This window comes from Oncorhynchus mykiss, chromosome 2, assembly GCF_057628025.1.
Source record: "Oncorhynchus mykiss isolate SJ-2025 chromosome 2, ASM5762802v1, whole genome shotgun sequence".
NCBI classification, from domain to species: Eukaryota; Metazoa; Chordata; class Actinopteri; order Salmoniformes; family Salmonidae; genus Oncorhynchus; species Oncorhynchus mykiss.
In genome coordinates, this window is record NC_143023.1 from 78,203,019 (window position 1) to 78,347,197 (window position 144,179).

General features: G+C 43.1%; 4 protein-coding genes across 14 annotated transcripts in view; 2 read left to right on the forward strand and 2 right to left on the reverse strand.

Annotated features, from left to right (window-relative positions):
• Positions 1-8,359: 8,359 nt before the first annotated feature.
• Positions 8,360-48,397, reverse strand: LOC110496911 (S-adenosylhomocysteine hydrolase-like protein 1). Of its 4 annotated transcripts, none has more exons than XM_036956197.2 (17): positions 48,080-48,397; positions 15,265-15,376; positions 14,707-14,850; positions 14,388-14,488; positions 14,156-14,258; positions 13,951-14,045; positions 13,719-13,825; positions 13,230-13,346; positions 13,085-13,148; positions 12,886-12,974; positions 12,613-12,683; positions 11,642-11,736; positions 11,210-11,308; positions 11,055-11,123; positions 10,791-10,869; positions 10,574-10,694; positions 8,360-10,414 (listed from the first exon to the last, which is right to left on the reverse strand). In XM_036956197.2, the coding sequence occupies exons 1-17, from the start codon at positions 48,338-48,340 to the stop codon at positions 10,408-10,410; spliced, it is 1,734 nt and encodes a 577-aa protein (XP_036812092.1). In that variant the 5' UTR covers positions 48,341-48,397; the 3' UTR covers positions 8,360-10,407. The 4 variants fall into 4 exon arrangements, with proteins under 4 accessions (XP_036812092.1, XP_021428608.1, XP_090064722.1 ...); XM_021572933.3 differs by lacking the exon at positions 48,080-48,397 and adding an exon at positions 15,836-16,107; XM_090208596.1 differs by having other exon boundaries at positions 10,574-10,869.
• A 6,342-nt stretch (positions 48,398-54,739) lies between these two features.
• On the forward strand, positions 54,740-60,757 carry LOC110496927 (leucine-rich repeat neuronal protein 2). 2 transcript variants are annotated; one of them, XM_021572938.3, is made up of 2 exons: positions 54,740-55,475; positions 56,783-60,757. In XM_021572938.3, exon 2 carries the CDS (start codon positions 57,021-57,023, stop codon positions 58,968-58,970), a length of 1,950 nt encoding a protein of 649 aa, XP_021428613.2. In that variant the 5' UTR covers positions 54,740-55,475; positions 56,783-57,020; the 3' UTR covers positions 58,971-60,757. The 2 variants fall into 2 exon arrangements, with proteins under 2 accessions (XP_021428613.2, XP_021428617.2); XM_021572942.3 differs by having other exon boundaries at positions 55,158-55,499.
• A 13,009-nt stretch (positions 60,758-73,766) lies between these two features.
• On the reverse strand, positions 73,767-102,247 carry LOC110496976 (GTPase HRas). 3 transcript variants are annotated; one of them, XM_036956246.2, is made up of 6 exons: positions 101,912-102,247; positions 86,517-86,651; positions 82,192-82,370; positions 77,723-77,882; positions 77,376-77,500; positions 73,767-77,254 (listed from the first exon to the last, which is right to left on the reverse strand). In XM_036956246.2, the coding sequence occupies exons 2-5, from the start codon at positions 86,625-86,627 to the stop codon at positions 77,381-77,383; spliced, it is 570 nt and encodes a 189-aa protein (XP_036812141.1). In that variant the 5' UTR covers positions 86,628-86,651; positions 101,912-102,247; the 3' UTR covers positions 73,767-77,254; positions 77,376-77,380. The 3 variants fall into 3 exon arrangements, with proteins under 3 accessions (XP_036812141.1, XP_036812144.1, XP_090064762.1); XM_036956249.2 differs by having other exon boundaries at positions 86,517-86,648; positions 101,912-102,216; XM_090208636.1 differs by lacking the exon at positions 101,912-102,247 and adding an exon at positions 93,475-93,635.
• Positions 102,248-102,401: 154 nt separating this feature from the next.
• Positions 102,402-144,179, forward strand: part of lrrc56 (leucine rich repeat containing 56) — a 55,127-nt gene continuing 13,349 nt past the window's right edge. The window contains exons 1-4 of one of the 5 annotated variants that reach the window (XM_021572950.3): positions 111,104-111,178; positions 111,895-112,054; positions 123,808-123,895; positions 124,681-124,741. In XM_021572950.3, coding sequence (XP_021428625.3) covers positions 111,908-112,054; positions 123,808-123,895; positions 124,681-124,741 — 296 coding nt within the window. In that variant the 5' untranslated portion in view covers positions 111,104-111,178; positions 111,895-111,907. Of the gene's footprint in view, positions 102,894-111,103; positions 111,179-111,894; positions 112,055-123,807; positions 123,896-124,680; positions 124,742-144,179 lie in introns of those variants that run through there. The other 4 variants (XM_021572957.3, XM_021572963.3, XM_021572971.3 and 1 more) reach the window with 4 other exon arrangements.

The window sequence follows — 144,179 nt, forward strand, 5'->3', positions numbered from 1 at the left end:
GAAATCCAAACCGAAGATCAGATGAAAGGATGAGGTCTCTTTTTCCACCCAGGTCTCTCTGTATGTCTATCTAATTATCAACAGCAGGTCAGTGGAAGAAGAGGGGAGTATAGGAGGTGCTCACCTGTAGGCCTATATATTGAGGAGATGTGAGCCGCAATGTACAGTTCAAGCGGGACTTTTCATGGACAGAGCGCCATTTCGACCAGAGCGTCATTTCGGGGAATATGGTTATGGAGGAAGAGACAGCAACACTCGATGGACGGCACAGGTTGTATAAAATAAAATGTGTCTCTAGGCTGAAATGGCTTGGTTAAAAGGGAAAGCATTAAGCTTTTGCTTGGCTTAATGAAAGGTTTTGTGTTGATTTGACTTGTTGATTATTAGAAATAACCTTTTAGACTAACTAGACTAGGCCTATTTTAAAACTGGAAAAGGCAAAAGCGTGCTTCATGGCACGGGTTACGCTAGAGATATCTCCTCATCCTCGATCTAGAACTGTTGTTTGGATTCACTATATCCGCCATCCGGGGAACGTCCTTCCATCCTGGGGCAGTGTATTGGCGCACGAACTGCACGCGCACTCAACAATATGCAATATGTCAAACCATCAAAAACTTGAGAAATGTATGCGAAAGCTTTAAAGCCTAATGCGATTGTTTTTGTAGTAGGCTAGAAATAACTTTAATGCTCGTATCAGTATAGCCAATAGGCTTAAAAAAGGTAATAGAATCTAAAATGATTAGTGTTGTCACCATCAGCAATCTTAATATGTTCGGCAAATCCGTCAAGTGGCACACAGCACGGGACTGCTGTGCATCTCCACGCACTAAAGAGGTCTGTGACACTGACGAACTGCGCAAGACGTTGAATAGCAGCAGGAGGAGAGGGAGGATGGCAGCATGGAGTAATCCCTCTCCACTGGGTTAAGATGCTTACCAACGAGTTACCTTTCCACCTGAAAATCTCCGGCCAGGCAGCCCAAACAGACGGGGCGCCGGGAGAGATGGAGAGATAGAGGGGCCGGCGGTGGAGAGAAGAGAATATGAGGTGTTTGTCTGTTTTTCAGGTCAGGGTGAGGATGCCGTCATTTAGGTGATGTGGCCTTCGTTCAGGTATGTAGCTATTCCCCGAGGAGCGAAGGAGGGAAAGAGTGAAGGGGAGAAAACAGTCCTTGAGTATAAAGATGTATGACCCTTCTACAGTGTATTATTTTTGCGTGCGTAAAGTACGCTTGGATTATTTGATTTTATTTCGCAGTTCGCATTCGCATTAGGGCATGCTATATTATTAACAGAAGTCCCCGCATCTTAAAAGAGAGAGAAAAAAATTAAATTACACATAGAATAAACCTTTTACAATTTACGTGTTGTATGCTGTGTTATTTCAAACATTTGATGCGTAATACAATTTGAATTAAAAGTGGTCGCCTAGTCTTTTGAAAAATATATTTTAATCTAATTGTAATTGTAGGCTATGTAATCTATATCAGAAAAGCTAGATCACTTCTCGAAAAATATGAGTGAGGCCTACAATTCAGTTTGATCAAATAAAATTACACAGCATTCTAAGTAGCCTAGGCTATAGTTAATTATTTTAAATTGGCTTCTCGTGCTTTGCAGATAAATTATTTCTAGGCCTACAAAAACCATATCATCACTTTTTAGTCCATTTGTAGGCTATAAAGCGGTGACTAACTGATTAAACTATATTTGTAAAAAATTATCAAGGTCGTTCGTGGACGATTATAGGCCTACAGTAAACTACCCTCTTGGTGAACCCTCTCGTGCCCTCCTTCCAGGGTTAGTATTTCCAAATCGTTCTTAAAATAACAGCAGGTGGAGGAGAGTAGACTGCGTCATCATCAGACAAATGCGATTACCTCCAGCGCCGAGTGCATTCTAAAGAAAGGTGAACTCTGCCCGCTCCCCTAGACACGCAGATAGGCCTGCCGATACTCTTCAGAGCCTATACCTGCATTTTTGGGGAATTGGGCCTAAAGCCTACTGAATAATAACCAAAAGTATCTGACTGTTTTCTGTAGAAATAATATTTATTTATATGTATTCGTTAAATGTAGGCATTTTGATTAGCCTATACCCGATGTGAAAAGGCTCGAGTTAATTGTTAGGCCTACAACGGTATAATTTTTCTAATCGAAATATGCCTATAATACGAGTGAAACGTCTGTACCCGCCTAATAAAAATTGCTAACCAATTTCAGGGGCATTCTACTAACCATTGCAAAGAGCTCACTCATCTCGCATAATGTCAGAGGTCTCTTTCTTTCTTTCTTTCTCGCTCTGTCTCCTCTCTCCATCTCTCACTCAAAAAACTTTGCTCTTTAGCACTATTGATTTTTCCCGGAAGCTGGAAGACGAGCTCTGCTCTGGGACCCATTTGGAGCGTCTCAAAAATCACTTAGCGCATCATTCCACACAGCCGGGATCAATTCTGGAGCTGGACAGTGGGTCGGCACCGCACGGGGCTGATTGTCTGCGTCTCTCTAGGTGTCCCAGGGATGGATGTTTGTTCTAACCCGGCAGAAGGGACACAAGAGGATAGCAGATGGTCCAAGCGGATTAAAACCCGCCGCTGCGCGGTGCAGTGCATGCGGAGGGAGAGAGAAAATTGTTGCAAGAGGACATGGATATAAGAAACTCAAACATGGGGCAGCGCCTTAAACAGACCAACATTTTGTCACCAATTGCTCCACAGTGTCTCATTACTTAACGCATTCATACTGTGGCATATTGTGGGCTGATTTTAAGTAGTAGCCCAGTGTATTGAATGCATGGTTTACACTGTGTTGGATTATATGTTTTAGGTCTTTGTTGGAACACATAGATAGAGCATAATTGTTTTCTGTGTGGTGAGGGATACGTTCTGGTGTTTGAGAGAGTTCTCTAGTCATGCATTTCAAATTCTGCCTTTCCGCTCCCCCTTGTTCAGTCCCCTTTCACAGAGCTGAGAGAATTCTCTCAACCATCCAATCAGATCTGTGAAGGGGAATAAACAAGGGCAGAAGGTGGGGAACAAGTTCCTGGATTGAAACGCAGCCTTCCATGTGTTCTGTCCTGCCCTGCATGGATGTAGTAGGCTACCCATGCAGCATGCCCTGGTGCTGGCCTGATGACTCCTCCTGTTCTGTGTATGGCACTGGTAGAATTCACTGTGACGGCACACTATCAGTGAATTACCATAGGGCCATAAACAGAGTAGAGAAATAACCACATTACCCAATATGCATTGCTGACACTGTGCCCTACCCTCTTTACATTCTATACACCAACTGCGTAGAATTCAGTGTTTATGAAGGTTTATGACCATGCTTGGGTTTCAATGTCCGTGGACAGACAAACAACTTGCTATTCATCCAACTATTACATGTAGTCTTCCTCATGCTGGTGCTGTCAGTTAAGACATGGCCTCCACTCGTCTTCTTTGCCCATTTTGGCACTAGCACATTTTTGCTTCTGTATATATCTGTTTGAGCAATCATGTGTAGTGCCAATATAGGAGGAGACAGACACTCAACACTTGTCTTGTTGGTTTGTTTTCTGAGTGGACGGAGGTTGTGTAGAACGTGGAGTAGTGATACGTAGGTGATAGGTCCTGTCACAGATGTGCATTGTCACTGACTTGACGGAAAACCTGAGGGTGGGACCAATGACTTTGTCTCTTTAGATTCATAAATACTTAATGATCCCATTTCTTTTTCTTTCCTACGGACAAAGAGACAGACATAAAGAGGTGAGCTCTAGAGAGACCGCAGAAGATGATCTATAGATTTGATCAATGGTCTGGGTCCTCTCCAATATCTTGCTTGCTATGGAGGTCTATACTCTGTTCCAGAGGCCCTGAATCCTGGAACCTGAGCTGTAGCCTCAGGCACAGGCCTCATGACTCACATAGAGCCTGATGATGCTCTCAGACTAAATGTATTCAAACCATTCCACAGCAGCCAAGTTCTAGTGCCTCCCTATGATGATCATTATTCTCCTTGGTGACTCCTGGGCAATACTACTGACCAATGGAGAGCAAGGTTCTATCTGTAAAAAGATGAGTATGAGATAAATGGCTTTAAAGTTTCGAACCCTCATTGGTTTGAATGGTGTCAGCAATTTTTTTATCTTGTATTCTTTTGAACTTGACATTAATTGGGGTATTAAGAGTGCATAGGTAGATACAATTTAACAGAACAAGGCTATGTCAATAACAATTTTTTTGACAAAAATGAGGTTGAACCTTATAGTCCCAAGTTCTCACCATAACAATCCAGAGAATGTTCAGGAGTTGAAACCAAACTGACCAACTGAGGTGCTCCACCGATGTGTTTCTGATTCCCCTGTTCTCCCCCGGTGTTTGGCAATGGTAGAACTCACACTGGTGGGCTAGTTGGATCCGGTGGTTCTAGACTTGCCAACAACTGACTGAGAGCTTCCCAGCCAGCCAGATCCACATGGTAAACACCCCCTTCAGACCACATGTTGATGGAATTAAAAGGCAATAATGAAAACCAGCAGGCAATGCAGCCTTTATTTGTTTCTGCCTATCATTTGGTGACCAAATGATGGGCAGAAGAACAAGCATCCCCCTTCCACTTGCTCTGACTCCTCTCTTCAACCCCCCCCATCTCTCTCTCTTCCTCTCTCCCCCAGGTCCCAGGGCTAAGGCTCTCAGTAGCTGTGTGTCATCCCCCTGGGGGCATCTGTGCTACAATTAGATGCTTATGACATACACTCCCAGAGTAACCTTACACTTCACAGAGGAGTGTGTGTAGCACACTCAGCCTCAGGGGTTGTAACAGAGATCCATTCCATACTCATCCCCGTTAACCATTATCCTCACTGGAAAGAGAAGTGCATCCTATAGAGATTTGCCCCAATCAGCTAATCAATTTGATTGATTTATATGCTTTCCCTGTCGTAGGGACGGGTTTGGCTGGGGCTGGAGTATAGTGCTGGGCTGGGGCTGGAATATGGGGCTGGGATTGGAGTCAAATCAAATCAGAGTTTATTTGTCACGTGAGCTGAATAGAACAGGTGTAGACCATACAGTGAAATGCTTACTTACAGGCTCTAACCAATAGTGCAAAAAAGGTATTAGGAGAACAATAGGTAAGTAAAGAAATAAAACAACAGTAAAAAGACAGTTGGAAATAACAGTAGCGAGGCTATATACAGACACCGGTTAGTCAGGCTGATTGAGGTAGTATGTACATGTAGATATGGTTAAAGTGACTATGCATATATGATGAACAGAGAGTAGCAGTAGCGTAAAAGAGGGGTTGGCGGGTGGCGGGACACATTGCAGATTGCCCGGTTAGCCATTTGATTACCTGTTCAGGAGTCTTATGGCTTGGGGGTAAAAACTGTTGAGAAGCATTTTTGTATAGGGCTGGGATTAGAATATAGGGCTGGGCTGGAATATGGGTCTGGGATTGGAGTACAGGGCTGGGATTGGAATATGGGTCTGGGATTGGAGTATAGGGCTGGGATTGGAATATAGGTCTGGGGCTGGAATATGGGGCTGGGTTGGAATATGGGGCTGGAATATGGGGCTGGGATTGGAGTACAGGGCTGGGATTGGAACATAGGTCTGGGGCTGGAATATGGGGCTGGGATTGGAATATAGGGCTGGGATGGAATATAGGACTGGGGATGGAATATGGGGCTGGGATTGGAGTATAGGGCTGGGGATGGGATTGGAGTATAGGGCTGGAATATGGGACTGGGATTGGAATATAGAGATTGAATATGGGGGTGGGATTGGAGTACAGGGCTGGGATTGGAATATAGAGCTGGGGCTGGAATATGGGGCTGGGGAAGGCAGGTAGTCTAGTGGTTAAAGCGAATCCCCGAGCTGACAAGGTAAAAATCTGTCATTATGCTCCTGAACAAGGCAGTTAACCCACTCTTCCTAACCACTAGCTGTCATTGTAAATAGGAATTTGTTCTTAACTGACTTGCCTAATTAAATAAAGGTTAAATAAAAAAAAAAATATGGGTCTGGGTTGGGCAGTGCGTGAGTGGATTTAGCACTGTAGCACTGTAACACTGATGTGCAGTAGATTAGAGCCTATGTTGTCCCTGCAACAGCAGAAGGGCCTGCTTTAAATCCTGGGCTTTAGAGTTAGCCACCGCAGCGTGTAATGAAACCAGCTCCCTGAGAGGAGGGAAGTAGGTCTTGATGATGTCCATTTTCTAAATATTGTGCACACTAATCAGCTTTAGAACACTGCAGTTCATCGGGTTCAACATGGAATTGGCAGGTTTTTCGTTCACACACACGCACAGTTCCTCTAGGGTGTTGCACAGCTCAGAGCCAGCACCTGAGGGCATTACGTTGTCATAGAAATAGTCTAAACAGAGAAGACTACTGTAGGTCCAATTTAACACAGGGTTAAACTGATGTCTATGGACAGTGTGCTGCTGACAGCTGCTGCTGGTGATTAAACCATGTAGTCATGATGGAGGGGATCAAAGCTGTTTAGAGAGAGGGGGGAGACACACACACTCTGACCTATATGGTGTCCCAAAGCAGACCCCTGGAGGGAGACCAGAGGAGGTTTATAGGGATGTAGGAAGTGTGCATGTGTGTTGTTCTAAAACCCGCCCCGCCCGCCACTCATGGGTTATATGGAAGCAGGGCAAGAGGAGGATAAATGAGCTTGGGAGTGGGAGAGGGTGAAAGGGGGGAGAAAGAGGGTGGATTATGGGTTGGAGTGTAAATGGATCCCATTATCAGCCACTCAGTGATGGTAGTAATAGAAGTGCAGGGGAAATGACTGTACAGCTGATCACACTGTATTCATGTCTTAATGCTGAATGAATGTACTTCTATGCTGCATGTCGGCCTATAGGAAGTGGAGGTTTTAGGTGCTCTAGTGATGCCTTCTAAATTGTCTCAAAGTGGATTAATAAAGATGTATTAAATTGTATTGTTGTATATTATAATATACTGTATAGTAACAACTGAACATAGAGCCTACAGAGTGACAGGTGGTTGGCAGGTGAGAAAGAAGGTAAGGTGGGGTCTGAAATATGAAGTGTGAAGGGGGACAGATAAAAATAACAGGTTACACATTGTAACACACACACACACACACACCACCACCACCTGCACAATCACCACCTCTTCATCCTGGATGCTATCAATTTAGCCTGATTAAAATAACCACAATGCACTGGGGTTTCGGAGGAAGGGTTCCACCCAGAGGTCTTTATCCTAGACCTGTCTCAGTGAGTGCACGCGCACACACACACACACACACACACACACACATACACACACACACACACACACAAACACACACACACACACACACACACAGGATTACTGTAATCCAGGGACATAGGGTATTTTTAGGTCTGTGCGGACAGAGATCTACACTCATGATAGGCATGGAACACTGATCTAGGAAAACATGCACCAATGTTCTAAAAATCAATTAGTTGGGCCTTGGATTGCTTTTGTGGTTGAACTGAATAAACATGTGTGTGCACTGTTGCATTTCATACAGAATAAAAACAAAATAAATGCTTAAGAAAATGGCAATTTGCTCATGTATTGAGGTTCATCTGTGTAATTCTGTTGAGGGAGAGCTTTCTCATCTCATTGGCCAGATATACTACTGAATACTGCCACCTGGTGCTTGGGATGACCACAGCGAACACATAACCATGACTAGAGAAACATAGATGAGAGATGCCCAACCCTACCCACCTGTCATTTACACATATGAAAAAATAGGAGGGGTGTAAGTAATATGGTGGAAATCCAACCATGCCCTCTGAGTCAGAGTAGAGTGCAGCAGAGCAGACAGAGGAGCTCAGGTGAACTCAGGTAAGGAGACCCCAGGGGAGTCCTGATGTGTCCAGGTAACACTGTATAACACTCTGAGGGTTCTAAAGCCCTGCTCTCAAATGGAAGTCACACAGCTTACCCACTACCTCTACTTTCAACATTAGCCCATACACACTTTAGTAAAACAATAATCTGCTCTAAAGGATCATTATCTGATGGAGAGGAGAGAGAGTGGAGGGGGGGAGAGACAGAGTGAGGGGCAGAACCTGATTAGGGACCAAGTGAGCAGACAAACTCTCAGATCTGATGGAAAGGGGGGGTGGGAGGTGGGGGCACTGAGTGTGGATGTGCCGACTGCTCTTCAAAAAGCCCCCCCACATGCACGCATACACACCAACTTGTTGAGTGCCATGGTAACACCTGGGAAGGCCCTGCCAGAACGAATCCGTTGGAAGGGCATTTGATTTCCATGCCGGGCCCGTTTTTGATTTTCAGGGAGGTGCCAACAGTCTTCTTTATTAAGATGTAAAAATACAATTTACACAACGTGTGGGGTTGGAATTTTAATTCCCATTGTTATAGAGCATTCCAAAAACATAATAAAAGGCACAACATAGGCCTACATACTCCTGGCCATGTTCTACGTGCTGATTTGGCCTGTTGGTGATCTGTAGGCTTCCTCATTAACTTCCTCATTAATGGTACATTGATCTCTAACTTAAGCACTATGGATAGCTCCGTATATTTGTAGTATGCAAGGCCTAACTACATAAAATGGCGAAATACAGTAAGATTTCAAAGAAATGTAAATTATTTTACTAACAACACTCCTCTTAGCTGTTCATATCGACATATCCTTTATAATAGGCTAATACAAATCTTTGATTGCATGTGCAAACCAAGGCAAGAATAATTAAAACAGTAATTAAGTAGATTGGGAATCATCCCAAAAGATTTGCTTCTAGTTCACAGAAGAATTTCCGTATGCTGCATGTAAAAAACTGCAACATTTTTACCACATATTGCCGGCATAAGTCTTTTACACCTCTGCGCTAATGCCGGCACCACAATTGACGAGTGGGAGTGTGGGACGTGGGTGGGCGTCTTTTTAAAAATAAATCCATTTCATATTCACCATCACAAAGAAATCCATTATTCATTCGTCCTAAGAAACATTATAATACTAATAAAAATAACTCTTGCCGTGATCGACAGCAACCGTAGCAGTGGCTTGGACGAGTGGAATTTGAGCGGCACTTGTTGCAGCAGATGATGCATTCTTTTTAAACCAATTTCTAATATCTATTTTGAAGGTATCCAGGCCTACTGATCATTGAGGCACACTGTTGTGTTTAACTAACGCCCCACCCACTACTAATTCGAAATGGCGGTAAAAAAAGAGACGTGACTTCATGATGCACATGATAGGTGTACAACCCTGTCAGTCATAATTACTTGAGCCATATTTAATTTAACAAGACAATTCCTTTTTTATAGGTAATTGAAACTTTAAATGGCCTTAATGTCATACATAAATCAGTGTTATAGCAAACAAAAAGTTTAAAAAAAAAGAAAGTTTAATTCAACTATGTATTTTATTAGGACGGGCCAGGAGGTATAGTAAGACAGGACAGGTCATAACATTGGCCCTGCTATCACCTCTCCCATCCAGAAGGGCACTTACAGTAAAGTAATGACTCTGGATCAGTCTATCTCCTCACCCCACATATTATCTACAGGTCAGGAGGGAAGACCTAAACAAACACACAGGTCCATCTACCACTGTATCCTGTAAGTGTGTGTGTGTGTGCGAGTAACCAAACTCCAGAAACATCCACAGAACAGCCGCTACACTTCTTTGACTAGCTTCATTGCACCACCTATTGGGCATAGTTAGAACTACAGAGACAGACACGCTGTTTGAGGAGAGCAGAGTTAATGAGACTGACTAGCAGGTAGGTCACAACTTTATCTTTGGAAAAGACGCAGAAAAAAATATGGTAAAATGTAACATTTGGTAAACTTTAACCTATTTGTTATTACTTATCTGCTTTGTTTACATTCAGAAAGTTTAAACATTATTTAGATATCTTTGGAAAGATTGAAAATAAGATGTATTTATATGTTTATTAGATAATCTGTGTTCCTCTGTTACAACTTGATATTTTTGTAAGATTCTGCTAAATAACATACACCTCCTCCAAACTCTGCCCCTTCAGACAACAGATACAAATAATGGAAAATAGAAAACTCAAACCCGGCAACTGAGTCTGGCCTTGGGATATGAATCTGATGGGAAATTATCATTTCTGCTTCTGTTCACAATAATACTTTATGTACATTAAAAAAAGAGCTTCTCAGCATATCAATTCTCTCAGACCAATGACAGCCCTCCAGTGAGGTCAGATGGCTCAGCAGAGGTCAGAGGACAGGGGTTAAAGGTCAGTCAGACATCATGGTTGTGGTGTTACCCGTCAGTGCTGGGCTATAGTTCCCCCACAAACACAAATCTGAGCCAGGTCTCCTGGTCCTCCTTCCCTCTGAGCCACATATGTCTTTGGGATGGTATGGAACGTCTTTGGTCTTCACTACCATAGATTAGTATCTGCAATGAACACACTCACTGTCACTTACAGGAACATACTGTAACACCAAATGACTTTACTGTTTATGTCCAGTCCTGATTTTAGTGTGTATATGTGTATTATATGCGTGAGAGTATGCAAATGCAGATGTGAGTGTATGTGTGTGAGAGTTTCCCCACCTGTAGTAGTTTGGTTTAAAGGGTCCGGTCTTGCTGAGGCCCAGGTATTTGCCCTGCTCATCCGTCAGCTCTGTGAGGTGGGCATCAAACGTTGGCAGGTGGAGACTGGCCACAAACTCATCTGAACACACACACACACAACCACACACACAGTCACAGTAGACCCTGTCAAAACCTATGTAACAAGGCAGTAGGTAGGTGAGGTGGTGTGTCTTACCCATCTTTTTGGGCAGAAGGTAGACGTCTTGTTTATATCGTCCCTCTGGGGCGTTGTAAAGCTCTATCAGAGCCAGTGCCTGAGTGCATTACGTTACGTTATAGAAATAGTATACATAGAAAACATTTAAATTACAAAGAGACTGTGGATACAAAGGCCTGTCCCTTTTCATAATGCATACATGTAGCACTCCACAAAACAGCAGTACAGCTTGTGTGTTTGCTGCGACCATGAGTTCCCCTGCAGTGTGTGAAACAGACAGACCTGTGTGGTGGCGGTGATGGAGAGGACGAAGGTGGGCACTGTGGAGCAGCTCAGATTCAACAGACGACCCTGAGAAAACACACACATACACATACCAGTGATCACACACCTGACACACACTCAGGCAACAAGCATACACACACACAGACACTCACTTCAGCCAGTAAGATTATTCTCTTGCCATCGGGCCAGATGACATGGTCCACCTGTGATCTCACTTTCTCCCAGGTCAACTCTGGGGTCCGCAGACTCACCTTACAGAGGAGAAACAGTCTATCAACCTCAAACACACACAGACATAAATGCAGACACATACAGATGTAGGATGTTCATTTGAGCCAGTTTTCTACAGCAGGAAAAGTATCCTGCATCAACAGGAAATGTGAATTATTATATGGATTATAATTCATTTACATTTTTTGTAGGGGTTGATACATTTTCCTTAGGGGCAAATGAAGTCTGCTATTTAAAATAGGAAATTACAAAGTTTAGAAGCCTTTTCATACCTTGAATAATGCTGTGCAGGAAAATACTCAGCAACAAGAGTGATCAAATCAAGATCCTACATTTGTACACACACGTCTCACCACGTCTATCTCAGTGTTGGAGTGTCCCATGTTACAGACGATGCAGCCGTTCTTCATCCTGTCCAGGTACTCTCTTGCTACCACATTCTTGTTGCCTGAAGACAAACACTGAGGTTTTCATAGTCAGTCATATTCTGTCATTGCCTGTTATAACCTATCATAGCCTACCATAAACTACCATAGCCTATCATAACATAGCTAGCCTTCATTGTAAATAAGAATGAGTTCTTATTGACCTGTCTGGTAAAATAAAGGTAACAACAAGCTTAAATAGCTTATTCTAAGTTATTATATAGGGGTTAGGATTAGGGTTGGAGATGGTATTAGGGTTAGAACTAGAGTTAGGGCTAGTTTCTGAACCCTAACCATAACCCCAACCCTAACCCTAGCTTCATGTCCACATTCAGTTCTACCCTAACCGGAGCCTCAACCCTAACCCTAACCTCTACAGCCTGATTTATACCCTACGTAGGCATGGAATAACTACAAGTAGCTATGCAAAATGGCATTGCAATGCAGTCAATTCATAACTCACAGAATAGCCAATTTGCTTAGCATTGTTGCATTGCGTACATAAGGTATAAGGCTAAACCCTGATTCCAGTTCAGTGTCCTTTTATCAAATGTTTAATTCTTCTTTTTATTTACTTTGAACCAGTAAGGTTCTGGCTCTCCCTTTGACCAGTTCCGGGAAGCTCCAGCTCAATTTAACCACTGGTCATAACCTATCATTGCCTGTTATAACTTATCACAGTCACATTACAGGACCACTGAGAGGGTTGGTAACCTGAGAAACACTCCTACTGGAGAGTATACATCTACAGGTACATTTTTGGCATTAAAAGGAATGTAATGTAATTCTATAGCTAATTCTTCAGAGCTGTAGTGTGTGAGAGTAAAGGCTTTCCCAGCCTACAGTCTCTCTACTGGACCATTCACATAACCTCTGTGGGTGATGACATCATGTCTTACCTGTGCAGGTGATGACCAGGTCCACCTGTCTGATGACCTCATTGAGCTTGACCAGTCTGAAGCCATCCATGCTGGGGCAGGGAGAGGAGAGATATACACAAGTAGTTCAAGACCTGCTTCTGTCACCTATAGTACATGTCTTACACACACACACACACACACACACACACACACACACACACACACACACACACACACACACACACACACACACACACACACACACACACACACACACACACACACACACACACACACACACACACGTCATACCAGGCCTGCAGGGCACATATGGGGTCCACCTCCGTGACATACACTACTGAGCCCATGGCCTTCAGAGCGGCAGAGCAACCTTTACCAACCTGGCCAGAGGGAGAGGGGAGGGGAAAACATACGTACACACAGATGGAATAAATACATAGAGAGAACACTTTACACCTCGGTGTTTAATAGGTGCTAATAAAATACTGACCTCTCCATAGCCACACACCACCACCTGCTTTCCCCCAAACATCACATCTGTAGAGCGTTTCAATCTGGGGGAGGGATGGGAGGCCAAAGGTCACACACACAAACACGCATGTTGATTCTGCGCCTGTGTGTTTTCATATACGTACCCATCCAGTATGGACTCCCTGCAGCAGTAGAGGTTGTCAAACTTCTGTTTAGTAATGGAGTCATTGACGTTCATAGCAGGGACACACAGTCTCCCTGCCTTGGACAGCTGGTACAGCCTTCGGAAGAAGGGGAACACTGCTACCTTAGCACTACACATAGGCTGTGTCCTAAATGTCCCCTTTTAACTATGTAGCGCACTACTTTTGACCAGGGCCCTTAAGGGAATATTGTGTAAATTGGGACACAGACAAAATATACCAGTATAATGATGTCACAAGTGTTAGCTTTTTTTATTCAATTTATATTGCCACATGCTTTAATGAGCTGTCCTTATTCACACAGGTGACTCACATGAGTCACACAAGTTGTAATGACTAAGGCAAACAATAGGCTTATCATACCTGAAATATCCATTGATTTAGATAAGAGTGTCTTCTAATCTAAAAGGTATTTCACAACAATCAGAGACACGTGTGCTCCAGTCCCACCTGTGAACCCCTGTGACACTCTCTTCCACGATTCCCTTGATCATCTTGAACATGTTGGGGTATTTCTTAAAGATCCAGTGGGTCAGGTCTCCCCCGTCATCCAGGATCTGAGAAAAACAGAATCCACCCATGACTGTATCCATCCGGATCATGGCTGTCTAATGTGAGAGCTAGGCCTGTACTGTACCACATTAAGAGAGAGACAGGTAGGTAGGCCTATACTGTACTGTACCATATTGGGCTGCCAGGACTCCAGACTGACACAGCGGTCAATACACCACCAGAAGTCATCCTCCGACTCCCCCTTCCATGCAAACACAGAGAAGCCTGAGAGAGACAGAGAGAGAATATGAGAGAGAGAGAAGACAGAGAGAGAGAGATAATATGAGAGAGAGAGAGAGAGAGAGAGAGAGAGAGAAATACTGCGTGTCTCTCACCTCCCTCAGCCAGAGCTGCAGCCACAGCATTCTGGGTGGAGTAGATGTTACAGGCTGCCCAGCGACACTGAGCCCCCAACGCAGACAGAGTCTCCATCAAGACCTACAGGTATGTACATGTATACACACACGCACACACACAGTCCAATTCAGTTTGTGTCTGTGTGTGTATGTGCGTGATTCAGTGTCTGTTTGTGTGTGCATGTGTGTGTGTGCGTGCATGCATACTCACAGCGGTCTGAGCGGTGATGTGAGTGCAGCCCACAACTTTAGCACCAACCAGCGGCTTTTCGCCCCCTGATCTCTTTCTCAGGGCCATCAGAGCTGGCATCTCTACAAAGACAGAGAAGGGAGAAGGATGAATATGGAGGAATGGGGGAAAGAGAGAGTGAGAGACAGAGAGAAAGAGGGAGAGAACCTGACAGACCTTGAGTCATGTTTCCAACCTCTTTCTTACCTTACTCTTTACCATGCACGCACGCACACACACACACACACACACACACACACACACACACACACACACACACACACCCTCCATTCCCTCTCACCTTGTTCAGCAATCTCGATCTCCCTGCGTCCGAAGTCGGCCTGTTTGATGTTCTTGATGCAGAAGTCTTGATGTCCCTTAGAGCTCCTCTGCTGCCTGTCTCTAGGAGACATCTCATCCTCTGAACTGTCTGTGTACGACGCAGCTAAGGGTTTGTGTGTGAGGGGAGGTAAGGGGGTGATAGAGTAGTCAACATCAGGCACAATGAAACAGTATGAACAAGATAAATCATCTAGGCCTCACGAAAGCTCTCATTTTACCAAATAGTCTAAAGTTAACGGCTGTGTGATCTTTCAGGTCTGAGGTTTAACTACATGCTACGTACAGTCTGGATTACACCCCCCCACCCCCAGGGGACAGATTAGGAGTAAATGAAAAATGGTAATTCCTCTGAAGACTTTATCTCCTAAGGAGAAATGCCTTGGACTAATCTATATGTAACCAGCCCTCTGTTCCCCAGACGCTGTGACCACAGCCAGCTACATGGGTCGGCTGTGCACAGAGGCAAAACACACCATGCTGAAGAAGGGTTAAAAGCAGTGGGTGCATGTGTGGATACCTGAGCTGTAGCTGTCTGTGGAGGAATGGGAGAGGGAGCGGGACAGGGAGCGACGCCCGGTCTTAGTGAGACGTTTGTTAAACTCCTGCTTCTGATCAGCAAACTGGATTTGCTGCAGAGAGAGAGAGAGAGAGAGAGAGAGAGAGAGAGAGAGAGAAAGAAGACAGACAGAGAGAGAGAGAGAGAGAGAGAGAGAGAGAGAGAGAGAGAGAGAGAGAGAGAGAGAGAGACTTTTGAGGCAAGAGAAACAGACAAGGTTAGAAGGACGCCAGGGTTATATCCACCGCATTGTCCAAGGCATTATATAAACCTCCTTTTTTTACTCAACATAAGGAACAAAACACACAAAGGAGGCACAGATGATTCAGGAGGTTCAAGAAGTTCACATATTTCTCTCACTCTCTCACCATAGCTCACACTCACACACCTTCCCTCTCTCCCTAACACACTCTTCATAACACGCTCACCGTCTCTCACTAACCCACTTTCATTCTCTTTCCCTTATCCATGTCTCTTTCTTTTCATAGTCCCCTTTTTTCTCTCCATCACTCTCCCCCTCTCTCCGTCTCACCATCCAGTGTGGTGGTTGGAAGGCAGGGCTGGTGGAGGGTTCCCACTTAGCCATGCCTGCTGTCTGCTCCCTCTGACACAGTCTATGCTTCTTTTACCCACTCAGCCTAGTTCAGTTAAGCCAGGTTCAGTCCAGTCTGCCCCCGTCTCTGCCTCTTATTCCCACTTGGTACAGCCTAGACCAATCCAGTCCAATCTCATCCAGCCTGGTAGCATAGTCTGGTTAGGTTAGGTGCTAGGACTCTTCTTTTTAAAGTCATGCACCACTCTCCCTAAAACTCCCCGCCCACCGGGCTCTGTTCTACCTAATCCTCCATTCCAAAGTGACACACACACATCATCCTGGTCTCATATACTAGACGTAACATAGTACATGTAATTCCGGGATACTCAAATTAGTATTATATGTTACGTTTGGTATGGTTACATAAAACAGATGGTTACTTAAGGAAAGAAGTAGGGTTAAGGATTTAAGTAGGGTGGTTGGTCTGGAGTATAACGTGAATGTCTAGCAACGCATCATGGACAACATTTGAACTAATTAGCACTTTTCAAGTACTTGCTACTTTGCAGCTATTTAGCATGTTAGCTAACCCTTCCCCTATCCTTAACCCTTTTAGCTAACCCTTCCCCTATCATTAACCCTTTTAGCTAACCCTTCCCTTATCCTTAACCCTTTTAGCTAACCCTTCCCCTATCATTAACCCTTTTAGCTAACCCTTCTCCTAACCTTAACCATTTTAGCTAACCCTTCCCCTATCATTAACCCTTTTAGCTAACCCTTCCCTTATCCTTAACCCTTTTAGCTAACCCTTCCCCTATCATTAACCCTTTTAGCTAAACCTTCCCTTATCCTTAACCCTTTTAGCTAACCCTTCCCCTATCATTAACCCTTTTAGCTAACCCTTCTCCTAACCTTAACCCTTTTAGCTAACCCTTCCCTTATCCTTAACCCTTTTAGCTAACCCTTCCCCTATCATTAACCCTTTTAGCTAACCCTTCCCTTATCCTTAACCCTTTTAGCTAACCCTTCCCCTATCATTAACCCTTTTAGCTAACCCTTCCCTTATCCTTAACCCTTTTAGCTAACCCTTCCCCATCATTAACCCTTTTAGCTAACCCTTCTCCTAACCTTAACCCTTTTAGCTAACCCTTCCCCTATCCTTAACCCTTTTAGCTAACCCTTCTCCTAACCTTAACCTTTTTAGCCAACCCTTCCCCTAACCTTAACACTTTTAGCTAACCCTTCTCCTAACCTTAACCCTTTTAGCTAACCCTTCTCCTAACCTTAACCCTTTTAGCTAACCCTTCTCCTAACCTTAACCCCTTTAGCTAACCCTTCCCCTAACCTTAACCCTTTTAGCTAACCCTTCCCCTAACCTTAACCCTTTTAGCTAACCCTTCCCCTATCCTTAACCCTTTTAGCTAACCCTTCTCCTAACCTTAACCCTTTTAGCTAACCCTTCTCCTAACCTTAACCTTTTTAGACAACCCTTCCCCTAACCTTAACCCTTTTAGCTAACCCTTCTCCTAACCTTAACCCTTTTAGCTAACCCTTCTCCTAACCTTAACCCTTTTAGCTAACCCTTCTCCTAACCTTAACCCTTTTAGCTAACCCTTCCCCTAACCTTAACCCTTTTAGCTAACCCTTCCCCTATCCTTAACCCTTTTAGCTAACCCTTCCCCTAACCTTAACCCTTTTAGCTAACCCTTCCCCAAACCTTAACCCTTTTAGCTAACCCTTCCCCAAACTTAACCCTTTTAGTTAACCCTTCCCCTAACCTTAACCCTTTTAGCTAACCCTTCCCCTAACCTTAACCCTTTAACCTAACTCCTAAACTTAACCCTAACTCCTAACCCTAGCCGAGCTAATGTTAGCCATCTAGTTAGAATTCGTAACATATCATATGTTTTGCAAATTTGTAACATATTGTAAGTTTACAAATTTGTAACATATTGTACGTTTTTCAAATTTGTAACATATAACATGAATTGTAATTTGTGACATATCATACAAAATGGGTGATGGACATCCACAAATGAATACATATCATACGAAACGGAACATGTCATACTAAATTGAGTGTCTGGGATTTACATACAGAATAATACAAAATGCTCTGAGACCTGGGTTGCACTCTCTCTCTCACACACACACACACACACACACACACACACACACACACACACACACACACACACACACACACTCTCAGAATAGTTTTCTGGCTTGACCCCCCCTCACACATGCACACTCACACACTGGTGTTAGGCCGTGGGTACACCCCTTGTCTTATGCGGTCCGAGTGGAGCCGAGTTGGCAGCTCTTAATAGGATTAGCTGATAAGGGTCGTAGGTCAGTCAGAAGTCTGTGGAGCTGAATTCCTGACTTCAGATCCCCCACACTGGGCCACATTCCAATTCTACAACAATGCTGACTTCAGATCCCCCACTCAAGAACACATACCATTTTTACCGTTAGCACTATTCAAACCTTGAAGTTTGCAGCACTGCTGTTTTTCATCCTTCCCATCTAATCTGGGTCTGTTTCTGATTTGTTGACACTTTCCATTTCTACCCATAGACCCTTTCCCTTCACCAGAATGTATCGTTTGGTGAGGGCTGCACAATACTACTTATTTTATAAATCAGAAACATACCCTGCCTGAATCACCCTCAATCACCCTCCAATGGTTAACGGGTGGATCATAAGACTCATAAAGGCCATATGTGCTGCTCAGGATCAAACTGTCCACCTTGTTAAGAGCTGCCTCATTAAACGTAATTAACCTCACAGTCTTTCTAATGGTTTATAATGAGGGTCAATATGACTGCGTTTACACAGGCAGCCCAATTTTTTTATTTTTTCGACAAATTGGTCTTTTGACCAATCACATCAGACCTTTCCACATCAGATCTTTTTCAGAGCTGACCTGATTGGTCAAAATTCACCAATTTATGAAAAAAATATCAGAATTGAGCTGCCTGTGTAAACGCAGGCTAAGAAGCAGTTTCTCATGGTAAATTACTGTACTTCCTCAAGAGAGATTCTCACATGAATAGCTCACATTTCTGTCCTGTCCTATTCCTTGCGCATGGTGAGCACTCAGAGAGAGATGCACATAGAGAGTTACAGAATGTCAAACAAGCCCAATGTGTAACTCTAATCAGATATATTTCAGTTATATATTTCAGCTGAACTGAGACGTGGGATGGCTCATCTGGGCTGCCACAGGAGGCCACAGGAGGCCAGTGTTTTCTACAGAGCTCATTTGTCCACAAACAAACTCACACAGGGCACCACTTTCCCATTAACCTTCTCCTATTTCCCCTCAGGAGTCTGAAAAGATTTGGCATGGGTCCTCAGATCCTCAAAAGGTTTTACAGCTGCAACATTGAGAGCATTGGTTGCATCACTGCCTGGTACAGCAACTGCTCGGCACTACAGAGGGTAGTGCGTACGGCCCAGTACATCACTGGAGCTAAGCTGCCTGCCATCCAGGACCTCTACACCAGGCGGTGTCAGAGGAAGGCCCTAAAAATTGTCAATGACCCCAGCCACCCAAGTCATAGACTGTTCTCTCTGCTACCACATGGCAAGCGGTACCGGAGCGCCAAGTCTAGGTCCAAAATGCTTCTTAACAGCTTTTACCCCCAAGCCATAAGACTCCTGAACAGGTAATCAAATGGCTACCCGGACTATTTGCATTGTGTCACGCCACAGTGACGCCTGCTGCTACTCTCTGTTTTCCATCTATGCATAGTCACTTTAACTCTACCTACATGTACATATTACCTCAATTAGCCCAACTAACCGGTGCCCCTGTACATTGACTCTGTACTAGTACCCCCCTATATAGCCTCGCTACTATTGTTTTCACTGTTATTTTCCTTTTTTCTCTTTACTTATCTATTGTTTACCTAATACCTATTTTTTACTTAAAAATGTAACCGTTGGTTAGAGCTTGTAAGTAAGCATTTCACTGTTGTATTCGGCGCACGTGACAAATAAACTTTGATTTGATTTGATGACAAAACAGCCCTGACCCTGAACCGCCCCTATTCCCTTCCACTAGATCCCTACAGCAGCTCTGCCCTATCTGATCCCTTCAGGTGTGAATACAACAGGAAGGTAGAGCCTTGGGGAAGGGGCTTGGGGTTGTTTTTGGTCAGCCTGTGGTGTAAACATAGAAACATGTGAGACCCCATAGTAAACAATAATAATAACAGCTATAGCATGATAAGAACACAAACCATACAGGATGAGTTAACATTGTTGGGGAAAGGGAGGGGATGGATATCGGAGGTAGAACACTGTACAAACTGTAGAAAGACTGTAGAAATCACTGATCCTATGTACAGTCGTGGCCAAAAGTTTTGAGAATAACACAAATAAAAATGTTCACAAAGTCTGCTGCCTCAGTTTGTATGATGGTAATTTGCAAATACTTCAGAATGTTATGAACAGTGATGAATTGCAATTAATTGCAACGTCCCTCTTTGCCATGTAAATGAACTGAATCCCCAAAAAACATTTCCACTGCATTTCAGCCCTGCCACAAAAGGACCAGCTGACATCATGTCCGTGATTCTCTCGTTGACGAGGACAAGGCTGGAGATTACTCTGTCATGCTGACTGAGTTCGAATAACAGACTGGAAGCTTCAAAAGGAGGGTGGTGCTTGGAATCATTGTTTTTCCTCTGTCAACCGTGGTTACTTGCAAGGAAACATGTGCCGTCATCATTGCTTTGCACAAAAAGGGCTTCACAGGCAAGGATATTGCTGCCAGTAAGATTGCACCTAAATCAACCATTTGTCGGATCATCAAGAATTTCAAGGAGAGCGGTTCAATTGTTGTGAAAAAGGATTCAGGGCGCCCAAGAAAGTCCAGCAAGCGCCAGGACCGTCTCCTAAAGTTGATTCAGCTGCGGGATTGGGGCACCTCCAGTACAGAGCTTGCTCAGGAATGGCAGCAGGCAGGTGTGAGTGCATCTGCACGCACAGTGAGGTGAAGACTTTTGGAGGATGGTCTGGTGTCAAGAAGGGCAGCAAAGAAGCCACTTCTCTCCAGGAAAAACATCAGGAACAGACTGATATTCTGCAAAAGGTACAGGGATTGGACTGCTGAGGACTGGGGTAAAGTCATTTTCTCTGATGAATCCCCTTTCCGATCGTTTGGGGCATTTGGAAAAAAGCTTGTCCGGAGAAGACAAGGTGAGCGCTACCATCAGTCCTGTGTCATGCCAACAGTAAAGCAAGGGAGTGGGCTCACTCACAATTTTGACTAGAACACAGCCATGAATAAAGAATGGTACCAACACATCCTCTGAGAGCAACTTCTCCCAACCATCCAGGAACAGTTTGGTGATAAGTTTGGCCATAAGGCAAATGTGATAACTAAGTTGCCGGGGAACAAAACATCGATATTTTGGGTCCATGGCCAGGAAACTCCCCAGACCTTAATCCCATTGAGAACTTGTGGTCAATCCTCAAGAGACGGGTGGACAAACAAAACCCCACAAATTCTGACAAACTCCAAGCATTGATTATGCAAGAATGGGCTGCCATCAGTCAGGATGTGGCCCAGAAGTTATTTGACAGCATGCCAGGGCGGATTGCAGAGGTCTTGAAAAAGAAGGGTCAACACTGCAAATATTGACTCTTTGCATCAACTTCATGTAATTGTCAATAAAAGCCTTTGACACTTATGAAATGCTTGTAATTATACTTCAGTATTCCATAGTAACATCTGACAAAAATATCTAAAGACACTGAGGCAGCAGACTTTGTGAAAATTAATATTTGTGTCATTCTCAAAACTTTTGGCCACGACTGTACTAACCAGACCTATAAGGCTCTCTTCCTACGTAGATACTGCGGCTGTTGAAGCAGAATACACTCACTCACTGACATTGAACAGAAAGGTAAATACTGCTTGCACTTAAATGAGATGATCTGATTCAAAGGACTACATCAACACTAGTAGCCTTTCCCCTGAGAAAAGGTGCATAGCTGAGTATACTCAGAACTCAAACTGCTGCTTGATCTTTCACACACAAGGAAGGATACCGAACTGAATGGCCTCAAATCATAAGAGAGCACGAGTTAACTGAATGACGACACAGTCCCAAGAGAGGGATGATCTGAGCCACTGTGATTAAAGATGGACGGACAGATACATGTTATTTAATTAAAGGCTCTGATTTAAAAGTGTAGTTCACCGCAAATTATGAAATTACTTATGTGTTTCCTTACCTTGAATGTACTCTATGGGCCAGGATAAATTTGGATCCACACTCTGGATGCAACTAATCCACTCTCAAATAACTAAATCACATACAGCAGAGGTACCTTCCCCACAGAGAGGTAGAAGTAATTCAACCTGGTGAGGATACAGATACCTTGATACAGATTGACTGAACTAGAGATACCAGAGACTAGAACAGAGAGATCCTTGATGAAAACACTTCCTCAGAGCGCTCAGGACCTCAAACTGGGGCGAAGGTTCACCTTCCAACAGGACAATGACCCTAAGCACACAGCCAAGACAACTAAGGAGTGGCTTCAGGACAAGTCTCTGAATGTCCTTTGAACAGAGGTTGAACATCTCTGGAGACACCTGAAAATAGCTGTGCAGCGACGCTCCCGATCCAAACTGACAGAACTTAAGAGAATCTGCAGGGAAGAATGGGAGAATCTCCCCAAATTCAGGTGTGCCAGGCTTGTAGCGTCATACAAGAGAAGACTCAAGGCTGTAACTGCTGCCAAAGGTGCTTCATCAAAGTACTGAGTAAAGGGTCTGAATACTTGTGTAAATGTGATATTTCCATTTCTTTCTTTTTATGCATTTGCAAAAAAATCTAAAAAACAGTTTTTGCATTGTCATTATGGGGTATCGTGTGTAGATTGATGAGGGGAAAAAACAATTTAATCAATTTTAGAATAAGGCTGTAACGTAACAAAATGTGGAAAAGGTCAAGGTGTCTGAATACTTTCCTATTTCAGCCACACCTGTTGCTGACAAGTGTATGACATCGAGCCCACAGCAATGCAATTTCCATAGAAAAACATTGGCAGTAGAATGGCCTTACTGGAGAGCTCAGTAACTTTCAATGTGGCACAGTCATAGCATGTCACCTTTCCAACAAGTCAGTTCATCAAATTTCTGCCCTGCTAGAGCTGCCCCGGTCAACTGTAAGTGCTGTTATTGTGAAGTGGAAAGTCTTGGAGCAACAACGGCTCAGCCGCGAGGTGGTAGGCCACACAAGCTCGTAGAATGGGACCAACGAGTGCTGAAGCGCATAGCGTGTAAAAATCATCTGTCCTGGGTTGCAACACTCACTATCGAGTTACAAACTGCCTATGGAAGCAACTTCAGCACAAGAACTGTTCTTCGGGAGCTTAATGAAAGGGGTTTCCATGGCCGAGCAGCCGCACAAAAGCCTAAGATCAACATGCGCAATGCCAAGTGTCGGCTGGAGTGGTGTAAAGCTCACCGCCATTGGACTCTGGAGCAGTGGAAACGCGGATGAATCAGTGGATGAATCACACTTCACCATCTGGCAGTCCAACGGACAAATCTGGGATTGGCAAATGCCAGAAGACTGCTACTTGCCACAATGAAAAGTGCCAACTGTTAAGATTGGTGGAGGAGGAATAATGGTCTGGGGCTGTTTTTTATGGTTCTGGCTAGGCCCCTTAGTTCCAGTGAAGGGAAATCTTAATGCTACAGTACACAATGACATTCTAGATGATTATGTGCTTCTAACTTTGTGGCAACAGTTTGGTGAAAGCCTTTTCCTGTTTCAGCATGACAATGCCCCCGTACACAAAGCAAGGTCCATACAGAAATAATTTGTCGAGATCGGTGTGGAAGAACTTGACTGGCCTGCATAGAGCCCTGACCTCAACCACATCGAACACCTTTGGGATGAATTGGAACGAAGACTGCAAGCCAGTCTTTATCGCCCAACATCAGTGCCCGACTTCACTAATACTCTTGTTGCTGAATCAAAGTTCCGCAGCAATGTTCCAACATCTAGTGGAAAGCCTTCCCAGAAGAGTGGAGGCTGTTATAGCAGCAAAGGGTGGACCAACTCCATTGTAATGCCTATGATTTTGGAATGAGATGTTTGACAAGTAGGTGTCCACATACTTTTGGTAATTTAGTGTTCCTTGATACAGATTGACTGTAATAAAGAGACCAGTGACAGAGTCTAGAACAGAGATACCTTGATAAAGATTGACAGAACTACAGATAATATAGACTACAACAGAGATACCTTGATACAGATGGACTGAACTGCCTTCTGTTCCTTGGTTTTGTTCAAGTTGACCAGGCTGTACACCTTCTTCATGCTGTCAGAACAAACGCTTTCCACCACACAAAGACTGTATTTAACCGTGGACTGACCGTGCTCGACTGTGACTTGACCGCGTTTGATGAGAAGGTTCAGGGATAAAAGCTTGCTAAGCTAACACACTGAGAGGCGCTACACCATATGCTCTCAGGCCCAGGTTACTGGTACATACAGTATGTAGGACCTTAATTTGATCCAGTTTGCTACAGCAGGAAAATAATCATGCTGCAACAGGAAATGTGAATTATTATGAGGATTATAATTAATTGACATTTTTTTTTGTATGGGTTGATACATTTTTCATTAGGGAAAATCAAGTCCATCTTTTGTCCTTGACAAAGTGGAAATTACAAACTTAAAAAGCCTTTCTAAACTGTGAATACACTACAAGTTTGCATTTCCTGCCGTGCAGGGAAATTCTCAAATTAAGATCCTACATCTGTTAGAGGAGGCAGGTGAGAGGAGAGACAGAAGAGAGAAAAGGGAGTGGGCCAAAGAAGAAAAGAGCCTTTGTGAATTGAGAAGACGGGAGGAGCGGTTCCAGGATGGAGGGCTGGGAAATAACGAGAGAAGGAGGGGAGGCATGGAGGAAGGGAGAGAGTTCATACAGGATTACTTGAAGCCTGTAATGAATATGAATAACGTTTGGAGTGTTCTCTGATTCCCAAGCATAAACATAAAAAACACAGAAGTGTGTGTGCATGTGAGTTTGTGTGTGTCTCTGAGTGTATCATAATTCCCAGCTAGCACATTTAGTACCCTGGAACTTGTGGGTACTAATAGAACCATGAGGAAACCTGTGGGAAATGTTATGCTGAAGTACTGAAATTCCCCAGAAGAATGTTGTTTCTTAAAATTTATTTGAGAAAAAACTATTTGAGAACATTCCCAATGTCAGACCAGTTGGAGAATGTTCCTAGAACATTATAATTTGTCAAATTAAATGTATCCATGTTTGAACTTTTAGGAAACGTTCTGTTAAAGTAATGAAATACCAAGATTATTTTTTTGTTGTTGACCATTTTCTAAGATTTTCTCAGAATGTTCCAAAGCCAAGCAACTATCCTGCACCATTCCCAGAAAAAAAACATAGGACAACCATGCTCTTACCAAGCTCAAAATATGATTCTCAGAACATTATGTGCTACCTAGGTTGTGTCTGTGTGTGTCTAAAGGAAAGGTGTGGAAAAACAAACACAAGCATGTTCAAACACGGAAACCATGGACAATTAAAAACACACACTGTGGCCACATAAACTGTGAGAGCTCACTTGTCCCGGTGACTACTCTTATTCTTGCTAGTATTGGAAGGGGAGCGCTCTCTCTCTCTCTCTCTCTCTCTGCATGCTGGGAGTGTTTGGTGCATGCTGGGAATTGTATGAATGAGTACAAGGGGTGTCTGGAGTTAGTTTTCTTGCACCCTATCACTCCACTGCCTGGGAAACTAGCCTGAACCTTCTCCTGTACCTCATTGCTCATAATGGAGAGGGATGTGGCAGAGGGGAGTCAGGGGTCTGTGGCCTCAGTTGAGGAGGATCAGGAGAAGTATATGGACATTTCTGATATCCCTGCTGATATGATAGAAGCTGGCAACGACTCAATTTACAATCTAGATGAGGTAAATGGGTTCCTGGACCAGACTTTTGGGGAATCTGTTAAATTGCCAGATTTTTTGTTGTTGTTGATAAGTTTGTGAGGTCAGCTGTGGTGTTACAGAAGACAGTGGGGTTAGACCAGTTGAGTGTGAAGAAGCGTTTCCACTTGAGGAAATTTGTTACTGCTGTCACGGCAACAAAAGGTAGTGGGAAATGTGGTAAGGTTAAGAGAAACTTAAAACAATGATAATTATCATGCCTCATAGGGTGCTTATTTCTCTTTGTCTGGTTTCTCTGTGGTTTCTCTGTTTTTCCTTTCTCTTTTCTACATGGTGGTACTAAGGGTAGGTTCTCTCAATATGAATGGGGGAAGGGACAGGAATAAGAGGGCTTGGGTATTAGAAGTAATAAAACAGAAAAGGCTTAATGTAGTTTTCCTACAGGAGACACATAGTGATGAGGAAAATGAGGTTGACTGGGGTATGTGGTGGGAGGGGCAGCATATACTCAGTCATGGTACTAATTTCATTGGTAGGATGGCAATTTTGTTTTCCTCAGGCTTAGGGATGACTGTGGTATCTACAACAGAGATGTTTATGCTCCTAATGAGGGTACAGAGCGTATTGCTGTATTTGATCAAATAAAGAAAACCTTAAGACAGTGTGACCAAGATGGTTTTAGGGGGGGACTGGAACTGTACTGTAGATTTTACTGTTGATCGCACTGCTGAAGATCCTCACCAGTGGTCAGCAATTTGTCTGTCTGGTCTACTAACCGAGTTTGAGCTTTCTGATGTGTGGAGAGTAAGACATACAAAAGTTAGGCAGTACACATGGCTAAAAGTTAATCAAGGTCGTGTCAGTGCAGCAAGGTTAAACAGATTGTATCTGAGCAGTACTGTGGTAGGGTTGTACGGTGTGACATTACCCCTGTGGGTTTTTTTGATCACCATATTGTTACTGTTGATATTGTCCTGTCCACGAAGGTCATCACCTTATTGGTATTTTCATATTAAGTTATTACATGATGCCAAGTCTTGTGAAATGTGTTTGTTGTTTTGGGAAAAATTGAGGGTTATTACATTGAATTTTGAGTCCTTGAGACAATGGTGGGAGGTTGGGAAAGCCCAAATACAGTGCCTTGCAAAAGTATTCGGCCCCCTTGAACTTTGCGACCTTTTGCCACATTTCAGGCTTCAAACATAAAGATATAAAACTGTATTTTTTTGTGAAGAATCAACAACAAGTGGGACACAATCATGAAGTGGAACGACATTTATTGGATATTTCAAACTTTTTTAACAAATCAAAAACTGAAAAATTGGGCGTGCAAAATTATTCAGCCCCTTTACTTTCAGTGCAGCAAACTCTCTCCAGAAGTTCAGTGAGGATCTCTGAATGATCCAATGTTGACCTAAATGACTAATGATGATAAATACAATCCACCTGTGTGTAATCAAGTCTCCGTATAAATGCACCTGCACTGTGATAGTCTCAGAGGTCCGTTAAAAGCGCAGAGAGCATCATGAAGAACAAGGAACACACCAGGCAGGTCCGAGATACTGTTGTGAAGAAGTTTAAAGCCGGAATTGGATACAAAAATATTTCCCAAGCTTTAAACATCCCAAGGAGCACTGTGCAAGCGATAATATTGAAATGGAAGGAGTATCAGACCACTGCAAATCTACCAAGACCTGGCCGTCCCTCTAAACTTTCAGCTCATACAAGGAGAAGACTGATCAGAGATGCAGCCAAGAGGCCCATGATCACTCTGGATGAACTGCAGAGATCTACAGCTGAGGTGGGAGACTCTGTCCATAGGACAACAATCAGTCGTATATTGCACAAATCTGGCCTTTATGGAAGAGTGGCAAGAAGAAAGCCATTTCTTAAAGATATCCATAAAAAGTGTTGTTTAAGGTTTGCCACAAGCCACCTGGGAGACACACCAAACATGTGGAAGAAGGTGCTCTGGTCAGATGAAACCAAAATTGAACTTTTTGGCAACAATGCAAAATGTTATGTTTGGCGTAAAAGCAACACAGCTGAACACACCATCCCCACTGTCAAACATGGTGGTGGCAGCATCATGGTTTGGGCCTGATTTTCTTCAGCAGGGACAGGGAAGATGGTTAAAATTGATGGGAAGATGGATGGAGCCAAATACAGGACCATTCTGGAAGAAAACCTGATGGAGTCTGCAAAAGACCTGAGACTGGGATGGAGATTTGTCTTCCAACAAGACAATGATCCAAAACATAAAGCAAAATCTACAATGGAATGGTTCAAAAATAAACATATCCAGGTGTTAGAATTGCCAAGTCAAAGTCCAGACCTGAATCCAATCGAGAATCTGTGGAAAGAACTGAAAACTGCTGTTCACAAATGCTCTCCATCCAACCTCACTGAGCTCGAGCTGTTTTGCAAGGAGGAATGGGAAAAAAATTCAGTCTCTCGATGTGCAAAACTGATAGACATACCCCAAGCGACTTACAGCTGTAATCGCAGCAAAGGTGGCGCTACAAAGTATTAACTTAAGGGGGCTGAATAATTTTGCACGCCCAATTTTTCAGTTTTTGATTTGTTAAAAAAGTTTGAAATATCCAATAAATGTCGTTCCACTTCATGATTGTGTCCCACTTGTTGTTGATTCTTCACAAAAAAATACAGTTTTATATTTTTATGTTTGAAGCCTGAAACGTGGCAAAAGGTCGCAAAGTTCAAGGGGGCCGAATACTTTCGCAAGGCACTGTATGTGTGTTTTGTCAACAGTATACTGCTCTGTCTAGTATTGAAGCTAAAGAGACTACCAGGGCCCTTGAACAGGACATAAAATCTATTGAATTGAAGTTGCTCACTCAGAATGACCCCGGACTAGTTATGAACTTACAGGACAAGAGACATGAACTGAGGTCGTTTTTACATGAAAGAGTGAAGGGTGTCTTGATTAATGTCTCACTTTGCTACCCTCAAGATAGGGATGCTGCTAGCACTTTTCTTTTAACCACTAGGACTGTCGTCATTGCAACACAAACAGATAGTCTGCCTTCGTCTCCCTGTTGGCAAGGTGACCACGGATGACGGTGAGATGCGCAAACATGCCGTGGATGTCTACTCTGCCCTCTATAAGTCAGAGGATTGTGATCCTCTGTGTGCTGAAGAGTTGTTACATGGACTGAAGAGTTGTTACATGAGCAGAGAGCTGCTTTGGACTCTGACATTACTCTGCAGGAGCTGTCCACTGCAGTTATGCAGCTCTCGTCAGGCCGAGCCCCTGGCATCGATGGTTTACCATCTGATTTCTATAAGAACCTTTGGGGTTATATTGTGGGGGATTTTTATGAAGTGGTGTGTGAATCTTTTCATGAGGGTTTTCTTCCTGTATGCTGTCAATGTGCTGTGTTTTCATTGTTGCCAAAAAAAGAGGGATTTGGCTCTTTCAAAAAACTGCCGACCTGTTGCATTGCTGTGTACAGAATATACAATTATATCTAAGTGTCTCTCAAACAGGTTGAAAGAATATCTGGGGCTGTTGGTCCACAAAGCCCAGTCTTACTGTGTACCTGACCGCTCTATTGTTGATGACTTGTTTCTAATAAGAGATGTTTTAGACATTTGTAAACTGTTTGATGTGAATGTGGGTTTGCTTTCTTTGGATCAGAAGGCTTTTGACCGTGTGGACCACCTATACTTGTTCAAAACAATGAAAGCTTTTGGGTTTGGGAATTTTTTTTTGTTGTCTTGGATAAGCTTACTATATGCTTGGGCCTCGTGTATGGGGGAGGTGGGGGGTGGTTTGAGCTGCCGCATCCCCAACCAAAGGGGTATTAGGCAGGTATGCCCAATTTCAGGACAGTTATATTGTCTGGCAATTGAACCAATGATTAATTTTTAAGAGCAAGGCTTACTGGTTTCTCTGTGCCAGGGGTTATGAAGGGTCCCACGATAGCACTGTCTGAGTATGCCGATGACCTGACAGTTTTTATTACATGGGGTGAGAATTTTAAGGTTCTCTCAAACGCTTTAAAGGTGTATGAGGGGGCCTCCTCGTCTAGAGTTAATTGGGAAAAGAGTGAATTGCTGTGGGCAGGTCATTTTCAGATAGGGTCCGCTCCACGGTTAGCCGGGGGGCTTCAATGGGGCAGAGACGGCATGAAGACTTTTTTCTTTCTTTCTAGGCTCGGAGGTCTTTCAAAAAAAGAACTTGAAGTGTGTGGTGGAGAAGGTGTGTGCTAGGTTGTCTGGGTGTAAATGGGATGCTACCCCAGTTGTCTTATAGGGGAGGGGTGCTGGCATCCAATAACCTAGCTACCTCTACCCTGTGGCACAGACTAATGATTTTACAGCCACTGTGGGGTCTGATACAAGAGCTTCAGAGGACCCTTGTCAATTTTTTTCTGGTCTGGACAACATTTGATTAAGGTTGCAGCCCTGTACCTGCCACGAAGGTTGGCAAGGCCTGGTGGACATTTATTCTAGGATCATGGCATTCAGGCTTCAAGCAGCCCAGGCACTGTTGTACAGTGATGGTTCTAGCTGGGTCGACTCAGCCTACACATTGATGAGGAAAGTGGGCTGTTTGGGTTTAGACAAGCACCCTTTCTTCTTAAAGCTAGAGGGGGTGATTTGTCTGGCCTGACTACATTCTATGAGTCTGTTATGCAGGCTTGGAGAGTTTTCGACATGTCCCGTAAGACCGGCACCCCACCAGGGATGTGGCTTTATGAAGAGCCTATTTTTTAATAACACTGTCATCCAGTCCTGTGCTACGGGTTCAGCCAGCCTACGTTCATGCCTGTTAGGTGTGGGGTGTACCAAGCTGGGTCATCTGATACGGAGCAGGAGCAGATCGTTGGAAGAGCTGGGAGAAAGAGCGGGGATCCAATCATCTCGGCTACCGAGGATGGTCATAGCTGAGGCCTGCAATTCCTTGCCAGTACTTCATCGGCAGTATGTGACTGATGCTTACAATTCTCATCGGTGGACGGAGGGTCTGGATTATGTGTTCCATGTGCTGAATGTTAGTGCTGCTGCAGGGGCAATAGAAGAGGACGTGGGGATGCTGCTTTCCTTCAATATCCTGGAGATGGGGGAGTTCAAAGCAGTGGGAAAGAAGGCCATGTACATAATGGGTAAAAGTGTCCCATGCTTCTACCCTGGAAGGGGTCAAATCTATGAGGTGGGCAGGTGTGTTTGGTCCAGGTGTCTCCCCAAAAGGCTGTTGGCGGTCTTAATTTAAACTGCCTATTGATAAGAGGACAGCTGACCTCCAATTGAGGATAATACATGGAGCTATAGCCACCAATATTCATCTGGTACACCTGGATCCTACTGTTGGGGGGGGGGGTTTCCATTCTGTGCTGAGTCTGAAACTCTGGCACATCTATTCTTAGAGTGTCCCAGGTTGGTTGGGATGATTGACCTGATCACTAGTTGGTTCTCAGTTCTGGGAGAAGTTTTCTCTTCCCAATTGTTTATATTTGGGCCAAAGTACAGGTTTAGTCAATGGGGTATAGTTCTCTTGCTTAACTTTGTGTCAGGGACAGTTAAATTAGCAATTTGGAAGACACGAAAGAACAGTATTCGGAGACAGGGGTCTGTGGATGTGGTGGGATTGCTGGAGGGGATGTTGGCAGCGAGACTGAGGTTTGAGTTTGCCTATTACAAAATGGTTAATAGCATTGGGCTGTTTATGAGTACATGGGGTATTCAGAGGCTGTTGTTACTGTAGAGGAAGATTTGGTGTTGTGTGTTTAATTGATGTTTAACCATGTTTTTGCTCGTTTGAGTGTTTATTGTGTTGTGGGTTCCCAGACTCAATAAAGTTTTTTTTAACTCAGAACTCTCTCTCCCAAGAATTCAACCATCTACACACATCATTTCCATGATGCTTTGCTCATACCAACTAAGGTAAGTAAGGAGGTGCGAAAGGTTTAACCTTAATGTTCATCTCCTCTTACATTCATTTTCCCCATTATGAACAACAGTCCTGTGAAGGTGACTGTGAGCCCCACGGGGAAATCTGCTGGGATCTGATGTGCTGTACGCCTTTCACCTTTAGGAATGTGGCCATTTCTTGTGGCACAAGCTGCGGACCATTGTCACTAAAGAGTTGGAGTGGCGATCCGAACCGACAGTAGCAGACCTTATGATGGAAACCTCTGGACACTTGCTATGTACATCCACAACCACAAGAAGCAGTGTATACGTTACCATGCCTCCTCCGGCCAATCCCACTGATAAAGAGGTGCAAGTTGAGGTATATTGGGGACCTTCTGACATGAGGAACTTTGCATCCTGCTTGCAGCAAGTGACGGAATCACAGTATGCAGTCCAAAGATGCTCGTCAGCAGACGATGATCTGGAAAAAGGATGAACTTCCTCCCGTACAGATACTGGCGAATTTTACGCACCACAAAAACAACGTCTAGGACTTTCCGATCTGTCTGTGCTTAGTTACTTTCTCCTTTGTTCAATGTCCATGATGAGAAAGTGGTCGGTATCTCTTCACCGGAAGGCATGATATGGTACACGACTGCACCTACACCATATGGACTAGCATCACAAGGTAGTTGGATGGGCAATGACGGTTCAAAGTGCGTCAGTGGCTCAGATTTTAGGAGAGTTTCCTTGGTTTTCAAAAATGCTTCCTCACATTGTTCTGTTGATTTCCATGTTTTGTCCTGACAAAGCAACTGATGCAGTAGCATCAGCTTTGTTGCTAAGTTTGGGAGAAAGCGTCAGTAACCCCAGGAAAAAAAGGTTGTTTGCTCATGTTCTGTGGAGCTGGGGCGTCCAAGATAGCCTTGACCTTGGACGGAGGCGTGTGAAGGCCCGTGGCGTCGATGACGTGTCCGAGGTATTCAACCAATGATTAGAAGAATGCACAGTTGTCCTTACAAACTCGGAGTCCATAGTCCTTAAGTCTCTGTAAGGTCACATCCAAGTTCAGGAGATGGTCCTCTTCGTCCTTTCCAGTAACGAGGATGTCATTAAGGTAGCATTGTACTCCTTTGACTTTTCATCCACATACATCTGCAAGTAGGCTTGACAGAGGTTGATTTTGCTGAACTTTGACACCCAGCTAAATCCGGGAAAAGGTCAATGATGTGTGGTAGAAGATGCTGCTCAGTGGACAACACAGGGTTAACTGTGTAATTAAAGTCTCCACATATCCTGATTCCACCATCCTTCGTACGATGAGTATTGCCCATTCACCCATACTGATGGGCTCCAGGACTTTGTTCTTGACTAAAGTGTCCAAGTCAGCCTCGACTTTTGGTCCGATAGCATAAGGTACGAGTCGTGCTTTCAGAAATGTTAGTTTGCTTCACTGTAATGTCTTTCATGCTACCCAGCACTCCATTAAATACATCTCCATGTTTCTTGGCGGGTAGACCTGTGTCTTCATATGTCATTGTACGCACTGATGGCCAGTTTAGTGTGATTTTTCTCCAGCCACAAACGTCCCCGTAGTGATGGATAGTCTCCCTTCACGCCATAGTGGCAGCTTTTCAGTTTGTCCATTTAACTGAACTGTGACATCAGTGATGCCTCTCACAGTGACAGATTCACCTGTGTAAGTCTTTAACATGATGTGGACTGGCTGAAGTCGGTGTTTCAGTGTATTTTTGTAGACTGCGTCTTACACAAGAGATTAGTGGTGTGTGGGTCAGCTGTTTGTACACCCGCAACCGCCCGGAATTGCTAACAACCCACCCATAACTGCTTACTAGGCCTATATGTGATAAAGTGAAAATCTGAGGCCTGCACTCGACTTTAACCCGCTAATACAGAAAATGCGCTGTAGGCTAGTCGGGGAAGGTAGAATGATTTGACAGGGGGTGCAATATTTTTTTGGCCTGATTTATATATTTATCTGCATACATTTTGGTAGGCTATTTGTTAGTCAAGTAGTCTATAATTAGATACAAGCAGCTTATCTTCTGTCATAAGGCCTACATGTTGCCCTAGAAGACTAAATAGGCTAAACCCTTGCTCACCAGAATGACATAAATCGATAGAATTAATGCTTCCATCTAGTTGACATCGGTAAAGTTTTCCCTGTCATTTCTGCTTCTTTCGTGAAGCAAACACTTTTACGGACAGGGCAAAAAAAAAAAAAAAAGATTTTCTGTGCAAAAATAGGCTTGGCAGAGGTTCATTTTGCTGAAAGCTGTGAAAACGACAGCTGTGAAAAAGACCCAACACGTTTCTGATAAAATGTTATATTTTTGTGGTTGAAATAGCCTAGTATCAGCTTTTATGATGCTAATAAAGATAGGACCTCTACAGACGGTATCTAACTGCGCATTCGAATTCTCTGAAAATGCTGAAAGAAAGAAATCATATTTCTTCACTCCTGTTCCAGAGTCCAAATGTTGCACTACATTTGGAATTTCCCTTTACTGCAAGAAATGCGACTGACAAATTTGTGGGCCTACAGCACCTCACAATCATCACACATAACACTGCTATCATCCTCTTTTACCACTTTACCAAATCATTCCCAAACATTACTTTTCTAGCTCTCCCTTCTCTTTATTTTCAACTCTCCATTTCACAGATTTTCTCTTATTGAACTAAACTCTGACATTGTCATTTTTGGCTCCATGGATAGATATCCATGGATTTCTGGCCATTCCAAAAATAATTTGGCGATTTGCGTGTAGCTATTTGGCACGCTTACAGTTAGGCCCTAAAGCTTAGGTTTACACACTAATGCCAGATAGCCTAAAATAATTAAACAAAAAACTTCAATGTGGCCTATCGATATAAATCGCACAAGAATGATAGTCTACATTTATGGATTTTTTAATGTATTATTTTCTCTTTATTCAACCCGCCCACCACCCACCCGCTCTTCATATTTAATCACCCTAAACCTGCCCCCAAAAGACTCAAGGCTGTAATTGCTGTGATATTTCAGTTTTATTATTAGTACATTTGCAAACATTTCTAAAAATGTTTATATGGTAGCGGGGTGAACAGGCCATGGCTCGGGTGGCTGAGGTCATTGATGATCTTCCTGGTCTTCCTGTGATGGCAGGCAGTATGCTCCTGATGATGAGTTGTGCTGACTGCCCCTGATGATGCGTTGGGCTAACGGCACTACTCTCTGGAGAGCCCTACAGTTGCAGAAGGTCCAATTGCTGTGCCAGGTGGTGATATAGACAGACAGGATGCTCTCAATGGTGCATTTGTAGAAGTTTGTGAGGGCCTTAAAGGCCAAGCCAAATTTCTTCAGCCTCCTGAGGTTGAAGAGGGGCTGTTGCACATTCTTCACGTCACTGTCTGTATGAAGGGACCATTTCAGGTCATCAGTGATGTGCACACCAAGGAACTTGAAGCCCTTCAATGTGGATGGGGGTGTGCTCTCTCTGCTGTCTCCTGTAGTCCACGATCAGCTCCTTCATTGTGTTGACATTGAGGGAGAGGCTATTTTTCTGTCACCACTCTGCCACGGCTCTCACCTCCTCCCTGTAGGCTGTCTCATTATTGTTGGTAATCAGGCCTACCACTGCTGTGTCGTCAGCAAACTTGATGATTGAGTTGGAAACGTACATGGACACATAGTCATGGGTAAACAGGGAGTACAGGAGGGGGCTGAGCATGCACCCCCTTGTGGGGCCCTCGTGTTGAGGATCAGCATGGCGGAGATGTTGTTGCCTACATTCACTTGTTGGTCGGTGTATAATATGTGTACCCTGTACATACGACTAATAGAACTTGAAACCTGAAACTTCCCTCAGCGGAAGTGTGTCCCTATTCCCCGGTCGCTGATTTTCAGTTGCAACTCCGTACACTCGCCCTGATGAACTCAACTGCTGAGCCTCTTTTTCACCTATAATGCCTTCAGAATGTAGTCATACAGCTTGAATTCAAAATAGATAAAAAATAAAAATAATTCTCACCCATCTACACAACACCCCATAATGACAAAATCCAAACCTGCTTTTAGACAAAGCTCTGAGTAAGCCGATTCTTTACTTGTCCCGTTAATGAATCTACCAGATTTATGCAGAAACAGTGATCCTTTTTCTTTATTCTCCTGGATAGTCACCAGTTGAAGTATCCTGGGGTAAGGAATGTTTTTGGGATGTTTTAGACAGTTTTGATGTAAAATAATTATGAAATGCAGAAATATCTCATTTACATAAGTAGGGTATACCCATCCCTTTTCGATGACACTCCAAATTGAGCTCAGGTGCATCCAATTTCCTTTGATCATCCTTGAGATGTCACTACAACTTGATCGGAGTTCACCTATGGCCAAATCAATTGTTTGGACATGATTTAGAAAAAACACACCTGTCCATATAAGGTCCCACAGTTGACAGTGCATGTCAAAGCAGAAACTATACCATGACGTCCCAGTAACTGGCTGTAAAATAATTGTGATAAGGCATATACAGTGGGGCAAAAAAGTATTGTCAGCCACCAATTGTGCAAGTTCTCCCACTTAAAAAGATGAGAGAGGCCTGTAATTTTCATCATAGGTACACTTCAACTATGACAGACAAAATAAGAAAAAAAATCCAGAAAATCACATTGTAGGATTTTTAATGAATTTATTTGCAAATTATGGTGGAAAATAAGTATTTGGTCACCTACAAACAAGCAAGATTTCTGGCTCTCACAGACCTGTAACTTCTTCTTTAAGAGGCTCCTCTGTCCTCCACTCGTTACCTGTATTAATGGCACCTGTTTGAACTTGTTTTCAGTATAAAAGACACCTGTCCACAACCTCAAACAGTCACACTCCAAACTCGACTATGGCCAAGACCAAAGAGCTGTCAAAGGACACCAGAAACAAAATTGTAGACCTGCACCAGGCTGGGAAGACTGAATCTGCAATAGGTAAGCAGCTTGGTTTGAAGAAATCAACTGTGGGAGCAATTATTAGGAAATGGAAGACATACAAGACCACTGATAATCTCCCTCGATCTGGGGCTCCACGCAATGATCACAAGAACAGTGAGCAAAAATCCCAGAACCGCACGGGGGGACCTAGTGAATGACCTGCAGAGAGCTGGGACCAAAGTAACAAAGCCTACCATCAGTAACACACTACGCCGCCAGGGACTCAAATCCTGCAGTGCCAGACGTGTCCCCCTGCTTAAGCCAGTACATGTCCAGGCCCGTCTGAAGTTTGCTAGAGAGCATTTGGATGATCCAGAAGAAGATTGGGAGAATGGTCAGATGAAACCAAAATATAACTTTTTGGTAAAAACTCAACTCGTCGTGTTTGGAGGAAAAATTAAACTCTTTGGCCTGAGAAAACCAGGCACAGCTAATCACCCATCTAACACCATCCCTAACGTGAAACAGGGCTGTGGAGCATCATGGTATGGGGATGCTTTTCAGCGGAGGAACAATGAATGGAACCAAATACATGCAAATCCTTTATGAGAACCTGCTTTTTAGTGCAAACGACCTTAGACTGGGGGTGAAGATTTATGTTCCAACCGGAAAACGATCCTAAGCATACAGCCAAAGCAATGCTGGAATGGCTTCAGAACAAGAATGTTAAAGTCATTGAGTTGCCCAGCCAAAGCCCAGACTTGAATCCCATTGAAAATCTGTGGAAAGCCTTGAAAATCTAGGAAGAATGGGAGAAAATCCTCAAAACAACTCAAATCTGTAATAACCACCAAAGGTGTTTCTACAAAGTATTGAATTAGCAGTGTCAACACTTATGTAAATTAAGTATTTCTGTATTTCAATACATTTTCTAACATTTTTAAAACATGACTTTGTCATTATGGGGTAATGTGTATAGCTGGATAATTTTTGCATTTTCTTTTACCTATTTTGAAATCAAGCTGTAACTCAACAACATGTGGAATAAGTCAAGGGGTATGAATACTTTCTGAAGGCACTGAATTCAATACCCTTTGCACACACTGAATTCAATGACCTTTGCCAAGGTCAGATTACTTTCAGTCAATAGTCTCTTTTGTGTAACTTCACTGCGTAGCCTACATACTAGTCTGTCTCTAATGGTGTCATTTAGGACATCATTAAACTCACAGTGCTCTGTCAGCAAACATTGTCACTGATTTTCCCTCTTCCTGATTTATTCTGTGGAACGTTAACCTTTCAGCAATAACTAGTGGTTTTGGTGAAAAGTGTCCTTTCAGTATTTCTACGATGTCCCCATATGTCTTATTACCTGGTCTGTCTGTAGCAGGCTACTAATAAATTAAATGCCTTCGACCCCATTACACAAAACAAATTTGGCACAATTTTGTCCTCGTCAATGTAATTTGCAACCGTTAGCATTCCAACCGTTCTTGATATAAGTTCCGGTGTTCAATGCTTTCATCCAACTGTACAATGCTTCCAACAATTCCAGACATTTTTTGTTTCTCAATAGGCTCCTTCCTGATTGTCACTCACTTTAATATTGTCCTCAACCACGGCAACGTTCTGTTCTGCCACAGCAACATTTTCCTCAGTCACGTGATATGCATTAACTTCACTCACTGACGTTTCCTCCTCAAGTTTGCTTGTTTACCAGTTTTTAATTCCAAAGTTCATCTTTAAAGTTGAATAAAAGTATTTTCCTTTACCCACTGTATATTCCTCCCTTTTTAAGCACGTTGTTTTCTCGCTCCAACGCTCGTCTCAAATGATTTTCTGCCGTCCCTGACGATGCTAACTCTCTCTCTCTTAGCTAGCTTGATTATGTATGAACTTGCATCTGCTAGCGATACACGGTGCTACCACTAGTCTAGACTGTACCGCATAAAAACAATTGTTTTAAACATGTTAAAACCGACTTCTTCTGGACAGAATAACCACTGTCAGTTCAGACTTATTTGTTGCCAATATTTGTTTATGTCTTGTGGGTTTCATAGCCACGTCTTTATAACAATTCAGTAATGATGAGAAGGGAAAGAGGAATTCAGTTCAACCATTTATATGAACCTGATCATTTAAACACAAAACTCCCATGATGTTTTGAGCATACAACTAAAGTTAGCCATGCGGTACGAAAGGTACAACCTGGTATATATACAACACTGGCTACTGGCAGGGCGATGATGAACAGAATAAGGGTATGCAAATCACAGGAGGTTGGTGGCACCTTCATTTTTTACATTTATTTATTTATTTCACCTTTATTTAACCAGGTAGGCAAGTTGAGAACAAGTTCTCATTTACAATTGCGACCTGGCCAAGATAAAGCAAAGCAGTTCGACACATACAACGACACAGAGTTACACATGGAGTAAAACAAACATACAGTCAATAATACAGTATAAACAAGTCTATATACGATGTGAGCAAATGAGGTGAGATAAGGGAGGTAAAGGCAAAAAAAGGCCATGGTGGCAAAGTAAATACAATATAGCAAGTAAAACACTGGAATGGTAGATTTGCAATGGAAGAAAGTGCAAATTAGAAATAAAAATAATGGGGTGCAAAGGAGCAAAATAAATAAGTTAAATACAGTAGGGAAAGAGGTAGTTGTTTGGGCTAAATTATAGGTGGGCTATGTACAGGTGCAGTAATCTGTGAGCTGCTCTGACAGTTGGTGCTTAAAGCTAGTGAGGGAGATAAGTGTTTCCAGTTTCAGAGATTTTTGTAGTTCGTTCCAGTCATTGGCAGCAGAGAACTGGAAGGAGAGGCGGCCAAAGAAAGAATTGGTTTTGGGGGTGACTAGAGAGATATACCTGCTGGAGCGTGTGCTACAGGTGGGAGATGCTATGGTGACCAGCGAGCTGAGATAAGGGGGGACTTTACCTAGCAGGGTCTTGTAGATGACATGGAGCCAGTGAGTTTGGCGACGAGAATGAAGCGAGGGCCAGCCAATGAGAGCGTACAGGTCGAAATGGTGGGTAGTATATGGGGCTTTGGTGACAAAACGGATTGCACTGTGATAGACTTCATCCAATTTGTTGAGTAGGGTATTGGAGGCTATTTTGTAAATGACATCGCCAAAGTCGAGGATTGGTAAGATGGTCAGTTTTACAAGGGTATGTTTGGCAGCATGAGTGAAGGATGCTTTGTTGCGAAATAGGAAGACAATTCTAGATTTAACTTTGGATTGGAGATGTTTGATATGGGTCTGGAAGGAGAGTTTATAGTCTAACCAGACACCTAAGTATTTGTAGTTGTCCACGTATTCTAAGTCAGAGCCGTCCAGAGTAGTGATGTTGGACAGGCGGGCAGGTGCAGGTAGCGATCGGTTGAAGAGCATGCATTTAGTTTTACTTGTATTTAAGAGCAATTGGAGGCCACGGAAGGAGAGTTGTATGGCATTGAAGCTTGCCTGGAGGGTTGTTAACACAGTGTCCAAAGAAGGGCCAGAAGTATACAGAATGGTGTCGTCTGCGTAGAGGTGGATCAGAGACTCACCAGCAGCAAGAGCGACCTCATTGATGTATACAGAGAAGAGAGTCGGTCCAATAATTGAACCCTGTGGCACCCCCATAGAGACTGCCAGAGGTCCGGACAGCAGACCCTCCGATTTGACACACTGAACTCTATCAGAGAAGTAGTTGGTGAACCAGGCGAGGCAATCATTTGAGAAACCAAGGCTGTCGAGTCTGCCGATGAGGATGTGGTGATTGACAGAGTCGAAAGCCTTGGCCAGATCAATGAATACGGCTGCACAGTAATGTTTCCTATCGATGGCGGTTAAGATGTCGTTTAGGACCTTGAGCGTGGCTGAGGTGCACCCATGACCAGCTCTGAAACCAGATTGCATAGCAGAGAAGGTATGGTGAGATTTGAAATGGTCGGTAATCTGTTTGTTGACTTGGCTTTCGAAGACCTTAGAAAGGCATGGTAGGATAGATATAGGTCTGTAGCAGTTTGGGTCAAGAGTGTCCACCCCTTTGAAGAGTGGGATGACCGCAGCTGCTTTCCAATCTTTGGGAATCTCAGACGACACGAAAGAGAGGTTGAACAGGCTAGTAATAGGGGTGGCAACAATTTCTGCAGATAATTTTAGAAAGAAAGGGTCCAGATTGTCTAGCCCGGCTGATTTGTAGGGGTCCAGATTTTGCAGCTCTTTCAGAACATCAGCTGAACGGATTTGGGAGAAGGAGAAATGGGGAAGGCTTGGGCGAGTTGCTGTGGGGGGTGCAGTGCTGTTGACCGGGGTAGGAGTAGCCAGGTGGAAAGCATGGCCAGCCGTAGAAAAATGCTTATTGAAATTCTCAATTATGGTGGATTTATCAGTGGTGACAGTGTTTCCTATCTTCAGTGCAGTGGGCAGCTGGGAGGAGGTGTTCTTATTCTCCATGGACTTTACAGTGTCCCAGAACTTTTTTGAGTTAGTGTTGCAGGAAGCAAATTGGGGAGGACGGGCTCGTTGTAAAGGCTGGAGCGGAATAGGTGGAATGGTATCAAATACATCAAACAGTAGAGCTGTGTTCGAATACCAATACTAACATTCTGTATACTACATACTTAATGAGAATATACTACATACTATATACTAATACATTTTAGTAAACTGTAAACAAACTGTATTCTTTCAGTTGAGCGTACTAGAGCTTCGCCTGTCTACCAGAAGTTGATGCTGTTGCTATGAAACCTCTTGCTAGCTTTTTAGCATAACAAATTACTAGCTAGACATTTTATGACTTTGGGTGTGTTCTTAATCTGGAGTACCAGAAGGCCCTCTAGGCATTCGTAAATTCAGAGCATTGTCAGATTGTCCGTTTGTAAATTCAGAGCGTTTCGCTCTCGGAGCGTTCAGAGCACACATTGGAACTCACAACGGCAATCAAGCACCCAAGCTAACAGGCTAACGTTGCCTAGCTACTTCCAGACACAAATAAGAGAACACCTCACTTTACCATTTTACTCGCCCTAGCAGAGATGGTTTTCATGTTATCCAGAGCGTTGGTGACTGTAACTGTGCTGCTGGCAACAATTGAATTACTTTATTATGCTGATGATTACTGACACCGGCCATTTCAATGGGTGTTGAGTGTTCATAAATTCATCAGTTATTCTGCGCTCTAGTACACTCAGACGAGAGTGCTCTGAAATCGGAGTAGATAGCCATTGCAAATTTACGAAAGCAACAGAATGTCCATTGAGAACACACAACGACTATACCACTTAGATAAACTAAGAATTACGGGGTTAATACACATTGGATAGTTAGCTAGATAGCATATAGAGTGGCAAGAAAAAGTATGTGAACCCTTTGGAAATACCTGGATTTCTGCATAGATTGTTCATAAAATTTGATCTGATCTTCTAGGTCACAACAATAGACAAACACAGTCTGTTTAAACAAATAACACACAAACAATTAGACATCTTCATGTCTTTATTGAACACACCGTGTAAACATTCACAGTGCAGGGTGGGAAAAATATGTGAACCCTTGGATTTAATAACTGGTGACCCACCTTTCGGAAGCAATAACTTCAAATGAACTTTTTCTGTAGTTGCAGATCAGACCTGCACAACAGTCACGAGGAATTTTGGACCATTCCTCTTTACAAAACTGTTTCAGTTCAGTAATATTATTGGGATGTCTGGTGTGAACTGCTCTGTTGAGGTCATGCCACAGCATCTCAATCAGGTTGAGGTCAGGACTCTGATTGGACCACTCCAGAAGGTGTATTTTCTTCTGTTGAATCCATTCTCTTGTTGATTTACTTCTGTGTTTTGGGTCGTTGTCCTGTTGCATCACCCAACTTCTGTTGAGTTTCAATTGGCAGACAGCCTAACATTCTCCTGCAAAATGTTTTGATAAACTTGGGAATTCATTTTTCCATTGATGATAGCAAGCTGTCCAGGCCCTGAGGCAGCAAAGCAGCCCCAAACCATGATGCTCCCTCCACCATACTTTACCATTGGCATGAGGTTTTGATGTTGGTGTGATGTGCCTTTTTTTCTCCACACATAGTGTTGTGTGTTCCTTCCAAACAACTCAACTGTAGTTTCATCTGTCCACCGAATATTTTGCCAGTAGCACTGTGGAACATCCAGATGAACTTTTGCAAACTTCAGATGTGCAGCAATGTTTTTTTTGGACAGCAGTGGCTTCTTCCGCGGTGTCCTCCCATGAACACCATTCTTGTTTAGTGTTTTATGTATCGTAGACTCATCAACAGAGATGTTAGCATGTTCCAGAGATTTCTGCAAGTCTTTAGCTGACACTAGGATTCTTCTTAACCTCATTGAGCATTCCGCACTGTGCTCTTGCAGTCATCTTTGCAGAACGGCCACTCCTAGGGAGAGTAGCAACAGTGCTGAACTTTCTCCATTTATAGACAATTTGTCTTACTGTGGACTGATGAACAGCAAGGCTTTTATAGATACTTTTGTAACCCTTTCCAGCTTTATACAAGTCTTCAATTATTAATCTTAGATCTTCTGAGATCTCTTTTGTTTGAGGCATGGTTCACATCAGGCAATGCTTATTGTGAAAAGTAAACTCAAATTTAGTGAGTTTTTTATAGGGCACGGCAGCTCTAACCAACATCTCCAATCTTGTCTCATTGATTGGACTCCAGGTTAGCTGACTCTTGACTCCAATTAGCTTTTGGAGAAGTTATTAGCCTAGGGGTTCACATACTTTTTCCCACCTTCACGGTGAATGTTTAAATTATGTATTCAATATAGACAAGAAAAATACAATAATTTGTGTCGTTAGTTTAAGCACACTATGTTTGTCTATTGTTGTGATATGATGAAGATCATAACAAATTTGATGACCAATTTATGCAGAAATCCAAGTAATTCCAAAGGGTTCACTTGCTTTTTCTTGCCACTGTATTTAATACAGTGTCAAGTTTGATGTATTAGTAGCCAACTAACGTTAGGTAGATAGCTAACATACGGGTACATACTGCTGTAATGATATGCTATGTAGTTCGTAAGGATAGCATAGCTAACAAATTGTCAGCCAACATAACGTGTAAGGTAACTTACTTGAAAAGTCATTACTTTATTACATTGCTCAACATTTTCTTAACATTTGTAATAATTAGTTAAAGCAATTCATTTGTATCCGCTCTCATTGGGCTTCGGCTGCATATTTTCTGCCATTTTCTTCAAATCTGAAAATTATATGAAGCCACGCCCACTTTCTGAAGAATTGCATTATGGGCCCTAAAAGCATGGAAATAGTATCCACTGCTCGTATACTTCGTATTTTGGCTAATGCAGTACGACATCTGGGAACTTTTGCCATACTAACTATACCCATACATTGACCAATAAGCATACTATTTACTCCATTTACATCACAAATAGTATGGTTAGTATAAGTATTCAAACACAGCTATGGTTTGATGCCATTCCATTTGCTCTGTTCCAGACATTATTATGAGCCGTCCTCCCCTCAACAGCCTCCACTAAATGCAGATGCACGGCTGTTACCAGTGTGGGACTGAACCAGTAGAGAGAGTGCTCAGGACAGGTAGAGAAAATCATGTCAGTGTGGAGAACAGCAGCACACTTTATTTTGGTAGAGCTTAGTAGATGGAGAAACTGTAACTGACCTGAACACGCACACAAATAAAGCCTATATAAATAAGGTGTAGGAGACAATAGCTGCACACTCTGACCTTCAAAGGTTTCAGAGTGAACCTGTTTTTCTGAAGGCCCAGACTCTCAGTATAGCTTACCTAATGAAGTGTGGGTGTGGTGTGTTTACCTCATGAAGTTGGTCACTCTCGCACCCTCTGAATGTCACCAAACTAACCTAGTACATGTTCACAACCTTTAAACAACCTTTCTATGCCAGCTTATGAATATTCTCTGTGCAACATCACCTTGCCTCTCATTGAAGGCTTATAATGAATATAGGCTTAAAAATGTATGTCCCCCATAGATTGACTTGCCTAGTTAAAGGTTGCCTAGTTAAATAAAGGTCAAATGAAATAAATTAAATCAAATATTTGCTACACTGAACAAAAATATAAACACAACATGCAGTGTAGGTCCCATGTTTCATGAGCTGAAATAAAAGATCCCAGAAATGTTCCATACACACAAAAAGCTCATTTCTCTCAAATTTTGTGCACAAATTTGTTTACATCCCTGTTAGTGAGCGTAATCCATCCACCTGACAGGTGTGGCATATCAAGAAACTGATTACCCATAAGAGTCTAAGCCCTGTCTAAGCCTGGGGGTTCTACTAAACTATATGGAATTGTTTTAAGAAGGTCATACCAATGATCATTTTGCTATTTGATTTGGAATTTGAAGTATAAAAAATATATATAAAAAATGAATTGATGAAAAGGTATTTTTGGCCTTACTGCTACTAGACCATTTAAACGCATTGAATAACAGATTCACTACATGGAAAAGATAGTCCACCCCCAAAATGTAAAGGAAGTTTGTCCTAAAGTGTCTGTCCTATATCTGAGCGATATAAGAAAGCTCAGGAAACATTTGTTATTTTTTTTGTACGTGTATTTAACCCCTTATTTTTGGCACTAAACTGTCTCTATATACAGTGCCTTCGGAAAGTATTCAGACCCCTTGACTTTTCCCACATTTTGTTACGGTACAGCCTTATTAAAAAAATTATTAAATAAATAACAATTCTAAGCAATCTCCACACAATACCCCATAGTGACAAAGTGAAAACATGTATTAAAAATGTATTAAAAATTAAAAACAGAAATACTTTATTTACATAATTATTCACTCTTTGCTATGAGACTCTAAATTGAGCTCAGGTTTCCATTGATCATCCTTGAGATGTTTCTACAATTTGATTGGAGTCCACCTGTGGTACATTCAATTGATTTGACATGATTTGGAAAGGTACACACCTTTCTATGTAAGGTCCCACAGTTGACAGTGTATGTCAGAGCAAAAACCAAGCCATGAGGTCAAAGGAAGTGTCCGTAGAACTCCGAGACAGGATAGTGTTAGTAAGGCACTGATCTGGGGAAGGGTACCAAAACATTTCTGCAGCATTGAAGGTCCCCAAGAACGCTCCCCATTCAACCTGACAGAGCTTGTGAGGATCTACAGAGAAGAATGGAAGGAACTCCCCAAATACAGGTGTGCCAGGCTTGTAGCATCATACCCAAGAAGACTCGAGGCTGTAATCGCTGCCAAAGGTGCTTCAACAAAGTACTGAGTAAACGGTCTGAATACTTGTGTAAATATAATATTAAATGTTTTTCTATTTAATACATTTGTAAAAAAAAATCGAAAAACCTCTGTTTGCTTAAGTCATTATGGGGTATTGTGTGTAGACTGACGAGGGGAAAAATAATTTAATCCATTTTAGGATAAGGCTGTAACGTAACAAAATATGGAAAAAGTGAAGGGGTCAGAATACAGTATATACTTCCATAGATTTTTTCCATTTGTACAGTGGGACCTTCAGACGAGTAAAACCGAGATGTACGTGTTCGTGAGTGTCTACCCTTTCCATAGAGGGGTCATTTTAGTGTGTAGCTCAAACTGTTCTGACGCTACAGACCATTTTGAGAGAAGCCGATTTTCGGAATGTCTCATGGTCTGACAAACACCACTCTAGTTGTGTTACCTGTCACCACAGATGCATAAGTGCGACACAGGCGGATGCAGTGGATTAAGATGTATCCAACGCAAAAAATACATATCTCTAGCTAAAATTAACAGATTTTTATGCAGATTTTATTACTATGCAAAATAGATTTCCCCAGGGGAGCGGACATCGACCTTAGCGGGTTAAACAGCATGATCATAACAAGGGTGTGCTGGGGACAATAAAAGAGCACCCTAAAATGTGCAGTTTTGTCACAGAACACAATGCCACAGATGTTTCAAGTTTTGAGGGATAGTTTTGCTGACTGCAGGAAAGTCCACCTGAGCAGTTGCCAGATAATTTAATGTTAATTTCTCTACAATAAGCCACCTCCAACATTTTTTCAGAGAATTTTGCAGCACGTCCAACCGGCCTCACAACTGCAGACCATGTGTATGCGGTCTTGTGGGCGAGCAGTTTGCTGATGTCAAAGTTGTCAACAGAGTGCCCCATGGTTGCGGTGGGCTTATGGTATGGGAAGGCATAAGTTATTGACAACAAACTCAATTGTGTTTTATTGATGGCCATTTGAAAGCACAGAGACACCGTGACGAGATCCTGAGACCCATTGTCGTGCCATTCATCCGCTGCCATCACCTCATGTTTCAGCATGGTAATGCACAGCCCCATGTCGCAAGGATCTGTACACAATTTCTGGAAGCTGAAAATGGCCCAGTTCTTCCATGGCCTGCAAACTCACTAGTTATGTCACCCATTGAGCATGTTTGGGATGCTCTGGATCAACGTGTTTGACAGCGTGTTCCAGTTCCCACCAATATCCAGAAACTTCACACAGCCATTGAAGAGGAGCTGGACAATATTCCACAGGCCACAAACAACAGCCTGACCAACTCCATCCAAAGGAGATGTGTCGCGCTGCATGAGGCAAATGGTGATCAAACCAGATATTGACTGGTTTTCTGATCCTTTTAAAAAAAGGTATCTGTGACCAACCGATGCATATCTGTATTCCCAGTCATGTGATATCCATAGATTAGGGCCTAATTTATTTATTTCTATTGACTAATTTCCTTATATGAACTGTAACTCAGTAAAATCTTTGAAATGATTTGCATGTTGTATTTATATTTTTGTTCAGTACATATTGAACAAATCCATAATACATACCAATACGAAACGTATAATCATACTGGAGTATCTCGATTTTTGTACAGAACAATTATTAAATTCGCTGAGACCAGGTTGCAAGCTATATTTCACAAGGTGGATTGGTTCCTTTTGGGTCATAACTTTAGAAACTCCAGGTATACAGCCTTGTATTCTAGTCCCAGCAATAGCCTAACTAACCCCCTACATATTAAACGCGTTTCTCATTTACATTTTTCATTATATGTGCTACAGTCACAGTACCATCAAGATTTACAGACGCTCCGTTCAGATCTGCGCGCCTCGTTGCAGAAACATGCGGTCGCGACATTTTTTTTGATCAACATTATATGCCGTGGTGGTTGGTGTCTAACGCTGGCGCATGTCTTGGCGCAGACGAATTTGCCTTTGATAATGCTTTTAATCGTCGCAATTGAGATCTGAGCAGATATTGTCTTCATCTTTCAAACCTTGACGTATCACACATTGATTCGCTGTCACAGCCAAGATGGTAGGACACTATCCAACTAAAGTTGCATTGATTGAGCAACTCAAACTGTTGAATGCGCCTTCTAGCACATGTAGTAGCCTACTGAAGTTAAAACCCAAACCCCCACAGTAAAAGTAGGATAAGACACGAGTCTAGGTAATTGATTTATCCTCACCCTCTGCATATTTAGCGCTTCGATCACTGTCTCTCCCGCCCCAACGGACACCTCGGCCCCGTTTCCGTTGGACGGTTGAGACTGCTCGCTCCATCTGGTCTCGGCTGCATGCAACATATTCCACAGGTTGGGGTTGCATGTCGACGATGAGAAGGTAGTAGCACCACCCTCATCTTCTGTATGCAGTTTGGGAAACATGACCGGTAAGGTTAGGTCTTTATATGGAGAAGGAGCATCAGTCTGTTCAGATTTCTCTGCCATAACTGGACTGGTGTTGTGGTGACTGAACTAAATAACCTCTTCTTTTGAAAAAAAAAACATAGGTAAGGGCGGGTCTGAGCAGAGGTATGGTCTGTCCAGTATGCTAAGAACCCACATACCTTCCACATCCCAAAGTGATGACTATGGTGACTTTGAAAATGATGACCTTCCACATTCTAAAATGAAGACAGATTTTACTGTCTATGTTTGTGACCCGACCCTGATGACCCATTTCACTCTGCCAGTATGTGTTCATTTTCAACACATAACACACAAAGAAAAAGGCGCAATGACATGTGTTTACAGTAAACCCTGTAGTCATGATAGCCACACAGAGAGGCAGATCACATCCACATGAAGGATTTAGGCCCACAGCCCAAACATTTATTTTGTAACTTCCATTGAAACTTCCATTGAACAACCCCTCACTGGATGGCAGTCCAGTGAAAAGGTTCACTGGACTGCCATCTATTAAACAAAAAGAAGGTTGCAACACAGACAATGATGCAGATAGTCAGTAGTCTTTACTGTCAGGGTGAGTGTTCAGGAAGTCTTTGCTCTGCCCTTCATGGGGCAAATCAGGTGCTCCGGGGGTCGTTTCCGAGGTAACCGGTAGCAGAGGGTTTGTCTGCGGAGCATGAGGAGAGGCGGCAGGGGCAGGCTTTGGGTGGTGGAGGTGTGTGTCATTCCTGTCTGAGGGTCCTCTGTCTGCGGCCCATATCGTCCACGTCTTCAACACACGAACACACAAACACATATGTGACTTGTTCCAGGAAACTAGGCGTATGTCGCGCGTCCCTACTTCACAGAAGAACATAAACTTTTACATTTTTATCAAAATGTGTTTTTTGGCAGAAATGCCTTCTTGAACATGTGAACTTTCATGTGCCTTAATAACAAACTTGTATGCCATTTGTAAATGGGCTATTGTTATTTTACTGCTGTTCTTTAATTACTTGTTACTTTTATTTCTTATTCTTATCTGTATTTTTTAAAACTGCATTGTTAATTAGGGGCTCGTAAGTAAGCATTTCACTGTATTCGGCCCATGTGACTAATACAATTTGATTTGATTTGAAATACAAATACAATTGTTCAATTACAAGCCTAGTTGGTTTAGCCACAGAAAAAGGAGGAGCAACCTTCCCGCTAGCCGTTATTGGCTGAGATAATGAGTGGGCTGGACATGCCGAGAGATGAGTTCGGATTGGTCTGCCATGTAGCAGCTTCTGTCTATTTGAGCTGGTCAGTATGTGTAGGTAATCCTGTCTAACGCAGGTGTTTATATATATATATATATATATATATATATATATATATATATATATATATATATATATATATATATATATATATATATATATATATATATATATATATATATATCGTGTAGTAGAACTGCATAAGTGTTGATCTCCACTTTCTGGAGGACCAAGTTTTGAAATCAGTAGAATTAGAGTATGATAGCTAAAGAGATGGAGATAACACCTGTCTCCGGATTACATCTTCAAACTAAGTAAGGGCAACCGTGACAGGGAGAAGCATCCATTCCATCTATACGGGTAAGATAGACTAGCTAGCTACATTTTCAGTTATTACACATTTCTAATTTTGACAGAAAGTTGTTTTCATTTCAAGTTAAAGTGTACTATTAGCTAGCTAGCTAACATTAGCTGGCTGGCTTGCTAGCTAATGTTATGTGTGTGATCTGTGTAGTAATATTATTTGTATATCAGAGCCATTTGCTTTGCTAGTTATAGCCTAATGTTAGCTAGCTAACGTTGAACCTGGTTTGTTAGCTACCTGCAGATTCATGCAGGGTTGTAACTTCATGAGTTGGGATTATGGTTCATTGTTTAGCTAGCTAGCTACATGTTTTAACAAAATACTCCACTATGCAAGTATCCATTTCAATAGGGTGAGTAAAATGGTCAGTGAGCTGTTCTCTCATTTATGTCTGGAAGTAGCTAGCAAGCTAGCCAACATTAGCCAGTTAGCTTGGGTGCCTGACTGCTGTTGTTAGGACAGAACGCTCAGATAAACCCTTAAAGAGATGGGTGGGGCTAAAGCTTAAGAGGTTGTGAACGTTGCTGAATGGGTGTAGACAATGAAGAGCTCTCCAGTAGGTACCAAAACATTCAAAGGACATTTTCTCAAAAGTGAGGATACAAGTTTACAACTTTCAAAGCAGAATTACTTTCCTATTGTTCCTCAACCATAGCGTATGATGTACCATTTTCTAGCTCTGAGTCTCTTCTTTTATCCATTGTAAAAAACACAATTTCTAATGTTGCTAAATAAGACTGAATCGATCTGCTCAGTCACATATATAGAAAGGCATTTGTCACTATTCTACAACTATTCACTGTTTTAAGACTGAGCATGTCTGAACCATGCATATACAACAGCATATACTGTACATCTCTACAAATATTACCGTTTAAAGCCACTAGGGGGCAGTATGTTGCCCTGGCTGTCCAGTGGTGGAGCCCTCAGGTGACTGAGCCAGAGCAGTCTCTCTCTCTCCCCCCACTCAGGGTCCACATCCTGGGGTGAGTCTGCTTGGCTCCCCCTGGCCCCGCTCCAGTTCCTGTGGATGTACACCTATATTTGTCCTGCACTCTTTTTATGTGAAAGCTCGTCATTGAGATTTCCAATGTATTTATAACAACTGGCAAATAAACTTGAAGGAACTATCCAAAAATAACCCCTACCCCTGAATACTACAAGAAGTGCCTATGGGTAGGGGCTGTTTCTGGATGCGGCTGAACTTGCCTGGGTCTCCCCCTCCACTGGAAGAAGAAGCGTGCCAAGGTATGGGGGCCCATTCTGGAAGGAGGAAGTAGAGAGAGGCGAGGCAGGCTGGCCTCCCTCTGGGGCTTACGCTGCTCCCTCTCAGCCCTATCCCTCCACCTCTTCTCCTGCTCTTCGCTGTTCTCCACTTGCACCCAGTGCAAGAACTCCAGTCGAGGTTGGGTAGGTGGGAGGGGCAAGTAGAATGTTTCCCTGGGAGTGGCCAATGAGTTGGTGACCTGGGCTTTGTGGGCGGTACCTCTCGGAGGGCCCTGCAGGACCAGACGATGCTGCAGGCGAGGCTTGAAGCCTGGGTACCTCATCTCCATGTTGCTGCACAGTAAACACCCTTCTCACACTAGCCTGACCTCTCCTGCTCTGTAGCTACAGCAACACCTGTTCAATTACCTGTTGCTGCTGGCTGATGAAGTCACTTTGTTTCTATAGCAACATGGTCATTGTTTGTCACTGAAAAAAATATAGAGTAAATGGAATAATGTAATTCTAATTCTAGAAAACAACAAGCAAATATACAGTGCCTTGCGAAAGTATTCGGCCCCCTTGAACTTTGCGACCTTTTGCCACATTTCAGGCTTCAAACATAAAGATATAAAACTGTATTTTTTTGTGAAGAATCAACAACAAGTGGGACACAATCATGAAGTGGAACGACATTTATTGGATATTTCAAACTTTTTTAACAAATCAAAAACTGAAAAATTGGGTGTGCAAAATTATTCAGCCCCCTTAAGTTAATACTTTGTAGCGCCACCTTTTGCTGCGATTACAGCTGTAAGTCGCTTGGGGTATGTCTCTATCAGTTTTGCACATCGAGAGACTGACATTTTTTCCCATTCCTCCTTGCAAAACAGCTCGAGCTCAGTGAGGTTGGATGGAGAGCATTTGTGAACAGCAGTTTTCAGTTCTTTCCACAGATTCTCGATTGGATTCAGGTCTGGACTTTGACTTGGCCATTCTAACACCTGGATATGTTTATTTTTGAACCATTCCATTGTAGATTTTGCTTTATGTTTTGGATCATTGTGTTGTTGGAAGACAAATCTCTGTCCCAGTCTCAGGTCTTTTGCAGACTCCATCAGGCTTTCTTCCAGAATGGTCCTGTATTTGGCTCCATCCATCTTCCCATCAATTTTAACCATATTCCCTGTCCCTGCTGAAGAAAATCAGGCCCAAACCATGATGCTGCCACCACCATGTTTGACAGTGGGGATGGTGTGTTCAGCTGTGTTGCTTTTACGCCAAACATAACATTTTGCATTGTTGCCAAAAAGTTCAATTTTGGTTTCATCTGACCAGAGCACCTTCTTCCACATGTTTGGTGTGTCTCCCAGGTGGCTTGTGGCAAACTTTAAACGACACTTTTTATGGATATCTTTAAGAAATGGCTTTCTTCTTGCCACTCTTCCATAAAGGCCAGATTTGTGCAATATACGACTGATTGTTGTCCTATGGACAGAGTCTCCCACCTCAGCTGTAGATCTCTGCAGTTCATCCAGAGTGATCATGGGCCTCTTGGCTGCATCTCTGATCAGTCTTCTCCTTGTATGAGCTGAAAGTTTAGAGGGACGGCCAGGTCTTGGTAGATTTGCAGTGGTCTGATACTCCTTCCATTTCAATATTATCGCTTGCACAGTGCTCCTTGGGATGTTTAAAGCTTGGGAAATCTTTTTGTATTCAAATCCGGCTTTAAACTTCTTCACAACAGTATCTCGGACCTGCCTGGTGTGTTCCTTGTTCTTCATGATGCTCTCTGCGCTTTTAACGGACCTCTGAGACTATCACAGTGCAGGTGCATTTATATAATTTTGCACGCCCAATTTTTCAGTTTTTGATTTGTTAAAACAGTTTGAAATATCCAATAAATGTCGTTCCACTTCATGATTGTGTCCCACTTGTTGTTGATTCTTCACAAAAAAATACAGTTCTATATCTTTATGCTTGAAGCCTGAAATGTGGCAAAAGGTCGCAAAGTTCAAGGGGGCCGAATACTTTCGCAAGGCACTGTAAGTAACCCGATTGTAACGTTTCTGAGGTGGGCTTGCTGTCAACAGTCTGAGGGTTTAAAGTTTAAGGTTTCAGATTAAAAGGTTAAAGAGAAAAGTCTTAAAATCTACCATTGCAATGTTATGGACATTAAAACCTTACTGGATTTAATGCTGTGCCAAATAGCGTCAACAGCCATAATCTACAAGGCCAAAGAGAACTCAATGTAACTTGATGCGTTTGATTTACTCCTCTGAACTCAACAATCCGTTACAAAACTCACACATGCAAATGCACACACAAAAGCTTCCAACTCATCTACCAATGCAGGCAGCCTAGCAACCTGTTGCTATAAGATACTGCTGGGCCTGTCGCCATGGCAGCAGATTCTCATTCTCTCTGCAGCGTTACAACACACACACCGCACCATTTAGCTGTGCTGTGGGGAGCGTTTCATAAGTCCTTGAGCCTTCCCCGGTCCAGCGAACACCTGTTGTGTACAGAATTCAAATGAGAGAGACACACACACACACACACACACACACACAGAGACAGACACACAGAAATAGAGAGGCAGAGAAAGTGAGAGAGAGAGACAGAGATATACATAGAGAGAGAGAGAGCTAGAGAGACAGAGAAACACAGAGGGAGTGAGACACCGAGAGAGAGCTAGAGAGACAGAGAAACACAGAGAGAGAGAGAGAGAGAGAGGCAGACACACACACAGACACACACACAGAGAGACACACAGATTGACACACACCTTTCGGTTACTGGCCCAACGCTCTAACCACTAGAGGGAAGGATAAGATAATTAAAAAATATGAAGGAGAGCAGATGTGAAGAGAGGAGAGACATGAAGAAAGGAAAGACGCAGGAGAAAAATATGAGAGAACAGGAAGCAGTGCTTGTTTTCTCTCTCAAATGTTTTCTCTCTCAATGTTGCTATGACGACCTCTCCTCTAGATTCCTTTTCATTGTGCTACCTCTCATCCCTCATTCTCACTGCCTTCCAGCCTGCTGGGCGCGTGCATGAGTGTGTGTCTCTGTGACATGCTTTTCTGAAACTTAGTTGCTCAGCTCCCATAACCCCCTCACTTTGCCTAACAGGAATGGTTACACTTCTCCTCAGAGTGCTTCCATCCTTCCGTCCATCCAATCTTCTCTCTCTCTTTCTCTCTCTCTGCTGTCCATATTATGTGTTATGTGATTAGGTAAGACTAGGTCAACTTAAACATTTAACACTAATCATGACATTCCATCCTGACTTGGATTAGGGTTAGATGGGTTAGGATTTAGGTTAGATGATTAAAATAAATATATATTTATATATCTTTATTTGTATTTATAGATTTGCAGCTCTACAATAGACACACACACCTACCGTACATAGTTCAACAAGGTTTTGCTGCTCAAACTCAGAGCCGTGTTGAACCAGGTAGGCAGGTGACTTGTTAGGGTTTGTTGGGAGAGAATGGAAACTTTTGTGCAATCCTTTTGTCTTTTCTTCTCAATTGTCAGCAGTGGCACAGGAATGGCTGAGGGCATAAACACAGTGACACAAACACACAGTCATTTTCTTTTATACACATGCAGAAGGGAGAGGGAGATGTGGAACGGTTGGAGAGAAAGGGGAGATGGAATCCACCGCTTTACACACACACACACACACACACACACGCACACGCACACGCACGCACCCGCACAGTGCATTAAAGTTTATACAATAGCTACCAGGATTCTTCCTCTGCACAGAAGAGATGCTGATGTCTCTGAAAGCTTTTTTGGTTTTAATAGTTCATTCTCTATGTAGCCAGCAGTATGCTCCACTAGACAGCTTTTAAAAAGCAAACCAGTGAGACAAATGGAAACTCAGAGGTATTAAATTATTTTTTTATTTGGAGAGAGGGGTGGAGTAGAGAGGGACAGAAACTCAGATTAAATCATCTTTGGCTTTCCTGCTCAAGACAACTGGCTACTGAGAGAAAGAGAGAGAGAGAGAGAGGGGGGGGGGGGGCTCACACATACTGACTGAGATACAGTGGGGTTGGGGAGAGTGCAGATTCATCCGGTAGAGATCTCCCCTCAGCCTCAGAGAGAAAAGGAGGAATATTTTAAAAAGAGAGAAATACAGAATGGGAAACACATATGTTTTAAGGGGAGAGAGAGGAAGGATTATTTATTGTGGCGCAAGCTATTGACAAAGCGAGACAAAGACAAGCTGACTGAACATTCCTGGAGAAAAACAACTCTGACAAGATTGTGGGATAGGAAAAGAGGGACAGAAGGAAAGAGGACGGATCGAGAGAATCATGCAGTCAACCGTACTCATTCGATGGTAAGGATTATTGTTCATTCGATGGTAAGGATTATTGTTCATTCGATGGTAAAGATTTTTTTTTGTGAGATGCAAATGTGTGTGTTTGTGTTCGCTTGGACATATGTCTGGGTTAGACACAGATATACTGGCACTGAGGTAAACACATGGACACACACGCACACACGCACACACAAACACACGCGCACACACACACACAGAATCAGAGCAGTAGAAGGAGAAGAGTGCCATCTGTGATGTGCCACAGTGGTGTCATCTCATTTGTGCTAACTGCTCAGACTCTGTCGTGTGTGTGTGTGTGTCTGTGTGTGTGTGTGTGTGTGTGCCCGCATGTTTGTGTGTATTGAAGCGATCGAGGCATCAGCATCCAGCACCCTCTCTCTAACCCTCCCTCTCTTTTATCCCTGTCATTCCATTTTCTTTGCTCTCACTCTCTCCCATACCTCCATTTCCCTGTCTGTCAGTACAGATAGCTTGGTTCCACTGCAGATTACTCCTTCATCCCTCCTACTGCAGTCTCAGCTACAGCCAGACAACCTCCTCTAGTCTTCTCCTTTCCTCCTCTCCCACCTTTCCTCCTCTTCCTCCTTTCCTCCTCTCCCACCAGCAGGTAGGCTATTGGTTAGAGTGTTGGATCAGTAATCAAAAGGTTGTTGAATTGAATCCCCGAGCTGACAAAGTAAAAATGTGTCGTTCTGCCCCTGAACAAGGCAGTTAACCCACTGTTCCCTGGGCGCCGAAGATGTGGATGTCAATTAAGGCAGCCCCTCACACCTCTCTGATTCAGAGGGGTTGGGTTAAATGCAGAAGACACATTTCAGTTGAATACATTCATTTGGACAACTGACTAGGCATCCTCATCTCCTCTATCTCCTTTTGATATATTCCTCTTCCTCTCATTTCCTTGACACATGGTCTAGTAGTCTCTCTACCCATTTCTTTCCATTGTGTGAGTGTGTGTGTTTTATTTCAGACTTCCTCTGTTATCTTAACTGGTAAACACTGCCACCAGGTGGTGACTGGTCGTCATCAGTGCACACTTCGCACACACAAATATTTTCATTCATTCAAAATGTAATTAAAGTAAATAAGAAAAGAGAGACAAAAATCAAATCAAATGTAATCCATTGCATATGAAAAGAGACTGGAAATCAAATCAAATGGAATGGTTGAGAGTTGAAAGAACAAGAGGTACTCTCTCAACCTGTCCTCTGGCTATCTAAATGTGTTACAAAACCTGTCCTTAACACATTATCTTCCCTGTCTCTCTCCACCGCTCTCACTCACTCCTTCTCTCTCTCTGCCAGGTCTCCTTCGTGTGTACAGAGCCATGCCCAGTACACCTGTCGTCACAATGTGACAGCGACCGTCTGACCACGGAGACCATCACCTAGACAGTCCACAACACTTTAGATTCCTATGGCACTGTAACCTGGCAACAGCAGATACCTACAGCGCTGTAACTTGGCAACAACACTGAGTTACCTCAATCGAATTGCCACCACTGAATCGACTCCTCTGAATCAACTCCTCTCTGCAGTGAGGATGCTGAGGGTGTCAATGGTCCTACTGCAGAGGCAGCTGGTCCTGTGTGTGTGGGTGTGTGTGTCCAGTGCACTAGTGGTCCATTCCCTGCCATGGAGCGTCTCCTGCCCGGCAGGGTGTGTGTGTCAGATCAAGCCCTGGTTTTCCCCCCAGTCATTCTCCTGCGAGGTTCCAACTGTGGACTGTAACAACCTGTTCCTGACCCAGCTCCCCACCCCTCTCCCCCTAGACACACACACCCTCTGTCTGCAGAGTAACTTGCTGTCTGCCTTGGAGACACCACTGTTACAGACACTCCCCAACCTCACAGAGCTGGATCTGTCTCAGAACCGCTTCAGCAGTGTTAGGACACTAACCTCAACCCAGCCCCAGACTCCCTCCCTGCGCTCCCTACTCTCCTTGCACATGGAGGAGAACCAGCTCCGGTCCCTGCCCCCTGCCGCCTTCTCTTCCCTGCCTGCACTACAGGAGCTCTTCCTCAGCCACAACCAGCTGGCCTCCCTGGCTCCTAGAGCCTTCTCTGGCTTGGGCTCCCTGCTGCGCCTGCACCTCAACAACAACCACCTGACCTCAATTGACCCCCTCTGGTTCACCACCCTGCCCTGCCTCCAGGTGCTGATGCTGGGGGGAAACCCAGTGGAGGTCCTCCCTGAACGGGGCTTCCAGGCCCTGGTGTCTCTACGCAGCCTGGTTCTGGGGGGCATGGGGCTGAAAGGGTTGCCTGAGAGGGCCCTGGAGGGGCTGGACAGCCTGGAGAGCCTGTCCTTCTACGACAACCTCCTCACCACTGTCCCCACACAGGCTCTGAGGAGGCTCCCAGGCCTGAAGTTCCTGGACCTGAATAAGAACCGTCTGAGTCTGGTTCAGACAGGGGACTTCAGGGACCTGGTCCACCTGACAGAGCTGGGTCTGAACAACATGGAGGAGCTGGTGGCCATCGAGAGGGCAGCCATGGAGAACCTGCCTGAGCTCACCAAGCTGGAGATCACCAACAACCCCCGGCTGTCCTACATCCACCCCCAGGCCTTCTTCCAGCTGGGCAGGCTCGAGAGCCTGATGCTGAACTCCAACGCTCTGACTGCTCTGCACCAACACACTGTCCTGTCTCTGCCCAGACTAAGGGAGGTCAGCCTGCACTCCAACCCCCTCCGCTGTGACTGCCTGTTTCGCTGGGTGGCTGAGGAGCACCCTCACACAGATGCTGACGCACACACAGATACACAGATGCCACAGGCTGTGAGGTTTATCCAGCCCCAGGCCACATTGTGTTCTGAGCCTCCAGAGCTGAGGGCTCGCAGGGTGAGGGAGGTGTCAATCACAGAGATGTCAGCCTCCTGCCTCCCCCTCATCCCCCCTGGCATCCTCCCCCCCTACGTGGGGGTGCGAGAGGGGGAGAGGCTGGCCCTGCACTGTCGCGCCCTGGCAGAGCCTCAGCCCACAATCTACTGGGTCACTCCTTCTGGACAGAGACTGGGATCATCCAACAACACCCACAGCCACAAGCCTGCATCCAGACCCTACTCCAAACCTGGATCCAGCCTCAACTCCAAACCTGCATTCAGACCCTTTTCCAAGCCTGCATCCAGACCCTTCTCCAAGCCTGCATCCAGACCCTACTCCAAGCCTATCTCCAGCCTCAACTCCAAGCCTGCATCCAGCCAGACATCCAACTACTCCTCTTACCATTCCCACTTACCCAGCCCAGCATCTGGTAATGCCTCTGTCCTCTTTTCCAGCCTCACCCCTTCCTCTCCCCCCCTCCTCTCCTCCCCTGCCTACCGGCTCCTGCCAGAGGGAACATTGGAGATCGTCATGGTGACATCCCGGGATTCGGGTCTGTACACCTGTGTGGCTGAGAACACACTGGGGGCCGACACTCACAGTGTGACTGTAGGGGTGCAGGGGCCAGGGAAGGGGTTGAGGCAACAGATGTTGGAGGGTAGAGGATAGGGATTAAAGAAGAGGGTTTTGAGGGAAAGGAGGTCACATGAGGGCAAGGGTCAAGACAACAAGCATGAGGAGCAGCACACATATGAGTAAAGCCTAGCTATATAAATAATGAATGATATTATACACATAATAACATACACACATACTTGCAGTACATCGTTTCCAAAGATAACATCGCTTCCAGGGATGATTTATAGGATAGATATGGATACCACTCTTGGCGGGGGTGCGGTTGTAGGTGGTTGTGAAGCCCAATCCAGGAGGCACATGTCCTGCCGCAGTTGGGACATGTTAGGGCTGAATCTGGAGATGCTTGTGGGAGTGGTTGGGAGCATTGGGGCCTGTAAATAGGATATATGACACAGTGGCAGTACATACGACAGTGTTGTACAGTCAGATATGTATATATTTTATATATACAGTAAATTTGGAAAGTATTAAGACCCCTTGACTTTTTTCACATTTTGTTATGTTACAGCCTTGTTCTAAAATTGATGAAACATTTTTTTTCTCTAATCAATCTACACACAATACTCCATAATGGCAAAACAAAAACAGGTTTTTAGAAAGTTTTAAAAATGTATTAAAAAAAACAACTGAAATATGACATTTACATAAGTATTCAGACCCTTTACTCAGTACTTTGTTGAAGCACCTACAGCCTCGAGTCTGTAATCGCTACAAGCTTGGCACACCTGTATTTGGGGAGTTTCTCCCATTCTTCTCTGCAGATTCTCTCAGGCTCTGTCGGGTTGGATGGGGAGAGTTGCTGCTCAGCTATTTTCTCTCCAGAGATATTCGATGGGGTTTCAAGTCCGGGCTCTGGCTGGGCTACTCAAGGACACTCTACTCAAAGAGTTCAATCTTGGTTTCATCAGACCAGAGAATCTTGTTTCTCATGGCCTGAGAGTCCTTTAGGTGCCTTTTGGCAAACTCCAAGCAGGCTGTCATGTTCCTTATACTGAGGAGTGACTTTGGTCTGGCCACCATTAAGGCCTGATTTGTGGAGTGCTGCAGAGATGGTTGTCCTTCTGGAAGTTTATCCCATCTCTGCAGAGGAACTCTGGAGTCTTGGTGGTTCCAAACTTCTTCCCTTTAAGAATGATGGAGGCCGCTGTGTTCTTGGGGACCGTCACGTCAACGCTGCAGAAATGTTTTGGTACCCTTCCGCAGATCTGTGCCTTGACACAATCCTGTCTCAGAGTTCTACGGACAATTCCTTCAACCTCATGGCTTGGTTTTTGCTCTGACGTGCACTGTCAACTGTGGGACCTTATATAGAATATATTATCAAAAGTGTCTGTTTTTGGTTTGTCATTATGGAGTATTATGTATAGACTGATGCGGACATTTTCCACAAAATGTGAAGGGGTCTGAATACTTTCCGAGTGCACTGTATGCATACGCCTACACATTGACATTGTTTGAGTTTGTATAAAGAGGACACTCAAACTGTGGTACTTGCCATAGAGAAAATAAATTGACTATTACAGGAGAGAAGTATTCTTCACTTACACAAGGGGACAGGCCTTTTCCAAACAGTGTCATTTTATTGTAGCCTATCCCTGCCTTCTTTGAGGTTTTGTAAATCTAAGTGGTTAATGTGACCAGCCCTTTCTCACTCCGCCTATTCCATCGGCTTCCTGTCACCTTGCGTTATTCTTCTATCCTACTGCCTTTACATAACATTAACTTGTTTTCCTACCCAGTGTGCCACTTCTCTTTCAAGTAGGATTGAGATGTATTAAATTCTATTTTGAGCTATTATTAAAAAAAAGTTGGACTGATTTATGTTGATGGTTTGTTTTCCTGTCCATATTCACTAATTCCCTTATTGCTGGAGGCAGATGAGAGCAATAGATTATGCACTCTCCAAAATGGTAACTGTTGACTACATTGAATTCACAACTCAATATTTCTAACAACTATGACAACTTAAATTCATATTTTAATCTAGAACTTATATCTTTCTACTGGCCATGGACTGTAACAGGAATAGATCGTTATACTCTACATAATTAGAATGTCATGCAGAAGAGAAAAAGCACACTAAATTAAACAAAGACTCAGAAGATTATTACCTCTCATTGAACTCAGACACAAGTTAACAGAAATGGTGCAAGGAACTGAGCAGTTAGCATCTCAACCGGTGTTAAACTCAGTTTGGCTTCTTTATCTCTGTCTTCCTCACACAGAGGGCCTTTTGCACCTTTTACCAAGAAAATGTCTCCTACTCAAGGCATTGATGAATTCTTTTCAGATTATATTTTGTTTTAGGTTCAGGAAAATGTAGTTTAAAATATTGAACATTTGGACTTGGTGCTAAATGTGCCAGAGTTTGTTATACATTATTACAATTACAGTATAATTAATTAAGTTTATACCACGGCGTTGTTGTATACTCGTTTCTGATTGACTTTAATGGCATTTTAAAACGTGCATTATTTCCCTATAATCAAACGTTATATTTGTACAGTAGAATTCAATGGCTGTAGTTCATTCTTACATGTTCTATGTTTAGCTGCTTTTGAAAGCAAAAGTCGAATTGAAAATATTACTGGCATTGCTGAATTCGACTTTCATAATAGCAAGCTAGTACAAATGGTTTGGTTAGCTAAACTAGCAAGTCTGTTTGTTTGTTTACCAAGGCAACTACTGTCGCTATACACTAAACTTACTAGCTGCTTCAGTGAATCTGGAACATATTTCTACCGGCAAATGAACACATTTCTACTGGTAAATGTGCTAAGTTATAGCCACAGAATAAAAAGGATAATCAATTCGGGGCGCTATGCATTCTCGGGAAAAAAAATGCAATGCAGTGGAAGGTTAGCTCACTCCGCTAGGGAGTTATGGAACACATCTTCCACGACGTTCATTATTTTTCACAGAACAAATAGCCCCTAGTTGATTATCCCTTACATATTCTAGTGTGGCAGAAAATAACAAGTGAATTAAACTAGATGCTCCATCTCATACACTACATGACCAAAAGAATGTGGACACCTGTTCGTGGAACATTTCATTTCAAAATCATGGGCATTAATATGGAGTTGCTCCCCCCCTTGCTGCTATGACAGCCTCTACTCTTCTGGGAAGGCTTTCCACTAAATGTTTGAACATTGCTGCAGGGATTTGCTTCCATTCAGCCACAAGAGCATTAGTGAGGTCGGGCACTGATGTTGGGCGATTAGGCCTGGCTCGCAGTCACTGTTCCAATTCATCCCACAGGTGTTCGATGAGGTTGAGGTCAGGGCTCTGTGCAGGCCAGTCAAGTTCTTCCACACCGATCCTGACAAACCATTTCTGTATGGACCTCGCTTTGTGCATGGTGGCATTGTCATGCTAAAACAGGAAAGGGACTTCCCCTAACTGTTGCCACAAAGTTGGGAGCACAGAATTGTCTAGAATGTATGCTGTAGCGTTAAGATTTCCCTTCACTGGAACTAAGGGGCCTGGCCTGAACCATGAAAAAGAGCCCCAGACCATTATTCTTCATCCACCAAACTTTACAATTGGCACTATGCATTAGGGCAGGTAGTGTTCTCCTGGCATCCACCAAACCTAGATTTGTCCATCGGACTGCCAGATGGTGAAGCGTGATTCATCACTCCAGAGAACGCGTTTCCACTGCTCCAGAGTCAAATGGAGGCAAGCTTTACACCACTCCATCCGATGCTTGGCATTGCACATGTTGATCATTTCATGAAGCTCCCAACAAACAGTTATTGTGCTGATGTTGCTTCCAGAGGCAGTTTGGAACTTGGTAATGAGTGTTGCAACCCAGGACAGACGATTTTTACCCGCTACACCAGGGCTGCCCAACCCTCTTCCTGGAGATCTACCATCCTTGGACTGAAAACCTACAGGACAGTAGAAGCTTCAGCACTCGACTATACGCTTCAGCACTCGACTACACGCTTCAGCACTCGACTACACGCTTCAGCACTCGACTACACGCCTCAGCACTCGACTACACGCTTCAGCACTCGACTACACGCTTCAGCACTCGACTACACGCTTCAACACTCTGCGGCCGTTCTGTAAACTTGTGTGGCCTACCACTTCGTGGCTGAGCCATTGATGCTCCTAGACGTTTCCACTTTACAATAACAGCAATAACAGCAGGGCAGAAATCTTACGAACTCTCTTGTTGGAAAGGTGGAATCATGTGATGGTGCTTTAAAAATCACTGAGATCTTCAATAAGGCCTTTATACTGCCAATGTTTAGCTATGGAGATTGCATGGCTGTGTGCTCCATTGTATAAACTTGTCAGTAATGGGTGTTGCTGAAATAGCTGAATCAACTCATTTGAAGGGGTGCCCACATACTTTTGTATATACAGTGCCTTGCGAAAGTATTCGGCCCCCTTGAACTTTGCAACCTTTTGCCACATTTCAGGCTTCAAACATAAAGATATAAAACTGTAATTTTTTGTGAAGAATCAACAACAAGTGGGACACAATCATGAAGTGGAACGACATTTATTGGATATTTCAAACTTTTTTAACAAATCAAAAACTGAAAAATTGGGCGTGCAAAATTATTCAGCCCCCTTAAGTTAATACTTTGTAGCGCCACCTTTTGCTGCGATTACAGCTGTAAGTCGCTTGGGGTATGTCTCTATCAGTTTTGCACATCGAGAGACTGACATTTTTTCCCATTCCTCCTTGCAAAACAGCTCGAGCTCAGTGAGGTTGGATGGAGAGCATTTGTGAACAGCAGTTTTCAGTTCATTCCACAGATTCTCGATTGGATTCAGGTCTGGACTTTGACTTGGCCATTCTAACACCTGGATATGTTTATTATTGAACCATTCCATTGTAGATTTTGCTTTATGTTTTGGATCATTGTCTTGTTGGAAGACAAATCTCCGTCCCAGTCTCAGGTCTTTTGCAGACTCCATCAGGTTTCTTCCAGAATAGTCCTGTATTTGGCTCCATCCATCTTCCCATCAATTTTAACCATCTTCCCTGTCCCTGCTGAAGAAAATCAGGCCCAAACCATGATGCTGCCACCACCATGTTTGACAGTGGGGATGGTGTGTTCAGCTGTGTTGCTTTTACGCCAAACATAACGTTTTGCATTGTTGCCAAAAAGTTCAAAAAGTTCTCCCAGGTGGCTTGTGGCAAACTTTAAACAACACTTTTTATGGATATCTTTAAGAAATGGCTTTCTTCTTGCCACTCTTCCATAAGGCCAGATTTGTGCAATATACAACTGATTGTTGTCCTATGGACAGAGTCTCCCACCTCAGCTGTAGATCTCTGCAGTTCATCCAGAGTGATCATGGGCCTCTTGGCTGCATCTCTGATCAGTCTTCTCCTTGTATGAGCTGAAAGTTTAGAGGGACGGCCAGGTCTTGGTAGATTTGCAGTGGTCTGATACTCCTTCAATTTCAATATTATCACTTGCACAGTGCTCCTTGGGATGTTTAAAGCTTGGGAAATCTTTTTGTATCCAAATCCGGCTTTAAACTTCTTCACAACAGTATCTCGGACCTGCCTGGTGTGTTCCTTGTTCTTCATGATGCTCTCTGCGCTTTTAACGGACCTCTGAGACTATCACAGTGCAGGTGCATTTATACGGAGACTTGATTACACACAGGTGGATTGTATTTATCATCATTAGTCATTTAGGTCAACATTGGATCATTCAGAGATCCTCGCTGAACTTCTGGAGAGAGTTTGCTGCACTAAAAGTAAAGGGGCTGAATAATTTTGCACGCCCAATTTTTCAGTTTTTGATTTGTTAAAAAAGTTTGATATATCCAATAAATGTCGTTCCACTTCATGATTGTGTCCCACTTGTTGTTGATTCTTCACAAAAAAATACAGTTTTATTTCTTTATGTTTGAAGCCTGAAATGTGGCAAAAGGTCGCAAAGTTCAAGGGGGCCGAATACTTTCGCAAGGCACTGTATACTCCACACACAGAGAGGCATACAAAGCTCTCCCTCACCCTCCAATTTGGCAAATCTGACCATAATTCTATCCTCCTGATTCCAGTTTACAAGCAAAAATTAAAGCAGGAAGCAACAGTGACTAGATCAATAAAAAAAAGTGGTCAGAGGAAGCAGATGAAAAGCTACAGGACTGTTTTGCTAGCACAGAGTGGAATATGTTCCGGGATTCCTCCAATGGCATTGAGGAGTACACCACATCAGTCATTGGCTTCATCATCGATGACGTCGTCCCCACAGTGACAGTACGTACATACCCCAACTAGAAGCCATGGATTACAGGCAGCATCCTCACTGAGCTAAAGGCTAGAGCTGTCTCTTTCAAGGAGCGGGACTCTAACCCGGAAGCTGATAAGAAGTCCCACAATGTCCCCCGACGAACCATCAAACAGGCAAAGCGTCAATACAGGACTAAGATCGGATCGTACTACACCGGCTCTGACGCTCTTCGGCTGTGGCCATTACAGACTACAAAGGGAAGCAGAGCCGAGAGCTGCCCAGTGACATGAACCTACCAGACGAGCTAAACTACTTCTATGCTCGCTTCGAGGCAAATAACACTGAATCATGCAAGAGAGCATCAGCTGTTCCGGAAGACTTTGTGATCACGCTCTCCGCAGCCGACGTGAGAAAGACCTTTAAACAGGTTACCATTCATAAGGCCACAGGGCCAGATGGATTACCAGGACGTATACTGCGAGCATGCGCTGACCAACTGGCAAGTGTCTTCACTGACATTTCCAACCTCTCTCTGTCCGAGTCTGTAATACCAACATGTTTTAAGCAGACCACCATAGTTCCTGTGCCCAAGAACACTAAGGTAACCTGCCTAAATGACTATCGACCCGCAGCACTGATGTCTGTAGCCATGAAATACGTTGAAAGGCTGGTCATGGCTCACATCAACACCATTATCCCAGAAACCCTAGACCCACCATAATTTGCATACCGTCCCAACAGAACCACAGATGATTCGATCTCTTTTGCACTCCACACTGCCCTTTCCCACCAAAAGGAAAAAGGAACACCTATGTGAGAACGCTATTCATTGACTACAGCTCAGCATTCAACACCATTGTGCCCTCAAAGCTCATCAATAAGCTAAGGACCCGGTGACTAAACACCTCCCTCTGCAACTGGATCCTGGACTTCCTGACGGGCTGCCCCCGGGTTGTAAAGGTAGGTAACAACACATCCACCATGCTAATCCTCAACACAGGGGCCCCTCAGGTGTGTGTGTGCTCAGTACCCTCCTGTACAACCTGTTTACTCATGCCTGCATGGCCAGGCACGACTCCAACACCATCATTAAATTTGCCGATGACACAACAGTTGTAGGCCTGATCACCGACAACGATGAGACAGCCTATAGGGAGGATGTCAGAGACCAGGCCGTGTGGTGCCAGGACAACAACCTCTCCCTCAACGTGATCAAGACAAAGGAGATGATTGTGGACTACAGGAAAAGGAGGACCGAGCACGTCCATTCTCATCGACAGGGCTGCAGTGGAGCAGGTTGAGAGTTTCAAATTCCTTGGTGTCCACATCACCAACAAACTAACATGGTCCAATCACACCAAGACAGCCGTGAAGAGGGCACGACAAAACCTATTCCCCCTCAGGAGACTGAAAATATTTGGCATGGGTCCTCAGATCCTCAAAAGGTTCTACAGCTGCACCATCGAGAGCATCCTTACTGGTTGCATCACTGCCTGGTATGGCAACTGCACGGCTTCCGACCGCAAGGCACTACAGAAGGTAGTGAGTACAGCCCAGTACATCTCTGGGGCCAAGTTTCCTGCTATCCAGGACCTCTATACCAGGCAGTGTCAGAGGAAGGCCCTAAAAGTTGTCAAAGACTCCTGACACCCTAGTCATAGACTATTGTCTCTGCTACCGTATGGCAAGCGGTACCGGAGCACCAAGTCTAGGTCCAAGAGGCTTCTGAACAGCTTCTACCCCCAAACCATAAGACTCCTGAACATCTAGTCAAATGGTTACCCAGACTATTTGCAATGCCCCCATTTTAATTACTTTTATCTCTTATTCTTATCCATATTTTATTCAAACTGCATTGTTGGTTATGGGCTCGTAAGTAAGCATTTCACTGTAAGGTTATATTCGGCGCATGTGACAAATAAAATGTGATTTGATAATAGCGTAGCTGGGTGATTCTGCAACTGTGTGAACTTCTATGTCCTCAGGGTCAAATATGTTATGTTCACAGTACAATCACCCAAGATTTTATAACACCTCTCTATCAAGTATTTTAGCTACTTTTCAGATGGATTTTATACCTCCATTTCACTGTTTTGCCCTTGTGCCTGACCCAGACTTTTGAGGTTCTACTATGTTTTTCTATGAGAAAACATTCATAATTACACATTGTGATGTTATCTTCTAGAGAAATAGTCAATTAAATAAAATCCATATCAATATTTATTGTGAGTATGCCCTTTATATTGTTATTTACACAAAACATACCCGTCCTTTGGTATTGGTGTCATTTCCACCACTGAGGACAAATTCCTCATTAATAGGAGTTTTGTCAAGAGAATGTTAATTTAGTTACCATGGAAACTTATTGTGCCACTGAAGCACATGGCTGAAGCAGACAGTTGTTACTGTTAAGTGATGTCCAGAAATTGAAGAAAAATCGAGGTAAATATTTCTTGTGTAGAGAATATATTTATTATCAGTAATTTCCAAACAGTCTATAATTAATTTAATTTGTGGTAGAATTTAGATTTTTAAAATATATTTGATGTACTTAGTGTAAACTATATGCTAGCTGTAATACTAGCCAAAGCATGCTAAGAAGTCTGTCATTTTTCTCCATAAACAATAGAAGTGTTATTTCCATCACGGTCACTGTGGTGGAAATAACAGAACATGGTGGAAATGACAAAAATCCATTATGTTATTACTTTTTACATTAATTTTTTTTTTTTTTAAACTTTAGGCTTATTTAATCATGTTTAGATTAATTTAATCTAGAAAATGTTCCAAGGTGTGCACAATTAGAAAATGTAAGTAGTATTTTTCTTTGTTTTTAGAAGATGACACATAAAACAGCGCAGAGGTCACAGATCCTATACGATACCAGGAACATCTGCAAAAAGTTCAGGGAGAGATACTGGGAGAAGGGACAAGTAAAATCTCTCTGAGTTTACAAAGCGAGAACAAATAAGCAAGAGATGGTAATGGAAATGCAACCAATGGAATAGAAGACAAACTTTAAAGAGAACAGTTGCAATGGAGACCTACCTATCAGGCAACACAACACCTTAGTCACCAGAGGACTTGCAGCCAGAACATGAGGCCATCATACCTGCCCCTGATGCATATCCTGTTACCCCTTCCTCATCATCTGCAACAGGAATGAGAAGTCGAATACTTGTTGGAAGGAAAAAGGTTGGAAGAGGTCACTTAAAAACAGGGATCTTTGCATGACAAATGTCAAACTTGATAAAGCTTAACGGAAAACTGAGAAATACAAAAAAAGGTATGACCAACAGATGAAGAATATGGAGAGACAATATTCCCCAAAGACAAATACATAACAGAAAATGAAGGGAACTCCTAAGAACTTGAGAAGGATTTGGTGGTTTGAGTGGAAAAACGAAGCTGAAGAGAGAGAGAAGGGAAAACGAAGAGGGAAACGTGATGAAGTTCACTGTACATTTTGACGGTGAAAAGGTGTGTGGCACACTGCATATTCTACTGGAGGACTTCTCCAAAGGATTGAAAGAGAAGTTAGGGAAACACGTGTACAACATTCGACACCAATATTCCAAACTGAGAGAATTAAAAGAGAATCTGCAGAAAGAGGAGATCATCGTGCATATTGACTTTGCAGAGAACTCGGGTGCAACTTCGCTGGGGATGTCTCCCCCACATTCTGAAATTGCATTTTTGTTCCCCTCCAGTTTTATCATTGGAATGTGCTACAAAATAGGGCAACGGTGTGCTTTAGGACCATGAAAACGCCTCCGAGTGTTCGGATAGGCTGTTTGGAGTGTTTATCTGACTGAATAAAACAAATTATAATAAAGTTGCACTTTGGTGATTCTCACAAGCAGGTGACCCTCTACACCTGTTTTGGGTATACCACAAATGACGCCGTTTCACTTCCCTCTCTGAGCTCTTCTATGTGGATGATCCCTCTGCAGTCTGGGCGGATGACACCTCTCTCAAAAACCTTAGTCTACCGTGAGCTCTGCCCATCGGCTACTTTCGGAATTTTACTTTGTCTTTAATTAATGAAATGTTTAACAATGGTTGTTGTTCAAAATGTTTGCAATAAAATATTGTTTTCATACGCTTTTTTATACATAAATGTAATTTCCACCACACCTTGACATTTCCACCACACCCATATTTTTTAGTATCATTTACATTGATTTATTTTAGATTGGGAAATCATATTGTTGTTATCATAATCGCTCAAAAAGGTTGGGTGGAAATATCTTATTTTTTATGATAAATAAATGTTTTCAGCTGTCACAAAGGCAATTTTATACATTCAGGCGTTGTGTTGAATTATTAATTTTAGAAAAACCTTAAAAAGCACTAAAATAATACTCAATGCAAGTTCATGTACAAATGTATAAGACGTGTTATAAATTAATTGTATGATATTTCATTTAACTAACACTGATGTTTATGACGTAATTAAATGTGTCTATGGCTGTCTGAGAAAAATATATAAATTCCTGAATAGTATGATCGCAGCCATTATCAAAAATGATTTCTAGACAAATCAAAGCATGCAGGGCCAAAGAGCCCGAAGTTGCAGAATCACCTGCCAAAAATGTTTAAAAGTTGCCAAGACCTGCACGTGTGCATCGCTGTCTCCTCACTCACGTGACCAAAAAGTGGACTCTTGCAGCGTTCAAATGCTTGTCAGAACTAGGAAACTTCCGACCTGCTACCTGGTCGACGTAAACTGCAGGCTTAGGCCCGCCCCACCACTCGCTCTCTTAGCAACAGCCTAAGACCAGAGCTTATCCCAGGAGACCCCAAACAGCTATGGCTCCATCCTCCCAGCAGCCTCCACTCAACACCAGGCAGGTCCGACCTCCAAAAACGGCTCCAACAACCAGGCAGGTCCGGCAGCCAATTACGGCTCCAAAAACCAGGCAGGTCTGGCAACCAAATACGGCTCCCACAACAAGGCAGGTCCGGCAACCAATGCTCCAACAATCAAAAACATATCTAAAACCCAGAACCAGAGGGCTTCCAGTGCACATAAGGTTAAATGCCTTAAATCCTCCTGTGCCCAGCAGAAGCAGCCCAGAGTACCCAAGCCTGGGGGCTCTGTCCAACCCGTGACCATTAATGTCAAGCCCCAACTGAGATCCCAGCCCCGGAGACCATATACACGGTCCCAGCACAGATACCAGCCACAGGCCCAGTGTCCACAGCCCTATTCCATCAAAACTCGATCCTCCACCAAGACTTCCACCTGCCCTTCAACCAAACCTAAGCCTTCCATTCCACCTAAATCTAATTCGCCCAAAACTGCCAACCTAATTTCCGGCACAACGCCTGGAACATGCCCCCATGATACCACCCCCAGACCCCCCCCCCTCCCAGTCCTATGAGAACATTATGATCTGTGATCACTTCCTGCTGGGGTACTGCCCCAAGAGGGAGAGGTGCCACCTGTACCACATGCAGTATCCCTTCCACTGGCAGGTGAAGAGGACTGACATCCCGGAATGGGCCAGCCTGGAACCCAGCTCCCAGCTGAAAGCCGAATGTTGGTTCTGTGACCCTGATAAGAAAGGGTCTACCTGACACATGGGTGAGTGAGTGGCACGAGGTAGATGTTGCCCCCGACCACAGATCTTCAGATGACCCTGGCCTATATCCCGATTTCTAACCATGAGAAAATGTCTGACCCTGTATCAATGGTAAGGGGCAACTTCTACCTTATCAGAGTGGGTATAGTTAAGACTTGGGTTAATTACTTGGGGTTGGAGCTTGCAGCTTTAGGATTATTCCATTGGTTCCTTTTAAAATGGGTAGCTGAAGTATTTGACCCAGGTCTGATGGGTAATGGTAATATTGTGTGAAGTAATGTAAGTTTTTCCTCTCTTAATAATCATTCACATTTGAAAGAAAATAACTACTCCCTCAGACAGGTCTTCTTCTAGGACTCTCAAGGACCAACTCTGCCTGAACTTTGTCTCACTGATGGTGGAGAATTCCACTGTGTACAGCCAAGTCAGGAGGCTGTCCAACACCACTGGCCCAGAGCTGAACCCTCACTTCCCAACACAGTGGCGCTTCTGGGAATCTGACTATGGCTGGGAAGCCTATGGAGAAGTGTGTCCCACCCACCAAACTGGGGATTTTACTTCATGTTTGGTGTGAGGAAGTGAAAGCCTACTGGCCATCTCAAATTTGACAAAGCAATTTTCATTTGTTTAGAGAAGTTGTTCTTAGCCCTCAGTCTGTAGATGGCTTACCTCTCCTCCTTTCCTTGATGACCTCTGATGGATGAAATGGATTGCTAGAACATCTGTTTCTAGATCTGTGGTTTGGGGCTGACTTCATCCTCCTCCCCTGTACCTCTTTCCCAACTGTATTTAATTTATTTATTTATTTTGCTCCTTTGCACCCCATTATTTTTATTTCTACTTTGCACATTCTTCCATTGCAAAACTACCATTCCAGTGTTTTACTTGCTATATTGTATTTACCTTGCCACCATGGCCTTTTTTTGCCTTTACCTCCCTTCTCACCTCATTTGCTCACATTGTATTGTTTATACTGTATTATTGACTGTATGTTTGTTTTACTCCATGTGTAACTCTGTGTCGTATCTGTCGAACTGCTTTGCTTTATCTTGGCCAGGTCGCAATTGTAAATGAGAACTTGTTCTCAACTTGCCTACCTGGTTAAATAAAGGTAAAATAAAATAAATAAATAAAACCACCTAGGAGAACCTTGAGCTCATGCTGGACTGTCTTAGTAAGGGTCAGGACAGCTGCTGGCTGGGTAAAGACTGGGCCTGTGTACATTTCAAGATGCTTACAGAGAGAAACTTCATCAGACTCCACCCACCTTCCGCTCGCCAGACTCCCTAAGGCAACACCTCAGGCACAAGCATGCAGTCCGTTACACGTTGCATTGGATTTCAATGTGGATGTTGTTCATACTGTCTTTCATTTTCATTGCCTTGAGATGTGAAAATCAATTTTAGTGTTAACAAGACAATGTGAATGTCCTAGGACACTCCCAGTTGGACAGGTAACCCTATGGAGAATTTCAGCTGCCGGTACCCACCGATGTGGACCCGGAGTCCAGGGAACCCCTTTTCCATGCTGGAGGTTCCTCCTGGGATGCTGGTTTACAGGACGGTTCACGACCTGTTCCACAGAACCATGCCAGAGAGCCAGGCCCAGATCACCAGCAGGTCCAGAACACCTTCCATTGGGACAAGTATAGAATGTAAGACTTTCCTCATAACATTCGGCACTTCAAATACATCAAATTGATTCCAATGGAGGGTTATGTTGTGTCTTCCAGGCAGAAGAAGCACAGAGGACACGCAGGACAATTGTAGCGTGGTCCTGGAGAGACACCTGTTCCATGGAACATGCGAGAGCGCCGCCATGGACATCTGCCGACAGAACTTCGACCCTCGCGTGGCGAAAACCACTAGTCATTATGACCATGGCGTTTACTTCACCTGTGAAGCTTTTCAGTTCCGCCTCTACTCCATCAGAGGGCCGGGGGGAGACTTTACAGACTGTGGGTTCATGTTCCTGGCTAAGGTGCTTGTGGGTAAAGCCTGTGTAGGAAAGATTGACTATGTCCGTCCCCCTCGACTCCCCAACCCCACTAAGTCAGGACGGCATCACTACGATTCCAGTGCGGATCAGAAGCATCCTACCATATTTGTTGTGTTTGACAGCAGCCAGTGCTACCCCTACTACCTCAAGTACAAAGTCCTGGCAAACAATCACAGTGCTGTGTGAAGGGCATATAAAACAGAACCAGGACTGGTTTAGGAGGGCACATTATTTTGGATGGAGTATTGTTGACTTCACACTTTTATTTACATTTTCACTCAAAATTGGACAGCAATGTTCCATTTTGTGTGGTACAATTAACTATTAGGTCAAGACTCTTGTGGATTGATTGGTTTCTTTTGTTGCCTTTTAATTTAAGTCACTCAACATTTAGTCTATTTGTAGAACTATAATGAAAACTAAATGTTAGACATGTTCTTTCTTTTGGTAAAAGGCCCTCTGTGGAAGAAGTGGTTAAAGAAGTCACTGTTCCTAACAGCTCAATTTCTTCCATCAACTTTTAAGTTGTCTGTGTTCAATGAGAAGTAAAATAAACTCATTATTTTCACTGAAAATCCATTAGATGCAATGCATCACTGCTGATCAGTCAATAAACCAATGTAAATTGATAGTTTTGTATAAATTAAATATTCTGAAACAGTGGTAGCCAATGTGTATAAATTGTGTAGTTCTGATTGCCGCTTCTGTGCCCTCTTGTGGAGAAATATCGTGGTCATGGGTGATCAAGTTTGTAATTTATCTAGTTGACATATCTTTTGTGATGGTGTAGGTATGTTTGTGCATTTTAAATATTAACTTTGCCATCAATTCAGTTTGTTACTGTGATTTGCATCTGCTGAACACTAAACATTCTCACTTATCTGGATAAATAGTTAAACAGATTACATGTTCTATTAACTGCTCTAATGAATCATGTAGGGTTGTTAGTATTCATTCATATTTTAGCCTGGAGAGGGCTGGACTGAGGGAGAGATGGTAGCTAAAATAACTGCAGTCAGTCAGGTGAATAAGTTCATCTTGACACCTTTATTCCTGCCCTGCTGCACATTTGCCATTTTGTTAGAGTAAATACATCTTAAATAGTTTATTTTCACAATCAAACTTCCAATCCCACATCCTCTCTCACATGTTCACACTACAGTTTTACAAGGGAGAAGCAAGCCCTTTTTGGTTTCAGTCCTTGGACACTGGGGGGTTTTCCCCATGTTTTTGACCCCCAAAAAGTCTCCCCTCCCTTCAGACATGGCCTGCTGGCCTTGTATTCCTCAATGACAACTGATGTCCAATTTCAACATTTCAACATTTACCTTTAGATGTGTGCTCATAACTGGCAGTCAGTCAAAGCACAGAGTATAGACAGACAAGGGACATTGTGTGAGATGTAGAATATAACAGCCAACTATAGTTCAGACAACTGTACAGTTCACATCTAACACCAGAGGTCTACTTGATAAACAAGTTACATAGCAGGTCTGATTTGTTTAACATTACACAGTAGATCATTATGGGGACAAAGACCTACATTTGTTTAAGATGGGCTATTTATTTTTCAAGGTACAGAGTATCTTTACTTTATGGTTATGGAGTGCCCTATACTAATACAACACAAATAATATTTTCTGTTAAAAACACACTTTTTCACAGTTAAGACCCCAAAATCATCAACAATAAATTGAGAATAAAACACACAGAAGACCAACATCATCCCTGAATCCCTCAGAGCTCCAGAATATAATCTGTGGTCCACACAACACAGTAGAGGTGTTCCACCCAGACAGAGCCAGAAGAGGTATAGTGGCTGTTGTCAGAGGTAACGGTCAAGCCTGTGTGCAGTATCTTCATATTCAGACCCATTCATCCCCTGGGTCCAACATATGAAGGGTAGCAACCCAGGAAAGGTGAGATGATCTTGGGGAGTATTGTCTGACTGAAGGGCCCTCATGGTGGAGGGAGCAGGTCAAAAAATCTCTTACTGGTGTAATTGCCAACTGGTGTAATTGTGTTCAGGTAAGATGGGGTAATTCAGAAGAGTGTTTGTTGGAGGGGGGCAGCTCCTGGAAAACCACATACAAGAGCACGTACTGTACGTATACTAAGGAACACCACTCACATGTATGATAGCAGCAAAAAGTCAGTGAAATTAAGCATTTCTAGCGACAGAATAAAGTGATTATGTTAAGGTCTATCTTCTAGACAAGACGTCAAGGTGTTGGCTTTGACTGAAGTCTAATGAGGCATCACAATGTCCTACAGTATATGGGTCACTGTGGCTGAACTGTGGGGGTAAGTACCTTCAAAAACAGGAGGGGGAAATAAAAAGCCAGCGGCTCTTAGAAGGTAAAAAGAACACTTATTGAATTAAGATTGTTTAATTATGGCAAACTTAGTTTGGACTAACACACACAAAAACCATTAGCTAATCAGACAGGGCATGCTGTACAGAATCTCATCTGGTTGGACTGTTTCAGAGTTCGTTTTTCCTCATGTCTGTTAATCAAGGGAAAGATAAACAAATCCCAGAAGGAGCAGATCTCCAATCACCACCAGTGATTCACAACAGTTATCCACAGAGGAAAGCAGACAGACCACCACAGAAACACCTGCTTCAGGCAAACTTACTACTCTAAGGCATGAAGTACTAGCTAACAAATAATAAGGCAAGTTAAACAGGACCAAGCAGTGTTCATTTGTATTGGCAGCCCTATGCTGCGGTTAGTGTTGTATAGAGCGCAAAAGGTAGTAGGTCTATCTACACCATTCAATATCCAGACATATCTGGATAAGAGCGTCTGCTAAATGATTCAAATGTAATTGAGGAATATCACAAGCGAACCCCTAAAGTGAAGAACGTTTTCCTCTGACTTTTCTTGCAAATGAAGTTGGCTCGTACATGACCAGCTTGAATTAAATTATCTTCTCAGGGAACCAAAGATCCAACTGAGGAGGCAGTAGCGAGTAGAATGAGAGAGAAGGTTATTTTAGGAGGCCAAAACAGTTTTATCCCACATATTACCATTCATTTAAGGCAGGTCTTGTGCATTAGAATTTCAATTTCACAGATTTCATCCTGGAACATAAGATACAAAGGCGAGACATTTCTAGACATTCCCGTTTCCTGAGCCTTAAAAACACAGTGAGGACCGATACTTGCAATCTAGAAATGTAAAACTATACTAAACAACATACTGTTGTCTAAGCAAAGGAATAGGAAAGAAATGGATGCCAACAGTGTTTTAAAATAGCACAATCTCAAAGGGTATTTGTTCCACTTCCCTGAAAGGCTGTGCAAGAATAATCTTTCACTACATAACCATCCCATGGTAAATAATGGCACTGCATGGACCAAGGAATGACGTTAGTCTCCCATCCCTCAAACTATCATTCAGCCAAACCTTGAAGGCAACAGCAAGTAAAACATCACTCATGTACCCCTCCCTTCTCCACCCAAGAAATACAAGCAAATAATAAATAGGGATGAGAGAGATGGTTTATTCCCAATTCTTAAACCTAGTAAGACAGTAAACATTCCTATTGCACCAGAACCTACAATATCTAGTACTATATTACTCCACAAAGGGAACTCTTTAGCACACTGACGAGTGCGCGCACACACACTTCTGTGGGGGAAGGCAATGGCACTCTGGGAAAATGAGTCCATCCATCGGTCTGATCCACAGCCATGCCCTCGTAAGGGCCCCGAATAAGGACTTCCTCACGGTGACAGGTCTTAAAATAGCAACAACCCATCACACAAAATAAACATCCTGGCTTACTTTACAGTGCCGAGTATGATCACCTTCAAAACCTTCGATCACAAAAAAGTCTTTAAAAAAAAGAAAGGTTTGACAGCTAGACTAACCGTAAAAAAAAGGTTTGACAGCTAGACTAACCGTAAAAAAAAGAAAGGTTTGACAGCTAGACTAACCGTAAAAAAAAGAAATCCTATCTGGCGTGTCTTTTGTCATGCTCCATCCCCATACTTGTATCCGTAATAATGAGGTTACTGCAGAGCCCCTCTAGAGAGGAACAAGGAGGCGGGGGGAGGTTAAATTAGGGATGGGGATTTAGGCTACTACTGTCCAGTCTTTCCAGGGGGTCAAATGTAAAATCAGGGTTTTGAGGTGTTGGTGAAGGGGACTCACCAGGGATTGGATTGGTGACACCTCCCTTTAAGACCAGTGTTGAGACTGTAAAACAATAACTTAGCAGGAACTCATTGGAGCTGCCCAGCATGATCACACTGGTGAGAAACAGTCATTAGTGGTGTTGCTCTGGCAGGCGGACTCAAAGAGGGGACAGACAGCCTAGTCTAGCCTGGCCTGGCAGGGGCAAGATCCCCCTCTCCCAAATGTCTATGGTACAGTCAGCCTGGTGGTGTGTCTGCTTTTCTTAGACTGTACTCTTCCGTTTCAAAGTTAGTTGTTGTTTCATCCTCCACCATCATTCTTTAAGTCCATTCTGCCACTAGGTCCACTCCTCACCCCGAACTGGTAACCTGTGGGAGAGAAGCAGAAATGATTAAGACATTGTGTAAGGATTCAGTGTCTCTCTGCTGTGAACGATGTTGTTAATTCTGCTTGGGATAAAGTTGATAATGGGCTGAGTTTCTGAACGACCTCCATCACGACACCACACAGCGGCAGCTCATGCAGTCCTGTCCACTCTCATCCGGAGGGTTGAGCTTCCTCAGCTTGTGCTGCCTGATCTCTCTCACTAGCGTGTAGAAGGCGTCCTCCACCCCCTGCAAATAAACCAAACACACAGTCAGAACAATCTGCAAAATGGTGGGTATTACATATTTACAAGTTTGTAAACTTGATGGCCATCAACAATATAACTTCTGTGTATTTGTAGAAAATGTTCCCAGCACTGCACACACACACATACATACATACATACACTGCACATCGCACTGAGGCACTGTTCTCCCTGTGTGTGTGTGCGTGTGTGTGTGTAAGAGTACCTGTCGTGTCTTGGCAGAGGTCTCGATGTAGGGAATTCCGTAGCTGCGGGCCAGTTCCTGTGCTTGCCGCGTGTCCACGGTACGCGATGGGAGGTCACATTTATTACCCACCAGGACCATGGGCACGTCGTCAGAGTCCTTCACACGCTTGATCTGTTCCCTACAGGAGGACAGAAAGACACTGGTCAGTTCCTTGCTTGGTTTAACCCGTTTCTTCAAATATGAGGACCATACTCGACATTACATGGGCCTTAAACTACAGTAACTATCATTTGGAATAACTGTAGTAGTATGTAACTGCTTGTACACATACCCAGTATTGTGGTGGTGAAAATAGGTGGGTAAACTCTGATCGCTGTGAAAAAAAGTTACGCTCACTCTAGTTTCAATGAATTTTCCCGCCAAGTGCGTTTACCCTCCACTACACCAAGTGTATTATAGTAAATTGAAACGAATCATGAACAAACAATTCAGTAAACTGAAATAAAATAATTAAACAAACATTTGAAAAACTAAAACTATTATCTCTGACTCCAAAACTAGCCAAAATAAAAAATAAAAAACAACATGAATTAAAAAACAAAATGGTATTTTCAAGCCTTTGGAGGGGGCTTTCAAGATCTTTCAAGATTCAAAATACAGCCAGGAGGGTGTGATGTTTCAAATAGGCCTAGTTTGTGCATCACCATCACTAGCTAAATGGAAAAATAGGCCTAGTTTGTGCATCACCATCACTAGCTAAATGGAAAAATAGGCCTAGTTTGTGCATCACCATCACTAGCTAAATGGAAAAATAGGCCTAGTTTGTGCATCACCATCACTAGCTAAATGGAAAAAATAGGCCTAGTTTGTGCATCACCATCACTAGCTAAATGGAAAAATAGGCCTAGTTTGTGCATCACCATCACTAGCTAAATGGAAAAATAGGCCTAGTTTGTGCATCACCATCACTAGCTAAATGGAAAAAATAGGCCTAGTTTGTGCATCACCATCACTAGCTAAATGGAAAAATAGGCCTAGTTTGTGCATCACCATCACTAGTTAAATGGAAAAATTGGCCTAGTTTGTGCATCACCATCACTAGCTAAATGGAAAAAATGGCTAGGTATCTAGCTTAATTCTTGCACAAAAAAGTTAAAAAGCATTGGATTGGTGTAATAAGAGAATTTCTTTCCACCATAATTTTTGCACAAGTCTCAGCGCTATTCCTTTTAAATTCAAGTCACATTGAGATGGTTTAATGTATAAATTAAACCTAACCTATAGCCTGACCCATTTGCACCTCATGCATTACTGCCCCTCAGTTGCAAGAAGTAACATCCCGAAAAAGAATACAGCACAAATGGTTCCTAGTCTCCCTCACATGCTTTCTGTCCCAAACAGTAAAACAACTTAGACATATTGCTATACAACTAAATAAAATGAGCAAATCAGGTCTGAAAACGAATGGAAACACAAATGAACTTCAAATAACAATCAGAAAATTAATGTAAATAAAAACACAAACTATAATAAGCTTGCTCTGCACATATCCACCTGTTACACCATCATACCACAACTAATGCATTTTGTAAAGTGTTGCCACGATCAATTCCCAATGAAGGAACAGGGTGTCCGTGGGTCATTTCAGCCTTATGTATTAGGATCCTACCTCCCTCTCCTCTCCATAAACAACACCAGTCAGACACTAATGGCTGTGCTGTACTGCTGGAGGAGGGATGGGGCAGCAAACAGTATGACCTCATCTCTCCAGCATCCATCTAGCCAGCAGGTCAGGGGAGTGTGAGTGTGTGAGGGTCAGATCTGTTTGGAGCTCAGCACAGTCACAAGCAGGACAGTTAACCGGATAGACGATTTCTAGCGGTGGCATTCCAGGTTGTCGTGCCTGGCATGTGCATGCCCAATGTCTATGGCTGTGTATATGATGAGATGGATGGGAAGGCAGCAAACAGAATGAGCTAATCATTTAAGCAAGCAGCCAGTCAGATGACTGTGTGACGGGACCAAATGGACTGGGTCAGATCTATACATCAACCCCTCAATTCACCGTCACCACCTAGCAGTAATACCCAATGCAAGCCTAGTGGAGAAATGGAGAGAGACGGGGAGTAGAGGCGGGGAGTGGAGAAATGGAGTGGAGACAGAATCGATTACCATCATCTCCGTCTGGAATTCTTGCCTCCCTACATGTCATTGGGAGTGTTCCTGCTCTACTCTCCTCCCTCCATGTCATTGGGAGTGTTCCTGCTCTACTCTCCTCCCTCCATGTCATTGGGAGTGTTCCTGCTCTACTCTCCTCCCTCCCTCCCTCCATGTCATTGGGAGTGTTCCTCCTCTGCTCTACTCTCCTCCCTCCATGTCATTGGGAGTGTTCCTGCTCTACTCTCCTCCCTCCCTCCCTCCATGTCATTGGGTGTGTTCCTCCTCTGCTCTACTCTCCTCCCTCCATGTCATTGGGAGTGTTCCTGCTCTACTCTCCTCCCTCCATGTCATTGGGTGTGTTCCTCCTCTGCTCTACTCTCCTCCCTCCATGTCATTGGGTGTGTTCCTCCTCTGCTCTACTCTCCTCCCTCCATGTCATTGGGAGTGTTCCTCCTCTGCTCTACTCTCCTCCCTCCATGTCATTGGGAGTGTTCCTCCTCTGCTCTACTCTCCTCCCTCCATGTCATTGGGAGTGTTCCTGCTCTACTCTCCTCCCTCCCTCCCTCCATGTCATTGGGTGTGTTCCTCCTCTGCTCTACTCTCTTCCCTCCATGTCATTGGGAGTGTTCCTCCCCTGCTCTACTCTCCTCCATGTCATTGGGAGTGTTCCTCCTCTGCTCTACTCTCCTCCATGTCATTGGGAGTGTTGCTCCTCTGCTCTACTCTCCTCCCTCCCTGTCATTGGGAGTGTTGCTCCTCTGCTCTACTCTCCTCCCTGTCATTGGGAGTGTTGCTCCTCTGCTCTACTCTCCTCCCTCCCTGTCATTGGGAGTGTTGCTCCTCTGCTCTACTCTCCTCCCTCCCTGTCATTGGGAGTGTTCCTCCTCTGCTCTACTCTCCTCCCTCCATGTCATTGGGAGTGTTGTTCCTCTGCTCTACCCTCCTCCCTCCCTCCCTCCCTCCATGTCATTGGGAGTGTTCCTCCTCTGCTCTACTCTCCTCCCTCCATGTCATTGGGAGTGTTCCTCCTCTGCTCTACTCTCCTCCCTCCCTCCATGTCATTGGGAGTGTTCCTCCTCTGCTCTACTCTCCTCCCTCCCTCCCTCCATGTCATTGGGAGTGTTCCTCCTCTGCTCTACTCTCCTCCCTCCCTGTTATTGGGAGTGTTCCTCCTCTGCTCTACTCTCCTCCCTCCATCCCTGTTATTGGGAGTGTTCCTCCTCTGCTCTACTCTCCTCCCTCCCTCCATGTCATTGGGAGTGTTCCTCCTCTGCTCTACTCTCCTCTCCTCCATCCCTGTTATTGGGAGTGTTCCTCCTCTGCTCTACTCTCCTCCCTCCCTCCCTCCATGTCATTGGGAGTGTTCCTCCTCTGCTCTACTCTCCTCTCCTCCCTCCATGTCATTGGGAGTGTTCCTGCTCTACTCTACTCTCCTCCCTCCATGTCATTGGGAGTGTTCCTCCTCTGCTCTACTCTCCTCTCCTCCCTCCATGTTATTGGGAGTGTTCCTCCTCTGCTCTACTCTCCTCTCCTCCCTCCCTGTCATTGGGAGTGTTCCTGCTCTACTCCCTCCCTCCATGTCATTGGGAGTGTTCCTGCTCTACTCTCCTCCCTCCCTCCATGTCATTGGGAGTGTTCCTGCTCTACTCTCCTCCCTCCCTCCCTGTCATTGGGAGTGTTCCTCCTCTGCTCTCCTCCCTCCCTCCATGTCATTGGGAGTGTTCCTGCTCTACTCTCCTCCCTCCCTCCCTCCATGTCATTGGGAGTGTTCCTCCTCTGCTCTACTCTCCTCCCTCCATGTTATTGGGAGTGTTCCTCCTCTGCTCTACTCTCCTCCCTCCATGTCATTGGGAGTGTTCCTGCTCTACTCTCCTCCCTCCCTCCATGTCATTGGGAGTGTTCCTCCTCTGCTCTACCCCCCCCCCCCCCCCCCCCTCCTCCATGTTATCGGGAGTGTTCCTCCTCTGCTCTACTCTCCTCCCTCCCTCCATGTCATTGGGAGTGTTCCTGCTCTACTCCCCCCCCCCCCTCCATGTCATTGGGAGTGTTCCTGCTCTACTCTCCTCCCCCCCCTCCATGTCATTGGGAGTGTTCCTCCTCTGCTCTTCTCTCCTCTGGTCTAATTGAGGCAGGATCGATTTCATTGGCAGCGTGCTATAATCACTCCAAGGCGGAAGGCTAAGCTTTCTATAGCTGTGTTAAATGGTAAGGCATGACATCACCCAGCTAGCTGCTGCAGAGAGCTTTCACACAAGACAGCCATGACCCCCCACCGTCACATACAGCCCCCTGGCCAGTCAGACACACACACACACACACACACACACCTGTACTGGTGGATGTCCTCAAAGGACTTGGTGTTGTTGATGGCGAAGACACAGAGGAAGCCCTCCCCTGTCCTCATGTACTGGTCCCTCATAGCGCTGTACTCCTCCTGACCTGCAGTGTCCAGGATGTCCAGCAGACATGTCTCCCCATCAATCACCACCTGCTTCCTGTATGAGTCCTGAAGGGGGGGGGACATCCTCCAGTTACACTGCTACAGACAGACTGCCGACTGATTCTCTACCCAAGTGTGCACTTGCTCACTCCTGTTTAAGGATTTACAAAAATTGGTTTGATGTGTAAGGATGTGTGTAAGTTAAAGGGAACTGTGGCTGTGGACCAATTTAACAAACGCAACCCCTGGTGCACTAAATTAACATACAAACCATCTGTAGGGCATTCACTACCTGCTGTACAATGTAGAGAAAAACGGGGCAATTCAAGAGGGTGCTATGAAATGAATGTCAAAACATATTTTACTTTGCCCAATGTCATTATAAATTACACAGAACTAAATCATTAGATTGTTCTCTACAATAGTATAAACCTAATATACTTGTACTTGACCGTGTTGATGAAATAAGAACGTCAATTTGCTGTGACCGTTGCTAGTTTAGACTGTGCTGCTCTTGGTTGTATCTCGTCCATATTTGGCGTTGTGAGGTGGTACCATTTGGAGGTGTTTCCACTGGTTGGCCCAATCATAAATCAACTTGATACCCATGTCATTTTCAACTGCAACTGCTTTCATTACCTATATTGGCGATCAAACTACGTTGAGAGAGGTTGTTTCGATGGCAATTTAAAAGGAGCGACAAAAACAGGAAAAGATTGTCTTCGCGGAGGGTGGATACTGAAATTCAGCCTCTTAGTATTGTAAATAAATATATATTTAGTCCTTGTTTAGTTTTTTATTCAGCGGATTTCATTTAGAAATCCTGGAGCCACTAGTTGGCATGTAACTTCAATTGACAAGCTGAGCGCCTTTACAAGCTGGCCACACTGCTCAGGTCGCATGCACGAGTGTAGATTATTATTATTATATATTTTTTTTACACGTTATCCAATCATTGCACCCACACTGCTCGTGAGCGTCTGCGTAGCCAGGATCTAAAATAGAACGTGCTTCTATTTGTGACGCTCAACCCGCTGCAAGTCATGCCTCTCCCATCTCCTCATTGGCATATACCCACGTTCCATCACCTCATTGATTTTTTGGAGCGTATACCCACGTGGGTGAATGAAAGATGAACTGAGGTCCACAGCCTAGTTGGTGGTGGTAATGCACCTTAAAGAAAAGTTGGTTGCCAACCACCATATAAAGTCCAAAGAAGAAGCAGCCTGAAGGAGGAGAATTTGCTAGAAACAGTTGGATTATCCTTTTATCTGTGGATTAATTGTCGGAGTTGAAGACCTTCTGCATTTCAAGTAAAATAACAACCCAATGTTTATATCCAATTTAGACAGCAAGCTAGCTAGCAACAGCAAGCTAGCTAAATTGCCATAAATGTTTAATGCTTTTCGACCTGTCCCCAAGTTAATATAATTGGTTCAGAGTTTGTTTTGATATTTCAACCTGTGTCCTGATTACGTCTGGTGTGGGGGGACAAATTGCGCGTGTGAGGTCTGGTCAGCATGTTAGAGTTCTATTGAGCAGTCAGCACTGCATGATCATTCCAGTGATAACATTATATTCACTCTAAACATGCTATATTCTCAGAGTAAATCTTTTGTAACGTTTGAACCATATAAGGTAGACATGGGTTTTGGATGATTTATTTTCTGAATTCTCTATGGAATGGACACATTTGTATGAACCTTGAATGAATTAATCCTTTTACGGGTGAACACCCTACAATCTGTAATGAATGCGCTAATGAAGTGTAAGCTGAAATCCATTGATGCATGTTCAGTATACTAACCAACCATTTACACAGGTCTCTTGACTAGGCTTAAAGCAGGAGTCTGGATCTGGGACCTGATTGATAGTCTCTCTCACACACAGGCACACATGCATGCTGTGTGACTAGCCATGCTGTGTGACTGGCCAGAGAAGAGGTAGTGGTATCAAAAGGGGCAGAGTGCAGGGCCAGGGTTTAGTGTCCCAACACACAGGCACAGGGTCTTTCTGTGCTAGTGCATAGGGGCCAGGAATGCACACACAAAAAGGACATTGTCTGGCCAGAGGTAGGCGTGGTGACAAAGAGAGAGGGAGAGAAGAGAAAGCAGACTCTCTTGTTCCCTCTCAGTCTCTAAAAATCTCTTATAGTGAACTGAGAGGAACTCAATTAGGAGTAGCGGTGTAGTAAAAAATGTTTAAAAAAATATATATATATATTTTTTAACCTGACATTTGGAGAATTTAATTGATAATGAGTAGCTTGTTTGGTAATGAGATCTGGTAGTTAAGTGGTCTCTCCAGTGAGCCAGTAGTCACACTAGCCAACTCCACTCCGTTAACTACAGACCAGGGGAGGGGCCACATCCGCATGACATCAACCACAGTGATCAGCTACAGATGTGGACAGAAGCTCTGGAAACGCACTTGGGCTCCCGAGAAGCGCAGTGGTCTATGGCACTGCATATCAGTGCTACTAGCTTCACTACAGACTAGGGATGCACGCTATATCGGTAAGCATATTGGAATAGGATGATGTTAACTAAAAATGCCAACATCGCCCGATGTTTAGTTTAACTCCGATGTGCAAAACCGATGTCAAAGCTGATGTGCATACCTATATAACACAATGACGGCGCGAAAAATACAGAGGTACACGTGCAACACAACATTCCTAACCTAGCCCATGTCTGCTGTGTGGATCGATTTTCAAGTTTCAAAGGAAGATAACAAAAAGGCCATATGCAACGTTTGTGCTGCTGTTATTTCCTGAGGGGAGAAAGTGAAATCTTTCAACACCACAAACCTAATTACTCATTTAAAAGTGCATCATCCCCAGACATTCAGGGACTACTTGGAACAAAAGCAGAAAACAAACTAAGCGCACACTCCCAACAACTAAACAAGTTCAAGTCAAGCAGTCATTTGAAAGAGTAAGAACATTTCAGCGAGACAACTCAAAGGCGAAATCCATTAACACCAAGATAATGGAATTCATTACCCTTGACGATCAACAGTCCTCTGTCGTGGATGATGTTGGCTTTCGCCAACTGGCCGAGCACCTTGAGCCCCGGTACACACCAAGTAGGTGTTATTTTTCAGATGTTGCCCTACCGGAGAAACGCACATCCTTGAACTACTTGCTATGGGCGTCGCTGCTATTAGCTTCACGACAGACATTTGGACCAGCGACGTCAGCTCCATGAGCATGCTGAGTCTGACAGCACAGAGGGTCGACGAGGATTTCGTACTGAGGAAAGCCGTATTGCATGCTCCAGAATGTGCTGGTTCTCATACCGCTGCTGCTATTTCAATGGCATTTGAGAACATGTTTGAAACGTGGAAACATGAACACACTCCTAGTGCCATTTGAACAACTGACTCAAGAAATAAGCTCATCAACTGCGTCTGCAGCAGACGTGATACCCTCTGTCATGGCACTGAAACGTCTGCTCAACAAAGACCCAGTCTGTGTCAGCAGTTAAAACTTGCAAAAGTACTCGACTAGAGGCTGTGAACAAGCGAGTCGGTGGGTACAAGGACTGCTACTTCGGTGCAGACAAGAAACGGGGATTACGTGAAATGTTAGACACAGCTGGACAAGATAGAAACGGACAGTGACAGTGCGCACTGGGGAAGCGAGACCACGGACAGACAGAGCTGAAACTTCACTGCTTGACATGTATGATGAAATCTTGGTTGAGAATGAAACGACTGAACAACGAAACAGCACAGCAAGTAAGTGAAAGAAATCGGTTTTGATTATGTTTTACTTGTAATGGGGACATATGTAAATGCCAACAAAATTACTTTTTGGTCAGTGTGTGCGTGTGTTTCAACAATTTAACTGTACTATAATGCTTAAAAACGGCACTAAAATTTGAAATATTGGTTACTGGTATTGTTTTTTTTTTGGCAAGGAAAATATTGGATATCGTAACGGGCAAAAATGTAACGTCGGTGCATCCCTACTACAGACCCTGGTTCGATTCCAGGGTGTATCACAACAGGCCCGTAATTGGGAGTCCCATAGGGCGGCACAAAATTGGCCCAGCGTCGTCTGGGTTAGGGTTTGGCCAGGTTAGGCAGTCATTGTAAATAAGAATTTGTTCTCAACTGATGGTTAAAAAATGAACAGTACATACATACATACATACATACATACATACATACATACATACATACATACATACATACATACATACATACCTCTATGGTGGGGTCGTATTCATCCACAAAGTGGTTCTGGATGAGCTGGATAGTGAGTGCACTCTTCCCCACACCTCCAGCCCCCACCACCACCAACTTGTACTCAGTCATCCTCACTGCTCCCCACACACACTGCTGTGAGAGAGAGAGGAGAGAGCAGCAGATAGGAGGGGGAGAGAAAGGTTCATACATTTCACAATGTTTTCTGTTCTTAGATGTCTATGCATTCGCACGTGTTCTGTTTGACATTAGCTTCCCTGAACCCCTACCTCACTATTTTGTTTACCCCCACCTCTGCCCAGAGGTTTGATGTGTATGTGTGTGTAGGGCGGCTGAGTTTGAGTCCCCATCAGAGGAATGTCAAATGTGCTGAAGGTACTCAATGTTCCAATCCACTCCCACACAACGCGAGAGAGACACAGAGAGAGGGAGAGGTTTGACACCGAGTGCTCCTCATTGATGCCTACCTCACAAATCAGAAGCCTCATGTTTTTTTTTTTATATATACAGCATAGAGGTGCTGTTTCTCTGAAAGCATGTGTGTAGCGCGTGAGCAGAGCATTTGAATAGCCCCTTAATGACAGTTGAGTATGATGCTTCTTCTGGTTACTGATAGTTTCTTGATGGGCGCAGGCCTGACTGTTAGAATTGCCAAATTCGCCCATGGATAGATGATTAGTTGAAACTGCATGGCTGAGAGGGATGATGCATAGGGAATAGCAAATAGGTCTGACAACAGAGGATTGGCAAACATACAGTAAATTGAGAAATCATGTAACTAAACAAAAATAAGAAGAAACTATACTATAGAACAAAGGTAAATGATATAAAATAATGATTGTAAAATGCTCTGGAGTACTTCACATGAAATTCCAGGCAAAAAAAACCTAACTACGCTCCAACTGTCGTCACTGAGGCAGATGGCTTGTTCATAACAAAACCCTTTCATATTGCCAACCACTTTAGCAAACTTAAAAACAATTTTAAAAAAGAATCCTAGGCATGACATACAAACAACAAATACTGAGCCTTCATATTCCTGCATAACGGACCAAATAACGAAAGAAAATCACTGTAGTCGAGTTCCACAAAGTGGGTGTGGAAGAGGTGAAAACTACCTTGTACCAACAACCTGGATGGTGAATTGCGGAGGTTGGTAGCGGAATACATTGTGACTCCTGTTTGCCACATATTCAATTTAAGCCTCAAAAAACAGTGTGTGCCCTCAGACATGGAGGGAGACAAAGGTCATTCCACTACCCAAGAATAGCAGAGCACCCTTTAAATGGTTCAAACAGCCAACCAATCAGCCTGTTGCAAGTGCATAGCAAACTTTCAGAAAAAAATTGTGTTTGATCAGTTATTTTATAGAAAACTAATTAGATTCTCAGCATGATTATAGGGAAGGGCACTCAACATGCTCGGCACTAACACAAAGGACTGATGATTGGCTGAAATAAATTGATATTAAGATTCTGGGAGCGGTTTTGTTAGACTATAGTGTTCTCTTCCATGTGCAAACAAGGGTGTCCAAGAGAATGTTGAAGTCCTTTGGTTCCTCAGATTTCTGAAAACCAATGTCGTTAAATCCAACGTGAGTGCAAATGGTGACAATATTAGAATAGTTGTCTAATACTGAGGGCAGGAGGGAGGTGATGTCTTGGACATGGGCACCTGGGTGACAGTAGACCCTGGTGGGCCCACAAGCAGGCCAAAAAACAACAAATCACACCATTGAGCTGCCCACAATTATGGTGGTCGTGATTGAATCCGATGGGGAAGGAAGAAGGGGAACAGAACGGGCCTGCCCCGGGCAAGGAGGAGGGGGTGTGCTTCGACTCATGCCAGCTTGACTCACCGCACATGTACCAGCGGATGGCTTCGGAATCGTCGGGGAGATGAAGGACCTTGTTTCCTTTGGTCAGTACCCCTGGATGGCTGCTGGCTGTTGGTGTACTCCCAGGATCAGCACTGACTCCCAGAGCAGGTATGTCCACCACCAGCAGAGCGAAGCTGTTTAATAGCGGGATCTGATCTTCTAGAATATATGGAGGCCGACCAGACTGCCTCCCACCCAACCTCCACCTTGCCAGTGTCCAGTCTCCCACTGGCCTCAGAGTTGAGCTTACCCAGGCCAGTACCGCCCAACTCATCGACCCCTTGGCTGTAAGATGCATTCAGAACTGAAATTGTGTGTGCCTGGTCTGCATCAAAGTACATCTTGTTTTTCCCCACAGCTCAGCTAGCAGCCAGAGAATCTCTTCCCAAATCTGCTTGATGATAAATTAACAAATTGTCTGTTCCAAAATATATCAGTTCCACCTTATTTTGTTTCTCTAGCATAGATCTCACACCTAGCACATTTGAGCCCAGACGTAGACACATACCACTGGTGTTGACTCTAGCACTGCTAGCGTTAACTTGCTCTGTTAACAGTTAGCAATTATGCTAACTATTGTGTTTTTTTGCAGGAATCCAGGACACAAACATGCAGTCCAGCTGAAAAAGCTAACTGCGTCGCGGAATCTTTAGCTATCAGAAATTCCAATGGTTAAAGATGTTGTTGACATGAAAGAAATAAAAATAAGAATTAATAAAAACAGACCGAGTGTAGACAGTATAGTCATGGCCAAAAGTTTTGAGAATGACACAAATATACATTTTCAAATTCTGCTGCCTCAGTTTGTATGATTGCAATTTGCATATACTCCAGAATGTTATGAAGAGTGATCAGATGAAATGCAATTAATTGCAAAGTCCCTCTTAGCCATGCAAATTAACTGAATCCCAAAAAACATTTCCACTGCATTTCAGTCCTGCCAGCCCTGCCACAAAAGGACCAGCTGACATGTCAGTGATTCTCTCGTTAAGAACACAGCCATGAATAAAGAATGAAGAATAAAGAATGGTACCAACACATCCTCTGAGAGCAACTTCTCCCAACCATCCAGGAAGAGTTTGGTGATGAACAATGCCTTTTCCAGCATGATGGAGCACCTTGCCATAAGGCAAACTAAGATAACTAAGTGTCTCGGGGAACAAAACATCGATATTTTGGGTCCATGGCCAGGAAACTCCCCAGACCTTAATCCCATGGAGAACTTGTGGTCAATCCTCAAGAGGTGGGTGGACAATGAAAACCCCACAAACTCCAAGCATTGATAATGCAAGAATGGGCTGCCATCAGTCAGGATGTGGCCCAGAAGTTATTGACAGCATGCCAGGGAGGATCGCAGAGGTCTTGAAAAAGAAGGGTAGGCCTCCCGGGTGGCGCAGTGGTTAAGGGCGCTGTACTGCAGCGCCAGCTGTGCCATCAGAGTCCCTGGGTTTGCGCCCAGGCTCTGTCGTAACCGGCCGCGACCGGGAGGTCCATGAGGCGACGCACAATTGGCCTAGCGTCGCCCGGGTTAGGGAGGGCTTGGTCGGTAGGGGTGTCCTTGTCTCATCGCGCACCAGCGACTCCTGTGGCGGGCCGGGCGCAGTGTGCGCTAACCAAGGTGTTTCCTCCGGCGCATTGGTGCGGCTGGCTTCCGGGTTGGGTGCGTGCTGTGTTAAGAAGCAGTGCGGCTTGGTTGGGTTGTGTATTGGAGGACGCATGACTTTCAACCTTCGTCTCTCCCGAGCCCGTACGGGAGTTGTAGCGATGAGACAAGATAGTAGCTACTACAACAATTGGATACCACGAAACTGGGGAGAAAAAAGGGGTAACATTTTAAAAAGAAAAAAGAAGAAAAAAAAGAAAAAGAAGAAGGGTCAACACTGCAAATATTGACTCTTTGCATCAACTTCATGTAATTGTCAATAAAAGTCTTTGACACGTATGAAATGCTTGTAATTATACTTCAGTATTCCATAGTAACATCTGACAAAAATATCTAAAGACCCTGAAGCAGCAAACTTCATGGAAATTCATATTTGTGTCATTCTCAAAACATTTGGCCATGACTGTACACTGATCTGTTGCGTGTGCTTGATGACGTCTGTTGCATGATGTGTGAGAATGCAGTTGTTGTACAAACGGTAATCTTGGCTAGTTTTGCTTGCAAATACTTGTTTTATTACGAACATTTTAATATTGTTCTAGTGTACCACGCGGGCAGCTGGCTAGGGCCATTATTGTTTTCTGTTTTTACTAAAGACCTTCCACTGACCTTGAATAAAGCCTGGGCGTCTATGTACGCTGACGACTCAACAGTATACACGTCGGCTGCAACAGTAAAATAAATAACTGAAACCCTTAACATAGAGCTCCAGTAAGTTTTAGAATGGGTAACTAGCAATAGGCTGGTGCTACATTTATTTAAAAAAATGAAAGGCATTGTTTTTGTGACAATTCACTCACTCAACCTAATTTATTCTTGAATAAATGTTGTGATTGAGAAAGTTGAAGAAACTAAACTGCTGGGTGTAACCCTAGATCGCAAGCTGTCATGGTCAAAAATGATAGACTTAGTGGTTGCTAAAATGGGAAGAGGTCTGTCCATGATAGGACATTGCTCTGCCTTCTTCACATCTCAGTCGACCAGACATGCCCTACGGGACTTAGTTTTGTCGAACCTGGACTACTTCCCAGCTGTGTGGCCATGTGCGGGAGAGGACATAGGTCATTTGCAGTTGGCCGGTAACAAAGCGGCACGTATTGCACTTCGACATGCATCTCAACCTCTCCTGCCTCAAAGTTGAGGAGAGAATGACTGCATCTCAACCTCTCCTGCCTCAAAGTTGAGGAGAGAATGACTGCATCTCAAAGTGGTCTTTGTGCGGGGTGTCGAAGGTACTGAACTATCTGTTCAAAAATGTAGCACACAGTTTGGACACTCATCACATGCAACCAGAGGTCTCTTCAGGTCCAGGTCCAGAACAGACTGAGAAACACACAGTATTAAATAGAGCCATGACTACATGGAACTCTGCCATCCCATGTAAGACAAGATAGCAATAAAAACAGATAAAACACCTTACTACACATTAGTGAGCAGTAATGTGACCGACAACGAGGCGTGAAAATTACCATCTAGTTATGCACTTGTATTTTTGTACTTGCTAATAGAATAGATTTGTATAAATATTATTCAAATGGGTTTACTGACCATAACCCATTGAATTAATATTAAGTGTTGTTTATTTGGCATCAGGAGAAGACAGCGCATGGAAGAAAGCAGTGAGATATGCAATATTGTTCTGTTTCTGGAAATGGCTAGCCTGCAATGCAGAGTGCGGGGCGCTTCATTTCGGTCGCGCGGGGATCAAACTCCCCCTTCCCCAGAGTCAGCCCCAGGTCTTCAGGGCTGAGCCCCGGAGGTTCTGTGACGTCCCTGCTGGGATCCACACAAAATATGAAACATTATATAATACAGAACATTAATAGACAAGAACAGCTCAAGGACAGAACTACATACATTTTAAATGTCACACAGCCTACATATTCATACATACAAACAATATCTAGGTCAAATACAATAAGTGCAAATTACAATACAAAATATATAAAATGGCTTTGTCTCCTTCAGAGTGCCCGTTTGTGTAGCTAGTCATGCTGCGCGCACTGAGCAGTTCCAAAACAATCCAAAGGGTGTCAGCCTAGACCACAAATTTATGTTTTGCATATGTACAAATACAGGCACCTAACATGATTGAAAATCATGAAACATCCAGACGAGCTCAGCCATCCACATAAAGAGACGCACGTGCAATTATTGAACTGGGAACATTTTCACACAGAAATTTTACAACATGATGTCACAGTCAGAACAATTGGGTCTCCCGGGTGTACCTCGTCACCCCCCTCAGTGGTTGGGTCCGGCGCAGAAATGACACAGGGCTACTCTATTATAAATCAGGGGCTCTCATTAAACAATTCGGGCCGCATTCATTAGTTTTGCAACGGAAAATGTTTTCAACAAAAACCGAGCACTTGTTATTGGACAAGGTAGGTCCCTCCCCATTTTTCCTGCCTGCTTATACATGTCTCCTAGTGAATATGATCCAGTTGGACCAGGCCCTGTTCTCTTCAAGAACGCATCCTTTCCTCATGCCATCCCGGCTGTATCATACCTGGCCGTGATTGGGAGTCCCATAGGGTGGTGCACAATTGGCCCAGCATCATCCTGGTTTGGTCAGGGTAGGCCGTCATTGTAAATAAGAATTTGTTCTTAACAGACTTGCCTAGCAAAATAAAGGTTACATGTAAATAAAATAAAAATCACGTATCTGACATGACTGGAGAGAAAGGGACTCAAAACACACAGGCGGTGTGTGTGAATCCTTTAGAATGCATCCTTCAGCCTGTTTTGACCACTGATCTGAGAGGCCAGAACATGACAGGTGAGAGCTATATGGTGGAAATCTACTGTATCCAATCCATTCACCGATCAGTGATGAGGGAGAGGGAGGGAGCAATGTAAGAGTATTGAGACCCTGACACAGTAAGGTGTCGAGTTGAACGGTGTGTACACATCCAGTCTCTCACTGCAACAGATTGCAGAATGGAGCGTGTCTGACAGAGATTCAGAGATAACTTAGTGTCCATGGTTATTCCAACAGATCATCAGATATGAATGTAGCCTAGATGACAGAGGAGATACTGGTGATGGTATTGCTCCATGTGTCATAACACACAGTTAGTGTGTCACCTAAACCTACAGAACAGTGTCAGACTACAGTGGTTCACTCATAGGACATCAGTGCCCTAAAACAAAAACAGCTAACAGAAAGCTATCAACTTGTAATTTTCCCATACGATCTCAGCACATGCATTACAGGCCCAGCCTCAGTAAACGAAGCAAACCAGTAGGCTTCTGATTTGACAAGCTAAAACCCCCTACCCCAGTGAACTGGGTAGTGTTGCATGGCTAAAAGAGACACTCAGCTGAAGTCCAGCCACTGTACTCTCACTCTCGTGGCTGACAGGCTGGGTCAGGGTGTCAACTGTCAAGTAAGCTGCACGAACCATACTCACGCACACACAATGGCCCGTGAAATGACAAAGGACATGAGCCAAACAGCAGCAGTGGGGAGTCATAAGGGCGTTGGTATACACTCAGCAGCTTCCCATCAGTCAGTTAGCCTACATATCCTTCTCATGACCACTTCTCTACGGCAGGACACCGTGATGAAGTCAGTGAAGGGGTAAACTGACCGCAATAAGGACTATTCTTTGCCCCTGTAATTTATAATGACAGGTTTATAGAAGAGCCTCCCTTGTCCAATAGCTCTTGACAGATTTTTTTTTTAAGATATGGGACAGCCAACCAACTCACACCTCCTCCCACTGTAACCCAGTGTATGGATATGCCCTACCCTTTATCTTCTACTGTACCCACACACACATTCCTCTAAGCTGCGCGCATGCACAGCTCCACTCAGACTGCTGTGCAGAAGAAATATCAGACAATGCAGAAAAGCACGAGAATGAACTTCACTCAACTTTCTAGAATTTTCCACTTTAGTTAAGACTATCAACATTTCACTCTACTGTGGGAATTGTGCTCGTATCAACACAACATTAGCCACTTTCAATGTAACATACCAAAAGAAAACAAACTATACAAGGTTTAGTATGCAAACTATCTGTGCAAGAGAGCACATTGGAGGAGGAGTGTATTGCATTGCAGTACACTATACAGACCGGTGCGCCATAACCAATCAGAGCTGTAGTAGGCCTATTTGCAAATAGCCATGGTCATATATGGATCTGTGCCATTCACTTTGAACTGGACTGTCTTTAAAGCATTAGCGGTCACGAGTAGATGACCTTTATTGATATCAAAGTGAGAGCTGAATGTAGCCACCTGTGCACATTTGTTCAAATTGTTTGCTAGTTAGTGAGTTATTAGTCCAGTTAGCCATGTTCTTGTCAACAATTGGTTGCTTCCAACAGGAGCACAAAATGTGTGCATTTCTAACTATCTTTGAAAAGCGAGTCAGGTAAAGAGCTTTTTTTGTCTTAAAGGGGCAGTGTTGCATTGAGACAGTCTTAAATAAGCTAAGTAGCCAATAGGCAGAGGGTAGCATAACTTGTCTGTTTCTCTCTAATAATGGTATGCAAATAATAACGACTATTTTGTAAAGTGATTTCTTGCATCAACCACCACAACATTTTCAATCGTCTCCTTGTCTGAAGGACAAGTGGATAAACCAGTTAATATCAATCCCTGCATGTTTTTTTCTAAACCTCATGGAATAAACGTTTACATTTTACACCACACATTTGCTGCTACTGACAGATCAGCTATTTCCATGTTAAAATGTTATGGGATGCATTTGTTTCCATTGTTTGTGGTAGGCAACTCTGGTAGGCCTACATCATGATCAAATAGCCACAGCAACCTACTTGGCGACTGTCACCATGTTCAAGTTTGCGCTTAGCGGACCTGAAATTTGCTCAGTGCCAGGAAAAAATTAGAGGGAACATTGCCCACACAGATGACTTGCTAACAAACAGACCCTGGATCTTCTACCGGATATAAGCATCCTACTCCTTTAATACACTACACCACAACCTTCTTGACCAAACAACCACCGGACTGACCCACCCTACCTCTTCACTGCTCTCAGAAATATCCCTTACAGGTCAGAGAGGTTAATACACTACACCACAACCTTCTTGACCAAACAACCACCGGACTGACCCACCCTACCTCTTCACTGCTCTCAGAAATATCCCTTACAGGTCAGAGAGGTTAATACACTACACCACAACCTTCTTGACCAAACAACCACCGGACTGACCCACCCTACCTCTTCACTGCTCTCAGAAATATCCCTTACAGGTCAGCTGCTTTTTGTATTTCCTGACACAGTCAAACACAGCATCCCCTAGCCTACACTAACCTCCTGTCCCCCTTTACAGTTTTAGCTCCATGAAGCCATGTTACTCCTTAATGTGCTAAAAAAAAAAAACTGTACACACACGCCCTGTGTGTACAGTCCACACACACTAATATGCCTGCACAGGTACTGCAGTGTTCCGAGAGGAGTAACTAGTGACACCAAACTGGACTCTGGACAGTTTGATGACAGCAGGATACACACCATCAAAAAAACAGCCCATTTACAAGGCTAATGCAGTGGCAGGGAGTCAAAGGCAACACAAACACTCCAAGTAAACTCCTATATTTGTCTCTCGATGTGGTAGTGTATTAATTGAACGTCATGCACTTCTGCTAATCTAGAGCCCGTGTGTGTGTGTGTGTGTGTGTGTGTGTGTGTGTGTGTGTGTGTGTGTGTGTGAGTGAGAGAGAGACCAGAGTGCCTTGTTGATGAGTGGACTGTTGGGTCACTGATGTTAATGATTGAAGGAAGGCTTCTTGCTTGCTGACAGAGCAACTGCCCGCTGGTCTGTTCTCCACCGCTCCAAACCCCTCAAGGCTTCTCCTGCACAGCTGTTCCAACAGGCTCTATACCAGACTGCCAAGGGGTTTCATGGAAACAGGTAGCTCTCTAGATCGGCTAGACCATCGCCAATGTCAACACACAGGCTTGCAAAAAACAACCCGACGGCTATAATTCTAACACTACAGGAGGGGATTACCACAACCTCTCAATCATGTGGGCAAACATTTAGCTTCCTTCTTCCAAGTAAATGAATTCAGTAAAAAAAACAACACACTTCTCGTTTATGCACACACTGTGCTCTAACATAGCCAGATACTGGGCATATACTAGCTAATAGAGCAGCTGAGGTGGAGGTCATGTTTTGCGGTGTCTCTTGGCTGAGCCTGGACATACCCTGGGCTACTGTAGTGTTATCTCCTGCAGCAGAAGGCTGTAACAGAATAAAAAGCAGTGATACATTCTACAGTGATGGAGGTCTGGCCCAGAGAGAAAAGCTGCAGCTTTGCTCTATCCCTCTGTGTAAACAGGGGAGATGACTTTTTGCACACAGGTCGTTGTTGCCTTTTCAACATGGAGATTTAGTGGGAGGCAGATCATTTTTACTGGGCTGTGTGTCCTGGAAGAAAGGTGGACAACATCAAAGGAAATGAGAGGCACAACCAAATCAACGGAATGGACAGGGTGGGCCGAAGCGATATCAGAATATTTCTCAAATGTTTTGACAGTATGGCGGTATTTTCTGCTACTGAATAATTCAAATTCTAAATATATAGAGCATGACCCTTGAATCGCAACAAATTAGTTTTAAGTGGTTTCAAAGGGCTTTATACTCAACCAAACTAGAACAAAACGGACAGTGAAGTAGTTCAATGTGTAGAACTTATAATTTAGCACTGTATCAAAATATAATTAAAGGCGGGATTTGGATCCATACCTGCAAACCGGTATCCACAATATATCGCCCAGCTCAAGGTGGGCCAATCTGGGAGACAGTGACGATTACTCCTCCCCTGTCCAAACCATCCCAGCCCCTTGGTGCTCCTCCTCTCCTCACCTGTTTCACCTCCCCCATTACACTGCCCATCTATTGAATTAGAGGTCAACCGATGAATCGGAATGGCTGCTTAATTAGGGCCGATATCAAGTTTTCATAACAATCGGAAATCTGTATTTAAGGACACCGATTTGGCCAATTTTCTTTTACACCTTTAAAGTGCCTATAAGAACATCCAATAGTCAAAGATTAATGAAATACAAATGATATAGAGGGAAATAGTCCTATAATAACTTCTTACCTGGGAATATTGAAGACTCATGTTAAAAGGAACCACCAGCTTTCATATGTTCTCATGTTCTGAGCAAGGAACTTAAAACGATAGCTTTCTTACATGTCACATATTGCACTTTTACTTTCTTCTCCAACACTTTGTTTTTGCATTATGTAAACCAAATTGAACATGTTTCATTATTTATTTGAGGCTAAAATGATTTTATTTATGTATTATATGAAGTTAAAATAAGTGTTCATTCAGTATTGTTTTAACTGCCATTATCACATTTTTTTTTACATTTAAAATGATTATTATTTATTTTTCAAATTGTTTTTTATTTTAAAACATATTCCGATTAATTGGTATCTGCTTTTTTTGGTCCTCCAATAAATCGGTATCGGTGTTGATTAATCATATTTGGTCGTCCTCTAATCTGAATGACCCTGTAGCCAGACTCTCCAGTCTCCCCACCAGCTGCCCATCAATCAATATCTTACAGTTACAATTGGCACATTCTAGGACATATTTTTACTTATGCTGTGCATCTCAGAAGATAGATAAACATCACACCAATGTGGTTCCTGAGATTTTTTCCTCTGACAAAGCCAAGGGCAGAAGAGAGTAGGAGCAGTTTGAAAGAAAACCCCTGGGATTCCAGGGAGGGAAACTAGTTTCTGTGGTGAAGAAGTGAAAGTGAAAGGCGTCAGGGTTCAACAGAAAGGAATGCTTTGAGACAATAGCTTCAAAAAGCACCACCAAGTACAGTACATAGTTTCCAAATTGTATCATGGATGGTTGAATTATCATGAGAATAACAGTTCAACTCTAATATGCCATTACATGTAAGTCGCATCATATGACATCTCCTTGAGACGTGCCCACATTGGAAAGAGCCAATAGCGGCAGTCTAGGCAGATTTGAATTGTTACTGGTAAGAGGAGCTTTTTACACACTCCTCTATGGGTGAGGGGAGACATAGCTGTGCCATGCACTGACAATCTAGACTGTCAGAGGCTGATTAATAATCCAGACATACATAGGGAGATGAATATGTGATGCCGCCCTGCCTGCTGACTCCAGGAACACTTGTTGTCTGTAGGGATCAGTCCTGTGGTGTTTGTCTAGCTACTACTGAAGGAGGACACCATCACATGGGATGCACACAAACTGCAGAGTTCTCCCTGTGGCAGTGCCCGGTGCCAGCCATACCCTCTCCTCTCTTTCTGACTGTTTGGTAATTAGGGCCAGAGCACATTGAGTCTCTCTACCAGTCTTAATTAGCCCCTTAAGTGTACACACACACACCACTGTTACAGTGCACACATACGGTTAAATCGCACACACACCACACAGCTACAGCAGTCATACACAGTTTCCAAAACCCCACCACTACAGTAAACACAGTCTGGATTTTTTTAAATGAATGAATTGATCCAGAATTCTAACATAACAGAGGTCAAGAATGGAGGAGTCAACCCCTTGCGTAAGCACTTTTGAAATGGTGACGCATATTAAAAAAGTCTTAAACACTCTCAGTCTTCGGCCACAGCCCTGTCTGATGACCTACTCCACTAAATCTCTGTGTGGTTGTGCCCTTTTACTCAAGGGGTGGTACATGAACATGTGTAGGGTTATATATATATAGCTCACGGCCACCTCGAGCTGGGGAATTAACAGTTCCTTTTGAAACTCTAGAGCTCTGCCTGGACCATGAGGATAATCTGACACGACATCTTACTGAGGGCGCAGGCTGGAAAACCCAGCAGCGCTGTAGTTCTTTGCACACTCAAACCGGTGCACCTACTACCATACCCTGTGCAAAGGCACTTAAATCTTTTGTATTGCCCATTCACCCACTGAACGGCACACATACACAATCCATGTCTCAATTGCCTCAAGGATTAAAAAGTGTTTTGTACACTCAGTGTATACTGTACCTTGGGGCAGAACACAACTCATTGTATTCAGCATTGACTTGCTAGTAGTATGCTACTCTTGCCACTCTTTTGAGGAAAGGTAGACCACCTTTCCACCTGAATACACAAATAACTGTCCCGCTCTCGGCCCCACACATCCTCTATCGAGGATATAGAACTTAAGAGTGAACCTCATGCGTCGCCACTCTCTCAACTAAAACACTTAATAGGTTAAAGGATCCATATTGGCAGAGCCACAAGCCCATAGCAGGGAAAGATTTTTAATGGAGCGATGATGGTAAGAGAAACCTCTCTAGGGAAAGATCACAATCGAACACTGAGAAACCATCATGGAGCCTAGACCAAGCCCCCCCAGTGCACCATCACTACATGAGGCTCAGCTGCAATGCTACAACACAATGTAGCCCAGCCTTGACACAATTCAGCATCAGAAAATCATTCCATTTACAAGATAAGGTAAATACCGAGGCCTTCAGGACTAACCCCATTACATCAGAACACAATGTGAAGATAGAAGCCCGCACACGATATGAATAGGATCACAGAACAAAACAGTTTATCAACTAATTAAGAGACTTGGAATCGAGATGTAGCATCTTATCAGAAAGCAGGAAGGGTGGAAGTGCAGTGCTCCCTCTGCTCTCGCCAATAGTGACATTGTGTGCAGAGGGAGAGAAGAGGTGAGGGCCCTAGCTTCAAAACAGCCTCTTAGCAAAATGTGACATTTTTCCATTGGGTCATCCTTTCAGGTTGTTAACCAGGGATCAGGTGATGGAGCCAGGTGGTGAGATGAAAAGGACAGATGACCACACTAAACACTGCCAACCTGATAGCCTCTGACACCTGTGGGCCACTGGCATGTAGGCTGTGCAGCGGGAAGGGCCCACTTAAGTGTCAATGCAACATAAAATGAGAACCAAAAAAAATAACTGATCAAGAAATATGAGATACATATATTGTTAACAGTCAGGTTTGTGACTAAGCATTTCATGGTGAGTAAATAAGTGTGTTTTTGTGTATGTGTTTGTGTGTGAGAGAGAGATCAGGTGAGATGATTCATCAGACAACCCCCACCAACAATCAGAGCCATCCCTGAGAGCTACGTAAACAAAGGCCTTCCTGGACAAGGAAGAACCCACCCAGAATCCTCTGCTCTATAGTCCTCCCCAAGAACACAGGCTGAGAAGAGACCTGCAGACAAAACAGCACACACACATACACACACAATACAGCCAGGACCATTAGTGGACAAAGACTATTTCTATTCAGCTCCATGACAATAGAAAGCAACTGGGAGACCATCCATTGAATCTATTAGTAAACAATCCCCAACACAAAGCCACTCTTCCCAAGAATTAGAGAAGTGCCCATGTCCCTCATGTAGCTTCAGCTAACCATTATCAAGTGTTATATACCACCACCATACCCTTTACACGAATAGAACCCTTTCTAAATCTAAGAGTGTCCAAATCAATGGTGTATCTAGCTTGAGTGTAAATCTGTAGAGACCTTGATCAGCATGATCACTTTTTGTATAAAACGGTATTGCTCTCACGGGCTATTGTTGACATGAATCATGCTTCACTTAGGTTGTTCCATTTGGCATACACTCATAATAGTCTACTGTATTACTAAGCACTGGTCTATTCTGTATTATTACTTACTACTAATAATTATGGTCATCATCATAACAAACAAATATATGAAGTTATCAAAACACCTAATGACTGACGATGGGTGAAACTGACCTGCAACGAATGAAATGGAGGCATATAAAGACTGAGAATATATTACGCTTTTAGGCTACATCATGGGTCATAGATCTGTCTCTTGGTCAACACCGCATGTATGATGTCATAGCCCACTGAGGAGCAATGAGTCGCTACACCTTGGTAGGCATCGGTAGCTAAAATAGCAATGCTGTTGAATTAGCTTTGTATTTAGCCTTATGTGAGATATTCTACCGGAAATACCAGGCCTCCCATGCTTTTTAATTATTTTTTTTACTTCAGGCTACTCAACAACAAAATCGCATGTTATTCCAAGCATCAGCTTCGAATGTAAGGCATGCGACGTAGACAAACTTGCGACGTTGTGGTCTGGTGAGCCGACACTAGTCGGCTGTCTCTAGACTACAAAAATAATATATTCCTGGTCCTTGACCAATCATATCAGTGTAGAATCGGGTTCTTAATCAACTGCCTAAAAATTAAATGCAACTTCCGCAGTGCTACAATTCGGTGTAGCCTACAAGACGGGGCGTCACCCTTGTCTGTGTGGTCTTCAAGCTACAGCCACTATTGCAGCGCTCATCGAATAGCCTGGCCATACAAAATGGCAACAGTTTAATACTTGAATTTCTTGACAATGCCAATGAAAATATCAGGGGGTTCATTTTCTAGTATGCCTTCCTTGGTTTAGCTTAGCCTATATATCAGCAGCAGATGACCCCCTGTCCGTGAAGTTTATGGGCTGACCAGGGGATTTAGCCTACGAACTAAATTCCTATATTTGAGAAAATAATATACACAAACTGATTCAATAGGCCTACCAATATGCCTATGGTTTGGGTCAATGATCACGCGAATAGCAGTTTGTCTGCCAAAACGTCAGGCTACACCTCCCAATGTTGTGCTTGCCAACGAGATTCAGCCTGATGTACGTGTGAATGTCCTAAAAAAAATAAAAAGGTGCGCCGCAGCAGTGGCCGTGTGAACGAGCTCGAGCTGTAAACACTACTTTTGGTCCCCTGTATGGGTTCACTGGACCAAGCACAAAAAAATAACATTGAGCGACAGTTCAAATAGCTTATATTTGTGTAATAGATGAAAAACGTGCACGCAATACTTACAACAAGCAGAGCTCTACCCAATAATCAGGAGCGTGACTTGGTCTACTGGAAACAATGTTTCAACTCAGTAGCTTCTGAGTGTTCCAAGAATAGAAATACAAATGGTAGGCCCGTTTTCTCAACGAATGTCTCACAACAGTGTTCGACAACATAAATATGTTATTATTCCAGAACTCATACTTTTTAGCCCAATTTTTACAGCATTCGTTCAATGTTGTACGCGAGGTTAAATCATAGCGCACAATGTGCTTCGAAGACGGAGAGGATGAAGTCAAGTCTGTTGGAGCCCACGCCCAGCCCTGTATGAACCGCCCCGGTGAGCACAGGGGTGTATTCATTCCGCCGATTCTGTAACAAAACGTTTCTTAAACGGAAACAATCAGAACCAAACGATGAGGAATTTACCTGAAATTGTTAAATAGAAACTCTCGTTTTGCTGTTTGTTTCCGTTCTTAAACGGGTTCCGTAATGAATACACCGCTGTTTAGTTGCCTGTTTTGACCATCGTTATTACATTGGTCGGTAGGCCTATCTGTAACACTGCAAAATATAAAGCGGCAGTGTGGGCATATCGCAGTACAATTACAAATGCCGGAGTAATCTTCACGTGATTTATGCATTTTTATTCTCTAAATTTAGCCTAATCCTAGATAAAGTCAACCTGGGAGTTAAATTAGAAATGTAGATTTGTTTTAATTTTAATATAGGCCTAATGTGTAGACCAAAATGAAACCTCTCCCTCAATAAAACAAAGGAGCTGATCGTGGACTACAAGAGACAACAGAGAGAGCACGCCCCATCCACATCGATGGGGCCGCAGTAGAGAGGGTCAAACGCTTCATGGTCCTCTTCGGCGTGCACATCACCGAGGACATGAAAAGGTCCCCCCAGACCGAGATCGTTGTGAAGAAGGAGAAATAACGCCTCTTCAACCTCAGAAGGCTGAAGAAATTCGGCTTGGTCCGTAAGAGCCATCGCTACAGTAAGTAGTTGGGGGGTGAGGGCGCCGCGATTTTTTTTTGGCAGACTGGGGGGGTTGAAAGGTTTTACTTGCGTTGGCTCGGCTATATCGTATGTCAGTCGGCTATATCGTATGTCAGTCAGCTAATGCAGGACAATTAAAGGCCCAGTGCACAACTTTTGTGAAAGAAATACAAAGATTTTTAAATGATAATTATTCAGATTTTTCAGGGGGTGTTGCAGCACCCTCAGCTCCCCTACTTCCCGAGGCTATGCTAAGAGCCAATTTATGTTTGATCTGAAAATGTGGTCAGAGGCACCATATGGATGGCGTAACGCAATTGCGGAGCCTCCAGAGGCCAAATTGAGCGCCGTACCGCATCACCATGTGCCTCTCAAATTTTGTAACAATGAAGAGGGCGCCATAACTCCGCATTGACATGATTGGTTGATGGTAGGTGAGGGTGGAAGGTCCTGTATAAACACAAACTAATTTCCTTGACAAATTCCTTCACAACAGCTCTGAGCTGCTCAGCGAAGTGCAGTAAGTATGAATGTCCAAAAAGGCTGCATGGCCAATGCAGACATCGGATTGACTATGCAACGCCTTTAAAAGGCTCTTCAGTGGCTATGCAGAGTTTACTGTGTATGGCCTCTGCAGAAGTCAGGACATTCATACTTTTTGCACTTTGCGGAGCAGAGCTGCTATGAAGGAAGTTGTCAAGAACGTGAGTTTGTGTTTATACACGACCTCCCGCCACCACCAACCAATCATGTCAATGCGGAGCGAGCCCTCCACATTGTTACAAAATTTAGGAGGTGCATGGTGATGCGGTACGGAGTTCAATTTGGATTCCACAAACCTCTAGAGGCTATGCAATTGTCTAACCAGCTGTACAGTCTCCGGATTGCAAATGGAGCAGGCATAAATTGGCTTAAAGTCTCTGCATGGTCAATCTGACATCTGCAGTGGCAGTATAGCATTTACTGTGATGCGGCCTCCACAGAAGTTCAAACTTCTTCGCGAACAGAGTAGAGCTGTTGTGAAGGAAGTTGTCAAGGAAGTACATTTGTATTTAAACAGGACCTTCCACCCTCATCTACCATCAACCAATCATGTCAATCCGGAGCTATACGGAGCCCTCCACATTGTTAAAACATTTTGGATGCACACAGCGATGCTGTACAGAGCTTGATTTGCCCTCGGCAAGCCTCCGGAGGCTCTGCAATTGCAAACTCACTTTACGGAGCCTCCGGATCACATTTCGGAAAGCCTCCGGTAAGTGTAAATCCTCTATTAGAACCGTTGCTGACAGGTGTATAAAATCGACCACACAGCCATGCAATCTCCATAGACAAACATTGACAGTAGAATGGCCTTACTGAAGAGCTCAGTGACTTTCAATGTCAATGTGGCACTGTCATAAGATGCCACCTTTCCAATATGTTCATTTGTCAAATTTCTGCCCTGCTTTCCCGGTCAACTGTAAGTGCTGTTATTGTGTAGTGGAAATATCTAGGAGCTACAAAGGCTCAGCTGTGAAGTGGTAGGCCACACAAGCTCATAGAAAGGGACCTCTGAGTGCTGAAGCGTGTAGCGAGTAAAAATCGTCTGTCCTCGATTGCAACACTCACTACTGAGTTCAAAACTGCCTCGGGAAGCAACGTCAGTACAATAACTGCCAAGCGTTGGCTGTAGTGGTGTAGACCTTAGTGCTGCTTTTGATACTCGATCACCATATTCTTTTGGAGAGATTGGAAAACCAAATTGGTCAACACGGACAAGTTCTAGCCTGGTTTAGATCTTAGCTGTCGGGAATATATCAGTTTGTCTCTGTGGATGGTTTGTCTTCTGACAAATCAACTGTAAATTTCGGTGTTCCTCAAGGTCCCAGTTTAGGACCACTATTATTTTCACTGTATATTCTACCTCTTTGTGATATAATTTGGAAACATAATGTTAACTTTCACTGCTATGCGGACGATACACAGCTGTACATTTCGATGAAACATGGTGAAGCCCCAAAATTTCCCTCCCTGGAAGCCTGTGTTTCAGACATAAAGAAGTGGATAGCGTCAACTGTTTTACTTTTTAAACTCTGACAAAACAGAGATGCTAGTTCTAGGTCCCAAGAAACAAAGAGATCTGCTGTTGGGATCTGATAATTAATCTTGATGGTTGTACAGTCGTCTCAAATAAAACTATGAAGGACTTCAGTGAATTTTAAGTATACTCTCTATTTCTCTTCTCACGGAGGACCTGAGCCCTTGGACCATGCCTCAGGACTATCTGGCCTGATGACTCCTTGCTGTCCCAAGTCCACCTGGTCATGCTGCTGCTCCAGTTTCAACTGTTCTGCCTAAGGCTATGGAACCCTGACCTGTTCACTGGATGTGCTACCTTGTCCCGGACCTGCTGTTTTGGACCCTCTCTCTACCGCACCTGCTGTCTCTGACTCTGAATGATCGGCTATGAAACGCCAACTGACATTTACTCCTGAGGTGCTGACCTGTTGCACCCTCTACAACCGCTGATTATTATTATCTGACCCAGCAGGTCATCTATGAACGTTTGAACATCTTGACCATGTTCTGTTATTGCCACCCGGCACAGCCAGAAGAGGACTGGCCACCCCTCAGAGCCTGGTTCCTTCTTAGGTTTGTTCCTATGTTCTGTCCTTTCTAGGGAGTTTTTGCTAGCCACCGTGCTTCTACGTCTGCATTGCTTGCTGTTTGGGGTTTTAGGCTGGGTTTTTGAACAGCACTTTGTGCATCCAAAATGTTTTTGTACAGCTTATGTGAAAAGGGCTTTATAAATAAATTTGATTGAGTGTATATCTCGCCGCCATTGGACTCTGGAGCAGTGGAAACGTGTTCTCATGCTTCATTCAGCCCGACGGACGAATCTGGGTTTAGCAGATGCCAGGAGAACACTACCTGCCCGAAAGGCATAGTCCAACTGTTAGGTTTGGTGGAGGAGGAATAATGGTCTGGAACTGTTTATCATGGTTTGGGCTAGGTCCCTTAGTTCCAGTGAAGGGTAATCTTAACGCTACAGCATGCAATGAATGCCATTCTAGACGATTCTGTGTTTCCAACTTTGTGGCAACAGTTAGAGGAAGGCCCTTTCCTGTTTTAAGACAAAGCAAGGTCCGTCCAGAAATAGTTTGTTGAGATCGGTGTGGAAGAACTTGACTGTCCTGCACAGAGCCCTGACATCAACCCCATCAAACACCTTTGAGGTGAATTGGAACGCTGACTGCTGCGAGCGAGGCCTAATCGCCCAACATCAGTGCCTGACCTCACTAATGCTCTTGTGGCTGAATGGAAGCAAGTCCCCGCCGCAATGTTCTAGTGGAAAGCCTTCCAAGAAAAGTGGAGGCTATTATAGTAGCAAAGGGGGGACCAACACCATATTAATGGCCATGATTTTGGAATGAGTGGTTTGACTAGCAGGTCTCCAAATACTTTTGGTTGTGTAGTGTATATTATGTTTGGTACGGTTACATAAGACAGAAGGTTACTGAAGAAAAAAACAAAAGGAGGGTGGGTGTGTAACGAGAAGGTTGAGTGTTTGAATTTTATCACGGACAACTTTAGCATTTTAGCAACTTTGCAATTACTTGCTACTTTTTATTTACTTTTCAACTACTTAGCATGTTAGCTATTCCTAACCCTAACCCTTTAATGTAACTCCTAACCCAAATTCCTAGCCTAGCTAACTTTAGCCAGCTAGCTAGCATTAGCCACCTAGCCAAAGTTAGCAACAACTAATTGGAATTTGTAACATATCATATCAAATGGTAACATATTTTTGTGAATTCTTAACATGTCTATTGAAATGGATGATGGACATCCACTAATTAATGCATACCAACGAATCGTAACATATCATATTAAATGGAGTGTCTTGGATTTATGTACAGAACAATACGAAATGATCTGAAACATGGTTGCAGCTGGCCTCCAGGACATCTACAGCACCTGGTGTCACAGGAAGGCCAAGAAGTAGATCATCAAGGACCTCAGCCACCCAAGCCTCAGCATGTTCATCCCACTACCATCTGGAAGCGGAATACGGAAGTCCCATAGGGAGGTGCAAAATTGGCCCAGCGTCATCCGGGTTAGGGGGGGGGGGGTTTGGCCAGGGGGGCTTTACTTGGCTCATCGCGCTCTAGCGACTCCTTGTGTAGGGCCGGGCGCCTGCAGGCTGACTTCGGTCGTCAGTTGAATGGTGTTTCCTCTGACACATTGGTGCAGCTGGCTTCTGGGTTAAGCGAGTGGGTGTTAATAAGAAGCACAGTTTGGCGGGTCATGTTTCGGAGGATGCATGACTCGCCGTTCCCAAGCCCGTTGTTGAGTTGCAGCGATGAGACAAGATAGTAATTGGTGAGAAAAGGGTGTAAAAATTACAGCAAAAATGTACACCCAATTCTTTTTACGAGAATAGAGCTAAGCATAAGCAAAATCCTAGAGGAAAATCTTGGTTAATTCTGCTTTCCAACGGACACTGGGAGACAAGTTCACTTTTCAGCAAAAAATAAATACAAACAAGTCCAAATATACAGTGGGGCAAAAAAGTATTTAGTCAACCACCAATTGTGCAAGTTCTCCGACTTAAAAAGATGAGAGAGGCCTGTAATTTTCATCATAGGTACACTTTGACTAGGACAGACAAAATGAGAAAAAGAAATCCAGAAAATCACATTGTAGGATTTTTAATGAATTTATTTGCAAATTATGGTGTAAAATAAGTATTTGGTCAATAACAAAAGTTTATCTCAATACTTTGTTATATACCCTTTGTTGGCAATGACAGAGGTCAAACGTTTTCTGTAAGTCTTCACAAGGATTTCATACACTGTTGCTGGTATTTTGGCCCATTCCTCCATGCAGATCTCCTCTAGAGCAGTGATGTTTTGGGGCTGTTGTTGGGCAACACGGACTTTCAACTCCCTCCAAAGATGTTCTATGGGTTTGAGATCTGGAGACTGGCTAGGCCAATCCAGGACCTTGAAATGCTTCTTACGAAGCCACTCCTTCGTTGCCCGGACGGTGTGTTTGGGATCATTGTCATGCTGAAAGACCCAGCCACGTTTCATCTTCAATGCCCTTGCTGATGGAAGGAGGTTTTCACTCAAAATCTCACAATACAGTGCCTTGTGAAAGTATTCGGCCCCCTTGAACTTTGCGACCTTTTGCCACATTTCAGGCTTCAAACATAAAGATATAAAACTGTATTTTTTTGTGAAGAATCAACAACAAGTGGGACACAATCATGAAGTGGAACGACATTTATTGGATATTTCAAACTTTTTTAACAAATCAAAAACTGAAAAATTGGGCGTGCAAAATTATTCAGCCCCTTTACTTTCAGTGCAGCAAACTCTCTCCAGAAGTTCAGTGAGGATCTCTGAATGATCCAATGTTGACCTAAATGACTAATGATGATAAATACAATCCACCTGTGTGTAATCAAGTCTCCGTATAAATGCACCTGCACTGTGATAGTCTCAGAGGTCCGTTAAAAGCGCAGAGAGCATCATGAAGAACAAGGAACACACCAGGCAGGTCCGAGATACTGTTGTGAAGAAGTTTAAAGCTGGATTTGGATACAAAAAGATTTCCCAAGCTTTAAACATCCCAAGGAGCACTGTGCAAGCGATAATATTGAAATGGAAGGAGTATCAGACCACTGCAAATCTACCAAGACCTGGCCGTCACTCTGGATGAACTGCAGAGATCTACAGCTGAGGTGGGAGACTCTGTCCATAGGACAACAATCAGTTGTATATTGCACAAATCTGGCCTTTATGGAAGAGTGGCAAGAAGAAAGCCATTTCTTAAAGATATCCATAAAAAGTGTTGTTTAAAGTTTGCCACAAGCCACCTGGGAGACACACCAAACATGTGGAAGAAGGTGCTCTGGTCAGATGAAACCAAAATGGAACTTTTTGGCAACAATGCAAAACGTTATGTTTGGCGTATAAGCAACACAGCTCATCACCCTGAACACACCATCCCCACTGTCAAACATGGTGGTGGCAGCATCATGGTTTGGGCCTGCTTTTCTTCAGCAGGGACAGGGAAGATGGTTAAAATTGATGGGAAGATGGATGTAGCCAAATACAGGACCATTCTGGAAGAGAACCTGATGGAGTCTGCAAAAGACCTGAGACTGGGATGGAGATTTGTCTTCCAACAAGACAATGATCCAAAACATAAAGCAAAATCTACAATGGAATGGTTCAATAATAAACATATCCAGGTGTTAGAATGGCCAAGTCAAAGTCCAGACCTGAATCCAATCGAGAATCTGTGGAAAGAACTGAAAACTGCTGTTCACAAATGCTCTCCATCCAACCTCACTGAGCTCGAGCTGTTTTGCAAGGAGGAATGGGAAAAAAAATTGTTCTCTCGATGTGCAAAACTGATAGACATACCCCAAGCGACTGAGAGCTGTAATCGCAGCAAAAGGTGGCGCTAAAAAGTATTAACTTAAGGGGGCTGAATAATTTTGCACGCCCAATTTTTCAGTTTTTGATTTGTTAAAAAAGTTTGAAATATCCAATAAATGTCGTTCCACTTCATGATTGTGTCCCACTTGTTGTTGATTCTTCATAAAAAAATACAGTTTTATATCTTTATGTTTGAAGCCTGAAATGTGGCAAAAGGTCGCAAAGTTCAAGGGGGCCGAATACTTTCGCAAGGCACTGTACATCACTGTAGCTGAGCTCTCTGCCATCAGGATGTCTATACCAGGGCCATATATCAGGGCTACCTCAAGACTGCTGGGCAGTTCATCAAATGGCTACCTGGACAATTTGCAATTACCCCTTTTTATTTGTATTTTTTCTTATTTGTTTACACTGATTCTCTTGCACAGGCTTGATGGACACTCATTGGACTCTAACCACACACTCACACATATTACACTGATACTCCCAACACACACACACGCACATTAACATTCCTTCACAATCTTCACATACGCTGCTGCTACCCTCTGTTTATTATCTATGCATAGTACTTTACCCCTCCCTACAATTGAGTTACATATTACCTCAACTACCCTGTACCCCTGTACATTGACTTGGTACCAGTATCCCTTGTGTGTGTATATAGCCTTGTTATTATATTTTTAATACATTTGCATAAACATATCTAAACTTGTTTTCACTTTGTCATTTTATTTTTTTATTTCACCTTTATTTTACGAGGTAGGCTAGTTGAGAACAAGTTCTCATTTGCAACTGTGACCTAGCCAAGATAAAGCAAAGCAGTGTGACACAGACAACAACAGTAGAAAATAGTTGAAGTTTAAAGTTGGTGAGGGAAATAAGTCTCCAACTTCAGCGATTTTTGCAATTCGTTCCAGTCACTGGCAGCAGAGAACTGGAAGGAAAGGCGGCCAAACCAGGTGTTGACTTTGGGGATGATCAGTGAGATAGATACCTGCTGGAACGTGTGCTACTGGTGGGTGTTGTTATCATGATTATGGTGTATTGTGTTATGGTGTATTTGTATCTTTGTATCTTTAATCCATTTTAAATTCAGACTGGATCAACAAAATGTGGAAGTATGAATACTTTCAGAAGGCACTGTATATACTGTATTCTAGTTATGGCTCATCCTATATAACTACTGCTTTACACACCTATTTCACATAGGCCTACTGTCCATACTGTCTATACACACCATTCATATACATACAGTACATTTTTATATTCCAGACTCTGGTTTGGAAGCTAATTCTTGCAATTCTATCCATTTGCCATGGGGTTTTGAACTGTGTTTATATAGGCCTACTTTATTCTCGACACATCTCATTCTAATATTTGTACTACTGTACATTGCACTGTTTATACACACCACATATTTATTTATATACTGGACTCTTGACATTGCTCACTGCAATAGCCTATACCTGCTGCTGTAGCCTACATATAATTCTTAATAGGCCTATATGTTGTGTAAATTCATCCTGTGTATATATACATAGATGGCATACAAATTTAATTTGGTATATGTGTGTAGGCCTACTTTTTTGACAGTTTAATGGAGATACTAACATAAGCATTTAGCTGCACCAACTATAACATATGCTAAACTGCGACCAATAAACTTTGAAACGAACATGTATGGTCATGTATCATCGTTGTTGTAATCGATCAATACGATAACATATTGACGACATATCCCAAGGGGCAAAGCCAACTTTATCATCGTATCCAGGAAGTTGGGTGCGTTGTCAAGCAAACTTGTGCGTGTCTTTGTAAATGCTCTGAAGAATGTTCACTTCATAAGGTAAGAAAAAATACGACATTGGATATTTGATCATCATAATGAAGAGTTATTTGTGATTACATTTAGCCTTTGACAGTCATTTGTTATCTGCAGCCAATCAAAACGTCAACAAACTTGTATGCAATTGAGATGTTAGACCGCTTGTTTTCATATCCTAGCTTTAAGTGTGGGATGTCAGCTAGCTAACTAGCTAGCTAGGCTAACTAACCAAATATCCAGATTAGTTACTTCTTCTGACAGTGCCTCAGAATGTCTTCTTTAGGAATTGATACAACATACGTTAGATACAGTATGTTAATCAGAAGTTGATAATGATAAGCCAAATATTCTATGCTTTGAGTTTATAAAGCTAGCTATATTATTCCATGGTTTCCATTGCAAAAACAGGAGCTACATCATCACCCTGAATTTCCACGTAGGCTACCAACCTTCTGACACAGAGAATCAGGGGCAGACTGGGACCAGAAATCGGCCCTGGCATTTCTATTTTTTTCCCCCTTGAGGAACTGGCCTATTTTATTTCATTTTTCCTCCAGGCCCCATTATTAGCAATCCCTTTGTGCAAAAAAACCCAGGTTAGACAGACCCACTGGGCCAAAACTGGACTGGCCCATCAGGCATTTCATGTAAATGCCAGATGGGCCAGTCTGCCCCTGCACAGAATGTTACTTTTTTCACTAACCTATTATTATTTACCATTATTTGACCACTTCCAGGTGTCTGTGAGTGATGATTTGTTCCCAGGACTCAGCGAGGGTACTGGTGACTGAGCTGAGTGGGTCTGGTCAGATGAACCCAACCCCTGCTGCTTATGAGGACTCTGACATGCAGGTGGAGCTCTACCTCTCTCCAGAAAAGCTGGTGGGGCTCCTATTGGTAAAGGGAGGGGTGTGGCCCTTTTTATAGGCTAATTATAGCTGTGGAAGCATGCTTGACTGAATTTAGTGCATCAACACAATTCTATAATTGGGCAATTCCATGCCAGCGTAGCCCTAAAATATTTTTGCTATCTCAGATTCTAACATAAACTTCATTGGGAGGAAGAATATGTTTGACATGCTTTTTACATTTGTATCACAAACCATTTATGAGACAATCATGAGTACCAGAGTTAGCTCTCTGGTACTTTTAAGGAAATTACCCATTTTATACATAGAAATTGACACTATAGATCATTAACCCAATCACAGCCTTCCTTTAGGTTTGCATATGCAGCAAATCACCAGCAGAGGTAGTTCCCTTTGAATACATTTTCCCATTCACTGTGTTGGTGGTGCTCATAACATTTATCATAACTTCAGAATTAGCAGAGAGCCCACTCTGGACATTTTATGTTATCGTAGTGTATAGGCCTATTATTCCAAACAATATGTTTTAAAATGAACCAAATCAAAATGGGTATTTTGATTTTTAAAGTTGAATAAATTCATGTGAATATTTCTATTTCAGAATCTATACATACTCCATATGCTAGAGCACACTATAAGGAGTATAATGACACCAATATGTTGTCTGTATCTTCAGAAAGTATTCATACCTCTTGACTTATTCCACATTTTGTTGTATTACAGCCTAAATTCAAAATTGATTAAATCGTTTTTCCCCCCACACCCATATACACATACTCTAATACCCCATAATGACAAAGTGAACACCTTTTTTAGAAATTTTAGCAAATTTATTAACAAATTAAATACAGAAATACTGATTTACAGAAGTATTCACACCCCTGAGTCAATACTTTGTAGAAGCACCTTGGGCGACGATTACAGCTGTGAGTCTTTCTGGGTAACATTTTAGTCATTTAGCAGACACTCTTATCCAGAGAAGCTTACAGTAATGAGTGCATACATTTTTAATTCTCTAAGACCTTTCCACACCTGGATTGTGCAACATTTGCCCATTATACTTTTCAGAATCTTTCAAGCTCTGTCAAATTGGTTGTTGATTATTAATAGACAGCCATTTTCAGATCTTGCCATACGTTTTTAAAACTGTAACTCGGCCATTCACTGTCTTCTTGGTAAGCAACTCCAGTGTAGATTTGGCCTTGTGTTTTAGGTTATTGTCCTGCTGAAATGTGAATTAATCTCAGTGTCTAGCGTTAAGCAGACTGAACCAGGTTTTTCTCTAGGATTTTGCCATGCCATTTTATTTTTTATCCTGAAAAACTGCCCAGTGCTTAACGATTACAAGCATACCCATAACATGATGCAGCCACCACTGTGCTTGAAAATATGGAGAGTGGTACTTCGAACTGTGTTGTATTGGATTTGCCCCAAACATAACACTTTGTATTCAGGACAAAGAGTTAACAATCTGCCACATTTTTTGCAGAATTACTTTAGTGCCTTGTTGCAAACAGTATGCATGTTTTGGATTTTTTTTTTTATAGGCTTCCTTCTTTTCACTCTGTCAATTAGGTTAGTGTTGTGGAGTAAATACAATGTTGTTGATCCATCCTCAGTGTTCTCCTATCACAGCCATTAAACTCTAACTGTTTTAAAGTCATCATTGGCCTCATGGTGAAATCTCTGAGTGGTTTCCTTCCTTTCTGGCAACTGAGTTAGGAAGGACGCCTGTATCTTTGTAGTGACTGGGTGTATTGATACACCATCCAAAGTGTATTAATAACTTCACCTTGTTCAAATGGATATTCAATGTTTTTTCTTTTTTTTGTTTTGTTACCCATCTACCAATAGGTGCCCTTCGCGAGGCATTACAAAACCTCCCTGGTCTTTGAGGTTGAATCTGTTTGAAATTCACTGCTCGACTGTGGGACCTTACAGATAATTGTGTGGGTACAGAGATGAGGTAGTCATTCAAAAATCAGGTTAAACACTATTATTGTACATGTACACAGAGTCCATGCAACTTATGTGACTTGTTTAGTAAATGTTTACTCCTCAACTTATTTAGGCTTTCCATAACAAAGGGGTTGAATACTTATTGACTCAACACATTTCAGCTTTTAATTTGTAAACATTTCAAAAACCATAATTACACTTTTATATTATGGGGTATTGTGTGTGTGTGTGTGTGTGTGTGTGTGTATAGGCCAGTGACAAACAGATCTAAATGTAATTTATTTTAAATTCAGTCTGTAACACAACAAAATGTGGAAAAAGTTAAAGGGTGTGAATTAGAGGTCGACCGATTATGATTTTCCAACACTGATACCGGTTATTGGAGGACCAAAAAAAGCCGATACCGATTTTGTATTTTTTTTTTTATATATATTTTTTAGTAACAACAATACTGAATGAACACTTTATTTTAACTTAATATAATACATCAATAACATCAATTTAGTCTCAAATAAATAATGAAACATGTTCAGTTTGGTTTAAATAATGCAAAAACAAAGTGTAAAAGTGCAATATTTGCCATGTTAAAAAGCTAACGTTTAAGTTCCTTGCTCAGAAAATGAGAACATATGAAAGCTGGTGGTTCCTTTTAACATGAGTCTAAAATATTCCCAGGTAAGAAGTTTTAGGTTGTAGTTATTATATGAATTATAAGACTATTTCTCTCTATACCATTTGTATTTCATATACCTTTGACTATTGGATGTTCTTATAGGCACTATAGTATTGCCAGCCTAATCTCGGGAGTTGATAGGCTTGAAGTCATAAACAGCGCAATGCTTGAAGAGCTGCTGGCAAATGCAGGAAAGTGCTGTTTGAATGAATGCTTACAAGCCTGCTGCCTACCATCGCTCAGACTGCTCTATAAAATATCAAATCATAGACTTCATTTTAATATAATAACACACAGAAATACAAGCCTTAGGTCATTAATACGGTCAAATCTGGAAACTATTATTTCGAACAACAAAACGTTTATTCTTTCAGTGAAATACAGAACCGTTCCGTATTTTATCTAATGGGTGGCATCCCTAAGTCTAAATATTGCTGTTACATTGCACAACCTTCAATGTTATGTCATAATTATGTACAATTCTGGCAAATTAATTACGGTGTTTGTTAGGAAGAAATGGTCTTCACACAGTTCAACGAGCCAGGCAGCCCAAACGGCTGCAAATACCCTGACTCCTCTTGCACAGAACGCAAGAGAAGTGACACAATTTCCCTAGTTAAAAGAAATTAATGTTAGCAGGCAATATTAACTAATATGCAGGTTTAAAAATATATACTTGTGTATTGATTTTAAGAAAGGCATTGATGTTTATGGTTAGGTACACATTGGTGCAACGACAGGGCTTTTTTTCACGAATGCACTTGTTAAATCATCACCCATTTGGCGAAGTAGGCTGTGATTCAATGATAAATTAACAGGCACCGCAATGATTATATGCAACGTAGGACAATCTAGATAAACTAGTAATATCATCAACCATGTGTAGTTAACTAGTGAATATGTTAAGATTGATTGTTTTTATAAGATACGTTTAATGCTAGCTAGCTCCTTGCTGCACTCGCATAACAGGTCATCAGCCTGCCACGCAATATCCTCGTGGAGTGCAATGTAATCGGCCATAATTGGTGTCCAAAAATGCAGAATACCGATTGTTATGAAAACTTGAAATCGGCCCTAATTAATCGGCTATTCCGATTAATCGGTCAACCTTTAGTGTGAAAACTTTCGGAAGGCGCTGTAGGTCTAAAATTTCCACTATCATAAAAAATAAATTATTAAAAAACATTTGATACAAATGTAAAAAGCATGTCAAACATCCTACCAGAACAATCTGAGATACCAAAAATATATTTTTAGCCTACGCTGGCATGGAATCGCCCAATTGTATTCGGCAGAAAACCTATTGGTTGCGAAATGGGCTGCATTGCCGACATTGCTGAGTCATATTTTTGGGTTCCTTACCCGTATGAAGACAGAAAGCTATATACATTCGTGGGCAAAGTTTTGAGAATGACACAAATCTACATTTTCACAAAGTCTGCTGCCTCAGTGTCTTTACATATTTTTTGTCAGATGTTACTATGGAATACAGAAGTATAATTACAAGCATTTCAAAAGTGTCAAAGGCTTTTATTGACAATTACATGAAGTTGATGCAAAGAGTCAATATTTGCAGTGTTCACCCTTCTTTTTCAAGACCTCTGCAATCCACCCTGACATGCTGTCAATTAACTTCTGGGCCACATCCTGACTGAGGGCAGCCCATTCTTGCATAATCAATGCTTGGAGTTTGTCAGAATTTGTGGGTTTTTCTTTGTCCACCCGCCTCTTGAGGATTGACCACAAGTTCTCAATGGGATTAAGGTCTGGGGAGTTTCCTGGCCATGGACCCAAAATCTTAATGTTTTGTTCCCCGAGCCACTTAATTATCCCTTTTTCCTTATGGCAAAGTGCTCCATCATGCTGGAAAATGCATTGTTCGTCACCAAACTCTTCCTGGATGGTTGGGAGAAGTTGCTCTCTGAGGATGTATTGGTACCATTCTTTATTCATCGCTGTGTTCGTAGGCAAAATTGTGAGTGAGCCCACTCCCTTGGCTGAGAAGCAACCCCACACATGAATGGTCTCAGGATGCTTTACTGTTGGCATGACACAGGACTGATGGTAACGCTCACCTTGTCTTCTCCGGACAAGCTTTTTTCCAGATGCCCCAAACAATTGGAAAGGGGATTCATCAGAGAAAATAACTTTACCCCAGTCCTCAGCAGTCCAATCCCTCTACCCTTTGCAGAATATCAGTCCGTCCCTGATGTATTTCCTGGAGAGAAGTGGCTTCTTTGCTCCCCTTCTTGACACCAGGCCATCCTCCAAAAGTCTTCGCCTCACTGTGTGTGCAGATGCACTCACACCTGCCTGCTGCCATTCCCGAGCAAGCTCTGTGCTGGTGGTGCCCCGAACCCGCAGCTGAATCAACTTTAGGAGACGGTCCTGGCGCTTGCTGGACTTTCTTGGGCGCCCTGAAACCTTCTTCACAACAATTGAACCGCTCTCCTTGAAGTTCTTGATGATCCGATAAATGGTTGATTTAGGTGCAATTTTACTGGCAGCAATATCCTTGCCTGTGAAGCCCTTTTTGTGCTAAGCAATGATGACAGCACGTGTTTCCTTGCAGGTAACCATGGTTGACAGAGGAAGAACAATGATTCCAAGCACCACCCTCATTTTGACGCTTCCAGTCTGTTATTCAAACTCAATCAGCATGACAGAGTGATCTCCAGCCTTGTCCTCGTCAACACTCACACCTGTGTTAACGAGAGAATCACTGACATGATGTCAGCTGGTCCTTTTGTGGCAGGGCTGAAATGCAGTGGAAATGTTTTTTGGGGATTCAGTTCATTTGCATGGCTAAGAGGGACTATGCAATTGATTGCATTTCATCTGATCACTCTTCATAACATTCTGGAGTATATGCAAATTGCCATCATACAAACTGAGGCAGCAGACTTTGTGAATATTAATATTTGTGTCATTCTCAAATCTTTTGTCCACGCCTGTACATTCCTATATTCCTATGCATTTAAAAGATGCTTGAAGGAACAGACACGTGACTAAGCGAATGAGCTATGACTCCGACGTGACACTGTTCTGACAGCTATTAACATGCTCCATTATCTTGATTGCTGAGTGGACATATGAGGGGACATTAATAAAAGTCTCACTTGCATCAGAGGTTGATGAATGGCACACTGGAGAATCTTTCCTTGCAGTGTTACTTTTAAATGGAGTGTGTTGGTTAGCATTTTATCAAAACAAACACTGCGCAAACGAACACTCTTCTCCCTCTCTTTCAGCGTCACTTTTGAAATTATTTGATGGGCTAGTTTATACTATAAATTAAGCTGTGGTGCTGTTGCCTGGTGGGAATGCTGTTAGCCTTGTCAGTGAGATTGGTCTCTAGGAGGGAGGAGACATAGGTGTGCCTACTGAGATGTGGCCATTAAAGCTATTGGGGAGGTTTTGATTTATCTCTGGTGTCTGTGCACCGTTCTGATTACGCTGAGCCAAAAGGCATGGTGTGCAAACACTCCCATCCATAATCATCTGTGGTGTTAACCTAGAACCTGGCTACCTCCTCCAGTGACAGACAGACAATAGACACAGTCATGAGTAGAATTTAGAATGTTGTCAACGCCTGTGGAAGGTAAGCTTTCACTGGTTTCTTTTTCTCCAAAAGCCAGAGTAATTACTGCAGAACACTCCCACTGGGCACACACTGGTCGAATCAATGTTGTTTCAACCTCGTATGTCAACCTATTGTGACGTGGAATCTATGTGGAAAACACATTTGGATTTGCAAAAAGTCAGCAAGTACTGTTTACATCTAATTTCAACGAGCGTTATAAACATTTAAATTAGGGTAAAACTTCAACTTATATACAATGACTTAAACTGACTTACAGATTTGTTACATTAACATAATTTCAGCATAATTATCAGAAATAGTTTGGGGTCACTTAGAAATGTCCTTGTTTTTGAAAGAAAAGCAACTTCATTAAGTAGTACACGCAGTCCCAATGCCAACAGTGAAGAGGTGACTCCGGGATGCTGGCCTTCTAGGCAGAGTTCCTCTGTCCAGTGTCTGTTCTTTTGCCCATTTTAATCTATTATTTTTATTGACAGTGGGTCTGAGCTTTTTCTTTGCAACTCGGCCAAGAAGGCCAGCATCCCGGAGTCGCCTCTTCACTGTTGGCATTGAGACTGGTGTTTTGTGGGTACTATTTAATGAAGCTGCCAGTTGAGGACTTGTGAGGCATCTGTTTCTCAAACTAGATACTCTAATTTACTTGTCCTCTTTCTCAGTTGTGCACCGGGGCCTCCCACTCTTTCTATTCTGGTCAGGGCCAGTTTGCGCTGTTCCGTGAAGGGAGTAGTACACAACGTTGTACGAGATCTTTAGTTACTTGGCAATTTCTCGCATGGAAAAGCCTTCATTTCTCAGAACAAGAATAGACTGATGAGTTTCAGAAGAAAGTTCTTTGTTTCATGTAATCAAACCCACAAATGCTGATGCTCCAGATACTCAACTAGTCTAAAGAAGGCCAATTTTATTGCTTCTTTAATCAGAACAACAGTTTAAAGCTGTGCTAACATAATTGGAAAAGGGTTTTCTAATGATCAATTATCCTTTTAAAATGCAAAACTTGGATTAGCTAACACAACATGACATTGGAACACAGGAGTGATGGTTGCTGATAATGGAACTCTGTACGCCTATGTAGATATTCAATTCAAAGTCAGCCGCTTCCAGCTTCAATAGTCATTTACAACATTAACAATGTCTACACTGTATTTCTAATCAATTTTATGTAATTTTAATGGACAGAAAGTGTTTTTCTTTCAAAAACAAGGACATTTCTAAGTGACCCCAAACTTTTGAACGGTAGTGTGTGTATATATAAATATATTATCCAAGCATGAAACGTTGATGTTTGGTTGCGTTCACAATTCAATATCCAGTTGATTGATAAGATGGATTCATGTCTCCTTCTCAACTAAAAATCGAAGTTAAAGAATAGCAATAATAATGTGCTTGAAATAAGTTTGATTTAGTCCTATTCTTAATTCTTAACTTGTAGATTACATTTGAAGTCAACTAACCATCCTTCATATAAAAGACAATATCCAAAGGTGAAAGTTTATTATTAATATCATTAATTTGGCATCCTATTTATGTCTAATGATAATTACTTCTTAATATACAATCAACCATGAATGAATGATAGTATACCTAGCTACTCTTTGAAATGGTGTCATTTGGGTGAAACGGATGTCAATGTTGCCTACATAAACCCAACTTCACTCTGAATTTACATTCACAGACAGCTTGTTAAGGAAAGTTAGTTACTTTCAAATATTTAATGTTATTTAGCTGGTCTACAAAAATGAGTATGAAAGCTGATCAATGTCTAAATGTGTTGACATGATAGCCCAGCTTGTTTCCAAAGGTTGTGAGTTCGAATCTCATCAACTTTAGCTAATTATCAACTTTCCAACTACTTGCTACTTTTTTAAAGCTATTTTGCAACTACTGACCATGTTAGCTAACACTTCCCCTAACCCTAACCCTTTTAGCTAAATTCTTCCCCCACCAAGACTGTTCCTAGAGCTGGCTGCCCGGCCAAACTGAACAAGAGGAGAAGGGCCTTGGTCAGGGAGGTGACCAAGGACCTGATGGTCACTCTGTCAGAGCTCCAGAGTTCCTCTGTGGAGATGGGAGAAACTTCCAGAATGAAAACCGTCTCTTCAGCACTCCACCAATCAGTGGCGAGACAGAAACCACTCCTCAGTAAAAGGCACATGACAGCCTGCTTGGAGTTTATCAAAAAGCACCTAAAGGATTCTCAGACCATGAGAAACAAGATTCTCTGGTCTGATGAAACCAAGAAATAACTCTGGCCTAAATGCCAAGCGTCACGTCTGGAGGAAACCTGGCACCATTCCTGCGGTGAAGCATGGTGGTGGATGTTTTTCAGCGGCAGGGACTGGGCGACTAGTCAGTATTGAGGGAAAGATGAACAGAGCAAAGTACAGAATGATCTTTGATGAAAACCTGCCCCAGAGCACTCAGGACCTCAGACTGGGGCGAAGGTTCACCTTCCAACAAGACAACGACCCTAAGCACACAGCCAAGACAATGCAGGAGTTGCTTCCGGACAAGTCTCTGAATGTCCTTGAGTGGCCCAGCCACTTGAACATCTCTGGAGAGACCTGAAAATAGCTGTGCAGCGACACTCCCCGTCCAACCTGACAGAGCTGGACAGGATGTGCAGAGAAGAATGGGAGAAACTCCCCAAATACAGGTGTGCTAAATTTGTAGCGGCAAACCCAAGAAGCCGCCAGATCAAGCAATGGCGCCGAAGGAGATTGCTGCTGTTTTACGATCCCGTAACCAATTGTGCTATTTTGTATGTTTTTTCACGTTATTTTGTACATAATGTTTCTGCCACCGTGTCTTATGACAGAAAAGAGCTTCTAGATATCAGGACAGCGATTACTCACCCCATACTGGAGGAATTAGCATACCACTCAAACAGATCCACAGATGATGCAATCTCTTGCACTCCACACTGCCCTTTCACACCTGGACAAAAGGAACACCTATGTGAAAACGTTATTCATTGACTACAGTGCAGCGTTCAACACCAGAGTGCCCTCAAAGCTCATCGCTAAGCTAAGGACCCTGTGACTAAACACCTCCCTCTGCAACTGTATCCTGGACTTCCTGACGGGCATGCCCCAGGTGGTAAGGGTTGGTATGAACACATCCACCAGTATTTCTTAAATGTTCATCGTCCACGGTAGAACAAATTGTCTATAAATAGAGAAAGTACAGTACTGTTGCTACTCTCCCTAGGAGGGGCCGTCCTGCAAAGATGACTGCTAGAGCACAGCGCAGAATGCTCAATGAGGTTAAGAAAAATCCTAGAGTGTCAGCTAAAGACTTACAGAAATATCTGGAACATGCTAGCATCTCTGTTGATGAGTCTACGATACGTAAAACACTTAACAAGAATGGTGTTCATGGGAGGACACCACGGAAGAAGACACTGCTGTCCAAAATACACATTGCTGCACGTCTGAAGTTTGAAAAAGTGCACCTGGATGTTTAACAGCGCTACTGGCAAAATATATTCTGTGGACAGATGAAACTACAGTTGAGTTGTTTGGAAGGAACACACAACACTATGTGTAGGGAAAAAAAGGCACAGCACACCAACATCAAAACCTCATCCCAACTGTAAAGTATGGTGGAGGGAGCATCATGGTTTGTAGCTGCTTTGCTGTCTCAGGGCCAGGACAGCTTGCTCTCATTGACGGAAAAATTAATTCCCAAGTTTATCAAGACATATTGCAGGAGAATGTTAGGCTCTCTGTCCGCCAATTGAAGCTCAACAGAAGTTGGGTGATGCAACAGGACAATGACCCGAAACACATAAGTAAATCAACAAGAGAATGGATTCAACAGAAGAAAATACGCCTTCTGGAGTGGTCCAATCAGAGTCCTGACCTCAACCCGATTGAGATGCTATGGCATGACCTCAAGAGAGCAGTTCACAACAGACATCCCAAGAATATTGCTGATATATTGCTGATCTGAAACAGTTTTTTGAAGAGGAATAGTCTAAAATTCCTCCTGACCGCTGTGCAGGTCTGATCCACAGCTACAGAAAACGTTTGGCTGAGGTTATTGCTGCCAAAGGAGGGTCAACCAGTTATTAAATCCAAGGGTTCACATATTTTTTTCCACCCTGCACTGTGAATGTTTACACAGTGTGTTCAATAAAGACAATTAAACATATTGTTTGTGCGTTATTAGTATAAGCAGACTGCTTGTCTGTTGATGTGACCTAGATGAAGATCAGCAAAAATGTTATGACCAATTTATGCAGAAATCCAGGTATTTCCAAAGGGTTCACATACTTTTTGTTGCCATACCTTTTTCTTGCATAGTCATTTTAATAACTCTACCTACGTGTACATATTACCTCGACTAACCGGTGCCCCTGCACAATGACTGTACCGATACCCCCTGTATATAGCCTCGCTATTGTTATTTACCTGCTGCTCTTTAATTATTTTTTATTTTAAGTATGTTTTTCTTCACTTCATTGTTGGTTAAGGGCTTGTAAGTAAGCATTTGTAAAGTGTCTGAATACTTATGTAAATTTAATATTTCAGTTTTGTTTATATACATTTACCAAAAATTCTAAAAACCTGTTTTTGCTTTGTCATTGTGGGGTATTGTGTGTGGACTGATGAGGGAAAAAACTATTTAATAAATTTTAGAATAAGGTCTGCAACGTAACAAAATGTGCAAAAAGTCAAGGGGTCTAAATACTTTCCGAATGCACTGTAACTCCTAAACTTAACCCTAACCTAACCCCTAGCGTAGCTAACGTTAGCCAGCTAGCTAGAATTCGTATAATACTGTATCATGCAAATGCATAATGGACATCCACAATTTAATACATACCATACGAAAAGTAGCATATCATGCTAAAAGGAGTCTCAGATTTACGTACAGAATAATACAAAAAGGCACTGAGACCAGGTTATACTTAGAGGTAGGCATCTGGATGGAAGACTTGTTCTCAATGAAGTTCATTATCCCTCATAAACCAGCACAAGTCACTGTTCGTTTGACTGTGGCTTCAGATTTTGTTTCAATACACCTCTTTATTTAGGTTGATGGCATGACGTTGAAACAATAATGTTGATTCAAACATATCATTTTACTATCAACATTGAAACAAGGTAAACATAAAAATAATCATGAAATTCTACATAAATTAAACCACCCAATATAAAGTATATTGTATATAGGATGAAAAATATTGTTTACTTTTCTACATGGAATTTTCTATGCACTTTTAATGTATACATAGTTCTGTTCTGGTGACTATGTTGAAATTAGATTGATGTAACAACCTGTTAGTCAGGTTAAGTCATTGTATTTAAGTTAAGTTTTACACTAATTTCAATGTTTGCAACACGGGTTGAAATTTAGATAAACAGTACTGGTCGATATTTTTTTGCAAATCCAAATGCTTTCCACGTAGATTCCACATCACAATAGGATGACAAATTACGTTGAAACAACATTAATTCAACCAGTGTGCTGTTACATAATGTCGGCTAAGAGAATCAATTTGATAAAGACCATGACATATTTCTCTCTGACCCCACAGAAAGCCTTGTCGGGAACAGAAGACCTAGTTCAGGTCACTTCCCTGGAAATGTGTGTGGACACTCAGGAGAGCACTCTGGGCAACTTTGGTGAGAGACAATCACTGGTCAAGCAGCATACACTACCCTTTCAGTCCACTACATGTGTAGGCCCATACTGTATTTGTATTATATTACAAATAGATATATACATATTTTTGCATGCAGTATTTGAATTTATAGGGGACTATGTATTGTATATGAAGTGTATATCAATAGTACTGTATGTGAATCCTCGTTTTTAATCAAACACGAAGTGGGCGTTATGCCATACCTACTGCAAATGTGGAAATGTACAGGGTTGATCGACTCACACTTGATGAGTTCATGTAATGACTTATAGCATAGATACATGAAGACCGTCACAATCTATACAGACATGGTTTCTCGTCAGACATAGATAAAGACCAGACAAAAATCACTGTAGCTGTGTGACACACAAAACAGAACATGCCAAATTCACCCTCAGGTTTGTACTGTACCAAAGCTCTCTCACTGGGCACAACTCCCTCCCCCTCTCTTCTCACTGGTTTAAAAGATAAGGCCAGAAAGAACCGCACCATCATGCTCACCTATGTCCTTAGGAAAACCTCAGTTGCACAACGTGTGCAGGCATGACTGAAGTTTGTCTGCACAGGGGTGAATCACGTGCGTCTGGCTTGTGCACTAGCAGTAGAGTCCATCTCACTCGCAATCTCTCTGCTAATGAATGGAGTTTGTAGGCCTGTTGAGGCATGGCTGGGAGGGAGCCAGCCATCTGTTTAAGACCCAATCAAATCAAGTCATCGGCCCTCTGTGACGTGTGAGGAACGTCTCTCTATCTTATCATCTTGCAGGTGCCTACTTGCCCAAGCTGGTGCAGCTGAAAATGAACAACAGTATGATAATGTCAGTGAGGTAAGTGGAAAGTTCCACTATAGTGCTCTGTCTCTGTATGTCTATTATAGTTATGTGTTGTAGTTTTTTACTTCTCTTTGACTAGGTAAAACAAAGCACTTTCTGCATTCCAAGTACTACAAATACTACTGCTAGCAGTACTTCACAGTAAAAAGGCAGGTAGGCCCGTACAGTTGAAGTCGGAAGTTTACATGCACCTTAGCCAAATATATTTAAACGCAGTTTTTCACAATTGCTGACTTTTAATCCTAGTAAAAATGCCCTGTCTTAGGTCAGTTAGGATCACCACTTTATTTTAAGAATGTGAAATGTCAGAATAATAGTAGAGAGAATTATTTATTTCAGTTTTTATTTATTTCATGGTTCATAAGTTTACCTACACTCAATTAGTATTTGGTAGCATTGCCTTTAAATTGTTTAACTTGGGTCAAACGTTTCAGGTAGCCTTCCACAAGCTTCCCACAATAAGTTGGGTGAATTTTGATCCATTTCTCCTGACAGAGCTGGTGTAAGTGAGTCAGGTTTGTAGGCCTCCTTGCTCGCACACGCTTTTTCAGTTCTGCCCACAACTTTTCTATAGGATTGAAGTCAGTGCTTTGTGATGGCTACTCCAATAACTTGATTTTGTTGTCCTTAAGCCATTTTGCCACAACTTTGGAAGTATGCTTGGGGTCATGATGCCATCTATTTTGTGAAGTGCACCAGTCCTTCCTGCAGCAAAGCACCCTCACAACATGATACTGCCACCCCCGTGCTTCTCGGTTGGGATGGTGTTCTTTGGCTTGCAAGCATCCTCCTTTTCCCTCCAAACATAACGATGGTCATTATGGCCTAACAGTTCTATTTTTGTTTCACCAGATCAGAGGACATTTCTCCAAAAAGTACGATCTTTATCCCCCTGTGCAGTTGCAAACCGTAGTCTGGCTTTTTTATAGCGGTTTTGGAGCAGTGGCTTCTTCCTTGCTGAGCGTCCTTTCAGGTTATGTCGATATAGGACTTGTTTTACTGTGGATATAGATACTTTTGTACCTGTTTCCTCCAGCATCTTCACAAGGTCCTTTGCTGTTGTTTTGTGATTGATTTGCACTTTTCGCACCAAAGTACGTTCATCTCTAGGAGACAGAAAGTGTCTCCTGAGTGGTATGACGGCTGTGTGGTCCCATGGTGTTTATACTTGCATACTATTGTTTGTACAGATTAACGTGGTACCGTCAGGCGTTTGAAAATGGATGAACCAGACTTGTGGAGATCCCCCCAAAAAATTTCTGAGGTCTTGGCTGATTTCTTTTCATTTTCCCATGATGTCAAGCAAAGAGGCACTGAGTTTGAAGGTAGGCCTTGAAACACATCCACAAGTACACCTCCAATTGACTCAAATGATGTCAATTAGCCTAACAGAAGCTTCTAAAGCCATGACACAATTTTCTGTGCATTTCCAAGCTGTTTAAAGACACAGTCAACTTAGTGTATGTAAACTTCTGACCCACTGGAATTGTGATACAGTGAAATAATCCTTCTGTAAACAATTGTTGGAAAAATTACTTGTGTCATGCACAAAGATGTCCTAGCCGACTTGCCAAAACTATAGTTTGTTAACAAGAAATGTATGGAGTGGTTGAAAAACAAGTTTTAACGTCTCCAACCTAACTGTATGTAAACTTCCGACTTCAATTGTATATGCTCAGTCTCTATGATAGGGGACAAAGCAGCAGACCCACTGTGTATGGGTTTCCTATCAATCAATCAAATGTATTTATAAAGCCTTTTTTTTTTACATCAGCAGATGCCACAAAGTGCTATACAGAAACTCAGCCTGAAACCCCAAACAGCAAGCAATGCATATGTAGAAGCATGGTGGCTAGGGAACACTCCCTAGGAAGGCAGGAACCTAGGAAGAAACCTAGAGAGGAACCAGGCTCTGAGGGGTGGCCAGTCCTCTTCTGGCTGTGCCAGGTGGAAATTATAGGAGTACATGGCCATTAAGGCCAGATTGTTCTTCAAGATGTTCAAATGTTCATAGAGGACCAGCAGGGTCAAATAATAATCACAGTGGTTGTAGAGCAGTGGTTCTTAACCTTGTTGGAGGTACTGAACCCCACCAGTTTCATATGCGCATTCACCGAACCCTTCTTAATTGGAAAAATAAAATATGATTTTTTCAAATTCAAAACATAGGTATATATTTTACTGGTGCATCAACCGTGCAACCGTGCATCAACATCACTGTGTTCAAAGAACAAAATCGTCAAAACATGATTTTCACACAAAAACATAATGAATATTTACTGCAAATCAGTGTGACTTCTGCTGTTGCCTTTCAGAGACCAGTTCAGAAATGTGCGGCTTCACCTTGGCACATTTTCGCAACAAAGTCTTCCTTTTCTTCATTTTTATGCCCAGCATCCTCGAAAAGGATTGCTCGCAAAGATATGTTATAACAAACGGTATGAAAATCTCCAGAGCTTTCTTAGCAATAACAGGGTACGTTACCATTTGTTGACACCAAAACGTTGAAAGCGGTGTTGTTCTGAAGAGTTGCTGTTGAACCTGGCTCTGCTGAATTTCAATGATTTCATTGAGGTATTCATCATTGACGTCTGTTGTCTCAACACTAAACGTGAACGGCTGTTTCACCCATTCTGGATATGACTCTCTTGTAGGGAAGTATCCGTCGAGAGACTTTGCAAGCTCATCTAAGTGCGTGGCAATTGCTTGCTTCAGTTCCGCGGGTACAGAAATGTCTCCGATTCCAGATACATCTTCGATCTTACTTACACAGTCGTCCAGCAGGGGAAAGTTTGCGAAGTTATCGTTCTCTGTTCGTCGTTTCCATAACGGTAGCTTTTTTTGAAAAGCCTTCAGGTTTTCCTCCGCTTCGATGATGTTGACTCCACCGCCCTGCATCTTTTGATTGAGATGATTGAGAGCTGCGAAGATATCAGCCATGTACGCTAAAATGAGAATGAACTCAGAATTTTTGAAGCAATCTGCATGACAATGTTGGTGCCCTTGCAAAAACAGGGCTAATTCCACACACACGGCAAAGACACGATTCAGCACCTGTCCCCGGGATAACCACCGAACGTTAGAATGGTAAATGGTAGAAAAGTACTTTGAATTCAGAGCACATTTCTTTACACAGCTCACTGAAGATGCGGTGCCTCAGTTCGCACATAGTTCACGCATTCCCTACAATTTTTAATACTTCTGCCAGTTTTGGAGGCAAGGTTTTTGTTGCCAACGCATGCCTGTGCAGAATACAATGCATAACAATGATGTGTGGTGCATCGGCTTTCACTAGCGCACCAAAACCAGACTTTCTTCCCAGCATGACTGGAGCTCCGTCCGTACAAACTGCAGAAACCATATCCCATGAAAGATTGTTGTCTTTGAAGAAGTCATCCACAAGTTTCTTCACATCGGCTGCCTTAGTTGTTGTTGTAAGAGGCTTACAAAATAAAAAAAATCTTCCTTTATCACAACGTCTTTCACATAGCGCACGAATACAGCAAGCTGGCTTAGATTGGAAATGTCTGTGGTCTCGTCGAGTTGAAGGCTGAATTTTGCCGGGCTTGAAATCAGAACTGCAACTACTTGAGCCAAGATGTCTTTGCTCATGTCCTCTATTCTGTCGCTGATGGTGTCATTTGGAAGAGCAATTTGGATAACTTAACTTCAGCCTCTTTTCCCAGCATGATATTCGCCATCTTCAACACAGCTGGTTTTATGAGTGTTTCACCAATGGTGTGTGGTTTGCTATCAGGTAAGAAACTTTGTACGATGCTGTGAGGATCGGTTTGTTGATGGGTACAAAGCCGAGAACAGGCAGAGTAGCCTTTTCATCGAATCTGGCTCTCTTCACCCTGAATTCAGCGAGCGTTGTGTTCTTGTATTTTCCATCTCCATGCATCTTAAGGAAGTGTTCTTAGTTTTGCCAGTGCTAGACTAGAATTGCTCAACTTGGCATTGCAAGTCATGCAGTTAGGACGCTGACTCCCATCACGTTCCATTATACATGTGAATCCATGTTGTACATATTCGTCTGACCACTTTTTTTTTTTTTGCTCCTGGGGTTCGATCGAACCCAGGTTAAGAACCACTGTTGTAGAGGCTGCAACCGGTCAGTACCTTAGGAGTAAGTGTCAGTTGGCTTTTCATATCCGAGCATTCAAGAGACCGAGACAGCAGGTGCAGTAGAGAGAGAAAGTCGAAAACAGCACTTCCGGGACTTGGTAGCACGTCTGGTGAACAGGTCAGTGTTCCATAGCCGCAGGCAGAACAGTTGAAACTGGAGCAGCAGCACGACCAAGTGGACTGGGGACAGCTAAAAGTCATCAGGCCAGGTAGTCCTGAGGCATGATCCTAGGGCTCAGGTCCTCTGGGAGGGGAGAGAGAGAGAGAATTATTTTAATTTTATTTATTTATTTTTTAGTTCACTTTATTTAACCCAGGTGGGCTAGTTGTAAACAAGTTCTCATTTACATCTGTGACCTGGCCAAGATAAAGCAAAGCAGTGTGACAAAAACAACGAGTTACACATGTGATTAAAAAAACGTACAGTCAAAAACACAATAGAAAAATCTGTACACAGTGTGTGCAATTGAAGTAAGGAGGTAAGGCATTAAATAGGCCAATAGTGGCAAAGTAATTACAATTTAGCAATTTACACTGGAGTGATATGTGCAGATGAGGATGTGCAAGTAGAAATACTGGTGTGCAAAAGAGCACAAAAACAAATATGGGGATGAGGTAGGTAGTTGGTTGAATGGGCTATTTACAGGGGCTTTGTACAGCTCTAGCGATCGGTAAGTTGCTCTGACAGCTGACACTTAAAGTTAGTGAGGGAGATGTATGTCTCCGACTTCAGTGATCTTGGCAATTCGTTCCAGTCATTGGCAGCAGAGAACTGGAAGGAAAGGCGGCCAAAGCGGGTGTTGGCTTTGGGGATGACCAGTGAAATATACCTGCTGGACCGTGTGCTACAGGTGGGTATTGCTATGGTGACCAGTGAGCTGAGATAAGGCCGAGCTATACCTAGCAAAGACTTATAGATGACCTGGAGCCAGTGAGTTTGGCGATGAATATGTAGCGAGGACCAGCCAACGAGAGCATACAGGTCGCAATGGTGGATCGTATATGGGGCTTTGGTGACAAAACAGATAGCACTGTGAAAGACTGCATCCAATTTGCTGAGTAGAGTGTTGGAGGCTAATTTGTAAATGACATTGCCGAAGTCAAGGATCGGTAGGATAGTCAGTATTATGAGGGTAAGTTTGGCAGATCTTCACAACATCCACAACGCAGAGGCAGGTTGAGAGCACATCAGTTGAATTACATTAGCAGATAAGCGGACCAGTCGTGATGGATCGGCGGGGCTCCGTGTTGACAAAGGGTCCAGGCCAAATTGGCAAGAGAGGTATTATAGTTGGTGTACTTTGTTTGCTAGCAGGGAGATGGGGCTAGCTCGAGGCTTGTGCATGCTTCTGGACAAGGGCGTTAGCCACTCGGTAGCAGCTAGCTAGCTGTGACAATCCGGTGTAATGGTCCAGAACTTGCGGCAGGAATCCGGTGATGTAGTGGAAAAAAGAAGCAGTCCGATATGCTCAGGGCTGATATTGCGCTGTGCAGATTGGCAGGTATTATCTGGGCTATCCGTGCTAAAGCGGCTGGTGTCCGTGCTAAAGGTAAAGACCGCTAGCAGTGTTAGCCAATGACTAAGTAGCTAATTAGTTGGCTAGCTTCTGACAGCTAGCTTCTGATGGAGGTTCCAGTGATAAGGTCTAAAAAATAGCAGATCCATACCACATTGGGTGAGGCGGGTTGCAGGAAGGTATATTTAATTTGAAAATGGAAAAAGGAGATTGAAATGAGTATTCAAAATTTACCAAAAATACTATTTACATGGGACAAAAACAAAACTACTGCGACATCTTGGAAAAATCAGAGGAAGAGGAAGCGTACTTAAATGCTTCCTAATTGCTCTAATCGGAATTAGAGGAAGCATACTTAAATTCAGACAGGACACTACCTCCGGACAGGCACCCCAGGACAGGGACAACCAGGCAGGATAAAACCCCAACCACTTTGCCAAAACACAGCCCCCACACCACTAGAGGGATATCAGACCAACTTACTACCCTGAGACAAGGCTGAGTATAGCCCACAAAGATCTCCTCCACCGCACTAGCCTGAGGGGGCGCAAAACCAGACTGGAAGATCACTTCTGTGAATCAACCCACTCAAATGACGCATCCCTCCTAGGGACGGCATGGAAGAGCACCAGTAAGCCACTGACTCAGCCCCCGTAACAGGGTCAGAGGCAGAGAATCCCAGTGGAGAGAGGGAGCCGGCCAGGCAGAGACAGCAAGAGTGGTTCGTTACTCCAGTGCCTTGCCGTTCACATTCACACCCCTGTGCCAGACTACACTCAATCATAGGATCTACTGAAGAGATGAGTCTTCAGTAAAGACTTAAAGGTTGAGACCGAGTCTCTCACATGGATAGGTAGACCATTCCATAGAAATTGAGCTCTATAGGAGAAAATCCTGCCTCCAGCTGTTTGCTTAGAAATTCTAGGGACAATAAGGAGGCCTGCGTCTTGTGACCGTAGCGTATGTGTAGGTATGTACTGGTGGTGCACCGATATGACATTTTTGCCCAATACCGATATCCAATATTTTCATTTTCAAAAAATACGATATCGATAACCGATATTTACAATTTTAGCGGCCTTTAAAGCTAGTACAGTTAAATAGTTATCACACACACATGGACACAGCAGTCTAGAGCATGGTTTGAATCCAGGTTGTTGCACATCCGGCCGTGATTGGAAGTCCCATAGTGCGGAGCACAATTGGCCCAGCGTCATCCGGGATGTAAATAAGAATGTGTTCTTAACTGACTTGCCTAGTTAAATAAAGATTACACACACACAGACCAAAAAGTTATTTTGTTGGCATTTACGTATGTCCCCATTACCAGTAAAACATAATCAAAATCTGTTTCGTTGATCAGTCGTTTCATTCTCAACCAGGATTTCTATGGAACACCGTTTCGGTCTTTGCGTGTCTTAAAATATATAAACGTCAAATAACACAACATCTGTTTCAGTAGCTATAGATAGCTAGCTAACTATATAGCTAGGTGTCATCTAAAATAACCCTAATTTATAAGACGGTTCCTATTTGATATATGGTGGTCGGACCCATCTATATGAAGCTAACCACAATAAGGATTAGCCACAATAGTGGACTTTGCGGTTAGCCTTCAAAATAAAAGTATGGCATAATTCTACTATTTGTTTTAATTTGCATTACTGTCAATGAGACTTTAATTTTGAAGGCAAACCGCAAATTCCACTGTTGTTCCACATAACCTGATGTGGTCGAGCCTCACTGGCCAGATTAAGCTAGTTCTTTGCTTATAACGTTAACTTTGGGCACCAGGGTTAAGTTGCTGACTAGCTATTTATTTTCATGAACTGAAGTTCAATTTCAATAGGTGAACAACAAGTGGCAACCTAGCTAATACTTACACACAAGGACTAAATCATTGCTAAGAATAATGAAAATGACTATGTTCTACTGGTCATTGTTTTCAGGCTGGTTGTCTTGGTTCTAGCTAGGTACCAAGCTAAAGCTAGCTATCCCAGAAGTTGCGGTCGAACAAGTTATGCTTTATTACCAACGCGGTATTGTAAACAAATCCTTCGTGGCCTGTGTTTGCTTGTTTGCAGACTTTTTTTGTACAGCTTTGACAGTGCTACTGTATCTTTTTTGACACGCAAAGACCCTAACGGCGTTCCATAGTTCGTATGTCGTGAAGCTAATAGCAGTGACACTATTACTGTGTAACTTCAGTAGGACAACATCTGAAAAATAGCGCACTTGGTAGTGTGCACCGGTGCTCCTAAGTCGGCGAAAGCCAACATCACCCACGTCAGAGAACGGTTGATTATCAAGGACCATGAATTCCATTATCTTGGCATTAATGGATTTCGTCTTTAAGTTGTATCGCCTAAATTTTGTTACTCTTTCAAATGTTACTCTTTCAAATGGGCTAGTTTTAGAATGCTGTTTTGCACGTATAGCGCAACATTTTTACGTGGGACGGCACTGCAAATAGTCTGGGTAGCCATTCGACTAGATGTTCAGGAGGCTTATGGCTTATGGCTTGGGGTAGAAGCTGTTAACGTCCGGATGAAATGCATGCCCAAATTCAACTGCCTGCTACCCATCCACAGAAAATAAGATATGCATTTTATTAGTCGATTTTGGATAGAAAACACTCTGAAGTTTCTAAAACTGTTTGAATCATGTCTGTGAGTATAACAGAAGTTATTTAGCAGGCGAAACCCCAAGGACAAATCATTCAGATGTGTTTTTTTTTTAGGTCACTCTCTTTTCAATGAGTTTTCATTGGGTATCCAGATTTCTAAGGGACTTTCTTGCAGTTCCTATCATTTCCACTGGATGTCAACAGTCTTTAGAAATTGGTTGAGGTTTTTCCTTTGTGTAATGAAGAAGTACGGCCATCTTGAACGAGGGTCACTTGAAGTGTACTGTTAGAAAGAGGCGCGTTACCAGAAAGCATGCTACAGTTTGTTTTACTCCTGTATTGAACACAGATCATCCCGTCTTCAATTTTATAGATTATTTACGTGAACAAATACCTAAAGTTTTATTACAAAAGTAGTTTGAAATGTTTTGGCAAAGTTTACAGTTAACTTTTGAGATATTTTGTAGTCACGATGCGCAAGTTGGAACCAGTGTTTTTCTGGATCCAACACGCCAAATAAATTGACATTTTGGATATATATTGATTGAATTAATCGAACAAAAGGACCATTTGTGATGTTTATGGAACATTTTGGAGTGCCAACAAATGAAGCTCGTCCCACATATCCCAGAGAGGTTAATACACTACACCACAACCTTTTTGACCAAACAACCACCGGACTGACCCACCCTACCTCTTCACTGCTCTCAGAAATATCTCTTACAGGTCAGAGAGGTTAAGAAGCCAGAAGCCTCTTGGTGTAAAGAGGGGGGGAGGCACTGAAAATAGTCTGGGTAGCCATTTGACTAGATGTTCAGGAGTCTTATGGCTTGGGGGTAGAAGCTGTTTAGAAGCCTCTTGGACAAAGACTTGGCACTAACGTTTCTGGGATGATGGTGTTGATGTGAGCCATTGCCAGCCTTTCAAAGCACTTCATGTCTATAAATGTGAGTGCTATGGGTCAGTATTCATTTAAGCAGGTTACCTTAGTGTTCTTGGGCACAGGGACTATGATGGTCTGCCTAAACATGTTGGTATTACAGACTCGGACAGAGAGAGGTTGAACATGTCAGTGAAGACACTTGCCAGTTGGTCAGCTCATGCTCGCAGTACACGTCCTAGTAATCCATCTGGCCCTGCGGCCTTGTCAATGTTAACCTGTTTAAAGGTCTTACTCACATCGGCTGCGGAGAGCATGATCACACAGTCTTCCAGAACAGCTGGTGCTCTCATGCGTCTCAGTGTTATTTGCCTCGAAGCGAGGCATAGAAGTAGTTTATCTCATCTGTAGCACAGCTCTCGGCTGTGCTACCCTTTGTAGTCTGTAATGGTTTTGCCTCTTTGATGGTGCGTCTGAGGGCACAGCGGGATTTCTTATAGGCGTCCGGGTTAGAGTCCCGCTCCTTGAAAGCGGCAGCCCTAGCCTTTAGCTCAGTGCCGATGCTGCCTTTAATCCATGGTTTCTGGTTGGGGTATGTACGTACAGTCACTGTGGGGACGACAATGCACTTATTGATGAAGCCAATGACTGATGTGGTGTACTCCTCAATGCCATCGGAAGAATCCCGGAATATATTCCAGTCTGTGGTAGCAAAACAGTCCTGTAGCTTAGCATCTGCTTCCTCTGACCACTTTTTTATTAATCTAGTCACGGGTGCTTCCTGCTTTAATTTTGGCTTGTAAGCAGGAATCAAGAGGATAGAATTATGGTCAGATTTGCCAAATGGAGGGCATGGGAGAGCTTTGTATGCGTCTGTGTGTATGGAGTATAGGTGGTCCAGAGTTATTTTTCCTCTAGTTGCGCTTTTAACATTCTGATAGAAATTTGGTAAAATGGATTTTAGTTTCCCTGCAATAATGTCCCCGGCTACTAGGAGCGCCTCCTCTGGGTGAGCGGTTTCTTGTTTGCCTATGGCGGAATACAGCTCATTCAATGCTGTCTTAGTGCCAGCCTCTGACTGTGGCGGTATGTAAACAGCTACAAAGAATACAGATGAAAACTCTCTCGGTAGGTAGTGTAGTCTACAGCTTTTCATGAGATACTCTGCCTCACGCGAGCAATAACTTGAGTCTTCCTTAGATATCGTGCACAAGCTGTTGTTTACAAAAATACATATACCGCCGCCCCTTGTATTACCAGACTCCACTGTTCTGTCCTGCCAGTACATCGTATAACCAGCCAGCTGTATGTTGATATTGTCGTTGTTCAGCCACAACTTTGTGAAGCCTAAGATGTTCGTTTTTAATGTCCCGTTGGTAGTTTAATCTTCTGCGTAACTCCTAAGATTGCACGTATGCTTGCAGAATGGAGGGAAATGGGGGTTTATTCGATAACCTACGAATTCTCAGAAGGCCTGACCTTCGACCCCTCATTCTCCGCCTCCTCTTCACGCAGATCACGGGGATCGAGCCTGTTCCCGAGGAAGCAGTATATCCTTTGTGTCTGGCTCGTCAGTCATGAAAGGAAACAAATAATTATGCTAGTCCGTGGTGAGTAATCGCAGTCCTGGTGTCTAGAAGTTATTTTTGGTCATAAGAGACGGTAGCGGCAACATTATGTACAAAATAAGTTAAAAAACAAGTTGCAAATAAACAAAACAAAAAACACAATCGGCTGGGGGCACGTAAAACGTCTGCCTTCTTCTCCGGCGCCATCTTACGGTACCGATACCAATGTTGGCATTTTTAGCTAATATCGTCCGATTCCGATATGTTCACTGATTACTGATATTGTTTATCCCTAGTATGTACGGCAGGACCAAATCGTGGGGAGCGAGGTAGGAGCAACCCCATGTAATGCTATTTTGGTTTGCAGTAAAACCTTGAAATCAGCCCTAGCCTTAACAGGAAGCCAGCGTAGAGAAGGCTAGCACTGGAGTAATATGATACAATTTTGGGGTTTTAGTCAAGATTCTAGCAGCCTTGTTTAGTTTGTGCTTTATCCGGGAAGTTGGAGAGGAGAGCATTACAGTAGTCTAATAGTGCCAAATGCATGGATTAGCTTTTCTGCATCATTTTTGGGCAAAAAGTTACAGGTTTTTGCAATGTTACGAAGATGGAAAAAAGCTGTCCTTGAAATATTCTTGATATGTTCATCAAAAGAGGGATCAGGGTCCAGAGTAACGCCGAAGTCCTTCACAGTTTTATTTGAGACGACTGTACAACCATCAAGATTAATTATTAGATCCCAACAGCAGATCTCTTTGTTTCTTGGGACCTAGAACTAGCATCTCTGTTTTGTTAGAGTTTAAAAGTAAAACATTTGCCGCCATCCACTTCCTTATGTCTGAAACACAGGCTTCGAGGGTAGGCAATTTTGGGGCTTCACCGTGTTTCAGTGAAATGTACAGTTGTGTGTCGTCCGCATATCCATCCTACCCTGTCTATCTAAGGTCTTCGAAAGCCTAGTCAACAAACAGATCACTGACCATCTCGAATCCCACCGTACCTTCTCCGCTGTGCAATCTGGTTTCCGAGCCAGTCACGGGTGCACCTCAGCCACGCTCAAGGTACTAAACTATATTATAACCGCCATCGATAAAAGACAATACTGTGCAGCCATCTTCATCGACCTGGCCAAGGCTTTCGACTCTGTCAATCACCATATTCTTATCGGCAGACTCAGTAGCCTCTGTTTTTCTAATGACTGCCTTGCCTGGTTCACCAACTACTTTGCAGACAGAGTTCAGTGTGTCAAATCGGAGGGCATGTTGTCCGGTCCTCTGGCAGTCTCTATGGGGTGCCACAGGGTTCAATTCTCGGGCCGACTCTTTTCTCTGTACATATCAATGATGTTGCTCTTGCTGCGGGCGATTCCCTGATCCACCTCTATGCAGACGACACCATTCTGTATACTTCTGGCCCTTCCTTGGACACTGTGCTATCTAACCTCCAAACGAGCTTCAATGCCATACAACACTCCTTCTGTGGCCTCCAACTGCTCTTAAGCGCTAGTAAAACCAAATGCCTGCTTTTCAACCGTTCGCTGCCTGCACCCGCACGCCCGACTAGCATCACCACCCTGGATGGTGCCGACCTAGAATATGTGGACATCTACAAGTACCTAGGTGTCTGGCTAGACTGTAAACTCTCCTTCCAGACTCATATCAAACATCTCCAATCTAGAATCAAATCTAGAGTCGGCTTTCTATTCTGCAACAAAGCCTCCTTCACTCACGCCACCAAACTTACCCTAGTAAAACTGATTATCCTACCGATCCTTGACTTCGGCGATGTCATCTACAAAATAGCTTCCAATACTCTACTCAGCAAACTGGATGCAGTTTATCACAGTGCCATCCATTTTGTTACTAAAGCACCTTATACCACCCACCACTGCGACCTGTATGCTCTAGTCGGCTGGCCCTCGCTACATATTCGTCGCCAGACCCACTGGCTCCAGGTCATCTACAAGTCCATGCTAGGTAAAGCTCCGCCTTATCTCAGTTCACTGGTCACGATGGCAACACCCACCCGTAGCACGCGCTCCAGCAGGTGTATCTCACTGACCATCCCTAAAGCCAACACCTCATTTGGCCGCCTTTCGTTCCAGTTCTCTGCTGCCTGTGACTGGAACGAATTGCAAAAATCGCTGAAGTTGGAGACTTTCATCTCCCTCACCAACTTTAAACATCTATCTGAGCAGCTAACCGATCGCTGTACATAGTCCATCGGTAAATAGCCCACCCAATTTACCTACCTCATCCCCATACTGTTTTTATTTATTTACTTTTCTGCTCTTTTGCACACCAGTATCTCTACCTGCACATGACCATTTGATAATTTCACTCCAGTGTTAATCTGCTAAATTGTAATTATTCGCCTACCTCCTCATGCCTTTTGCACACAATGTATATAGACTCTTTTTTTTTTTTTTTTCTACTGTGTTTTTGACTTGTTTATTGTTTACTCCATGTGTAACTCGGTGTTGTTGTCTGTTCACACTGCTATGCTTTATCTTGGCCAGGTCGCAGTTGCAAATGAGAACTTGTTCTCAACTAGCCTACCTGGTTAATAAAGGTGATTTTTTTTATTTATTTTTTTAAATTGCGGTGAAAGTTGACATTGTGTTTCCGAATGACATCACCAAGAGGTAGAATATATAGTTTAAACAATTGTGGTCCTAAACTGGAACCTTGAGGAATGCCAAAATTTACAATTGATTTGTCATAGGACAAACCATCCACAAAGACAAACTGATATCTTTCCGACAGATAAGATCTAAACCAGGCAAGAACTTGTCTGTGTAGACCAATTTAGGGTTTCTAATCTCTCCAAAAGAATGTGGTGATCGATGGTGTCAAAAGCAGCACTAAGATCTAGGAGCATGAGGACAGATGCAGAGCCTTGGTCTGACGCCATTACAAGGTAATTTACCACCTTCGGTGCAGTCTCAGTGCTAAAGCCAGACTGAAGCATTTCATATACATTATTTGTCTTCAGGGAGGCAGTGAGTTGCTGTGCAACAGCTTTTTCTAAAATGTGTGAGAGGAATGGGAGATTCGATACAGGCCGATAGTTTTAAAACATTTCAGGGGTCAAAGTTTGGCTTTTTCAAGAAAGGCTTTATTACTGCCACTTTTAGTGAATTTGGTACACATCCGGTGGATAGGGAGCCATTTATTATCTTCAACATAGGAGGGCAAAGCACAGGAAGTAGCTCTTTCAGTAGTTTAGTTGGAATAGGGTCCAGTATGCAGCTTGATGGGTTAGAGGCCAAGACTATTTTCATGAATGTGTCGATATACAGGATTAAAAAATCCTAGGATCCTGGCAGTTCTGCGCAGACTCAGGACAACTGAGCTTTGGAGAAATACGCAGATTCAAAGAGGAGTCCGTAATTTGCTTTCTAATTTTCATGATCTTTTCATTGAAGAAGTTCATGAATTCATTACTGCTGAATGAAAGCCATCCTCTCTTGTTGAATGCTGTTTTTTAGTTAGCTTTGCAACAGTATCAAAAATACATTTTGGATTTTTCTTATTCTCCTCAATTTGGCTGGAAAAATAGGATTATCGAGCAGCGGTGAGGCCTCTTCAATATTGCACGGTACTGTGTTTCCAAGCTAGTCAGGGCGTGGGTATTTTCTGCATACAAGGGAACAATTTTCTTATGACAAATGTTTTTTTTGGTTTTTAGGGGTGCGACTGCATCTAGGGTATTACACAAGGTTACATTTAGATCCTCAGTTAGGTGGTTAACCGATTTTTGCACTCCGATGTCCTTGGATAGGTGGTGGGAGTCTGGAAGGGCATCTAGAAATCTTTGGGTTGTCCGAGAATTTATAGCACGGCTTTTGATGATCCTTGGTCGGGGTCTGAGCAGATTATTTGTTGCGATTGCAAACGTAATAAAATGGTGGTCTGATAGTCCAGGATTATGAGGAAAAACATTTAGATCCACAATGTTTATTCCACGGGACAAAACTAGATTCAGGGTATGACTGTGGCAATGAGTAGGTCCGGAGACATGTTGGACAAAACCCAGTGGGTCTGTGGACTTTTCCATGTCAATATTAAAGTCACCAAAAATGTGAATATTTTCTGCCATGACTAAAAGGTCCGATAGGAATTCAGGGAACTCAGAGAGGAACGCTGTAGGAGGAGCCTGTTAACAGGGTGATTGAGTAGGCTACATAGATTTCATGACTAGAAGCTCAAAATACAAAAACACAGTCATTTTTTTGTAATTTGAATTTTGCTGTCGTAAATGTTAGCAACACCTCCACCTTTGTGGGATATGGTCACTAATGTAACCAGGAGGAGAGGCCTCATTTAACACAGTAAATTAATCAGGCTTGAGCCATGTTTCAGTCAGGCCAATCACATCAAGAATGTATTTTTATTTTTAATTTGACCTTTATTTAACTAGGCAAGTCAGTTAAGAACCAATTCTTATTTTCAATGACGGCCTAGGAACAGTGGGTTAACTGCCTGTTCAGGGGCAGAACGACAGATTTGTACCTTGCTCGGGGTCTGCCTTGGATGTGAGAGATCTAACATTAAGTAACCCAATTTTGAGATGTGAGGTATCACAATCTCTTTCAATAATGACAGTAACGGTCGAGGTCTTTATTCCAGTCAGATTTCTTCGGCGAACACCGCCATGATTAGTTTTGCTCAACCTAAATTGAGGCACAGACACGGTCTCAATGGGGATAGCTGAGCTGACTACACTGACTGTGCTAGTGGCAGACTCCACTAAGCTGGCAGGCTGGCTAACAGATTGCGGCCTGCACCCTATCTCATTGTGGAGCCCTGTCTATGTTGATAGATAAAATGAGACCACTCCTCCAGCTAGGACGGAGTCCGCCACTCCTCAGCAGGTGAGGCTTGGTCCTGTTTGTGGGTGAGTCCCAGAACGAAGGCCAATTATCTACAAATTCTATATTTTGGGAGGGGCAGAAAACAGTTTTCAACTAGCAATTGAGTTGTGAGACTGCTGTAGAGCTCATCACTCCCCCTAACTGGGAGGGGGCCAGAGACAATTACTCGATGCCGACACATCTTTCTAGCTATGTTGCGCTTGGTGACCTCTGACTGTTTCATCCTAACACCGTTGGTGCCGGCGTGGATAACAATATCCCTATACTCTCTACAATAGCCTTAGCCAGCACCATCTTCAGATTAGTCTTTTTATCGGGAAGCACTGCCCCCTGTGTATGATCGCTGGATAATTATTTTAAAGTCTAATATTGTGGGTAATGGAGTCGCCAAAGACTAAGGTTTTCAATTTGTCAGAGCTAATGGTGGGAGGCTCCGACGGCTCAGACACCGTAACAGGTGGAGGAGAGACCTGAGAAGGCTTGGCCTCTGACTCCGACTGGCTGCTTAATGGGGAGAACCGGTTGAAAGTTTGTCGGCTGAATGAGCAACACCGGTTGAGCATGCCGACAGCATTTCTTTCTAGAAGCCTAGAGAATATGTTCCGGCTGCGGGGACTGTGGGGGGATTTATACTACAATCTGAATTTACTGGTGGCACAGACGCTGTTTCATCCTTTCCTACACTTAAATTGCCCTTGCCTAACGATTGCATATGAAGCTGTGCTTGCAACACGGCTATCCTCACCATAAAGCAATAGTTCTCGTGTATATTATGAGTACAGATGACATAGTGTTAATGTTACTCACTAGCTTTTTCGCCTAGTGGAGGTCCTGTAGGTCCATGTCTAGATAAAGTGTCTGGGGTGAAAAAGTTTCATAAAAAAATTAGCATTAGGAAAAAACATAGTTAAAATGCATTAAAAGTAAAAACCAAAAAGTTTGGCAGATAGCCAAAGAGCAACAAACAGCACAGTAGTACAGAGACAAATCCAGAAGTTGAGGGTGGAACTAGACTGTAGCAGCAGGTGTCACCAACAATAAAAGTTAAAGAATAGGATCAAGCCAGTGGCTCAGATTGTACAATCCCAGCCTCCCACAAAGAGAACCATAATTGGAACCAGAGCTAGTGTCGCCCCATGGGGATCCCTGTCACGCTTCACCCTGGTCTGGTTGTCTGCATCAGGAAACACCCTGGAGTAGGAGGCTCTAGAGGACAGGGATATGGTTAAGCGCTGTGCTTTGAAGACTGAGACCCTGTTGGTTGGGCATGGGATGGGAACATCACACAGTACAGGTGCAGAGTCTTTATTTCCACTTAGGCAGGACGTAGGGAGCTGTGACAGTAGGACGAGGGGGAGCAGCAAATCTGACTGAGGTCCTCTGTCTGTGGAGCAGATGCACCCCACCTGTAAATCGCACAGCAGACAGACAGTAGTCTGGTTGCCAGAACAGTTTTTGCTTTAGCTAGAACCTTTTTCATTTGTATGTATAGTGGTACAATGCACACAGATCGGGGAACCAGGCAAGACTGACAAGGTGCTACTGGACAAAGCCTGTCGTTGTAGGATGAAGATGAAGTCAGATGCATCTGGGGAACAGGAAGCAGAGAACACAAGAGGAAAGGGCAGGAGCAGAGGGAAGAAATATACCTGTGTAACGCATCCTGGGAGTCCTGTAGAGGGAGTGAAGTATAAGAGAGGAGAGGGAAGATAGAGCTGTACATGAACAAGGGATAAGAGAGGAGAGGAGCAGAGTGGAGATGGAGAACTGTGTGACCCACCCTGTGATGAGCAGCTAAGGGCCGGCCGGACGTGAACAGCCCCTGATAGCATTTCCTGCATTTCCTGCTCTGAGCTGCGGGGGCTGAGGAGGAGAGAGTGTCGGGGAGGGAGGATGGTGGTCAGGGACAACTGGATACTGGGGCTGCTGGTGTTGTGAGAAGTCAGGTGGGAAAGTGGAGAGTGTGCTTCCTGAGGCTGCTAAGGTTGGGGGGGGGGGGCACTTTTGAGAGTATGCTCAAATTTGGTGCTGACCAGAAGTCATAGATCAATTGAAATGTAATCTATGGCCCTGGGAGTGAATGCGATGGCTGGGAAGAGTTGGGATTGGAATGCTGGAGGGGTTATTGAGAGTGCCGTGTGCTGGCTGGGTTCTGGAGGCCAGTTGGGGGGGACTGTGAGGAGTGTGCTGAGTGGAGGTCCAGGGGGACAGATAACAGAGGCTGGGTAGAGCGGGAAGAGAGTGCAGGGGAGAGAGAGATGGGATAGTGGCAGATGGAGGGGTCAACAGCACAGGAATTAAATCATCAACATGTATTGATCACATTTTTACTAACGCTGCAGATATTTGCTTTAAAGCAGTATCCAAATCCATAGGATGTAGTGATCACAATATAGTAGCCATATCTAGGAAAACCAAACTTCCAAAGGCTGAGCCTAATATACTTTTTAAGAGGTCATACAAGAAGTGTCGTAGTGATTCATATGTTGATGATGTAAAGAATATTTGCTGATCTATAGTGTGTAATGAGGAGCAACCAGACGCTGCACTTGACACATTTATGAAACTACTTATTCCTGTTACTAATTAGCATGAACCCATTAATAAAATGTAAAAACTGTTAAATCCCCTTGGATTGATGAGGAATTTAAAAATTGTATGGTTGAGTGGGATGAGGCAAAAGGTATGGCAATTAAGTCTGGCAGCCCAACTGATTGGCAAATGTACTGCAAATTAACAAATCATGTGACTAAACTAAATAAAAAATACATATAAACTACCATATGAAACAAAGATAAATTATATAAAGAATGATAGTAAAAAGCTTTGGGGCACCTTAAATGAAATTTTGGGGAAAATAGCCAACTTGGCTCCTTCATTTATTGAATCAGATGGCTCATTCATCACAAAGCCCACTGATATTGCAAACTACTTTAATGACTTCTTCATTAGCAAGATAAGCAAATTTAGGGATGACATGCCAGCAACAAACGCTGACACTACACATCCGAGTATATCGGACCAAATTATGAAAGACAAGAATTGTACTTTTGAATTCCGTAAAGTCAGTGTGGAAGAGGTGAAAAGATTATTGTTGTCTACCAACAACGACAAGCCACCAGGGTCTGACAACTTGGATGGAAAATTACTGAGGATAATAGTAGACAATATTGCTTCTCCTATTTGCCACATCTTCAATTTAAGCCTACTAGAGAGCATGTGCCCTCAGGCCTGGAGGAAAGCTAAAGTCATTCCGCTACCCAAGAATAGTAAAGCCCCTTTTACTGGCTCAAATAGCCGACCAATCAGCCTGTTACCAACCCTTAGTAAACTTCTGTGAAAAATTGTGTTTGACCAGATACAATGCTATTTTACAGTAAACAAATTGACAACAGAATTTCAGCATGTTTATAGGGAAGGACACTCAACAAGCACAGCACTTACACAAATGACTGATGATTGGCTGAGAGGAATGGATGATAAAATGATTGGGGGCTGTCTTGTTAGACTTCAGTGCAGCTTTTGACATTATCGATCATAGTCTGCTGCTGGAAAAACGTATGTGTTATGGCTTTACACCCCCTGCTATAATGTGGATAAATAGTTACCTGCCAAACATAACACAGAGGGTGTTCTTTAATGGAAGCCTATCAAATATAATCCAGTTAGAGTCAGGAATCCCCCAGGGTAGCTGTTTAGGCCCCTTGCTTTTTTCAATCTTTACCAGCGACATGCCACTGATTTTGAGTAAAGCCAGAGTATCTATTTATGTGGATGACTCAACACTATACATGTCAGCTACTACAGCAACTGAAATGACTGCAACGATTAACAAAG

What these genes read in the sequence shown, in the direction of transcription:
- LOC110496976 (XM_090208636.1), bottom strand. Translation starts at nt 93,537, where the DNA reads ATGACTCCCCACTGCTGCTGTTTGGCTCATGTCCTTTGTCATTTCACG. An exon ending in AATACGACCCCACCATAGAG is followed by an intron (nt 82,371 to 86,516) that starts GTATGTATGTAT and finishes CCCCCCCTTCAG; the next exon opens with GACTCATACAGGAAGCAGGT. An exon ending in GAGGACATCCACCAGTACAG is followed by an intron (nt 77,883 to 82,191) that starts GTGTGTGTGTGT and finishes GTCCTCCTGTAG; the next exon opens with GGAACAGATCAAGCGTGTGA.
- LOC110496927 (XM_021572938.3), top strand. Translation starts at nt 57,021, where the DNA reads ATGCTGAGGGTGTCAATGGTCCTACTGCAGAGGCAGCTGGTCCTGTGT.
- LOC110496911 (XM_090208596.1), bottom strand. Translation starts at nt 48,340, where the DNA reads ATGGCAGAGAAATCTGAACAGACTGATGCTCCTTCTCCATATAAAGAC. An exon ending in AGTCCTGGCAGCCCAATATG is followed by an intron (nt 13,826 to 13,950) that starts GTACAGTACAGT and finishes TGTTTTTCTCAG; the next exon opens with ATCCTGGATGACGGGGGAGA. An exon ending in AGTGTCACAGGGGTTCACAG is followed by an intron (nt 13,347 to 13,718) that starts GTGGGACTGGAG and finishes CTTCTTCCGAAG; the next exon opens with GCTGTACCAGCTGTCCAAGG.